This window comes from Lepisma saccharinum, chromosome 14 (assembly GCF_977018435.1).
Source record: "Lepisma saccharinum chromosome 14, izLepSacc3.1, whole genome shotgun sequence".
Classification (NCBI taxonomy): Eukaryota; Metazoa; Arthropoda; class Insecta; order Zygentoma; family Lepismatidae; genus Lepisma; species Lepisma saccharinum.
The window spans coordinates 15661750-15805928 of record NC_139242.1 but is presented as its reverse complement, the minus strand read 5'-3'; the positions used below and the strand labels follow the sequence as shown (position 1 = coordinate 15805928).

Here is a 144179-nt window from a genome sequence, read left to right as displayed (position 1 = left end):
TCCTGGACAATGGGGGAGCCCAGGTCGGAGGGGGACGTGGGGTACCTCCATGCCTTCCACCCCCCTTCCCACCGAAACCCCCCTCCCCGTGGGAATGAGCCCCCCAGCGTTCCCGGACGCCGTAGTGATGGTGCAGCAGAAGAAGGTCTAGGGATCAACCCTCCGTAGTAAGTGCCGAAAGGGACGAGAGAGGCCCACGCACGCACACATGCACACACACCCCCACACACATACATACACACACAGACACACACAAAAAAAGAAATCCAAAAGCTATGAGCTAAACTAAAGATGGAATTGGGGATTAACTACAATGGCCCTAGTCTAATAGCTACTGTGACTCCGGCCGCCATACAGCAGCCAGATATCACTCTTAATCACTATTGTGGTCTCTAGCCGCTCGAACGGCCGGAGACCACACTTAATCAGTAAAGTGATTCCGGCCGCCATACAGCAGCCAGATATCACTCTTAATCACTATTGTGGTCTCTAGCCGCTCGAACGGCCGGAGACCACCCTTAAAATCCCATACACTACCTCGGAAATAGTGGTAACTCAGAAACCCTGTTGTATGCGGAGATAGTTTTTCTGTAACAGCATGTCTAGGCCCAGCCTCGTCGCCGTTCCCCCTTGTCTCTTGTTGCCTCTTGAAACTCAGATAATGGTGAAGATGGGTGATTGTAGTGTCGACAGAATGGACGTCATGTTTCAAACTACTCGAGTCATATCACAAATACTTTAATCTATCGTTGTTTTTATCTTAAACCTTTACCTAAAGTAACTTATAATTTACCTAAGCTGAACCTAACTATACTTTTCCCCTTGTTTCACTCTAGATTTCCAGTCTGGAACCTCGCTTTCGAACATATGAAAATAAATTCTAAACCTAACATTCTCAATAAATTCATGTAGATTTCCGATAATTTTCCACGGCCGTTTTATTATTGAGTTTCCTATAAAACCTAAATCTAAATTCTAAACTTAACATTTTTAATTAATTCATGTAGATTTCTGATCATTTTCAACGACTGTCTTATTATGAAATTCCCTTAAAACCTAAATCTAAATTCTAAACCTAAAATTCTCAATATATCCATATAGATATCCCATCATTTTCGACGGTCATCTTACTATTGAGTTTCCTATAAAACGTAAATCTAAATTCTAAACTTTACAATCTCGATAAATTTATGTAGATTTCCGATAATTTTCCACAGCCGTCTTATTATTGAGTTTACTATAAAACCTAAATCTAAATTCTAAACCTAACATTCCTAATAAATTCATGTAGATTTCCGATAATTTTCGACGGCCGTGTTACTATTGAATTTCCTATATAACCTAATTCTAAATTCTAAGCCTATCATTCTCAATATATCCATATAGATTTCCGATAATTTTCGAGGGCCGTCATACTATTGAATTTCCTATAAAACCTAAATCTAAATTCTAAATCTATTATTCTCAATATATCCATATAGATATCCCATCGTTTTCGACGGCCGTCTTACTACTGAGTTTCCCATAAAACCTAAATCTAAATTCCAAACTTCACATTCTTAATAAATTCATGAAGATTTCCGATAATTTTCCACGGCCGTGTTACTATTGAATTTCCTATATAACCTAAATCTAAATTCTAAACCTATCATTCTCAAAATATCCATATAGATTTCCGATAATTTTCGACGGCCGTCTTACTACTGAGTTTCCTATAAAACCTAAATCTAAATTCCAAAGTTCACATTCTTAATAAATTCATGTAGATTTCCGATAATTTTCGACGGCCGTGTTACTATTGAATTTCCTATATAACATAAATCTAAATTCTAAACCTATCATTCTCAAAATATCCATATAGATTTCCGATAATTTTCGACGGCCGTCTTACTACTGAGTTTCCTATAAAACCTAAATCTAAATTCCAAAGTTCACATTCTTAATAAATTCATGTAGATTTCCGATAATTTTCGACGGCCGTGTTACTATTGAATTTCCTATAAAACCTAAATCTAAATTCTAAACCTATCATTCTCAATATATCCATATAGATTTCCGATAATTTTCCAAGGCCGTCTTACTATTGAATTTCCTATAAAACCTAAATCTAAATTCTAAACTTTACAATCTCGATAAATTTATGTAGATTTCCGATAATTTTCCACAGCCGTCTTATTATTGAGTTTACTATAAAACCTAAATCTAAATTCTAAACCTAACATTCCTAATAAATTCATGTAGATTTCCGATAATTTTCGACGGCCGTGTTACTATTGAATTTCCTATATAACCTAAATCTAAATTCTAAATCTATCATTCTTAATATATCCATATAGATTTCCGATAATTTTCCAAGGCCGTGTTACTATTGAATTTCCTATATAACCTAAATCTAAATTCTAAACCTATCATTCTCAAAATATCCATATAGATTTCCGATAATTTTCGACGGCCGTCTTACTACTGAGTTTCCTATAAAACCTTTAATTCAAATTCCAAACTTCACATTCTTAATAAATTCCTGTAGATTTCCGATAATTTTCGACGGCCGTGTTAGTATTGAATTTCCTTTAAAACCTAAATCTAAATTCTAAACCTATCATTCTCAATATATCCTATCCATATAGGTATCCCATCATTTTCGACGGCCGTCATAATATTGAATTTCCTATAAAAGCTGAATCTAAATTCTAAATCTATTATTCTCAATATATCCATATAGATATCCCATCGTTTTCGACGGCCGTCTCACTATTGAGTTTCCTATAAAACCTAAATCTAAATTCCAAACTTCACATTCTCGACAAATTCATGTAGATTTCCGATACTATTCCACGGCCGTCTTACTATTGCGTTTCCTATAATACCTAAATCTAAATTCTAAACTTAACATTCTTAATAAATTCATATAGATTTTCGTATCGAGAGTTCACAAGGAATGAAGTTGTTCACCTAAAGGCATCTTGGAAGAGGTAACTGAAGGTGCCTGCCAATTATATGATAAGAGTCAAATTGGAAAATAATCAAAAAATAATCAATGAACGATGCATAGGAGTAGTGATAAAGATATTTCCACAGTTAAACATGACTTGAGAGAAAATAGAAGAAACATGAACGACCCAAAGATGGATAACATTGAAGAAGACAAAAGAAAGCAAGGAAGAAACGTAGAAGCAGCCCAATCTCCTCTTGAAAGGGTTTAAAACTGGAGGTAACGCCTGTCTCCTTGTAGTGTGGTTAGCACTGCGAAGCCAGAGGCCGTAGGATCGAATCTTTCATAAAGCATGGACGTTTCATCAATTCATGATTAGGGACCTTGATTTTTGGCAAACGCGATATCACCAAAAAATGTTAAATGTTGCCCAAAAGTGTTTGTGTATGTACAGTCACATGTCCGAAACACACTTTTCATACATTCAATAGAGCGAAATAACGCGAATTTGGGACAAAATACGAATTGTGGCATTTTTCGCGAATATCAAAGACGAAAAATATCGCGAAAATACAACAGTCTTGTGTTTTAGGCTTTAAAAATAAAATGTACCATAATTATAAATGTATAAGTGCATGTTTTCCAAATTTATAGTACACTCCTAACAAACTATGGTGCGTGTTGTACATGGATTAATTCCGAGATTTATGCGAAACCATGTTTAAGGGGAAGTTTTCCATGATGTTTCACCTTTTGTGCGAACGTTGGGAATCACCGAGCAAAGACGCTGGGTTCGAACGGAATATCAACGTCACTTGGGAGCAGATATTTGTCACTCGTGAAACCTTTTGCTTTACCGAGCGAAGATTCGTGATTTTGGCTGACATCGAGTGAGCACTGGTTCCGTAACATCGGTATTTGTCGCGTGAAAAACTTTTTGCTTTACCGACCACAATGGCGCTGTTCTGACGGAGATCGAGTGTGCACCTACGGTCATTCGGAGCCGTTACATTGGTATTTGTCGCACGAAAAATAACGCGGGAAAAATGCCTCAAAAACAGTTTTCAAAGAACGAAACTGCCATGAACAGCATAGACCATGTGACCTACAAATTAATATACTTATTTAAAGGTAAATAAAATAAAAACGCGAATTTTGAAAAATGTGGGGCGAAAAAGTAAAAGCAAAAATCACCAATTTTGGAAAAATATAAGACTGAAACTTCGAGGTCCCTACGTATTATCTTTATGATGCTGGGTGAAGAGCAACATTTAGGAAATCCCATGATGCCCCGTGCCGAAATAACAAGTGCTGACCTTGTGCCTACGCGGGATCTCTGGTTCACATTGGAAAGAAAACAGAAAAGGTTATTGTAATTCTTATGTAAAAGATGCATAGACATGAGTGGACGAAAGAAATGTCACGTTTCTTGTTACATAAGTACATAAGTAATATACAACTGTACTTCAGTAGAACAGGCGCTCTTTTGACAATCTTCTTCGTTGAAAGAAATTTGTTTAGTATCAAAAGTAGTTCATATTCGATTAATTTTGGGGTAAGATTAAGCATTAATAACGTTTAACGTTTTATTTGTCATTTTAATACTGAGTGCAGCTTGATTGTTGGAAACGCGAATTCTGAGAAAAATGGCATGAAAAGCAATAAAAACAACACCGGTTTTCCCATATTTTAAAAGCCAAAAATGAAGGTCCCTATTCATGATCCATCCTATTCGTTGCGATTAGAAGATCATAAGCAACGGAAAGTAATCGAAATATAAATAAAAAAGGGTAGCATGTGGGGCCTATGATGACAGGAAAACACCAGGATGGTAGAAAATAAAATAAATGAGGGTAAGATACAGTGGCGGCGATCGGAGGGGGTACGGGGCAGTTCCCTTTACTTCCACCTCTCTCTTATGGCCACTTAATGCTAAGCCTAATACTTAATGCTAACCAAGAAATAGTAAACTATCCTTGTCCCCAAGTTTTGGCTCCGAATCGCCGCTACTGGTAAGATAACAAACAAGAACTATGGGCAAGAGGACAACGGATGTAAGAAATGATATGCTACAGTATAAAGCTAAAGAAAAACTATTGGACAAATTTACCAATAAAATATGGTTAAGGGAACACAGGTACAAACACGAAAAAAAACCTTAGAATTCTAAAACAGAACTGAGACAGATATAGAAGTGACATTAGTGTTCGTGGTCCAGTGACTCATGTTCACATTCAGTATCAAATGGCTTTTGGATTCCTACGTCATTTGTCTGCTCTAGGCGTGAATCCCGAATAAGGCAATGTTGAGTTTGTGTCCCTATCTATTTCATAAATTCATCCTCATTGTCGCGATTACCTTAGATAAGAAAAAGGCGACGAAATATTATAATATGTCGTTTGTTCTACATACAATTATTTCTGTTTGTAATTGTATGAATGATAATCCTTATCCTTATTAGGAAGTAGCCTTCATTATATATGTCATTATTCCCCTTACCTAACCGTGTAATCTGACCCTAAATCTGTGTTTTTCTAATGTTGCTGAGAAGAAGATTAGAACACATTGTGTGGGAACCTATGGACCTTAGTAGCGGCTTAAAATGAATTTCGAAGCTTATTATTTTGCATAAATTTGCGGAATGCCTTTTACACGGGGTTTACTGAAAAGCTTAGTTTATTTCTTTAGGGGACATTGGCTCTATGTGAAAGTGCTTCTGAACCTCAATTTTTAAATGCAATGCTGTAACATGTGATTGAACAATGTAAAATTGTAATTTGCATAAAAGTTCAAGTATTATTATTATGATTATTATTAAGTTAGAAGACAGAAGGTATTTTATACGTTGTTCGTTTATTTTAAATATTCTATTCATTTGTGTTTTCCATTGTGTCCCAACGTGACACGAAAAAAAGAATTAATTTCTCCTATAACTGTTACATTTCCCCCTCAACTCCACTAGAATACTAAAAGGCCAATTACCTTCTTTGCCTTAAATAATTTATTTTTCATCATTTGAAAATTCACAGGAATTAAATTAAATTTATTATTAAGTGAAGAGGCAATGTTTCGTCTGTCCCACCCGTGACACAAAATTGATCTTATAGTTGTAAATCTGGGAAAGTATTTTAAGGGTAGTTATGTTTATTGAACAGTTTTAGTTTCATATTTCTTTGAACAGAAACTGAAAGAACAATGTTGCTTAACTATCAGAAGAATAGTTACTTTAATATGAAAAGTGTAGTATTGTGTCCCACTCGTGACAACGGATGCCCCTTTAGATATTTTTCATGCCTTTAGAACGTTAGCAGCAACTAATGTGAAAAGTTGGCACATGGAAAGTTAATAGTAATTACATTACTTGCTAACATGTTCTAGAAATGTATTATTAAGTTAGAATGATTTGTGTCGTACATTTTGACATAAAAGTCCTACATTTTGGTTCAGCATGCCATATTTTCCTAATCATAAGGAAAGAGGAACAAAACATGAAGAGAAGCTGTGCCTACGATCACATTCCCAGATTATGGTGACAGTACAAGAAATTAATTTAAGTTAGTGTGGTAGATAAATCATTACTATTAAGGTTAGTTGTGTGTTATTAGTAGCTACGAGGTCTATAGTTAGTTGAGATGTTCTGAGATAATAGAGAATATACAGTGTTACATGAGGTTTTGAATATTTGTATTTTGAGTAAATATTTATAGAGTTTGTGTTTGCCTGTGCTTTCTAGAAGATTTTGATATCTAAACTGTGATATGAAACTGTAAATATAGCTTTTATGAATTCTGTGTGAGAGAAAACGCACGTGAATGCTATAGGGTGTCCCATAAAATGTACACACGTTTTAACAGCTGATAACTCACGTAATTTTCGGACCTTTTCAGGTTTAATCAATTTACTTGAATCTAATTTGAAATAAATAGCCAGACTGAGCGTTGAACAAAACAAATTTATCCTAAACTGCGACAGGAAGTTTGAAAATGCAGTTGAAGTGTATAGACACTTTAGGAGAGAATTTCAAGCAGACCAACCTACGTGACTTACATCACTTGAATTGAAGAAGAAGAAAATGATCAGAATGTCAAAAAGGAAAGTTCTGGAAAACCGAGGACATCGACGAGCCTCATAGCGTATGAAAGCTTGATGGTAACGAATCGCCAGAGTTCAAGAATACGTGTGCGGCATACAGGTCTTTATAGCACTGGTATTGGAAGAGTTACATTCCAAGAAGAGTCCATGCCCTCAATGTAGATGATCCAGACCAGAGATTGCACTTTTGGGAAAATGGGATTGGAGGAAGAGGTTGAGAGGTGCGTTCACCAGAACTCACATCACTAGACTTTTTGTTTGGAGATATAAGTCAGGATAGCCTCAGGAAGTAATAAGAGGATGCTAAATATCCAAAATGCAATGTAGCCAAAAATGCTGCCTACTTTAGCTGGCTGCTCTGCTTGTGGAACATGAGTCACTGGAAGAATACTGGAAAAATCTGGAAAAAATGGAAAGGAGATCGAACTGCTTCCAGGCGACAGAGGACCGAGCGGTGTGGAGTGTAGAGGAGCGAGTTTCCATGCAACCACTACATCCCCTGCAACCCTTCTCCTACACAACTAAGGAGGGAAAAGGGACGGCCTCCCCCGCCTCTCACGAACACCGACAGAGGCGAGTAGTCACCCACGCCTCCTGTACGCCATCACACCACCCCGATACCGAGACCAGGAGCCCCAAGGAGCCCATTCAGACAGGGCTCGGCAAAGGGTGGAAGTATGGAGTTTTCACCAACGACTGCTTTTTCAGCAACCCGCTGGTGCCTACGTCCCTCCTGACCTGGGTTACATCCCCCACGGACCATTCACCCCTCCACAGTGCTAGTTCTCCCCCTCTGAAACCCTCCCCCCTTCCCCTACCCCTGAGTCAACCCTTAAGAAATGAACCCCAGTGTTTCATCTGGCCCTGAAACTGGCCTTTTATCGAGGGAGGGGTATCTTAGGCAACGAACATTTTTTTTTTTTGTGGAACCTGGAACAAATAATAACATCTATTTTAGTCGTTTATGAGATTGAAAAACAATGTAAATTAGCTAGTTCTTTATTTTGTTAATAATAATCACTTCAAGAGCTATAGCTCGTGGCTTGCGTATCCGTACAGTACAGAATATACATTGATTGCGTTGTCCGTCTTCCTGTTGAGGAATGTTGGAGCTGCAGTCGTCATTGACACGCACGTATGCTACCGACCTCCCGATGTAAAGAGTTATCAAGTAACATTTCCGATAAACATGTCTTACCTTGTATCCTCTGTTAATTCGTCACTAGAAAAAATTGCCAGCAAACTACAGCAGAAATGAATGTATTTAATCTGCCTTTAAAAACTGAACTTTCATAAATAAATTATTAAAATTTTATGAAAATCCTCACTCATACGCAAACTATGTTTGAAAGGTTTTCTGTTCATAACTAGAACGAAATATTGACTTACATTTTTATACAGGAAGAAGTTTCTGTCGACTAGGTGGAGAGAGCTTTACGGCTTTAGATCACACCACCCAAGTTCCCGGGTTCGAGTCCGGGCATGGGAATGGGTGATATTCTTCACCAGTTTAATCTAATCATCACTCGTCCTCATCGCAGCGATTAGCCAAAAGTGGCAGAAATGCGACACTAATTAGCAAAAATGCAAATCAAATCAAGATATTCCCCAATATTCATCTCACGTTCCATGATGTATCTTTCCCAATATACAGGCAGCACTTCTACTCATATACAGTGTGTTCGACAAAAAACCTTTACGCACCGGATGTATCGTACAGTACAGGCGTACCGGTTTTATGTGGGACATCCTGTACTAGCTAAAGCAAAGCTGGGCAACCCGCCGTATGTGTGGAAGAGCGGAGCGAGCGGCGGTAGTGCAGCGTTGTAAGAGGAACGAAGAGAATGGGATGAGCTAGGCAAGAGACTCCGTCGGTCGCGTCCGTGCAGTAGGAAACCCTTCGTCGTTTTATTCGTTGGTAACAGTACACCTTGGCATTCTACTTTATGGTAGAAAAACAGGAGGTGGTTTCGTCCTGTTTCTTCCGCACTATTTTTGACTCTCTCAACGAAAGGTGCTTCCCCACTTCTGCTCTACCGTTTGCTGGCCTCGAGGTGCAGGAGTTAAGCTCACGCTGCATGGAGCGCTCATTTGTCTCCACAAGAACAAGCGAGTTGCTCAAGCCTCAGTTAAAGCATTCGGATGAGACGGTCAGTGGCGTGCCCAGGGTTTGCCGCACAATTTGGGAGATCTGCTTCATTTAGCAGCCACTACTCTATTTTACATTTCATTACCTACTTGTTGTATGAAGGTTGGGTCAAAGAGAGATTATAACCACCATCAACCCCGCCTCCCTCCCCATGGTCACTCCTCTGAAAATAATAATCTAATGTGACTTCCTCGATGGCGTAGTGGTAACGTCGTCGCCTTGTAATTAAGGGGTCCCGGGTACGATACCGGCTTGAAACACATAGTGATTCGGATCCCACTTTAAACTGTAGGTCGAGTCTCGATTAGCCTATCTGTGCATAAAGTGGACTTAAGACAAAAACTGAAATTAATCGAACAATAATCTGATTTAGCAAAGTGTGAAATGGTTGACGCTTAATGTTTTTCGTTAAGACCGTCCTGAATCTGTAACCTGCGGTATGGTATTCTATATTTTGAAGAAATGCAATGGTTCAGAATTCCTTCTAAAGCGCTCAGCACTCAAGCTGATATTTGTGTAGCTTAATCCCTGCTGTATATACATATATCTGTGAGTGATAGAAAATAAACTCACTGTGCCACGATATTATCGCACGTATCTAGACAACAACGCAACCAAACCACACTAAGATGCTCTGAACGGAATTCTAAACCGATGTTTCCACATTTTTTAGTTTTTGAGGACAAGTTATGGGGTGATCAGGTGGGTCCCTCTTCCCCCGTGCATGCATGTAAAGAACATGACCAGAAAAAATTCTATCTTTTTGCCATTGACAGGTATTTTTTCTTTTCTCTTTCTCCCCAAAACAATGTGACATTATTTACTATAATAAATCAATCAATTGACTACTAACTTACTTTAGAAAAGTGTACGCCCCTCACCTCTTACAAAAAGGAGCATTAGCCTGCAGCATGATTTCCTGAAACTTAACATTATCCGTATCCGCTTCCATCGTTTCACGCACTTTTTAAACAGTTTTCATCTCCTTAAAATGGTATCCAAGAGCACAGATGAACTAACTTAGAGTACCACAATATACATCAGTAAACTTATATGTAGTAGTAAAATAGGTTAGTTAACCCTGTTTTCAATCCTTTTGGAAAGAAGATAATGTTTGTAAACAAGATAACTTTGTGTTGAGTTATTAGCAAATAGGTTCTTTTTGTAGCAGCACCTTGCGTCTTTCAAATTACGTATTTTAGGGGTGCAACTCAGGTCCTGCGACACCGTCTAATGACGTAGTAAAGAAGAAGTTTTTCACTTATAAATTGCTAAATATTTTCTCATTTATGAAAAACTATGTCGCATGAAGTTGTGTAATGTAAATCTTGTAAATCACAAAAAAAATAAAATATTTTACTCTCTTAATGGAGTTCGAATGACTAAAATATATAGAAAATATGAATTTTCAGATTTTGATTTGAGAGATCTGAAAGCTGGAACTTTATTAACTATCAAGCCACCAAGCACAATATTATATTTTATGATGTAACGTGTTTTAAAAAACGTGAAAGATCTTAACCTACAGATTTATCTAAAGAGAGTGATTCAGCTGATATTATCTGTGGAGATATAGACTTGTATTGTATTACATTTGTTAGAGTTGGTTATTCTACACGAATATTGTCTTTGAATTGTTTACTTTCATTATTTAAATAATATAAATATCATCACAAAGGAAAACCTGTGCTGAAACGGTAACGAATACTCAAACTATAATGTTGAAATTTCATCTTCATATACCTAACAGTTTCTGTGAAAAAGGAACATAAAATTTCGACAATGGGTCTTACATTGTCCAGATAGGCAATTGAAACACCCCTTAAGGCACCCTGAAATAACTTGATCTGCGCAAGCCTATGATGTTTACACAAAGATATTGAACATGTTCATACTAACCATGCTGTAAAATGAACAATTTTAGTAATTATAACAATGAGACTAAAGCAGTGGCAAGCTGAAAACTAATGCGGGAACGATTTTGAAGCGAAACCGAGTCCTTCCTGTGGTGTACTTAATAGCATCTGTGATGTTATCAAAGAGCAACAGACAGAACATGGAATAAGTGGTACTCACCAGCCCTGTGTAAGTTTTCTGCTCCCAGGAGGCAGCACTTGTAGTCTGACTGTCGTTGTCGTCCCTGTGTCACTCTGTTGCCTCTGAAAAGGACAAAGTAAGACGCAAGTCAACCAAGTGCTGTAATGCTATTTATTCTCAGCTGAACCTAAATGCTACCAGTCAATAGCTCGTCTGGTTCGCTACACTTTTTGACGCAAGGTGTAGTGCAAGTGTATCCCAAGGGTAGTACAAAAAGACGATAAGCTGTGTTCAAGTTCAGTAGAATCAACAAATGCCTGTCTGCTGCTTTCAACATTCATTCGACTATACACCACACTGTACACCGCTCCAGAACGTAGTGCAAACGGTGGAGACATGGACGTCCGCAGGATTTTTTCCAGGGAGGGGCAAGGAAGGTATTTTTTCCAGGGGGGGCAAACAAGTGAGATTTTCCCCCAAAAGAGTGTAGTTCCCTAAAAAAACATTGCTTAAATTTGAATTTATGGTGTTAATGCAGTAATTAACACATATTATTGTGGCTAAAATGAAATTGTATGTGTGAAATACATATTTTTTGGTTGACTTTCGTTCTCCAGGGGGGGGGGGCACGGCCCCCCTTGCCCCCCCTTCCGGACGCCCATGGGTGGAGACACTAAGTACACTACGAACACGAAGTAATTGACTCGATGTTGCCCTTTGTAATCACCTAGACGCGTGAGTGCAAACAGAGTCAAAAAGGTGCAGCGAATAGACGGGAATAATTAAGCCAGCGGCCTTATGTATTCAGACACTGTCATGAACTAGGTAGAACACACACACGCTCTTACTAAAACGGACTAAAAAATCTAAATATATATTTTTGTACACAAGCAATCCATGAGTAATAATCACATGCCCCCTGTTATGTCTGAAATTAATATGCCTTTGCTCATGTCTGGAGCGAATCGAGAGCCTCTTAATGATAAGTCTTGATTTTAGAGACGTCTGACTTGTCTGGTTCCCGCCTCGCTGCCATACCTAGATCTCTCTCATCCAAAAATAATATGGTCTTTATTTTAATTGCTAGACAACCATTTTTGCTGTCGAGGTCATCTTGCATCCTATGTAAGCCAGCATTCTTTTTTATGAGAGTGTCTGCATCATCATCATATCGTGATTCATCTTTGCAATTAACAAAAAGTGGCAGAAAAGCGAAGTAAAATAAACCCAATCAATCAAAGCTTACCTGCTGCTAACAGGCACTCCTCTTGGCAGGTGCTGTTGTTGGCTTCTTTGACGTCATAGCCTGGCTAGGAAGTTGAACTTAGCTCCATCATCCAGTACACGTGGCTCGTTGAAGGTGTCGTAGTCTGAGAAATAAAAATGTAAGTTTCTGTACAAATCAAACCATTTTATTTCTTTGCAATAATAATAGCTACCTAAAATGTACAAAATGCGTAATTTTAGTTTGCCGACATCTGCAGGAGATGTCTAAATGTAATTTCCAAGTTTTCGAAAGTATGTTTTGTAGCGCCCTCCGTGGCGGAGTGGTTAGCACAGCATGCTACGATGCCAGAGGTCCCGGTTTCGAATCTCGGCCTGAGCATGGGTGTTCCTTGTGAGTATACCGTCATCAATTTCATTGTAACATCACTCATCCTCATCTTCGCGATTAGCCAAAAGTGGCAGAGAAGCAAAGTAAAATAAACCAAATCAATCAATCAAGTCAAATCGAAAAATAACATTTTCTTATGTACACTTTGTATACTTGGACTACTATTTTAATTAAGTAACATTTGTTTTTTCGATCCAGATTTATCAGTTTACACGCATTATCTCTTCTCTCTATTTATAAAAAAAGGATGTATGTGTGTGTGTGGGTGTGTATATTTGTTTGTTCCGGCATAACTCTCGAACGCCTGGAGCGATTTCAACCAAACTTGGTACGCGTATCACTTGCAACCTTGAAAGAAATACTGTGGGGGTAAGACACCCCTGGCATGTAAAATAATCGAGAACCACCGATATTAAATTCCACACAGACAGACATCCGTAACTCTATGCAATCCGGACAACGATAGTGTTTCTCGGGTTGTCTAACATTCAGGCAGTGTTGCGAATGGAATCCATACTTTCGTGACACTCCCAATACGGTTCAACTCCAAGTTCATCACCTATCGGCAAGGGGTGTGAGAGGGGGTGAAAAATAAAATGCCACAAATGACCTAGATTAGTGTCGAATCCATAGTTTTCGGAGTCGCTAAGCTAATTGGTGACATTCACGATCACATTTAAAATTAGTTACATTTTACACTTTAGTTAGAATTCATTATTTTCCTGTCTAATACAAGATTTGGGATAAATAAATACCCGGGAAACGCCGGGTAATCAGGTAGTATGAAATAAAAATGCCAGTGTTATAGTGGTTAGGGCATGGTGAAATAGGTTCAGATCCCGTTTTCTGTGTTTGTTTCTGACATACACCAATTATCCATCTTTGTCATGGATCTCTAGAGTCACCGCAGTGTTCATTCTTAATATTTCGAGTGTAAAGATTATCAAAAATTTATTTCTTTATGCTCAAAAATGGTTAGTTGGAACTGCAAATTAGAAATCTAACCCTTTCACTGTGTCTTTACCAGGAATCGAATCCGGGATTCCTTGATTACAAAGTGACATGTTTTACTATTGCGTTATATCTTATTGTTGTATTTGAAATATTTGCACATAGACCAAAAAATGTCATTTTAAATATGCGTGACTGAGAATCATAAAAAAGGAGGCCATGAAAGATTTTGCAACAATACATGTTAAGAAGTGTTATTACAGAATTCAGTTTATACGTACTAACAGACAATCATTTGTAAGAAATTTCTGTTTGGCAAATATGTCAACAACTTTATAATAGTAATATTAAATTCAATACCATCCTCAATTGTTTTAAATACTGTAGTGTGTACAGTAATATAAAATCTGACTTGAAAGTTAAAGCAATATGGAGATACTGCAATGATTTTTGTCAATCTGTGTAAAAGGAGTTTCTTATACTACAAGAATCATAATTCTCGCAGAAACGAAAATTTTAGAACTGGTAAAGATTGTCCGTTGTAATTTCGGTTAATGTACACTAACCTATGTAATGAGTAATGGCATTCATTATTCTGTTTCTGTAGAGGAATTTACCACTCACCTACTTATGATAACAAAATAACATTCCTGTAATTAAATTTTGAAATCTTAACATTTTGGGGGACATGTAGGGGATACTATCCCCTCAGTTAAGAATATTTTCGTAAAGCATTCCCCAGATGGATAATATGCATGGGCATCCCCCATCTACTGCATTGTCCCCATGTTGCTCATACAACCATCTTCCCCTTCCCCTACCAAGTATAACATCAAGTATTAATTTCAACTTCGAGCACTGGAGCGAGTAAAAACAAACATGTACTATTTATATTATTATGTAAGCTCTAATTACCTTTTGTTCTTTGAACCGCATTTCAATATAGACTCAGCTTTTAATAGCGTTCTAGTATGATCATTTCCATGGGATGCAAGTATTGTTGGCTTCCAAGAATAATAGAATTCACATATTTAAAAGAGGACTCACTTGTACATTGTCGTAACAACAATGCAATTATAAGATTACCAAACGTCTTGATTTAATAGCCTTGAAACACCTTTTATGCAAACGTTTTTTGGTTGCAACGGTAGGACCGCGAAAGTGATCGCGTTTTAGTGATTTTGAACAACACCTCCTTGTGAATTTTCGAGGGTTAGGTTCACCCGATCCCAATTGACGTCATCAGATGGTATGCATTTTGAGTATACACCCAGACAACTCAATCTTATGTAATTCTAATAATCTTGCTAAGAACAAAAAATTAATGTTCTTGGTAGCCCGTGCGTTACCACAAGTTAACCAACTACGAGTAGTGCGTCACAATCTGCATGACGTCAAATCTCAGGAAATCTCAGTTACAACAGTTTGAACTTTAAATGTTTGAATATGCAGCACGTAACAAGGTAATACAAATATAATAATTTACAGGATCGCTGTATGAGTTAGGTTCATGGGCTCGCCCACATTAGCAGGGCAGATCCTATCAATTGTCTATGATTTTGGGACGAGCGGATACAGCTATAGCAAGTTGGATCGGCGTTCAGCCAATACGCAGCCAGAGCTGTCGCGCTGCTGCCAAACTAACTGCTAGCGGAAAGGAAACGCAGAGATTTCGCCGTGTCCAATATTCAGCTTTTTATATGTAATGCATGCACTTGATATTTGAGTACAATGAAATATATACTTAGTTCATTCAAATGAAAAGGTCCATTTTATTTTTTCTGAAAAAGCGTTTTATACGAGACAGTAATTTCATGTGTTTTGTATACCCACAGGTATATGCGACGTTTTAGTAATGAGGCATCTGCGCATGCGCAAGTGTGTCCAGGTAGCACGTGTCCGTTATCTAATCACCTTCACTTTCTTCCCCCCAGGTGGAACGCTGTGCTGAACAATGGAGCTGCCATTAAGGGACGTGTCCAAGGAAGAACAGCGGGGTGTCATTCTGTTTCTTCATGCCGAAGGAGTACATCCAGCGGACATTCATAGGAGAATGAAAGTTGTGTATGAAAAATGTGTATCGGACAAAACAGCGAGAAAATGGTGTAGGTGTTTTCGTGGTGGACGAAACACATTGAAGGACGATGCTCGGCTGGGACAGTTGAAAAATCGCATCCCTGATTGGACAGTGGCTGCTATTGACAACCTTATTCAAGAAGACAGACGAATATCCCTGGCAGCGATTAGCGAACAAGTGAACGTGTCATTGGGTAATGTGCATGCCATTGTGAGGCACAGACTGTGTTACAGGAAAGTGTGCGCACAATGGGTGCCAAAGTGTTTGTCAGAGGAACAACAAATGTGCAGAATGGGAATGAAGGAATGTACAGGAATGAAGGTGAGGACTTTATCAGCAAAGTCATTGCTGGAGATGTATCCATCTGCCCTTATAACCAGCCAGAATCAAGGAGGGACAGTATGGAATGGAAGAATACAGGATCACCAAAACCAAAGAAAAGCAAGTCACAACCTAAAGTCGGCAAACTTATGATGACCGTATTTTTCTGACCAAGGGACACTGCTAGTGGAGTTCCTTCCGGAGGGACACACAATTAACGCAAACACGTACTGTGAACCACTGCATCGTTTACGGACACCAATCAAGAATAAGCGTCGAGGAAAAATCAGCAAAGGCATCATTTTACTCCAGGACAATGCTCGTCCCCATAGAGCCAGACAGACACAGGATCTGTTGCAATAATTTCATTTGGAAGTGCTAGACCACCCTGCATTCAGTCCTGACTTGAGTCCATGTGATTATCACATTTTCGGACCTATGAAGAAACACCTCAGAGGACGACACTTTGCCTCGAGTCCTGAGCTGCATGAAGCTGTCAGGGATTGGTTTCATTCCCAGCACAAGGACTTCTTCTACCAAGGAATTCATAACCATGTTTCAAAGTGGAACCAGTGTCGTACCTCATGCGGTGAATATGTGTAGCCAACTACTGTAATAAAGTTTTTGCAAGGAAATGTACCTTTTCATTTGAATGCACCTAATAGTAAAGAATTCTACACACGATTATATCATATCACTGCAGCATATCGTATAAGAGAAACTCGTAACTGAAAGAAGTTTGAAGGTCTTTATTATAGAGGAACTGCAAGGTCATCATCATCACTCACGTTTCTGTTTTCTGGCATGTTTCCCAGAAGATTTGAATAGGGGTTCCCCGATTTCTGTGGTAGATACGTTACCCTGTTTTATAATACGCAACACAGTATGCACACAGACACCACACGCATTAGCCGTAAGTTCTCGACTCGGAGAAAACACTGTTTCAGCACGCACTTCTTCCGACGCCAATTCCTTGATGCAAGAATACACTAGATTTCTGTCTTGTGAACGTAATATTTTACCCTTGGTGCCTGTAATACTTGTAATAGATTTCGAGAGCGACATTATTAATTTGATTTGATTTACTTTATTTTATTTAACTTTTCTGTCACTTTTGGCTAATTGCGAAGATGGGAAAGAGCGATGATATGATTTAATTGATGGATGGACATTCACAAAATCCATGTCCAGGCCGGGATTTGAACCCGGGATCCCTGTCGTCGTAGCGCAATATGCTAACCACTCCACCATGGGGGCCGGCGCGAAATTATTAACTAACACTCGCGGAACACACACTATTGCATAACTATCGAACATAAGGGCTGGACTTCACAGCGCGCTACGACGTCAGGGGTCCCGGGTTCGAATCCCGGCCCGGGCATAGGTGTTTGTAAGTGTCCCTTCATCAATTTCATCATATCATCATACATCCTCATCTTTGCGATTAGCCAAAGGTAGCAGAAAAGCGAAGTAAAATAAACCAACATTTAATCAATCAATAAGGGCCATATTGAATAGTCTCACAACTGTTCTTCGTGGCGTACGAGTACAATTATCTTACACCGCCCTTGTTACGAAAACGCTGAACTGAATGTGACTCAGACTCGCAATGTTCGTAAACGCCCACGACAATGAAGTGCCATTGTTCATATTCACCCGAATTTGACACCCATAGCTTTACCAAGACACAACTCAGCGGGGTTAACAAGGTGGCAAATAAAAAAAAACAGACGGAACACTGAAGAGAAACGAAGGGTGGGTCATTGTGTGTGTGCGTGTGTGTGTAGAGATGCACTGTTTCCCTTGTTTCTTCGAGAAACGATATCTCCGGCTGTAGGCGACGGGAATGCATGGGACTTGGACAGTCAGGTTCATAATGTCGTGTCCCATCCAATGATGAACCTTAAAGTGGAGAGTTTTATAAAGAACACTTCCTGCGCGCAAAAAAAAAAACAAAAAAAAAACAACAAAAAAACAAAAAAACAGAACACTGCGCTTAACTTGCTCGCCGCAGTTTCCTAACTGTACAACGTTGCACTCCTGCTATTGGCTGGTCGCCAAGGACATGCTCTCCGTAACTCCTCCCGATATCGCTTCTAAAACCGTGCGTCGTATAACCGAAGCAAATCTGACATGCCTAACCTACTTACGCATGTAAGCTTATCTAATAGCAGAAATAAGCATGTAGTTAGGTAGGTGTGGTTTAGTGTTGTTAGCGTAGTTTGCTGAGCAGACAATAAATACATGAGGTCATAACATCACTATTGACTGTATATTTCACAAGTTGCTAAAGCTGTTGCCAGCCGCTAGTGATTTGGGGCTGTTAGTTTCGTGTAGTGATGGGTCGTTCGTGAACGAGTCGTTCAAAAGTAACGACTCTCTCTTGTGAGCGGTGAACGACTCGTTCACCAGAATTGAACGACACGTTCAAAGAGTCGTATGTGTGCCACGACTCCTCCGCCCGCCAAGCAACTATTATTCCATTATTCCCTCTCCTTTCCACGAATTTTGCGAGGAAGGCGCATGCGCAAGTGTATACTCGCCTGGCGGCCGGAATTTTTTAAAGAAAGCAAGTCGATTCTGCGGGCAGCAAATGGGAACTGGAGAGGAGAGGGAGGGGGGTCCTCTCTGTTCCTTTTCCCTACCCCTAGTTGAGTAAAGCTGGCTGAAACGTGCCGTGTACGATGAGAGGGGAAGGGAAGCAAAGTAAGTATATAATATAGTTGAGAAAGTAGCGCAGTCTTCCCTCCCGAAGCTGAAAAAAGAGGGTCGTGGGCGTTCCCAACCCTGACGTCACTCACGGGACAGAACTGACGCTGTCACAGACCTTTCCGCTTGTTATAGGATCTGCATTTGTGTGAGGGAACGTGAAAGTGCCTTGTGTTTTCTTTTTCTGTAGCTCTTATGTGATAGTGGACAATTTTTTTCAACAACAATAACATTTCAGGAAAATGCCGCGCAATTGTGCTGTTGCCTTGTGCCCGAACAACGCAACAAATACAGTAGGACAGGCACGTATCGAAGCAAAAGTTTTCGGTTTAAACTAGATAAAATGACGATTTTGGTTTCTTGTTGTGCGAAATAAGATAATGTGACGATAATTTAATGAGAGAAATTATTATCAAGGCAAGACGGAGAATGTTCTGTAACCCTGTTATTGATAATAGCACGCATCCAAAGTGGGGTATAGGGGGCTTGACCCCCCCACCCTCTCCAGGATTTTTTTCAGTTTACATTAGATAAAATTAGGCTTTCGGCTTCGTCAATAATATGACAGAATGTTCTATAACCCTGTTATTGTTACTAGCGCGTATCCAAGATGGGGATCAGGTGGCTCGAGTCCCCTTAGGTAATTTTTCAGTTTACACTACATAAAATTAGGTTTTTATCTTCTTGAATAATGGGACGATAATTTAAGGAGAGAAATACTTATGAAAGCAAGACGGAGAATTACCCTGTTGTTGATGTGCTGAAGAACAAATAAAGAAACTGCAAGCACTGCAGGATGAAAGTGCTAAAAAAGTAACTTTTGGATTATAAACATGAAGTTGTAATATCTCGATCCCAGTGATTTATCCAACAACTTCGCCCTAACACCCCCACACAATGTTTTAAAAAGGACAACTTTGTGGTAATTTTGGCTCTAAGTATAACTTTTCACCCCCATAAACACGAATTTACACCACTCAAATAGAAAATTCTGAACAAACTTCTCTGCTCCACCTCCGAGCCGGCTTTCGCGCTTTTCATTACATGTAATTCTATTGATAGTTAACTTTCAGCGACACAGTTTACTAGATATAGTCTGCTCTATACATATACATTTATTTATACACACACGCTAGAACATTCATTCGATTTTAAAACAAATTTATTTCCGAAAACACGGAAGAAGAGTGAATTCCTATGCCGTTGCTGGTGCTCGTCTTTGACATGTCCCGTGGCTGACGTCATCCGTGGAGGTTTACGAATGGTTCCGAACTTTTCCGAACACCAGACTGCACCTCCCTGAAGGGAAGGAGCATGCTCGCGAGTCGACTCTTTCCTTCGTTCAAAGAGTCGTGGCACACTTTAGCGACTCTTTGAACGAAGGAAAGAGTCGACTCGCGAGCTCGCGACTCGCGAGTGTTGTTTGCAGAGAGAGAGAGCGCGCAACCTCAGCCCATGACGGGCAGCGAAGAACAGCCAACAAATTTGTCCTGTAGTTTCAAGTTCGGCCAAACCATTAGCGCTAAAATTACAAGAAATTAAATGTTAGTAAAAAATATTAGGGGAGTCTTGTAAAGATTTTGGGAAGGTGTTAGGCACAGACCTCTTGATTACAATATTCCGATTAGCCTATTTTGAGTTGTTATTGTTTAAGTCCACTTTATGTGCAGATAGGATAGTCGGGACTGGACCTACAGTTTAAAGTGGGATCCGAACCTTCATTTTGTATTGAACACGGTACCCCTTGATTACCGTCGACGTTATAACTACGCCATCGGGGAGACCCGATTAGCCTATTGGAGCATAAAAGTGGACTTATAACAATTTTTGCCAAGCAAACCATTTTAATACATGACAGCGTTAACCACTATGCTATTAAAGTGAATCAGAAAAGGAAGGCAGTAATTTATAATTTGCAACACAAAATACTTAGTGTGGAAAGCGATTGTTACTTTTAATTATTTTCTAAAGCGCCGGCCTCCATGGTGGAGTGGTTAGTACACCTCATTACTCATCCTGATCTTCGCGATTACCCAAAAAAGTGACAGAAAGGCGAAGTAAAATAAACCAAATCAATCAACCAATCATTATTTTCTAAAGCAAGATCAAAGACAATAAACACCTTTTGTTTTATGTTACTCCAAATCCAAAAATGACGTAATACAAGCAGCAAGCACAAGTTCAAATGATAAACCTTTAGTGAAAATAACAAACATGTATTAAAACAAAAATTATAACTTACAATTTTTTATATTCAGTTAAGAATTACCTAATAGAACAAACCACATGATAATGAATTAATTATAAGTGGACTCGTGAAATGAAGGTCTTTTTATATTTGAATACTACATTATGTTCTGTTTTTCTGATTTTTTTAATAAAGAACCTGAGAGACAAACACACGCTCACACTCGCAGTTATACATAATTTCTTATAATCCGATCTATAATGGATATTCAATTTGTTATAACATTAATTTAATATATTTTGTATAATACAAGGAACAAATTTGAAATTATGCGGGGAACGGTGGGGATTGCCCCTCTAACGATCATATCATGCAATTTCCCTCTCTTTCTCTCTGTATGCATGTGTACATACATATACTTATATATTATACACGTGAGATTAGAAGATTAAAATTTAAATCACATTGAAATGATAACGTTATTAGAGACGAATCACAAATTTACACCAATAGAAACAGAGCATTATATACAAAATAAAAGTAAAACACAAATGAAAAGCAAAGATAAATATGAAAATTCAGTGCGCAAAATCATTGCAAAACAAAAATGCAATCAATAAAATTAATATTGACAAAACTAACTCAAGTATTCTATAATGTATGCCGGCGTGGTTAGCACATCAAGGGTCTCGAGAAATATAGTTTAAGGGATGTAAGGGATGATCCTTCCACGTAGTACACCCAATTGTCAACTTCAGTTCCACATAGTACACCCTGGACTGCATTTTGCAGACTAACGAGGCTCTGGCGTCTATACCTACGGCCAGTATAATTTTCGTAGGAATGTGTGTGTGTGTGTGTGTTGTCCTGTGTTTTGTCCTTATGTGTGCAGAGTGCCTTTACAGCCTCAGCTTTTAACCGGTCAGATTATTTTAATATTTTAGTTACTACAGGACATTACAGTTATGTTATTTTAGTTCTGGTAAGGGGCTGGATCCCGTATAAAGTGAAGGGTGCAAAATAGCCTAAGTGACGCACACAAAATTTTAAATTCATATTCAATCATAGCCTTTAGTATAAAACAGAGATGTGATGGGGAGGGCCGGCCCCCGTGGCGGAGTGGTTAGCACATCGCGGCACGAGGGCAGGGAATCCTGAGGCCGATATTCGGTGGAAACACATAGCGGCTCGGGATACCACTTTTGCCCAGGCTTTGCTCTTCTGCCACTTTGGCTAATCGCGAACATGAAAATCAGTGATGATATCTATAATGAAATTGATGAAGTGACACTCAATTCCGAGATTCCTCTTAGCGCACTGTTCTAACCACTCCTCCACAGAGGCGACTGAAATTGTTGGAAGTGAATCAGTTTCACAAGTAGCAGGGCATTACAAAATCGCAATGAAAACAGGGCCAACCCTTCCAAAGTTGGTGAGATGATGAGAGACACTCTGTGTAAAATGTACTGTCCGAGAATCTCGTCTCATTGGAGTAACGATACCGATTTATGCTTTGAAATCGATAAGCGAACAAGACCTGACAGGTGTTTTTAACTTGAAATCAAATCACGAACAAGATATGCATTCTCATTCACGAGTTGAAACGATGTGCCAAGTCATCTTGTCTCGCCACGATACTCGATCGAGTTGCTCTTCCGCTTCGTGCACATGTAAACCTTTTAATTTACACGTTCAATTTTATTTATCCAAGAAAACAAATCTGTTAACATGAGAATGAACAGAAGAAACAAGCTACTAGTTATTTTCCCATTAAGGAACAAACAAATTTTAAAATGCTATAATTTCTTATAAATTAGCATGCAGTAATTATATTTTATAATTTATTAATTCAGTTTTAATATTTTAACTGCCTAACACGCTTTGCTGTATTTTATGCATCTTTTATACCTAATTACTTAGTATTGACAGCGAGGATGAATGAATTTTACGTACAGATAAGCTAATCGGGACTGGATCTACAGTTTAAAGTGGGATCCACCAGGTATCGTTACAAGGCAACGACGGAGGATGGATGGTGATTAGAGTAATTGACAAGAGGTTAAATACAGATTACCACTCATCTCTGGGCTGGGGTTCGAACCCGGAACTTTCGGTGTCAATAGGCTTACTTTGAGGAGGGCGACACCACTTATCTGTCACTCCAACATTATTTCAAGCTGGCCAACATAGAAACCAAGAAACAAAGAACATGCACCATGGAGTATGTTTTATTTATGTTATTCAGCCATCCTTTCATTCCTTGTTAAATCCTGGTAAGGAAATAGCTTCCTGTCTCGGATTCGATCCTCTGTGGAGGCACCTTGCCCAGTGATTTAGACCCCCAGTTTAAAATGTAGCTTCAATCCCGAGCATAAAGTGAACTTTAAACATTGTCTGACAAAATCGTTTTCATATGACGTGAAATATTTCATTAACATTAACGTGTAAATATTTTACTAATGAAAACAGCATTAAAGAATAAATATAGAAGTTTAATCATAAATCTCATCGTACATGATACTGCAAAAAAGCTTTTATTGAATGACTGCAGAATTAGGAACAACTACGTAAGATGGACATGGGTCATGTTCACGAGTGATATAAACAGCTGTTGGCCATCTGCGGTGAGCCTACGTGTTAAGGTGTTTTACTAGTAGAAAGCAACATTAAAAAAAAATACATACGTATAATTTGGCCCGCTTTATAGAAATTCGATCATACATTATGATATTGGCAGAAACTTATATTGAATGACTGTAGAACAACAAAAACATGGATATGGGATGGACATGGATAATGTTCAAGAGCGATATATATTTCTTAAACACAGCTGTTAGCCATCCGCGGAGAGCGAGCGGGTGGATCCTACTCATAGATCCTACTTTAAACTGTAGATCCAGTCTGCTGGCGAGACTGCCGCCGCCGCCGCGCCTTGTGTAAGAGAGCTCGCGACTCGCGAGCGAACGATGAGTGAGGAGAAGAGTCGCTAAGGCGAGCGAGTCGTTAAGGTGCTTAATGACTCTTCGTGCCGACTCGCGAGTCGTGAACGATGAGGGAGGAGAAGAGTCGCTAAGGTGCTTAGTGACTCTTCGTGCCGACTCGCGAGTCGTGAACGAATGATGGGGAAAGAGTCGTGGGACTGTGCTGTGACTCTTCGTGCTGTTTCAAGAGTCGTGAACGAGCGATGCTCGTGGAAATGCAAGCATGTGTCGCAGCGCAGATCTGGAGTGCATTTTGTTGCGATATTAAAACCAGTGATCGAATGCAAAAAAGGAAGAATATGTAAATGCACGTTATTACTAATAAAAGGTTGATATAATTATATAGCATTTCTGTGTATGCTATCGTACTGCATAATTTGCATTATCCGCAGCATGAAATGTAAACTGAAACAAGATACAAATATAGAAAATCTCACTCATGAGACAGAGTAATGAAAACAAGTATGTGCAATAAATTTTGTTTGTGTGTGTGTGTTTACTGTTTACACATATATGTATATCCACACACATACAGAATCGTATTTGTATTTTTCTTATTTTATGCCGCTTTTCTTCAAATTTTAAGTAATCGCGACGATGAGGATGATGCGTGATGATATAGATGAAGGGACACTCGTAAAGAATATCCTTGCCCAGACCGGGACTAGATCCCGGGCAGGCACGTATCCAGGAATTGCTTTCGGGGGGGCTCAACACCATTTTTTTAAGGGGTATAGTAAGAACCTCACAATTGTATGTTTAAGACCAATTGGGTTCCAAAACGGAAGGGGGGGGGGGTGCGGAGGGTGTTGCAAGCAAAGTTTACTTTCTCTTGGTAGCCAAGGCTTAACATGAGGCCATAATGTTGAGGCAGAAAAATAAAAAATGGGGAGCAACTATCCCTTAAATCGTTGCCACTGTAAGGCTATCATTTTAATCAGAACGTGAAATCGGAAAAATTTTTACCACTCGACTCCTCTGTTTCCATGCATTAATAATGTGTGCCGGAACTATCTCAGTATGTGTGTTTGTCCATTTCTTCTCATCAGGCATAGAAACATCTATGGTATCTTTGAGTGTTTTTACGAAACTGTTACACTTGCACGGGATGGACAATCCACTCGACAACGCGAGATTCAAATTGTGGGTTGCGAACTGGACGCAGACAGCTCTCGAATATGTATCTCTGATTCCAGCCTGAACACCACTAACGTATCTTGTCCTTCCATTTTTTCAGCTCTTATAAAAGCCGAAACCCACCAAATTGTTCAGATTCAGGCCTTAGCACTCACAAGTGTTCAAAAATGCCTGTCACAGCTTCCGCTGTCTTGTTATATATCGGCACGAAACAAAGGAAGTCTTCTCGAATACAGGTGGATCACGAAACAATTAATGCACAGTGAAAAACGCTTCCGTTCCCAACACATCTAACGTTTCGTCTCCCAGTATGATGAAATGCTTACTCATTTATCTCCAGTGACGTGCCCAAGGGAGGGTTGGTGAGGTAATAACCCCATTTGACCCAGTATTCCTTTTTTTTTTTAAAAAAAAAAAAAAAAAAAAGAGGAACGTCAAAGACAGGGAAAAATGGCAAAATCAGGACTGACCACCAAAAATAGTATGCGTAACCCCTCTCCCTTCCGAAAATCCTGGGCACGCCTCTCTTTATCTCGGACAATTTTTTTAAAATGAACTCACCAGAAGTTTTTATCATCGTATTGGAGATGCGTTCTTCCTGCAGGTTTGAATATAATCATTTAGGGTGCTGTCGTCTGCCGGCCTTCACACCTAACCTTAACAAGACCCTTATTTTCCATCCTTGTGACTTGAATTTTCAAGACTTAGGAAGGTTTCAGACCGAAGGGACACGCGATACATGTTGATTGGAATGGGCCAATCAACAGCAACGTTTCACACCGTAGCGACACAAAAGACCGCACAAACCTAATCTTCAGGCGACACGGTGTGAAATCTCCCTTATTAGGCCACTGTCATTGTCACCTCGAAGTAGTAGCTCTTGTTGACCACAGAAAAAAATTATCCTCAACCGGTGATAATGCTCCTCAGTTTTCTTCTCTCTCCTATATTTTCTGTGCTTGTTCACTATACAGGCAACACCTTACGATTTGATATACACAGGACATGTACTATGTAGACATTTTAACGAAAAATCGGTTGAAGTCAAGGATGACTAGGTGGCTCAGTTGGTAGAGCCCTGATTTGGGTCCCGGTAGAGCCTGCAATTTCCACCTAAAATGTCTACATATGCAACATCTTCCTGCTTTCTCTTCTCGACATTCATAAAATTTTCGGCTGTCTCTTTATGATAGTTAAATGTTTGAATGTGTTTCGAACCCAGTAGGCTTAAACAAAAGTATTTTTTTATATCATGAAATTCTCAGACTGCATATACGAAATTTAGTTCTGGCAAAACAAAATCATCACTCAAAACTTTGATTTTCAGTTGATCTATGCAGTTTATTTCTGTTTTAATATCCGGTACTGATGAAATATTCACTTGAGAGAAGAGAGAGAGAGAGAGAGAGAGAGAGGGGGGGGGGGGCATTGATCTCTTCGGCCCTCGAACCGAACTAGCACCACACTGAGGCCCGGAAGTTCTGCTGTCGTCAATGTCTTCATTTTCGAATCACTATATCTTATAAAGCAATCAGAGGACGCTGACTGATCTGATCACCAATCGACTGTATGAATTGTCACACTTACCTCTGAAATCTCATTAACCGATTCTTTGTACAGATCAATCGAAAAATTGAATCCGCGTATTTATATCCTCATTATATTGTAGAACGTTCCGCAGATAAACGATTCGTTAACATTGCCAGTAGTTGACTCCTTCTCTCATTCAAGAACGTACCCTCTCCCGCCTTCCAGAGATTAGAAATTACAACGAATTGCCCTACGTGTGGCGCTACCTTTGTTGTGCAGCTTCCAAATGCTGACAAGTCTCTACATAGTCCTCAAGTGCGCTGCGACAACACCGAAAGAGCAAGAAAAGTGTACGTGCAATATTATCAACAACAGGGTTATAGAACATTCTTCGTCTTGCCTCGATACTTGCCTATATACTTAAATCATCGTCACATTATTCAAAAAGCCAAAAACCTAATTTTATCTAGTGTAAAATAAAAAAAATCCTTGGGGGGGGGGGGTGGCTCGAGCCACCTCAACCCCAGCTTGGATACGTGCTATTAACAATAACAGGTTTATAGAACATTCTCCATCTTGTCTCGATAATTATTTCTCACAAATTTTCATGACATTATTCAAGAAGCCAAAATCCTAATTTTATCTAGTGTAAACAGAAAAAAATCCTGAAGGGGGGCTCAAGCCTCCTGATTCCCACCTTGGATACGTGCTATTGACAATAATAGGGTTATAGAACACTCTCCGTCTTGTCTCGGTAATTATTTCTCTCACATTTATAAATTTATTACCTTCACATTATTCAAGACGCCAAAAATATAATTTTATCTAGTGTAAATTTAAAAATTTCATGAGGGAGTGCTCGAGCCACCTCATCCCCACCTTGGCTACGTGCTATTAATAATAACAGGGGTATAATACATGCTCCGTCTTGCCTCGATAATTATCTCTCTCCTTACATTATTTTCACATTATTTAAGAAGCCAAAAACCTAATTTTATCTAACGTAAACTGAAACATTTCCTGGGGAGAGGGTCGAGCCCCCTGGGCCCCATCTTGGATACGTGCTTTTATCAATAACAGGGTTACGGAACATTCTCCGTCTTGCCTCGATAATTATTTATTTCCTTAAATTATTGTCACATTATTTTATTTCACACCACAAGAAACCAAAAACCTCATTTTATCTAGTGTAAACCTAAAACTTTCGGGGGGGGCTCGAGCCCCCTAAGCCCCCCCTCTGGATACGTGCCTGATCCCGGGAACTTCTGTGGCAAGATCAAATGTCGATTACTTCAGAATCTTGGCCATCTAGTCGGCTACACGCACACACACATACACAAAAATGCAATACAATTTATTAATCTTGAAGGACGTACGTTGTGTTCGTTTACTTAAATACAATCATCTGCTTCAACACCACCTACCCCCTTCCCCCTCTTCAGGCATGTGTTTCGAAAAAAAGAAGCTTGGCGACTCTTTTGAACGACTCATTTGAACGACTCTTCTCAGTGAGCGAGCGCTCATGAGTCGACTCGCACAAATGAACGGCTTGAACCCATCACTAGTTTCGTGTCCTACCCGTTTCATGGCGCTAGTCACTTTCTTGACGAAAATGTGGTGTGACAACTTCCGCATCCGCCTAATGATTGTCGTATTTTCAGGTATCCTCATAGGTTCAACAACAATTGTTGTTTGGTAATCATGTATTCTGAAAATATAGACTCCTGTGCAATTTTCAGCGTTCTTAAATGTGGATATAGTGTGGGGAAATGGCAGTTTGTGTAGGTCTAATATTTGTCTGAATGGAGAAGAAAGCAGCGAGATTGTGTGTTGTGTCGTCAGTACTGCATATGTGAGGAAGTGTCATTTCCTTCACAAGAAACAGCATAAAATACCATTCATTACAAATAACAACTAGCTTTCCTATTTTGTTATAAAATCAAGGTCCAATATTAACTTAAGCACTGCACTTGTTTGCAACATTTATGCCAGCAATCAAAGAGATTAGATTAGTGCGAAGAGCACTCAATGCCCTTTGCAGTGTCCATGATTTGGAAAGGGTCCACTGACCACACATGAAATTGCCCGTCCCCCCATTAACTGAGATTATAGATTCACAATTACGAAGATAGAATGTATTTGATGAGAACGTATCTCAATCGACTAGTGTAGAGATAAAATGTTTACATCCTTCTTCAACTTTGTAGCATGGGTGAACACAGAAGCTCTCGGAATTAGAGGCTTGACGAGTAGAGAATGTCCATTGCCTCCTCTAAGGCTTTTGGAAGCAACGCTTCTCCATGCGTCAATTCCAATTGGACATATATGTGTGTATTTTCCATGAAGAAATCTTCGAATATGTAATATGTACTTTAAGGCATCAAGGGGCAGCTAAAATATTTGTATTCTTAATTGGCATGCAACTAGGGAAGTATATCAAATAGTTTTAAGAATTTTTGTTTACAGTTTTTGGATAATAATCATGTAGTTACAATGATATCTTGGGATGGAGATGCTACCATGTTATGAAAATTTTCTATCCTAAAATCCACTTCCTTTACATCCATTTTGAATTCATGTTACTTTCAATGAGATATGTGTGAAATTTTGTATTACGTAACTGGCAAAATTTCGTGGTAAGATTAAGGTGAAAACTGGTTAAAATTGAAGCCAGATGCATTGGTTATTTTATTATCTGTTCAATTAAATGGTATAGAAGGAGGCATCAAATTCCTTAATAAAAATTAACTGATTATTTCAAAATAATGTTTGATTTTACCTGTACCTATGACAAATTGTCCTAACATTTTTATAAATACAGGGTGGGCACAAAGTCGCTTTCCCCAATAAATGAAGAAATATTTATTTTGGGGAAAGCGACTTTGTGCCCACCTTGTATATTGTTATATATCCAAATTATGGTGACAACTCATACACTGTATACCCTGAGGTGGCCCTTGTGGCAAGGAGATAATTGCCCCCTGGGCATCACTTCCTGCTAAGTTTTTGGCCCTTTTGATGCGTTTAACAATTAAAAGAAAAATGCGCTACCATGCCACAGTAAAGCTAAAAATCAAAGTTACCCTGTAGCACGTAACAGGTGTGGAAAATTTATCTTAGCTCTTATTTGAATATGAAGATGCTTGAGACCACCTTGGAAATAGTTGGTAAGGAGTTACATTTTAAATACAACACGTAAAACAAATATTAGTGGTAAAAGTTCATAAATTTCCAAGTTTGATTGTTTATTGTGAAGCAATAAAGGAGCCACTGGCTGAGCAACTGAACCTTCCTACTAGGACTACTAACTGTAGATAATTTACACTCTATAAGTTTACGACAAAAGGTATAGCTGTAAAGGTAAGATATGAGGAATGTTGGAGATTTATCTTTAAAACTAACCACGTTTATTCTTTCTTTATATATATATATCTTTATTTGCATATAGCTTCAATTAAAACCAATAAGTTGCTGACCAAGGCAGTTTATTAAGATAAAAACACTTAACACGTAACGTTTCGACCCTGTATCAGGGTCTTCCTCAGACGAAGAACTAAACTAAAATGATGAAATATACTATACACAGAAAGATTACATACACATAGCAGGGTCACAAGCCACACAACAACAAATCAAGTTGACAGTCCTTATCTAGGAAGACACCTGTCAGTGTAGTAGACCCATTAGTCAACAACTGTCAGGAGGTGATATGTTTAATTCCTTTGGAGAGATCTTCCTAGATAAGGACTGTCAACTTGATTTGTTGTTGTGTGGCTTGTGACCCTGCTATGTGTATGTAATCTTTCTGTGTATAGTATATTTCATCATTTTAGTTTAGTTCCTCGTCTGAGGAAGACCCTGATACAGGGTCGAAACGTTACGTGTTAAGTGTTTTTATCTTAATAAACTGCCTTGGTCAGCAACTTATTGGTTTTAATATGGAAACAAGGCTTAATTATATTACAATAGCTTCAATTGTTTATTTGTGTATATCAAATGCCTTAAGAAACCTGCACTCCCATTGGTTAATTCATTCTGAGGCCGATGTCTTGTTACCTTTGCACTCTGCAGTTTCAGTGTTTGTGTAGAAGCCACTTGGGCAACAGCCGGAAGCCGTCGCTGACAATTATGGATACCTTAAGCCTAACGTGGCTACGTTTCATTAGTGGCGTGTTATTGTAACACCAGCTGCAAACCTCATGTAAACAGTTTCCTTAGGCAGGAGTGCAATTAAGTGTTATGTGTATATACATTATAATACATAGTTTCAGTTATCAGTGTGTGTGCCTGTATTTTCTTTGCAACTCCCAAGAAGATTGTGGTGAACTTAGCCCTATAGTTATATAATCCATTACAGAGGGATGTAAGTTGTAACCTACAAATACGCTTACATTTAAATCCTACCGGCCCGGATCATCATTCATTTTTGGTCCTCTACGGGTCAGGTTCCACGGTCATTTTCGTCCTACCGGGCAGGATTCACTGTCAAGGATTTTTTCCTATTGATGGCCATCTTCTAACAAATAAATTAATATGGCGTTTCGGAGGGAAGCCACTTGTCAAGTTGCCCGGGTTCCTGTGCCTGAGTCAGTACGACCCTGCTCATTATCGCAGAATTGTCTTATGATGTTACTGGGAACCCACTCGACCACCTCCCAACATTACGAGAACAATTAAGTAGCCGTGAAGTTATTCTTCGTACCCATTGACTCGTATACAATGCGGCTAACTCTATTATCTAAGTTCACCGACAAGAAAAAAGAAAGATCAGCTCTTTCAATTTAATTCTCACCTAAAAGAATTTCTAGTTTGAATTGCGTTTTGTTGTCCTACATAGTAAATCGAATATTTTTATAAGCAAATAAGTTGTATTATATAACAGTATCTGTTGAATTTCTGGAATTGAAGACTAAAATTGGTAAACGCTGCAAGTGCCACAATAATTCATACACCGTTTTCCACGTTAAACTGTGAAATGTGCCATGCTTTATAATGTGGTAAACGTGAAATATGACTGGTAGCCCTCTAAGTAGTTCAAAGGGCATGTAAAGAGGTCACTAGTGTGCACGTTCTTACGGGCTGATGTGCGGAACGATGCGATTTCCAAACACTTTCGCTTTTGGCACTTACAACGTTTAGTCCTCAATTATACGTATAAAATTTCAGAAGCAAAGAGAGCATTGCAGGGCCCTCCGGGTGGGCATTGCGGAGACGGCCATCTGACCCTCCTCTGGGCGAGATCAATTCAATCTTGATCACTTACCAATTTGCTTCAGGTGCACTTCAATTTCAGTTGCCTTCCAATGACAAGCAGTCGCTTGTTTATTGGTCCAATGCACACCTTGAACTTCATCTTGCAAGACAAAATGGTAGTTTACACCTGGTAACGATCGTAATGTGGCAACTTCTCAAGGTACACTTTGTTATAAAATAATGTAGTGCACATTTTCTTAACGTGTTCTGTAAACTTATCCATAAAATCTTTTGTTCATGTCATCGAGTAAATAACGGTTCAATGGTTTATGAGCAACTTCCTCCATTAAATTGCTAGTGAAAATGTTTTCTAAATTACTATGAAGTACTTCTGTTCCAAAACACTCTTTTTACAAAGCAAAGCACTGGTAACACTCATGCTGTGGTTTACATACAGATAATCACGGTAGGAACTGAAAAATGATTTATATTTTGTGGTTTTAATTGATCTAGTTTTGCACCATTGAACATTTGTTTCACATTTTGGTGTATGAGGCACACAGATACAATATGTTTGTGCTAGTTGCTTTGATAAAATATATTTTATTGGGCTCGACTCAGCGAATTCCGAAAACCCAACCGTGCAATATTTCTTGAAAGGTTCGTATACTTCTCTCACATTCTCAAGCACTTTTTCTTCTGCTTAAGTATTTGTATTCCATCTTATTTGGCACTTTAATCTTTAATTCCTGGGAGCTATTAGCAAATTTTGGAATCACATGGCGAGAAGTTAATATTTCTACAGACTTCACCACATTTACTTCCCAATGTTGAAATTTTCTCACAAGGTTCATCAGAAGATTCACTGTTTTCGAGAGAAGGAACTTCGTGAATTCCTGAAGGTTCTTGTGAAGATTATTTTTGTGATTTTCATTAATTACTGTAACATGCGCTGTTTCAACTTTATCTTCCCATAATATAAGTCCTTCTGAGTTTATTTTCTCAAAGGATCAGGTTTCACGTGTAAAACCGCAACGTATTTTTCTAATACGTTACACACAATTTCTTAACTTTAACCACAGATAGTAAATTTGCCCTAGAATCATCGTACATCACGATCACAATCCACAAACACTTTGCAATTAGCTTAGATGGACACTGGAAGGGCCTGAGCATTTTTCTGCGTAGATGCGTTCAGGGCTTTATCCAGAATTTCCCATCTGAAGCTGGAGTTGGTATGTAGAGGGAGATTATTTCCATAACATCTTTGGCTGTTATGCATTTGAAGCTTCGAAACGAGTCACAACTCCCGAAGCAGCCAATCAACTAAGCGAGCCGCTGACGTCATCTCAACCCAGAGCATATCGCTAAGCCCCTTGCTCAGGCTCTACACGCCCAGTAGGCTCGCTACACAGACTCGCTCAGTCCGCTGGAGATGTTCCGAAAGTAATTCGACTCTACTAGGTTGTGGGGAAGTAAGGGTATTGAAATTATTTATATTCAATAATACGGTATATTAATTTATCTCTTTCTCTCTCTCTCTCTCTCTCTCTCTCTCTCTCTCACACGCACACACACACACACACACACACTTTTTCTCTCTCTCTCTCCCGATCGCTCCTTTATTTCTCTTCCCTCACTCCCTTTATGTTTATCTTCTGAATTTCTCTTCCGTCTTCTCTCTCTCACTGTCTTGTTATCTCCCCCTGTCCGTCCATCTTTACTATCTCTCTCTCTCTCTCTCTCTCTCTCTCGCTCTCTCTGTTTCTCTCTGACACACTTTCCTTTCTTTTTCTCTCTCATCGCTCCTTTATTTCTCTTCCCTCACTCCCTTTATGTTTATCTTCTGAATTTCTCTTTTCCAAAATGGTTAACGTAACCAGTAGGCAAACATTGTCTGTAGTGATACAAGAGTCTTCCCTTTGAAGGAAATAGAGTCCGTGGTGGACTAAGGGATCCATGTTTTTATGTTTTAGCAAGATCAAAAAAAGTATTACAATTTTTTCCACAATTCATCAAAGTGCAAATCCTGACCATTATTATGTAATTAATCCGATTTTGCTTGTACAACACAACACAATGGTGTTGTTGGATTCTCGATAGATTCCTTTGTGCGTAAAAAACCTTGCATACTGGAAACTAGAGGGAATCATTATGAAGCATGATTTATAAAGGGATCCCTTAATCAGTTCTGCAGAGAGGCCCAAAGCTGTTGTTAGTCATCAATTAACATTATCGAACTGTAAATATCAAGTAGGGTGAAGGCACATAATGGTTCGGATCCCACTGTAAACTGTAGGTTAGGGTGTATCGAAAAAACTTTTTTTCGAAATGTTAAGGTGGCTAGTGGGGAAAAGTGGCCATTTGTGACCAAAAACACGTCTGATTTTTTTCAGATTTTGTGGAGGTCGTTTAGGTGGCGCGCATCGACCTTGAAGTTTTGATAGTGATTTGGTTATGCAACACGCACAACAATTTCACAAAAATGTCATTATTTGGCTATTTCATGTGTTTTTTTCTGCAGTATGGTCGTTTATTGTTTTGTTCATGGCAAATATGTTACATTCGTGCCTTAGGGGTGGTTTCCTATGCTGTTTACGTATGCTTTTGGTCAAAAATTGTCAATTTGAGGCTAAAAACTCCATTTTTTCTATTGATGGTTTCCAATTGGTTTCGACTGTGTTTTATTCGAAGGTTTTCCGATATAAAAGACTAAATAAAATATTTTGGCTTTCTAATTGCTAACAGTTCCTCAATTACTGTCCAGTGCTTCGCTTATTTTCATAGCTTATTATGCTTTGAAAATAACCCAGAGCTCACCACGAGGAGGTGGCTGGACTGCGAGCTCCACCCACCCAAATGATGTTGGCAAACATAATTTTACTAAGGGGCAGGCCAAGATTTTCTTCTAGCTTTCTCCTTGAACTTTATAGTCACTTTTTGTTCGAAATGTCGGCATATGTTCTCTAGATTCGAATTTCGCTTTGATGTAGCCATCACGTGCGCAATTCCACATACTACATAATGAAGGTGTACGCACCGGTGTGGTTTGGGATCAAGAAGGAACCATCGATAACTGACGGAGCCCGACACCTCTGGAATTTGATCCACTTGTCCCGATTTCTCCCACACCACTTGAGAGATCTGATTAATAGGGTCATTTAACAAAACGCATTCTTGGCCCATCCTGAAAATCTCCTGCTGGCTTTAATAACCGACAAAATCCCAGAAATAAGAAGTTTTGGTTGGCAAAGAATTAAGAAAGCAAGAGGATTGAAAAAAGGCAAAAGAATTCGCACTTTTGTTTTACCAACCATCAATTTTAATGCAGACCAATACTATGACATGGTTGATTGGGCTTCATGCTCCCTCCACGAGCCTACGTTGGCCAATAATATTACAAATGAAGAAGTAGATGACTACAATAAAAACAAAAATTAGCGGAAATTCAAGACTTCCCCTGCCACACACGAGGAGTGGAGCGACTTGTGAAAATTATCACAGAGGCTGCTTCTTCCGTTTTTGGCGCCAGCGCACGTGATGGCTACATCAAAGCGAAATTCGAATCTAGAGAACATATGCCGACATTTCGAACAAAAAGTGACTATAAAGTTCAAGGAGAAAGCTAGAAGAAAATCTTGGCCTGCCCCTTAGTAAAATTATGTTTGCCAACATCATTTGGGTGGGTGGAGCTCGCAGTCCAGCCACCTCCTCGTGGTGAGCTCTGGGTTATTTTCAAAGCATAATAAGCTATGAAAATAAGCGAAGCACTGGACAGTAATTGAGGAACTGTTAGCAATTAGAAAGCCAAAATATTTTATTTAGTCTTTTATATCGGAAAACCTTCGAATAAAACACAGTCGAAACCAATTGGAAACCATCAATAGAAAAAATGGAGTTTTTAGCCTCAAATTGACAATTTTTGACCAAAAGCATACGTAAACAGCATAGGAAACCACCCCTAAGGCACGAATGTAACATATTTGCCATGAACAAAACAATAAACGACCATACTGCAGAAAAAAACACATGAAATAGCCAAATAATGACATTTTTGTGAAATTGTTGTGCGTGTTGCATAACCAAATCACTATCAAAACTTCAAGGTCGATGCGCGCCACCTAAACGACCTCCACAAAATCTGAAAAAAATCAGACGTGTTTTTGGTCACAAATGGCCACTTTTCCCCACTAGCCACCTTAACATTTCGAAAAAAAGTTTTTTCGATACACCCTAACCTACAGTTTAAAGTGGGATCCGAACCATTATGTGCCTTCACCCTACTTGATATTTACAGTTCGATAATGTTAATTGATGACTAACAACAGCTTTGGGCCTCTCTGCAGAACTGATTAAGGGAGCCCTTTATAAATCATGCTTCATAATGATTCCCTCTAGTTTCCAGTATGCAAGGTTTTTTACGCACAAAGGAATCTATCGAGAATCCAACAACACCATTGTGTTGTGTTGTACAAGCAAAATCGGATTAATTACATAATAATGGTCAGGATTTGCACTTTGATGAATTGTGGAAAAAATTGTAATACTTTTTTTGATCTTGCTAAAACATAAAAACATGGATCCCTTAGTCCACCACGGACTCTATTTCCTTCAAAGGGAAGACTCTTGTATCACTACAGACAATGTTTGCCTACTGGTTACGTTAACCATTTTGGAAAAGAGAAATTCAGAAGATAAACATAAAGGGAGTGAGGGAAGAGAAATAAAGGAGCGATGAGAGAGAAAAAGAAAGGAAAGTGTGTCAGAGAGAAACAGAGAGAGCGAGAGAGAGAGAGAGAGAGAGAGATAGTAAAGATGGACGGACAGGGGGAGATAACAAGACAGTGAGAGAGCCTAGATGTTGGGAACCCACATGAAACTGTACGTAATGTGTCGATAGCCTATCTGATAATAAAGTGGGCTTAAAACACACTTCTCAGTTGTCAACATCCACTAAACGCTCATGACTAAAGATGCAAATGTTCGTTTAGGTTTGCATGGCCTCCCGATCACGTACCCCGGGCCTTCTGTTTTGGAATGACCTTCGCATAATTATTGAAATAAAATGTACAGTATCTGACATTACTTATACGTAGGGACATTGAATTTTCGCGATGCGCGAAATCGCGAAATGTGTAAAAAAGATGCAATTTTGAACATTCTGCACGTAACTACACCCCCAATGATGAAATATGCATGAGTTTTATTCACGAAGTAATGCGAAATGTGTGCTTTTCCACGAAATGAACGCTTTTTCGCGAAATAACCGTGAAATATCATCAACAGCCAATCCAGGAAGGGCAATGAGATTCGACTTCCGTGACAGAGAATATTCAAAGTCTACGTCCCAAAGAAGCGTGGAAGAAATACTAGTTTCGATGTGCAAATGAACTCGTCATGTGGAAATAAAGTGTGTGAAATTACGTATAAGTAGGGACACAAATTTATGGTAAATAAAAACTGAGGAGAGCGGTAAATAAAATGTTAGATCAGCGGTATATACCAGCGGTGAAAAAAAAAAAAACATTGCACACACTTTTTCATCATGAGAGGAAACAACATACAAAAGTGCTATAAATTGATAAACTACTTCATTTTTATATACTGTACACATGCACAAGTACGTAGCTGTCCAACCAAAAAGAAAACATCAACACAAAATCACTTCATTTATAAATTGCATATCTCAAGTGATTTATTCATTGTATGTATTTAAATGATATCCTTGGTGTCCAACAAATAAAATAATGACTACTGCACATACACAAACACATGTTGAAAATCACATGATGATAAAGAAAATTCATTCATGACTGAACACCAATGACACCATTGTTTCCCTTGAGGTGCGGGAACAGACTAATCTTATCGCTGCTACAGCTAGCAAGTTCAATGAAACTGGAAGTTGAGTAGACATTCGGCGGAAGAAAGGAATGCAGCTTGACAGGGAACGAAGTTTTCGAACTGAGATTATGTGCATGGGAAATCCCAATTTGCAGCGTCTTCCTGATGTGATCGAAGATAAAACGTTCTTCAACTGCTAGTGGTAGGAAACTTTAGGCAAACGTTTCGTTACAAATCGACAGTTTGCGCGCGCAACCTCGATTGCCGGTTTTTGCGTGTTTTCTACTTAATTTGATGATATTTCACGGTTATTTCGCGAAAAAGCGTTCATTTCGTGGAAAAGCACACATTTCGCATTACTTCGTGAATAAAACTCATGCATATTTCATCATTGGGGGTGTAGTTACGTGCAGAATGTTCAAAATTGCATCTTTTTTACATATTTCGCGATTTCGCGCATCGCGAAAATTCAATGTCCCTACGTATAAGTAATGTCAGATACTGTACATTTTATTTCAATAATTATGCGAAGGTCATTCCAAAACAGAAGGCCCGGGGTACGTGATCGGGAGGCCATGCAAACCTAAACGAACATTTGCATCTTTAGTCATGAGCGTTTAGTGGATGTTGACAACTGAGAAGTGTGTTTTAAGCCCACTTTATTATCAGATAGGCTATCGACACATTACGTACAGTTTCATGTGGGTTCCCAACATCTAGGCTATGCACCTCCTCTGAGAATTAAACCCGAGGCCATGTGATTTCAAGGCGACAATAAACACAGAAGGCGTCTCACTCTGACGTGCAGAGTATTTAATATTTAATTATTGTAGCATTGGCAAGAATTAGATAGTCCTCACTTGGCAAATCGCAGTGACGTTGCGGCCACCCCGCAATCCCCGCTATGCAGCGGAAGGGGTGTCTATGGCCCCTGCAATGTTCTCTATGCGCTCGTGTAATATTGTATAAAATCCCAGAAATTCAACAAAATATTGTCGCTTGTGTAGAAAAAAATGATTTACGAAATAGACGTGGGGCAACAATGATAATTCAAAGCAGAAATTCTTTGATTCAAGCACTGAATAGCTAGAACCATTCTTACTTGCTTTCCGTCCGGGAACCTAGAATGTGTCAACAATCAGAGTTAGAGGAGTCACAGCACAAATAACTTTACGACTGAGTGTTCATTATTATTTTGAAATATGTAGGCAGGTGGCCGAGTAGATTATAAATAATAGGTAACAGTTTCATACATCGTAGACACATTTCTTCAATTTTACACAAGAAACTACTCACGGAAATAAGTTTCTCCAAGGTTTACAACGTTCATCGAGGTATTTTCTTTCATCGTGGAATATATTTGATCGGGAAATGATGTATTTTTCAAGAGAAATATCTCACCGACGCAAAATTGCCATTGCTTTCATTTGCTTGCCTTACGACAACCGGATGCTGCGTACGTTTGATGACGTAAGCCCTGTCAGTGTTTCAATCCACCTTTTTTTTTACTATGCTTGTCTAACGTAACCAAACCTAACCTAACCTAACCTTATCGGAAATGGTTCGTGGGGCTATCCGTGAATGGTTCGTGGGGCTATCCGTAAGCTACCCGGGCTATACGTTAGCTACCCGTGGATAATGTATAATTTCCACCGGTGACGAACACGATAGTAGGAATTTTTCGGTGCAGAAGGTTGAAACACTGAATACCCACAACGTGAGTCAAGATGTGCCCGCCATATTGTGTGTTCCGGAAGCGAAGAAGAATAAAAAAAAGCGCTCAGAATGTGAAAAATTGCGTTTGTTTTCGTGTAAAAGCATAATGGCACCTTGAACTATGTTCCGCAATACACAATTGGTAAGTACGAACCATGTGAAACACAAAATATCCGATTTTAATGTATCTCCGATTTATGAAACTGTTACCCAGGGGGCTCGAGCCCAATTCAGGATTTTTTTTCTCTTTACGTTTTTTTGGGCTTCTTGAATAATGTGATGATAATTTCAGAAAAATAATATGGAGGCAAGACGGAGAATGTTCTATAATCCTGTTATTGTTAATAGCACGAATCCAAGGTGGGATATAGGGGGCTCGAGCCCCCCTTCAGGATTTTTTTTACGCTAGATAAAATTAGGTTTATGGCTTCTTGAATAATGTGATGATAATTTGAGATAAATAATTATCGGGACAAGACGGAAAATGTTCTATAACCCTGTTATTGTTAATAGCGTATCCAAGGTAGGTTACAGATGGGTCGAGCATCCTTCAGGAAATTTTTGTTTACTCTAAATATAATTAGGTTCTTGAATAATATGATGATAATTTGAGAGAAATAATTATCGAGGCAAGACGGATAATGTTCTATAACCCTGTTATTGTGAATAGTACGTATCCAAGGTGGAGATCAGGGGGTTCGAACCCCCCCGGGCAACTTTTCACATTACACTAGTTAAAATTACGTGTTTGGCATTTTGAATAATGATGACGAAAATTAATGAGATAAATAATTATGGGGGAAAGACGGATAATGTTCTATAACCCTGTTATTGTTAATAGCGCGTATCCAAGGTAGGGTGCAGGGGGCTCGAGCCCCTTCAGGTAATATTTCTGTTTATGCTAGATAATATTATGTTTTTGGCTTCTTGAATAATATGACGATAATTTGAGGAGATTAATAATTATGTAGGCAAGACGGAGATTGTTCTATGTATATCCCTGTTATTGATAATATTGCATGTAAACTTTTCTTGCGCTTTCGGTGTTGTCGCAGCGAACGTAAGCACTATGTAGAGACTTGTCAGCATTTGGAAGCTGCACAACAAAGGTTGCGCCAGACGTAGGGCGATTCATTGTAATTTTTAATCTCTGGAAGCCACGAGAGGGAATGTTCTTGAATAAGAGGAGTAAACTATTGGCAATATTTATAAATCGTTTTATCTGCGGAACGTTCTAGAATATAATGAGGATACGAAATACGCGGCTTCAATTTCCCCGATTGATCTGTACTACAACAGAATCGGTTAATGAGATGAGACTTCAGTTCATACAGTCTAGTTGAGTTGGTGTTTTAAGTCCACTTTATGCGCAGTAAGGTTAATCGGGACTGGACCTACGGTTTAAAGTGGGATCCGAACCACTGTGCCATGTGCCTCCACCGGGAATCGAACCCGGGACCCCATTCGTACAGTCGATTAGTGATGATTCAGTGTCCATGAGCCACCCTCGACTTCTACTGATTTTTAGTTAAAATGTCTACATAGTACATGTCCTGTGTATGTCAAATCGTAAGATGTTGCTTGTATAGTGAACAAGCAAAGATAATAAAGGAGAAATAAGAAAACTGAGGGGCATTCCCACCGATTGAGAATTTTTTTTTCTTCTGTGACTATGGCAGTGGCGAGATTTCACACCGTGTAGCCTGAGGATTTTACAAGTCGAAAGTAGGTTTGTGCGGCCTTTTGGGTCGCTACGGTGTGAGACGTTTGCTGTTGATTTGCTCATTCCAAACGACATGTATCGCGTGTCCCTTCAGTCTGAAATCTTCCAAAGTCTTGAAGATTAGTCACAAGGATGGAAAATTAGGGCTTTGTTAAAATTAGGTGCGAAGGCAGGCAACAGCACCCTTAAGGATAATATCCAAACCTGCAGAAAGAACGCATCTTACTTCAGTCTCAAATACGAAATGATAGAAAACTTCTGGTGAGTTGATTTAAAAAAAAAATGTATCCGAAATAAAAATAGCAGTGCCCAGGATTTTCGGAAAAGAGAGGGGTCACGCATACTATTTTTGGTGGTCAGTCCTCATTTTGACATCTTTTCCTGTCTTTTACGGTCTTTTTTTGAAGGAATACTGGGTAAAATGGGGTTAGGACCGAACCAACCCTTCTTGGGCACATAACTGGATATAAATAAGTAATCATTTGATCATATTGGGAGATAAAACATTACATGTGTTGGGAACAGAAGGGTTTTCACTGCACTAGTTTCACGATCCAGCTGTATTCTACAGGGAGGTTATTTCAGTCGTTCACCGCCAGCGTGTCGGCCGTTCGGCGGGCTCTTCATGCAACAGGTCCCGGCAAATTGCGTTCAGGAAGTCCGTAACAGAAACCGCTTGTTTTGTAATGTTTCCACTTTTCACACAAGGATGCTGGAAAAGGTGTCCTCCCAAATACAAATATTTCTGGCACCTTATTTCTGACAGAAAATCTTAGATTAGACATCGCTACTTTATCCTCAGTTGACATTAAGGGAAGACAGCATCCCGGCGCATAAAGCAAACCGAAAGCGTAAAATCATATTTAAAAGTAATAATAATGATGATCACTAACCTCCTGTGTTATAAGAGATGTTGAAAATGACTTCCTTCAACAGCAATACAACACGTTTCTTAGGTTCAAGAGATCCTGTCTATCGTAATTCCCTGACCACTTTTCTGCAAGAATTCGTTTTCACGTAATTATCGTACATAAAAACTCTATGTTCAAGACTATATTTGTTTAACGACATAAGTAATGAATGAATAACAATTAACACACAATAAAGCACTGGCCACGAGTAAGCACATTAAAATAACACAGTATAAGCAACACGCGTACTGATAAATGAACAGAAGTGAACATGAACGTACACTGACGTCTGGTAGCCGACAGTGTTGCTAACCATTTTTCGGCAATGTCCCTACAGACGTAGTCAAAATGTCCCTACAACTGACCAAATGTCCCTACGCCAAGTAAAGTGACTAAAAAAAAAACACCTCATGAGCATGCAAACAGAAGATAAAATATACACATTTACTTACCAAATCTTTCTGCTCGGTGCTTCCACAATTAATGAAGGAGCGAATTTACAATACAGGACCTCTCCCCGATTTTTTGTAATATTTCGCATACTCACTAATTGAGGCCTCCTAATCACGAATTTGAAGTTAAAATTTGGGGAGTCACGTGTAGAAATTGCAAAATAAGTGACATTGAGTGGTCCGCGATCGGCACGATTGCTTATTATTTACCGGAAGATTTTGTGTTTCCAATACTTAAAAAACGAAATATACATTCCTGATATTACTACGACCCCAAATTTTAACTATGTTTGCCTATCCTAACCTAACCTAACCGTACCTGAATGGTTCGTGGGGCTATCCGTCAATGGTTTGTTGGGCTACCCGTGCATGCTTTTTTCGAGCCCAAATTTGAACTATGTTTGCCTAACCTAACTTAACCTAAACTTACCGAGAATGGTCAGTGGGGCTATTCCTGAATGGTTTTGCGGTAATTGTGATTACGAACCGATAAAAAATATTATTTTCGTAGCACTTTAACGGCAAACGTTCATCATCGAAGACGCCATTTTCGTATCCTGCAATTTTATGATTGATGTACTGTTGCCAAATTTACCTGTAATCAAATCAGTTCTTCTACATCGTGATTGTCGCTGTCACATGTAAGCACGTTCTTTGGGCAATATACTGAAATCCATAAGTTTATTAATTAGCCCACAGCCATCCTCCTGCACACTCCACCTAACAATCTGTACAACATTAACAACTTTTTTACTGTTCTCTTCCGCCATTATTACACGATCCATGCTCTCCAAGTATGAAATCAACAGTGTGGCAACGCTGTAGACAGCGTAACTAATTTTAATTTGTTCATATCAACAAATATGGCTACCATACTTGTATACGGAGAATCATTGCGAGAATTGAAAAGCTTATTTTACAACTTCTACACGTTAATGAACATTTTTTCCCCCTCACCCCAACATGTTAACTTGAGATAAATAATCACGAATAATTATTTCGTGAGTATAAGACGTAGCATAGAAATTACAGAAGGGTCCGGTATTGTAAATTCTTGCCTTAATGAATAATAGGGGTGTGCTGGACAGAATTTTTTGGGTCGGGACGGGATCGGGACGGTAATTTTTTTAAATCCCGACATTCGGGACTGAAAAATTTGCAATTTCCCGACCAAGTCGGAAAATTTTCTGGACGGGAAATGTTCGAAATTTCCCGAAGCACTGGAAATCTCGAATTTTACAAGTCATTTTCACTTTAAGTGATTGTTTTTGCATTTCTAGAATAAAAACTTACAACTTTCGATAAGTTCCAGAAACTTACAAGGCAGAAAACGTCGAGAATTAACGACTTTTTAAAGTAAAGAATCCAGCACACCCCTAATGAATAACGTTGAGTCGTTTACTGTTGATTATGTTATTTGAAGTCATACATGCTGCTGCTGTGAAGAGATAGATGTTGGTTGGTGATGCTGTATTTCCTGCATTCTTTAACAATTTTGGTCCCATTTTATTTCCCTTTTTTGTTTTTGTATCACTTAACATTGAAAATATTCTTTCCGTTTCCGCGTTAGAATGCGGCAATGTTAGCACTATTTTCGCGAGAGTGGAAATGTTTTCAAAAAGGAACTTGCCTTGAAAGTTTTTGGTAACCGATAACATGTTCCAAAATTCTAATGGAGATCTGTTAGTTAGTTCTTTTTTCTCCTCCTCGCTAAAGTATCCAGATAAACTAATTCATAAAATGTAATTTACCAAGATTGAAAAAAGTACCTACGTTTTCCCTCATTTGGCAAAATCTGTCCCTACGTTCCTACGCGGGCGAAATTTAGTGAAAAGTCCCTACGGTTGGCATCACTGCCGACACGTGCAGTATGAAGCGCCCTCTCGCGGCTGACAACTCACCCAACCCCCGATAAGCTGCAGGCGCTGTCGCGACAACTGAGAATAAAGTAGCGATGACTAATCTAAGATTAGATGTCAGAAATAAGGTGCCAGAAATATTTGTAATTGCGAGGGCACCTTTTCCTGCAATCCTTGCGACAAGTTACGTGCTTATTTCAATTGTAATTGTAACTGTAATTGTGGAAAGTGGAAACATTACAAAACAAGCAGTTTCTGTTACGGACTTCCTGAACGCAATTTGCCGGGACCTGTTGCATGAAGAGCCCGCCGAACGGCCGACACGCTGGCGGTGAACGACTGAAATAACCTCCCTGTAGAAGACTTTTTGTTTCGTGCCGATATATGACAAGACTGTGGAGTGCGGAAGCTGTGACAGACAATTTTGAACACTTGCGAGTGCTTAGGCCTGAATATGAACAATTTGGTGGGTTTCGGCTTTTATAAGAGCTGCAAACATGGGAGGACAAGACAATTATGGTGTTCAGGCTCGAATCAGAGAGAAATATTCGAGAACTGTCTGCGTCCAGTTCGCAGTCAACAGTTTGAATCTCGCGTTGTCGAGTGGATTGTCCATCCCGTGCATGTGTAACAGGCCATAAGGAAGCATGGTTCACTCTCCCCCTCCCCTACTCGCGGGGATATGGTGCACAGGAATCGCGGGTCTGCGCAGGTTGTTTTGCTCGTGGTTCCACTATATATAGATGTTTTGATGCCTGATGAGAAGAAATGGACATACACACATATTGAGATGGTTCCGACACACAATGTTAGTGCATAGAAACAGAAGGTCAATTGGTAAAAAATGTTCCAATTTCACGTCCCGATTAAAATAACAGCCTTAAACAGTGGCGACGATTTATTGGATAGTTGCTCCCCATATTTTTGCCTCCACACTATCACTATGGCCTCTTAATGCTAAGCCTTGTCTTCCAAGATAAAGTAAACTTTCCTTGCACCCCCCGTTTTTGAATCCAATTGCCGCTACTGCCTTAAACATACAATTGTGAGGTTCTATCTATACCCCTTTAAAAAGATGGAGTTCAGCCACCCCCCCCCCCCCCGAAAGGAATTCCTGGATACGTGCCTGCCCACAACACAGTAAGAAAAATGAAGCATTTCTTTTCGCCTTCACCGAACATGAAAATTCGACAATTATCGCTACGAAGGCATTTCCACTGCAAGAAATCAGATTTCTGTACGAACACGCTGCTGCCTGCCTTGAGTCGCCTGACCTGGCTATCCTGGATGCAGTCCCGAATTATCCCGATTGTGCCTTCACCACCCGATCCACGTGTCTGCCGATTTCCGCGAGCAAAAGCTGCCGCTTCTTTCTGGTACCCTAGAAATTCGGAAGGCAACCCCATTGGCTCAGATCAGTCCTGACCATGTGTTTGGGTCTGCCTGTGCTCACCTTCCCTGTTCAAAGCACAAAGGTCTGAGAAGCCAGGGTACCAAAGATTTTGACAGCGTCTGCAGTGTTGACAGTAGTCAATATATATATTTTTTTTCTGGAATGTTTAGCTTACTCACATTTAGCAGTCACGCGTAGGTAGACCACTGTGCTGGGTTGCAATAAAAATACATGATAAAAAATGATTGCTAAGAGGAGGGCAAGAATATTTTGTGGTAGAAGACCATATTTAATATACGCATAAACTATCAGATATAAAATATTTATGAGAGCTAAAAATTACACTAGCAAGATTTTTGCGTATAGGGAGGTGAGGGGAGCAGGCTGGACTGGCAGACTCAGGATTGACCCCCTTTTGGCGTCGTCACTGTCTCAGGGGGAAATTATGTGTACAATGGACATTTCCACTCAATTTCTTTTAAGCAATTTTAAAAACTACACCCTGAGAAAATGACCCCTGCAATTTTTTGCGTTTCTCTGCGTTCAGTTTAAGGGGAAAACCAGACTTCCAAAGTTGCAAGGCTAGTGTTGCGCTGAAAAACATGCCCCGCCATGTTAATACGTCAATACTCAGAGAGAGCTCTTTTGTCGTCTGCTTCGAGCGTCCAGTTTACTGGGGGTAGCCCACGGAGAGCCAATGTGTACAGCAGTTTTGCAAATCTGTGTAGAGTTAAATAATGGAAGAAGGAATTATAATGGAAGGGAAAGCTATGCTTTATAATGGTCATTCTTCTATTAAATATCACTGCTGCTCATGTGAAAGATAAACAAACTGCATGCGTGTTTTCATCAAGTCACGAGAAAACTATTGCTTGTAAAATTGGTTACTGACCAAGTTTTCAAAAATATATTGTAAACTTATATTTATCGAAATTTACCATACACCATGTAGTGCAAAATAAGAATTTTCACATTCTGCACTTTACTTATAACGCCTATTTTTACTTCCTTTTCCATAAAGCAATTTCAGTCTGTTTCATTTCTGTTACGCAAATTATGATAAAATATTTTTGTGCAGATAAGAGAAAATACACTGAGAAGATTACATCAGCTGCAGAGTACAGACCGAGGGAACACTTTGAAAATGCATTCAATTAAATAGGCACACATATCACTTAAAAACACACCTCAATTAGTACTCTGGCAGTTTGTTTCGTTATACAGTATATTTGCAGAAGATACAAGCCTTGTATCACTGTATAAAACACAACTTATTACTAATTTCATTGACCCTGTATAGTATCCATTGCATTTAGCTGCAACACTGTACCCACATTTGAGTGGACCAAGCTGATTGGTTTGACCACAGATACTTATGTATAATATTTATCTGTGGTTTGACGTTTGTGGAGTCCTCCCAGCCTGTTGTGTATTTTGCCAATCTCGTGATAATATTGCTTCTCCAACTCTTAAATTATGCTAAATGCAACTAATTATGTAGTTTTAAGTTCAATTTATGCCGTTATTTTGGTGTTGTGAACTTTGTTTATCCATTATTTATTATAGTTAAGCAACATTTGAGAATTTCTCCAATCAAATCAATTACAACGGTTCAACCAACCAATTACATGGATTCAGAATAGTGCTTGAAAAAATTGGAGAAAATTCGACGATAAAATGTTCATTTGCTAAATAGGGGAGGATAAAGAAAAGATGAAAAGAAGAGGATGTACCGGAATATGATTGTAAATGCTTGTCCCTTGGTCGGCATGCTTCCTTTTGTTTGAAACAAGTTGGTTGAAGAAGTGCATATAATATATAACTTTAAAAAATATATTTCCTCAAAGTATCTTCCATTGAATTAGATTTGCCTGTCTCCCAGGGACGTGCATTTATAGATGATGCTAGATTTTACCCACATGCCAAACACAGCGTGCTAGGTGCAATTATGCTGGGGATGGCATCGCTGAATGAGGAAATGACTGCATCTTCCTCGCTGGCCATTACTGAGCAACTCGCTCCACCTCCCTTTCACACCGCTCACCAATCCCACTGTAGGTATAGATCGAGCTTATTCAGAACAGCCAGTCTTTGGCTGGCAGCTGGAGCAAGCGAGTGATACTGAACAATAGCGAACCTACACACATTGCGCTCATAATTTTATAATGCGTGTTAACTCCTAAAAAGTACAGAACTGGAAATTAGTATAAGGCCAGCCTCACACCGGATCCAACACGACGCAACATGCAAACTGACTGAGGGAACTTTTAACATGGGGGTCATATGAGCCGCTGCACACTGGATGAAACATTTGACTAGTCACCTCGAGTCACGTTGTGACAAAAAGTGAAGGTACCAGAAATTTGGTCTCGCAGGCAGCACAACGCGACAAAAAACTCTGTGCATGTGGGACTCCTTTCTTCTCAGCACACCACCTGCATGTGACCTATCACTATTGTTTGACAGCAGCTAATCGTTCTTGTGCAAGCGAGGCCTTCACTGTATGATTATTCGACTTAGCACCATAATAAAGACAAAATTATGCGCAATGGAATGAAGTGGCACAGGAGGTGAATTACATTACGTGAAAAAAAAATAGGCTTCTTAGAAATTATCTAGTAATGTACAAAGTATATCGTAAATTGTACAAGAAAAACAATCTTCAGGCCAGTTTGATATTTATTGCTGAAACGAAATAACCATGTGGTTGCAGTACGCAAACTAAACTTTTTCCTTTTTTTTTTTTTTGGAGGGAGTTAGTGCTTAAATTGAGCCGGAATGCACCAGAACTAGAAAAACTGTTCGTGCTGTGACATTGGACAGACATTTTATTTACTTAATGCACCATACAAAAGTTCATCCTTTGTTACATTAAACCTTGTAAAGAATAGATGAAAGGGAAAAAAGAAAATTATTTTACTAAATTTGTCTCCTGCCGGAAGTGTAGGAGAAATAATATATTGCAGTGAGTGCTATTTGTTTAAGATGCAAATGAGAACCTAATTTCCTGAAATGACAGATGTGATTGATCTTGTGTTTATAGACCGTGTTAAAAATGTAAACATAAACATTGGCGAGGTCTTGCCCGGTCCCCCCCCCCCCCCGGTTTAGGCCAGTCCCCATTGTTGCCAGTGCAGATTCACCAGCATACGAAGTAAGAAATGAGCGCTTGTTTTCATCAGTTATGCGACGATAATCAAGAAAGGTATTTGTTAAAGTTCTACTATGAAGGAGTGGACGTCTAGAATCCGTCGGGTGATCAATTGTAGAGCAGATTATTAAAATATGACGTGTCTTTGTGGCCGCCAGTTGTATAGCATACTACATACAAGTATCTCATGTACATGCACAATGAACTCAAAACGTACGAAAGTTTAGATATATCCAATTATTTTATAAATGGAAAAGTGAGGGAAAGATAATTCTATAAAACTAGTGATATTATAATATTATAAAGTATGCTTAAGTGAATCTTTGCCAACAAATCTGCAGAAGTAATGAAATGACACATAACAAATGCTAGTAAATATATGTGCTTTCAACGTCGCCTTTCCGCCTGAGGGATTTAGGGAAAATCTGTGATATGGCATGCCACTTTCACGAATTTACTTCAAACAACAAGGGAGTTTTCAGACTGAAGCGACAAACGATATTGGGATTCCGCACAGAAGCATTCGATCTAAAGCAAACCATTCACCAGTCACGCTTGCGCAAATAACAGGCCGCGGCAACAAAATGCACGGTATTGATATAACGGCCCATTCCGAGCGACAAGCTACACCTGCAATTTGTCGTGTCTCTTTAATTCGGAAGGTGTTGTTTATTTTTGAATGTTGGTTTCCAAGAGAGACATATTGCTGCAGTCTGAAAGCTTCCTTTCGAACCAATTCACCACGAGAATATGCACGTGTCGCTTGGACTGGACTGTTGCTTTCTCAGGACCATGCATCGTGTTGCCTCGGTCTGTTGTACTCGTATGCAAGGTGAATTGTTTCCTTTAGAGTAAAGGGGTTGTTGGTTGTCGCTTCGGTGTGTAATCTCCGTGCCACTTAGAAGTGAATCCTCAGTGATCAATGAAATTTTTTGAACCGAAGCGACACGACAAGCTGCACGTGTCGCTCAGATTCCCAATGGCATGTATTGTGCCGCATGAGACTTGATTTTCCATGAGCGGTAAATGCTTATTTATAGACTAAATGGGCCTGTGTAGCTTGTCACTTTGGTACGAACCACTGCTGTCGCTTGTCGCTTCGGTTTGAAATCTCACTAAGAGGCGTGCTTTTCAGCACAACACAATACGCAGATAAACGATCAACATGTTTGTAACAAAATGCAAGTCGTACAAATCCTTTCCGGGTACCAATCCTTTCTTTGTTCTGCTTGTATCAACAAGTTTCGTCTCTCTACGTCCTTCGGAAACCTACGAAGTGATACTTGACTCAATAATGTGTTCCCGATCGAACTGTGAAACCACATGCTACGCAGTTGACACGCTATTTCCTTGTAAAAGAATCTCCACTTTGCCCTTTCATATAGCACCGTAAGCGTAACCGGATGTTCGAGGGGGGCCAGACGAGTGTGCATGCTCCGCAGTAGCTCCGCCTTTAACACCATCTATACATTTACTTTGGATGTAATAGCAATAAAAATCAGCACTTTTTTCAGACTGTTTGCAACAGCACGCCTTACCGGTAACATTTTATATGTTAGATTGATACTCAAATTATTTTAATTTTAATGAAGATTCTTTTCACACCAAAGATACTACAAAGTTAACGAAAATTCTGAATTTTTCCACTGTCCGGTGAGTGTTTTCTTTCTCCTTCTTTGATTTTTATTTAGCCTTTTAGCCCTCCTTGCTTTTATCCATATTATTTATACAAGGGTCGTTCAAGGTTGACCGGGACTTTTATTTCTAGACAGGAAATATACATACATAGAAGCACCAAACTATGTCAGTTTTTCAAAGTATTCCCCCTGAACATCCAGACACCGTTGCCGTCGTTGTGGAAGTTCCTTGATGCCTTTGGCATAGAAAAAAGTAGGTTGGTGTCGTAAGCACTGCAGGACAGCGTTCTTGAGTTCCTCATCTGTCTGGAAGTGAGTCTCGCCCAAATGCTCTTTAAGTGCCCCAAACAAGTGGAAATCACTGAGGCATAAATCTGGACTGTAAGGACTGTGTGGTAAAACCTCCCAGTGCACGCTGGCCAGTGTTGTTTGAGTCAAATGGACCGTGTGGGGCCTGGCATTGTCATGGAGAAGAATGACGTGTTTTGACAACATTCCAGGTCTTTTCTTCTGAACAGCCCCACGTACAGCACCGTGAAGCAGTGTTGAGTAATACTTGGCATTAATTGTGGCACCCTTCTCCACAAAATCCACATGGATAACACCTTTCATGTTCCAGAAGACTGTTCCCAGAATCTTACCGGCAGACGGCAGCGCTTTGCTTTTCTTGGGTGGAGGGGAACTTTTATGCCATACTGTGCTTGCAGTCTACGCCAAATTTGAGCAGGTTTCACCTTCTTCACAAGAAATTTCATTATACATCGCTGTTCCACAGCAACACATACACTACTTGCCGCCATCTTTGTTTACACTACTGCGCATGCGCCAAATGTGTCGCAAAGGATCATGGTCTGTCCTGCCCTAGTAATGCAGCACTACATTGATTCATTAATATTTTATGAACGAAAGTCCTGGTCAACCTTGAACGACCCTTGTATATATATATACAAACACACATATATGTACATGTATGCATGATCATTATCAACAAACCAACTTGTAGAGTACCGAAAACTTTCTTTCCAGAAAAAAACAATGATAACAATAATAAATATTTGTTTCCTTTTGTTGGAAGCAAAGTGACTTGTCGTGTCACATTGTGTTGTGTTGCATCATGACTCATTGTGCCTCGTCTTGTTGCATTGCGTCGTGACTTGTCATGCCAGATCCAGTGTGCTACTGGCCTAAGTGAACTGTAGGAAGTTCCTCAATTCCTAAATGGAGGAATCGCCCCTGGTATGTAATGCAGAAAACTCTGGTTGAGCCAAAGTCATTGTGAAACTTTTCAGTAAGTTATGAAATATAGGATTGTAAAATAAAAATACAATATTATCTAAAAATCTGTATAATTATTGCTAGAAAAAAGAACAAGCACAGTCAAAAGACTGACACCATTGTACCATTCAACATCAAATGCACTTTTCTTTACAATCATACATTACGCACATGAAAAAACAAGCTATTTTGTTACTGAGTACCAAATATTTCATATAAAAACCTAGTATTACAAAAAATTAAACTAAGAAACTAGAAAACAAACAAAGTAATACATAGCATTTAAGATACATGTTTTACATCACTGTAAAGTGATACTCTTATTATAATATTTACACAGGAATGAAAACTTGCAAACTGCATTCACACTTGTAGCTTACATACTGTAATAAGTGGAGGCTGGAAGGAGGAGATATCAGCCAGGTCAGTTCCAGATATGCTTTCGAAAGCTGAAGTGACGTTAGCTCTCGGACCTGGCTGACATCACAAGAGAATCTGTAATTCACTACTAGAAAATCTTCAAGAATTACGGAGACTGAAAGTTGGGCGAAATGTTGTTTTCTAGTGGCTGCATCTTAAAGATATATTCTTTGAGGAGAAATACTTTATTATTGTTGCAAGACTCTACAATTTGTCCTATTTGCCTAATTTTATCTAATATTGCCTATTTGGTGTGCCATGCGAGGCTGATTACTTTCTTTTAGGCTTTGCGATTCATTGAAGGTTTGTTGTTTGTTTTCTACCTCTCTAAAAGGGCGATTGCTGCTTTTAGATACAAATGGAAAGGAGGATGTCTTAAGGCTCCGCTGATCCTTTGGCCAACACCAAGGCAGCTTTTTTCTAATTTTCATATCCTTGCTAAGAACTGCTATGATATTCCAAAATCTGAAATATTACTAATGCTTAGAATTCCTTCTAGAACATTCATGTGAAGATGCATGTGGTTTGTTTTTGCTGTTGTCTAGATATTATCAATAGTTAAATAGACTTGCTTAAATTATTTAAAGAACTTAGTCCCGCACCATGGCCATGGAGCATAAGGCAGCAGGCTTTGGGTTCCGGCTACGGGACACATGCAGGTTAGTCTCTCCTGGGGGAAGCATAACTTTTCTCCTGAGATTTCGGCCTGTGTATGGGACTGGTGGCCACCCACCATCGTGAGGGAAATTGGTCACGGAAACCTACAATGACTGGGGGTTTGTTGTGCTGACCACACATCACCCCTTAAGTGGATGGATGATCGGCTGACTACCTCTGCTGAGGCATGCGGGAGTGAGGCTGGCAATCTGTAGGTAGGCTCTGCCCTCAAGGGCTGTTGCACCTTGGGTTATGTTATTTAAACAACTTAAAGATTGGTTTATGTTTGCCACAAGTCATTCTCCATCACATCCTTCTGATGACTGGGTCTCCTCCCCAGTTATATGTGGAGAGGGCGAGGGAACAGAAGCGACTGTCTATTTAAAAATAAACAGCCTGCGTGATCAACTACACTGCTGGAAACAGTGTTGGAAGGAGAAAACTGATCTTTCTTTTTGTTTCTGTGTAGTGCTTGACAGAAGCAGTGTTGCTACATGAAGGAAAATTTTCCCTTTGTGAAGAGGAATCCAGGTGCCATTTTAGGTAAAAATTGAGATTTTGTAAAAAATATAGAAATTGCTGGAAAATGTGAAGCTGGACTTCTGTTTTTGTTTTACTTTCATGCCTATATTTGTGTTTTATTTCTATTACATCTATTAATCTAATGGGGTGTATAAAATAAATATATACAATAAATAAGAATTATTGTGGTAAACCAGGCCAATTTTTCAGAATATGCCATGAATATCTGGACAAATATGTTAAAAATGAGAAAGCAAGACAAGGATATAGATAATCTTAAGATTTATTAAAGAAAAGCAGATTAATATGAAAGTTCACTAGCAGCTACCTAGGAGAGGCTTAATGAGGTGCCAACTCATTTCATTGGAAGAGAGACTACCTGGAGTTGGAACAGCTCATTGGCTCATTCAGAAAGCAGTTGGAAACTCTTCAAGCTGGAGAAGCAGACCCTGCAACTGAGGATGCAATGAAATGACTAGCTTTGCAGTGCAACAATTTTTAAACCCAACAATGATGTGAATCCAGTTACTATAACCTGCTCCAATTACTTTGGTTGAAGTAGAAATATATTTTTATGAGAAACATTCTCTAAACAGGCATCTATTCATGAACGTTAAGAACATCCTGCAGTCAGATTAAATCAAGAAAGGAAATCAAGCTTTTGTTTCAGACGTCAATTTGCATTTTCTTGTGTGAAAAAAGTGAATAAGTTGTAACGCGATAAACTGTTTTCCTATTTTAAATATCCTTTTTTCTGCCGCTTTTAGTTGAAGTAAATTCCTGGACTTTTTGAGCTCAAGAAATAATACACACATTAAGTAGATAATATACAGTTCATATATGTATATATACATACTACAACTACAAGCAAATTAATCAACCTTGAATATGCAGACATTTGCATGTAGTTTTAGTTCTTTGCTTGGTAGGAAATACATATTACATTATAAAGGGGTAGTTTGCAAGTCATTCAGGCACTTGAAAGCTTTAAAAACAAACATTGAGTATAAATTTACTTTGAATACTACACACTTCCTGGATCAGTTAAAATTCAGCTTATGCATTTGTGTTGAAATCTAATATCTATATACGTAGATATGATATAGCTTCAAGAATGTGTGAGAGAAGTGAATACAGGCATTACATGTTGATTTTAGAAAGTAAATTATCTTTACTGATAAGTTGTTTGATTTGGGATTTTTGAAGTTACTTCACACCAGGCAGTCTATCTTATTTTGTTTAACTTGTTCATCTGATGAAAATATTAAATGCAGTTTTAAAAATCACATGGTCTACCTTCATCATTTTTTCCCTGTAGCTCTTTTGTAGACTATAAAAATATATAATTATGTGCAGTTATTGAATTTCACACACTGATAAATAGAAAACATTTCCTTCATTTATCAAAGTCGAAATACATTCCCCAGCTTGTTTACTTGCACTATGTAATGATTTTTAAAAATTTTCCTTCTTTCTGTTCTTGAAAAATAGCTTTGCAAGAAATAGGGGGAGGGGGAAATTCTAGTGTTAATATACACCCATATAAAATCACTTCCATACATATTGATCTCAATTACTGAGATGAATATATCATATTATATATTACTTACTAAAGTAATGATTCAGCACAAATAAGCATATACTTTCTTAAATTGTTTCTAATTAAAAAAAATCTTTTTGAAAACACATTTTATATTCTTATTTTAAAACAAACTTGATCTGGTAAATGAGAAAAGTAATACTGTTTCAAAATTGTGCATGAATATTACTTCAGCTTACATAATTATGTATTTAATTGTACCTTCACATTTAGTACTGATTCACAGTAGCCTGTCATTGCCATGGTTCCAAGGCCACAGCCTATTCACATATAGCTAAAATTCTGTTCTGAAATCACATATAAATAAACCTGCAGTAAATATCAGCCTGTAATGAAGAATGGTACATTTTTTTTTATCACAGAGCACTTCATTATCCCTTATTAAAAAAGTCATACATATGCTTATCATTGATACATATTGGATATAGATGCTATATATGCATATGAATCATATTCAACATATGTATTGCCTTTTTAGAAAGAAAATAAATATTCTAAGCAAAGGGTTAAAAACATATTATGCTTCAAATTACCCACATGCTGTGTCCTCACTAAAAAAAAAATCTTCCTTTAAACATTAAAAGTCCCTCTGGAAATTTTCACAAGTTGTATGTAAATTTTGCTCCACAATACAGTCTTCACTTGATGAAGAATTACTGTACATATTTATTTTATATTTTAAAAATATGTTTCCATGAAATGGTAATCACAATGTTGTTGGCATTAGAATTCCACTGAATATATATAATGTTGATAAAATTTTAGTATATCCACTTTCATGAATCAAAAAGATGAAGAGGATAATATAGAACTAAATGTACATTACCTCAGTGACTTAGTTCTGTGGCCAAATACTTTTGTTCATGTTAACCTTGTAAAGTTTTGCTCAATGATAATTCCTTACACGTTTTCTGCATTATGGTATTCAGAGTCTAATAAAATGTAGGCATCTTCCTGGGGAACAGTAGTCGCTGTAATTGAATCCTGGGAATATGTTTGCAAGTTCCCTGAAGAGCCTACAATTATTGTGCATGGCTTCGTGCTATCTTTGAGTGAGTCCCTCTTGTCAACCATCGAACTTCTCTTCGACGAAGGGAAGCTTGAAGAATATTCAGTATGGTTGGGCATTTCGTGGTAGCTATGAACAGGAAATAGCGTCGAGTGGCTAGGTTGCGTTATGTCCCTTGGCACGCTGGACTTCCTGTGAACAGACGGCACAAATACCTCACTAAAACTACCACCTCCTTGAGACGGCTGCTTCTGTTTTGCATTCTCGTTGCAATCAACCAATGGCTGTGCTTCCGGTATTATCGATAAAGCTGCAACTCCATCTGACATGCTCAAGAAGTTCTGTGCTTCGAGTATAACTGGGAAACTACCATCAACAAAACCCTCCATTTTATCTTCCGGGGAACTCTGGGAGAATTCTTCATCACTGGTTGATGGTAAAGCACTGCACCCATCCTTGGGAAAACTGAAAGGTCTAATCTTGCTGTTCAGTCCGTAGCGTAACATTTCAGCAATATCAGAAGGATTCCTCCCTCTTGTTTCTGGGAGATATTGGTATAGAAAAAGACACAGCATCAGAGTTGTGGCTGCAAATATGAGGAAAGAGTACTGTCCAATTGCAGACTGCAAAGTGGGAAATGTCATACCAATAATGAAGTTACCTCCCCAGTTTGCCATACTGCCAAAAGACATGGCAAGGGGTCTCGGTCCAAGTTCAAATAGTTCTGGAAAGAAGGAAAGAGCAAGTTGTTAATTGTTAAACATATATATTAATGATGCCAATACAGTACAGGTGTACAATTTATCGATAACAGACCACGATCAGATCTGATAGAACTGCCACTTTTGGCTAATTGCGACAATAAGAATAAGTGATGATATGATGAAACTGATGAAGTGACACTCACAAATAACACCCATGCCAAAGCCGGGATTCAAACCAGGGACACCTGGCATCGTAGTGTGCTGTGCTAACCACTCCACCATGGAGATTGTTTCATGAAGAACCTGATTCATCTTCATCTCTTTAACGTAATATTCATACAAAACACAAATGAATCACTACATAGATTTCAAATACCATAACAAACTTCCAACTCAACTGAAAACAAATTCCCTCCCCCCTCACAGAAGCAACTTTGTTTAATTTGCATCCAGAAGGGAGAATCCTTTCAATCCTATCCCTTCAAGTACCACTCAGATACACACACACACCCAGATTTACAAACATGTGGTATCAACAAATAATGCCACGCATGCTGCATGTGCTGGAACCTGGAAATGAGACTCATCTCTTTTAGAGACCACTGATTGGTGGGAGGGGGATTTCTCTCTTCCCACAAGAGTAGTTTCCAGTTTTAGAATGTTCTTCATTAAACTAGTACTAACTGTCAGTTGATATAGATTATTTTTGACACAAAATAACAAAAAGTGCAAAAGGAAACCTTGAAATGAACGATTGCATTAAAATGAATTCTAATATATGCAATTATGTGCATACTGTTCAAATATACATTTATATGCACTACAAAACTTTACCAGAGTATTTCAGATCAACTGAAATTAATTAATATGTTGAAAACTCATGAATTTTCCCCAAAGAAAAAACACAAATATGAAAAAATCTGCTCTCATGACAAAAACTCATTGCATTTAAAGATTCATTTTACAAAAATAGGGCTCATGATTTTTGCCATTCATATGGAAAGTACCAAAATCCTAAAACTAAACATGTGTTTACAGACTGTCTGTCTCGAAATATAAGACAATTTCAATTTGTGAATGAAATAATATATCACTTAATATAAATACAGTACAGATTAAAGGAGTAAAGAATAAACGAACTGCTGATAACAGAGGAAAATGTTCATATCAAACCAGAGAAATATATAAGTTTAGAATTATTAATGTAATTAAATTATTTCCAAATAAAATCTTTATAGAAATTTTCCACATATGTAGTACATACCAGATCCAATAAAATAGGGAATTGGTCCTAAGCCTAGTCCATATGTAAAAACGTAAGACAACACACACACAATAGAAAAGTATGGCATCCAACTGAATTCATTCTGTAAATAAATAAAATAAAATTATTTAATTATTTATCTAATATGTGGCTGTAAAGTATAAAGCATGAGACATTAAGGAAATAAGGGAAACTGCAGTGAATCATAGCAAAGTAGTAGTGATAATGTACATATCAATACAAAATTTGCATTTCAAAAAGATATCCTAAAAATCAAACTAAGTTTGCCATGTTTTTCAAGTTCTGCAAATATTTAAAATTTGAAGTCTGATCAATTTATAATAAAGCACATTTTGTTACTCTTTTGTTGTGGAATCATGACCTAGAGAAATTAAAAAAAAAAAACAGTAATATTCTACTTAAACAGTGGCGTAAATAACACCCCTGCAACCCACATGGGACAGACGAGCTTCGGGGCACAGTAAGAATGATAAATTAAGAAAGACCTGCATTTTTCGCTGAAAATTCTACCTAGTTTGTCTGTTGTCTTAAACTTTCGTATCAGTTTTTACATTCATTCAAATTACATGTATGTATTTTCATATTTGTATATACCTAATATAAATTTAGGCATGAATTAATATTTTAGAATATAAGTACATATTATTTAACGCATAGGGGTGCACAACTGAAAGTTGCGGGGGGGGGGGGGGGGGGGCACAGAACGTGTTAGTTATGCTACTGTCCTTAAACTTAAATTAAATATCCTCATTAAATTTAAGGCAAATGCAGAAAATATGTAGCAGAGATGAAAAAGACTTATTCAAAGGGTTTATTCTATTTTAAATATATTATTTAATAATGCACGCTAATGCAAAATATGGCTACTAAAGTTACAACATGTACGAGGGTGAATCAAATATAAAGGGGAATTTCTTTCGCATGGCCAGCGAAAGTGTGGTACAGCCCTGTGGCCTTGAGGTGATGATGGTGGGTGTGTGTACTGATGATGGTGGGTGTATGTACAGTCTTTCCCTACCTGGAATCCTTGCTGACTCTCCAGTCAGTAGCATGATGAGTGAGCAAGAGGTACACCCATCCGTTGCGCAACACATTATCAAATTTCTTGCAAAAGAAGAGGTAAAACCAGCTGAAATTTTGATGAGGCTTCGAGATCAGTTTCGAGAGTCCACCCTTTCAAGACCAATGTTTATGAATGACAACATTTTTGGGGGGAGGACGAGCAACTGTGAGAAATGTAAGACACCAACGGCGGTCAAGGACAAGCATCACTCAGGAAAACATTCAGCCTGTTAAGGACCTTATTGAAGGTGACAATCGCTTGACAGTGAGTGAAATTTCTTCTGCAGTGGGCATAAGCTATGGTAGTGCTCACGCGATCATTCATGACAACTTGGGCTACCAAAAAAACTCTTGAAGATGGGTTCCACGCTTCCTCACAGAGGAGCAGAAAAATGTTCGACTGAGAATCTCCCAAAGACTCCTGGCTTGTTATGAGAGAGAAGGGGATTAGTACAGACTTATAACCCTGTGACTACCATTTTTTTGGGCCACTGAAAGAAGCACTGGGAGGTAAGTGTTTTGAGGATGATGCAGGAGTGGAGGAGTTTTGTGTGCAACTGACTGTGCACACATCCGTTGACTTTCTGGGAAAATGGAATTGCCAAACACTATCCACAGGAAAAAGTGCATTTCAGTTGCAGGGAACTATGTAGAAAAGTAATGCATTTGTTTTGTATTTGTATTTTGTTTCAATAAATTATGAAAAGTAAATTCCCGTTTATATTTGATTCACCCTCGTACTTGCATTCTTACTATGAAATATCAAACCAAACTTGAAATTTTAGTAATTCTATCTATGATGTTATGAACATACTGCATAAAGTATTATATTTATACTTTTATTATTTTCCCTAATTTAAGTAGCATGATTAGTCCACATAATGTATTTTTCTCCTTCATACATATCACTACAATGTAACAGTTTACAAAGCCCCCCCCCCCCCACACACAAGATGTCATCATATTGTGCAATTTTAATGTGTTTTTCTGGTGCCTTTGACACAGAAGAGAATAAAATTAATATTTTTTTATGTTAATGAAAGAAATATATTAATACATATACAATGAATATTGGTCCAATTAACATGTACATACAGAGTGATATTTAAAGGAGGGGATGAGGGGAATTATTCCCACTTGTAAATTTTGGCCTTTTGTGAAGGATACTATACAGATAAATTACATAAGTCCCAATGCTTTGAAACAAATCACTCACTTTTATTTTTTTTTAAATTCTATACAATTTGTTTCGTGTTTAATTTACAGAATGTATGTAAATGCATACGTGCATGTGCACATGCTAAATACTTACAATGTAGGTAATGGATACCGTAAGCAAGATGAGACAAACCGATGCCATCCCACAGCTCAACATTGCCAGTTTCTTTCGTCCGTAGCTATTCACAAGAGGAATAACCAACACAGCAACAATGAAATTTATGCCCCCAGCACCAATGCTGGCATATTGACTGTTTTCTTCTGACAAGCCAGCGCTTTGGAATATGGGGACAGAATAGTAGAAAACCTACAAGAAAATAAATTATCGCATTGGAAATTATGTCAAAACTATCAAGTATTTCCATGACTATGATTACATACAGCATTATTTCTTTCTGCAAATATCTTACCTTCCTGTTTCACCTAGGTAGGAGAATTCACATGTGGTTCATTCCATGCCAAAGGATCTAAAATTAATTTGCACTGACATATCAGATTTTGTTCAAATTTTGCCTGTTTCAGAGTTACCTTTCAGGGTCCTTTCAGCGTTACTCTGAGCTCTACAGAATTCAAACTGATGTGGCCTCAGCATTCTGGGTACCCAGAATGCCTTGGATGCACCTGATTGACACCAGTTCCCAGGCTCATATTTCATAAAGCAGATGTGTAAAGAGTAGAAACTAGGGCTGAGCAGATACCAATTCCTACCAATATGGATGCTGATACTCTCACTAATTTTTACGGATGCTGATACTCTCACCAATTCCTACGGATGCTGATACTCTCACCAATTCCTACGGATGCTGATACTCTCACCAATTCCTACCGATGCTGATACTCTCACCAATTCCTACCGATGCTGATACTCTCACCAATTCCTACCGATGCTGATACTCTCACCAATTCCTACCGATGCTGATACTCTCACCAATTCCTACCGATGCTGATACTCTCACCAATTCCTACCGATGCTGATACTCTCACCAATTCCTACCGATGCTGATACTCTCACCAATTCCTACCGATGCTGATACTCTCACCAATTCCTACCGATGCTGATACTCTCACCAATTCCTACCGATGCTGATACTCTCACCAATTCCTACCGATGCTGATACTCTCACCAATTCCTACCGATGCTGATACTCTCACCAATTCCTACCGATGCTGATACTCTCACCAATTCCTACCGATGCTGATACTCTCACCAATTCCTACCGATACCGATACTCTCACCAATTCCTACTGATACCGATACTCTCACCAATTCCTACAGATACTGATTCCTACTGATATCAATGCTTGAAAGTTGTTCAAAATATAGATTAATATTAGTAATTATTCCACTAATTATATGCATCAATTTACAATTACAGTTTGAGAATTATATCAGAATATTAAATTACATGTTACATTATTACAAAATTCAGTTTTTTTCACACAAAACTGGTGCAACATAAAAAGAAATTTCGAATTTTGCATAATTTCCAGGATAATTAGACTCTTCGAAAGTGTCTCACAGGATTTTTGCAGAGTCTGTGAAAGACCAAAATGCCAGAAAAGTATCGGCAAATAAATTCCAACCGATACTTTCCAATACCGATACAACTGATATCAGCCGATACATCAACATCAGCTCGGCCCTAGTAGATACATATTCAACTCGTACAAAACAGTACGAAAAACTCAAAATTTGTGACCGAGATAATGAGTGTGAATGTTTTACTTACAGCATTGATGCCACTAAATTGTTGGCCAGCTTGGAGAGCACACACGAGCATGAGTGGCAGACGCAGTGATTTAGACTGAAGGATGTTGCAGACCGTCCAAACTTTGGTCTGCGCCTCTAGCTTGTTGGCACTGTTTAGAGCCTGGAACTCCTGCTCCACCTTCTCTCGTGGAAGACCACGAATTCGGGCCAGTTCTGAAAAGGAGAACAGTCATCAGTAATGTATTCCTAGGGTTACCAGACATCCAATTTATCCTAGACATGTTCTTAGTTTTAGCCTTTGTCCAGCATCCGGGAGGAATTTGAAAAATATCATAAATGTCCTATATTTTGAACATCACATAATATTAATTAGGAAAATACGTATGGGTTTCATTGAACAAAGGGAAATCATGCAAGTTACAAGTCCATTGTCCAAAATGAAAATAAAAGTTTGTTCTGCTAGAGAACAAACACGAAAACTGAAGCAACTGAGGAAGAAAGTTTTGGGTGAGCAAGCTTTCAATGCTCTTAAAATAGCACATACAGTTGTAACTCCCCTCCCTCTTTGGACGAATTTCAGTTTAGAGTCTTGCTCGACAACATTAAAAAAATAGCAACTTTGCAGCAACTTTGAACGTATGATGAAAAGCTTATTCCTCATACTGCATTTACGACATCAATTGATGCACGTTATGGTATTACAATCCACATTCTGATGTCACTGTTCAATGCCTAAGTGGAATTTCTTACCTTGGAGTTTATACTGATGGAACAAGGTGTTTCCCATTCTTATTCATTTTTTGATTGTAAAGCAGGGGGCATAGAGAACAGTTATTTGGGGTGTCTACCAGTCAAGAAGTAAAAAAAATCGGGAAATTATACTTGTGGTCAAGAATTTTTGCTATCACGAGTAGAAGTGCATTGTTTAGTATCTTACAGTACATTTAAGTATTTGTTGAATTCATTTTTTAAACTGAAAAACTGTATTTTTTAAATTACTTTTTAACGTGTTCTGTAGAAATATATATTATTTATTGCAAATTTTTTGTGTCCTACATTTTGACAAAGTCCACATTTTGGGGCAACATGTCCTACATTTCCCTTATAGCAATCTGGTAACCCTATGTATTTCATATTGCTGCATCAGTGTTTAAACCACGAACATGCTAAATATTACTGAGAAAAAAACATTTTAATATTAAAGTCCTGGGAAAAAAAACTGGTTTTAGATTTGGATAAATGCAATCAGTAAAATTTGTACCTACTTATGTCTGCTTATTAGCTCATACAAGTTAGCATAGGAATCTATCAACAAAAAGTAGTCAGGAACTGCACTAGGTGAGAAAGTTAATTTGCACATTCGTGGTTTTGGCATTCATGCGATGATATATCCACAAATACATTAACCATTTTTGTTCTTAGAAAAGATGGGAACAAGTGAGTCTGTGGGCCTCCCCGATGAGGAAGTAGTAAATAAAAATGGATAATTACATGAAGTAAATGGAAAGACATCCACTCAAAAAAGCCAGCAAAGAGCAGGATGGGTAGAGGCATGCATATTTCGTTTCTGACAAAAACATATTTGAAATAACACATTGTAACGCTATTTTTTCATGTTTCTGAAAGGTGTGATTAATTCTGCTGGAAATATATGAGAAGCAAAAATGGACCCCTTTATACAGGAATAAACTTATGACTCTGGAACTACATAAATGTGCTATTGGAAGGGATAAGTTTATTTTATGTAATAAGTGCAGTTTTTAAATAAAATTTAGGATTATATTTGTCGTGTACCGACTGATCATCTACGCTCATCTATGCCAGATCTGATCTGCATCATCAGTGTGCACCACACCTGGTTATTGTATGTTGTTTAATGTCAGTTTTCTGTTATCTAGTTTCCAAAATCTATACAGTCCTTCATGACGAGAAGACTAGCATCTATCTATACCATAATGTAAGTTCTTTATACAAATTGTGTTATATTGTTCATGACTTATACACTTTTGCTTGTATCTAAACTCTTAGTCATATTCTTTACTCCATACTCCGAAATATTGAAGAACACAAAGAACCCCAAACTTAACAATATTCACAATTTTAAAAAGAAAATGTCATTTTATACCTATACTACTTTTGATCCAATTTTTCACCATTATAACACCATAATTTTATTTTATTTACTGCTTTTGAACTCTTAACCTTTTGAGTCCCAAGGCTATTTTCACATGTAACCCCCTTGGTCCAGAGCTGATTTTGAGTAAAATGCAGACTTTCAATTAAATGAGTGTAGATCGGAGGCTAATTGCCCAAGAGAGATGAGTGATATACCGTTGTACGCGGAATGAATCAGAGATTCAGACTATATGAAATTTATGCAAATTTGGCATATATGTGGTGGGGGGAGGGGGCTAACTCACAAAATTCCAAAATTTCGGGGAAAAAATGGGGTCCCCCCCAAAGAAAAAAGTACATGACAGTGTCAACATGCACATGGAAATGATTGCTGACATGTAAGGAACACAAAAATATTTGCATTATGATCATATGACCAATGTAACGTGACTTGTACCCCCAAAAGGAATGGTCGGCACGCCACTGATTCAAGCTTCAAAATGCAGAGGTACCTTGAAATGACTAGCTCTGAGACTATTTGCCCTGGAGATATGAACGATATACCGTTGTACCCAGAATGAATCACAGATTTAGACGATATATAATTTATGCACATTCGGCATACATATGGAGGGGGAAATCCCCTGAAAAATACATTTTTTTTAAAAAAATGGGGTTTCTCCCCCCGTCCCCTGAAAAAAAGGATATGAAAACTTCAAATGCACATAGAAATTATCGCTGGCATGTAAGAAACAGAAAAATATTTGCATCATTGTCATATGACCAATGTAACACGAGTTGTACCCCTGAAACGAAAGGCTTGTACGCCACTGTCTCAAGCTTCGGAATTGAGCGAAATGCAGAGTTACATTGAAATTACTATAGCTCAGAAACTAAATGCCCTAGAGATATGTAAGAGATACCATTGTAGACAGAATGAATCACCGATTCAGACGATATATATAACCTGTGTTCCAACTTGTGGACAGTTGTGCTAAAAAAAAACAAAGGTTTCCTTCAGCGTGCCTCGAAATTCCATTCTCACAACGCAGATTCAACAACCAGTCTTCCCCCACCCCCTGCTTGTGCCCACACGGAAAACTTTCATTTTGACATCGGATACTGATAAACAAGCTTCATTCGAATGCAGTTACCAGGCGGGAGTGAAAAGCATTGCTTTAGAACAACAAAGCTGGTCTTCCTTTGTCGGCAAAAATTTTCCCTTGAAAAGAAATGCAAAAGAGAAGTCCCTTTTCCCGCCTTTTCCCCTCCATTTTCATGAAGAAAAAAAAAGTGCAAGAAACATTTCTGTTAAATACATGCGTTAGGAACAATATAAAAAAATCGAAATTCTAGCCAAAAATAGAAAAGTTGTAACGTAAAAACTACGACCTTGACACAGCATCTCGATCGAGATGCTTGGGACCGCGAGGTTTACATTTGGGTATCTTGACCGAGATGCTTGGAACCCAAAAGGTTAATGGTCTCCATTTTTGTACTGAAATTTTGCTCTTTTATTTACCAAAAATATGTGCCTCTAGTGATGAGATTCATGGTTTCTCCCAACAAGAGTGTATGGCAATGTCATTACAACCATCTTCAAGATGGGATTCAGTTTTGAAATCAACACGGAAGTGAGTGAGGACGTCAGAATATTTTGACACATCAGGACTGAAGTGAGGGCATGAAGGAAGGATATATATATATATACGTATATATATGTGTGTGAGTGTGTGTGTGTGTGTGTTAAGCCTATGCAACTTACCTTGAATGCCCTTTTCTTCTTCACCACAGACTATGTACAGATACTTTGGACTCTCTGGAAGTATTGGTAGTGTAACAGCTGACAGAAGTACCAAAACTGCATAAAGCCCCAGCAGATAATGCCATGTTGATTCTTGTCCTGGAAAACAATATTTGCACTTTTTATTGTAATAACTACTACAGGAAACCCTGGGGGGTAAAGGCGGTCAGGGGCATGATGCTGATCACATCACCCCCACTCACGACCGGATCAAGAAAGTGTGGGGCGTTACCCCCACACCCCCTATACGCCTTCATGGCATGGTGCTATGCACAGGGGAAAACTTTACCTTTTTTTACAATTATTTGGTTTTTGTTATACACTGGCATTCCATCATGTGCCTTATACAATCACGAAAACAATGGTCAAACTAAGGGGTGTCCAAGGAGCAGAAGTGGTATTTTTACTTCAAGTTTTGCCACAATACTAATACAGTAATACGAGCATCCATCATCTGCATATACTAACAACTGAGTTACTGCAAAGTTCTAACATCAATTAAAAATGCAATCACCTGGAAGGAAACAACTTTGGACAAGTACGAAATCATGGTGGTATTAGGCCTTCTCCACACAGTCGCCATGCTCGGTGATACATTTCTGCCAGCGGTCATTCACCTTGCATAAGCCGTTTTTATAGAACACTGCATTTTGGACCTGAATCCACTGTTCCACCTCAGAAATGACATCCTCCCTCATGTCAAAGTGGCGTCCTTTGAGTGGACGCTTCATTTCCGGAAAGAGGAAGAAGTCACTCTGTGCCAGGTCTGGGGAATATGGAGGGTAGAGCAAAATTTCGTATCCTAATTGAACTGTTTTCAAAATGGATGCATGGGCAGAATGGGCTGGTGTGTTGTCTGCCAATGGCAGCACTCCTTTTGTGAGCTTTCCTTGCCTTTTCACCTTCAATTCTTCACGTAACCGAGCTAGGAGATCACAATAATGGTCACTTGTGATTGTGTGACCCTGTGGCAGGTAGTCCGTCAGGATGACTCCCTCCCAGTCCCAGAAAACTGACAGCATCACCTTAGCTGCTGATCTTTGCACTCTTGCCTTTGGAGGGGGGGGGGGGGCGGTGAGGAGCTGTGTTTTCATTGCTTGCTCATATCCTTTGTTTCTGGGTCATAAAGGTAGATCCAGCTTTCGTCCATTGTAACCAGTCTGCTGAAAAAATCCTCTTCATCCAGCTCACAGTGGCCTAACATCTCTAGTGCTGCTTCTTCTCTAGTCCTCTTCTGGAAAGGGGGTGTGCAATTGTGGCATCCACCATTCCGACACTTTATGAAGGTGCAGCTGTTGATGGATGATATTCCAGATGGACCCATAACTAACACCGATTACAGCCATCACACTTTCAATGGTGATTCTCCTGTCTTCCATTTTCATCATCTCCACTTTCTCCATCAATGTGGCATCATTTGTGAAGGCCGGTCTCCCTGTCCTAGGGGCATCGGAAATTAGCACGTGACAGGTTTGGAACTGCTGTTTCCAGTTGGAAACCATCTCATAGGATGGGCTTTCCTCCCCGTACACTGCTTTCATCTCATCATGAATTTGCTTCGCTGCTTTTCTCTGGAGATGCAGGAATTTGATGACGCTCCGTGCCTCAATTTTGTCCTTCCTTTATTCACGTGTAGAAAAAGGATAGCAATAAACATCCAAAACAGACAAAAATTTGTGTGCTTAACCTAGAAGGGCCATTGTACAGAATGATCACAAAGTCCCATTACCCCCGATGTATTACATAGATGTTAATGAATTGTTGTTTCTCATTGTTGCAAGATCTACATCTAAATCATGGCTGATGAGTCCACTTACACCATGGAGGAACGGATCGTCATGAGCACGTGGGCTCACGAACGACCCCATACAGGAAAATTAATGAGAGATATTCAGCATGATTTCACTGTAAGGTTTCAGAAATCTTCCCCACCAAAACCAACAATTTTACGGTGGGAGAAACAGCTTTTTGCAACTGGTTGCATAAAAGATAAGCCCCGCCCAGGATGATCATCAACACAACTGGAAACTTGTGTGGAGGCTGCAGCATCTGTCGAACGTTCGCCAAAAAAGTCCATTCGTAAGCAGTCACAGGAATTGGAGTTCCATACTCGACATTACAAAACATATGAAGAAGGATTTGAAGTCAAAGGCATTTAAACCTTCGTTTGTAAACGAATTGAGTGATAATAACATGCAAGAATGTCATCATGCTTGTGGGCGAATGCTTGATGTCTTTACAACTCTTCCTTCAAGGGGTAAAGTGTTTTTTCTCGGACAAGTGTGCGATATATTGCAGTGCGAAAGCGAGAAGCATTTATTTCTGGAGTAAAGAAAACCCACATTTTTATGAAGAACTTGAACACAACCCACCACATGTCATGATCTGGGCTGCAATGTCTGCAACCCACTTGGTGGGTCCATATTTCTTTGACGGTGCTGTGAATCAAAGGTTGTATCTCACCATGTTACGTGATTGGTTTATTCCACATCTGCAAGAACAGGGACTGCTCAGTCGTGTATGGTTCCAGCAAGATGGAGCACCAGCCCATTATACTATTGCCGTGAGGAAATATCTCAATGAGGTATTTCCTGATACATGGATTGGACGTGGTTCTGTCCATTTGCCTGCACCTTTGGAGTGGCCACCCCGAAGTCCTGATCTGTCATCTTGCGACAATGCATTATGGGGGTTCATTAACCACATATTACGAGACAGTTGACGAACTTAAGGATGCTGTTCGACGTGCATTTACTGCCAACACGCCAGCAATGTTGAGGAGAATTTCCCATCGTAAATGGTGGAGAATCATACTCTGTTCTGAAAACGATGGTGTACACACAGACACTCTGGACTAAATCATAACGAATAGTCACACTACCTCCGAGTTGTCCTCTGCCATGATCTCACATTAATACAATGCGACCATCTATGACTATGTGGACACGCGATAGGGGGTAATGGGACTTTGTGATCACTCTGTACAATACACATAATCGAGGGGTTTTCTAGTTTGTTTCCTTCCAGGAGGTCCTCCTCCGTAGCCGAGCGGGTTAAGGCGTTCACTCGTCTTGAGATCGTTCGCTGCGGGACGGCGTAGGTTCGAATCCGGCTCTGGTCGGAATTTATTCGGCCTACGTATAGGGCCGGTGGTAACCCACCATCGTGAGGAAATTGGGGAGCTCCGAGTGAGTGAGCGTAATCCGGTCGAGAAGACCTACTATAACGGCTGGGGATACGTCGGGCTGGCCCCCCGACTATTCCAATACTGGTTGAAGATCTCCACGCTTAGAGGTGAGGAAGGAAAGCGTGGGAGGGAGATCGGCAGTCGGTAGGTATACCTAGGCCCTTCATTGGCTGTTGCGCAACGGATTATTATTCCTTCCAGGAGATTGCATGTACGTTTTGATAGCCCCTCGTATTTCATTTTCATACATCACTGTGTATTGGTAAGATAGACAAAACTACATTTTAACATGGAGAAATTTACTATTTTCAATTAAGTTTCAATTTCACTGCATCTTTCACTTCATGGTTCATATTTGAGGGTCCACTACCACAGACAAATTATGGTTATATGTGTACAACTGGTCTTCGAGTGTATACCACTCGTTTACCCTGTTCGAGTATTATTCACTCCAGCGAAGCAGCTCTCAATTCTGTATTCTATCTAGTGACGTCCATGTGAACTATTTGACGCTCAAGTGAAATTCTCTCACAGCACCACTCTACCACATACCTGCATGAAATATTGGAGTTCATCAAAATAAGAAATGCTTTTGTTAATTGATCATAATCTAAGAAATAGTATTACCTAAAACTGTGCGGAGTCCTAGCACTTGGGCAACAACAACTCCCACTGTGAGCCCAAGTGGGCACAGTACTCCCATAGCCCCACGGAGATGAAGTGGAGCTAACTCTGTAAGGTACATAGGCAGAGTACTTGTTGTAAGCCCTATAATAATAAAACAAAGACATATTAGCACATTTTAAATCAAATCTAAAAATATTCAGTGAAGTAAGTCCAAGACATTTTCTTGTTTGAGAACTATTTCTATTTAAATCATAAGTCATGATTACAGGATAAATTTGTTTTCTCGGAAACTAGAAAATTTTATTACTATCACAATATGAATTTTGAAACTTCGGGAAAATTTAGTCTCTGGATGATAGTCTGGTAAGTTTGCCCATTTGGGCCGTAGAGATCAGGCACTGGTATCAACATTAGTTTCAAACAGTTACTAAATTACCTCACTTTCCTCTGATCCTACTCAGATGCTACTCATAAGTAAACAGTATTTACCAAATGAAATATAAAAATTCTTTCCACACACTTATTTATAATTAAATTCATTTTGAGAAACTACTGTCATCTTTCATAATGAAATTTGTTTACAAGTCAGTGTACACTATTGCGACTTATCTTGCAGATTGTTTGAATTTGTTATGCATTTCAACAGTAGCAACCACACTAGGCATGTCCACAGCACCACTACTATTGAAAAACAAAATTATAAATCCAACCAGTGAGGTCACAATTTTATATTTCCTTGTCTTGTAATAAATTTCTTTCTCAAAGCTGAAGATGGTTTGTCAAAATTAATTGAATTATAAGTAAATATATTGACAAAACATATTCATTTCTATTTAAACAATGATTTCAACTTTTCAGAAAAACGAAAATTTTGTTTACTCAATTCATAATTGGGAAGTGAGATACAGGGTAGTAGATAAATACAGAGAAACTAGAACTTAACTTTTTCTGCAAAACTGTTTTTTTCTTTGTTCTATTAATTTCAGTGGCCACCATCAACAAGTTCCAAGTTAATAGAACAAAGAAAAAAACAGTCATGGATAAAGTGAGTACTAGTTTCTCTGCATTTAGTTCACTCAAATTTGAGAGAAGATAGAAGAGACAGGATAAACATTTTCAGGTGAACGAAATGTTGAAGCACAACACATACAACCATATTTGCATGCGAATGCAACAGATCATGCACTTACGGTGAATTACGCTCGTGCAAATAAACACAAACAAAATTACTTTGATTCAAATTTATATCTACTCACGGTTATGATAATTTTTTATTTACTTGTGATATTAAGTTCCTGCATAACCTAATTGTTAGTGCACTTGCCATTTGTACAAGTGTACCTGCACACAGTGTCTGAACTTATTTCTTAGTGCTGACAGAACATTAAGAAGGACATAAAAAAAAAAATATTTGAATAGAAAATAAAGTAGAGGCTGGTTTAGAAATCAAGGAAAAATTGGTACTGTATTGATATGTTAACCATTCATTAGCTAATAAAGTCATCCAGAAATTCCTGGCAGCCAAATGAATGAACCACATGGTATTTATGCATTCTCTCATATCAAGGTTCAAAGTGATCTGTTTTTGTTTAATAAATAACTCGTGGCATAACAGCCAATGAGGGCCAGTGTCTACCTACTGACTGCCGGCCTCACCACCACCAGAGGTGGGAGATAAAATAGTTACATGGTGAGCACAGGGCAATCTGTTTTTGTTTATTAATGTAAATTCCAATTTAAGAAGCTATAATAAGATTGTTTGAGTTTGTTTTTTAAGTCCACTTTATGCACAGAAAGGGTAATCAGGGCTGGACCTTCAGTTTAAAGTGGGATCCAAAGCACTGTGCCTCCACCGGATATCGAACCCAGGACCTTTTGATTACAAGGCAAATATGTTAGCTATAATAAGATATTTTGGGCATTATGAAATATACAGTCCTAATATACACTTGATGCGTGTTATAAAAATACAGAACCATGAACAATCATCAATTTCCTAAATGCAATTCCAGTTGCTGCCCAAGACAAGTAAGCCACTCCATCTTTAAATTCTCAGAAATATCCAGATAGCAGACACTGATACCTTTAAGTACCATGAATTCAGAACTGATTGATAAGATTATTTGGCAGTTTATATGTATTTATTTCCTTTCATTGCAATAATAAATGGATAGATTTTAAGCTCATTATCAATGAGCTTTAATACAAGAAAATTCAACATCGAAATCATGAATATTCTTTTCCATCTAGCCAACTAAATTATTCCATGCAACTACTTTATTTCTGTGCAACAGTTATGGAGAAAATCGAAAATTGTACATATAAGTCAACCCAATAGATGAGTCCATTTCTTAACCCTCCGGCGGGTGTATTTTTTTTTATAACATGAGCAGGCATGCAGGGGACTGTCACCCCAGTCATTTTTAGTTTACAAATTTGCTTGTTATACATTTATAATTGAATACCTTTGTTTAGACATGTTCTTACATTCTTTGTGTCTTTGAATGTACAAATATTTTTTATTTTCACTCATTCAATGAAAAGTTGTGGTTCTTGCATACTATATATGTATCCGTGTTTTTACATATTTATGATATTTATTTATTTATTTTCGCTTGTAAAATAATAAGATTCTTGCATACTTTATGTGTGTCTTTGAGTTTACAAATATTTACAAATTTTTATTTCTTTGCACTCATACAATAATAAGTTGTTGTTTTTGCATAATAAGTGTATCTTTTAGTTTAAACATTTTTATTATATTTGATTATTTTCTATTGCACAAAAATAAGGTTCTTATGTACTATGCTTGTCTCTGTGTTTACAAATGTTTATAAATTTGATTTTTTCAATTCTTTTCATGCATACAATAAGAAGTTGTTGTTTATCCGATAAATGGCATGATGAATCGATAGAAATATTAAATAAAAATAAAACTTCATTGCTATAATAGTCATCTGTGATAAAACTAATAATAGTAACTAATTTTAGTTACACGAGAAGGCACGTGGGGAGACTCAGTCACCCCAAGAATGCAAACAAATGGAAATGTGCCTCTGGTATGTAGACATAGACAGAAGAATGGTGCATTCCTCCCTCGGTAGCAGAAACTCCAATGGAAGAATATTAGAGCAGATGGCAGGATGGTGCCAATCATGTCTCAACATGGCAAAGAAAAGAAAACGTGTTTGTGGGGTGACAAAGTCCCCCAGCATGCCTGTCAGAGGGTTAATGGTGTAGGTGGTATTGGTATTTTACATGTGATAATTAATCGAGAAAACAAATAGCAACATTGAATAAGCAGGCCATGCACAGCATCCAGGAACTGCAATGGTACTAAGGTGTGTACAGGAAAAAAAAATTGAGAGAGGGAGAGAGAGATAGAAGTAAACAGGAAACACATTCAATTGCAGGTAAAAGGTGGTGGCTCTTTCTGGTCCTTCATCCTTTCATTCACACACACGCACCTGTGTAAATTGCGTTATGTTATATGACACAATTTACAAGCTTCTCAGATATGGATGTAAGAAAATTCAGCATGAGTAGATATAAATATTTACATCTTATCACATGCATATGCAAACTCTCTTTGCAATTTTCCACATGTCAATGTGAAATGTAACAAATCAGAGTATGGTCTCATAATACAGTTTTCTTTCTCCCCAGGTAAATCCAGCATGCACGATGCATTGTAATGTCATGTTGTCTTTTAACACAAAATTCAGTACACATTTCATGCAAACTTCAACAATTTCTTCTGTTATTTGCAAGCTTAAATTCCATGGCCAACAAATTAACAACCACCTGCCAATTATAATACATAGAAACAATTAGGAAAGAAGAACATTTAATTCAATGATAGAAAATACAAAATGGTAAAAAGGGTGTAAACAAACAAATGGCATAGAAGTGAAGACAGGTGTTGTGCTGATATAATTAAAAGTAAAAAAGGGCAATCACTACACTCACTGCTCAATTTACAAACCACACTTAAAAGACCAGGACAACAAAAATGTTCTACCCAATTAAGAATACAAAGCACATTACATTCATTTTATAACAATATACAACAATCCTGCAGATAAAGAAAGATAAGAACTAAGAGAAAATTTCAGGTAAGAGCTGAACATTTCTCCAGTAATTTTCAACTGTTGAATACGGAAAGAAATATTAAAAGGATTTTATTATTACGTATATTTGGTTAACAAAAATAACACTATCATTTTGTCACTCCACAGGTGAGAACTCATCAAGTAATGGGTTGATATATTTTGGTATTTATGATTTAATTACAAAATTAAAGAACTTTTGCACTAAATCCCACATTATTTACAAAAATATTATATTTATTTGATAAGCATATATATGCTGTTATACCTAGGGGTAGAAAAAACAAAATATTTCAGGCATGAGCCACTTTTTCTCAGGAGTCAGTCTTTTCTTTGGGGGGGGGGAGAATACAGTGTAAGAAAACCACGAATTCAACTAACTAGAATTATTATTCTAATTTAATTTTGTTTCTTATTCTTCTTCTTTTAAAGGTAATGGAAATTTATATAAGCGAATGCAAAATAAGATATAGATTTTTAGAACTGAATTTGAAAAATTCAGGTGCCATGGCAACCGGGTGCCTTGTATTTTTCTACTCCTGGTTATACCTATATTGGCCAACACTGATACAGTACAGATTATTTTATCCCATCCCTTGTTAAAAATTATGTAATTTTTCCAATATGAGGCTGCAAAAAAATAAAGTGTTTGTAAAAAATCAGTGATAACAAGGTACGCCTACAATGGGATTATATTGATTCCAGTGCCTTTTGCTTCTTGACAGGATTTTTACTTATTAACTGAAAACACAAATATTGTCAAAGTATTGCAGAATCATTGACATTTATTTTTCAGCATTTATCTCTTCCTTATCAGTTTTGCTAACAACAGAATAACACTCAAAAGTCACATTAATAAATCTCGTAAAAATTGAAGTAGCATTACTAACAGAATTTATCCATTTACATTTGTAAATGCAAATATAAGAACTACTTTCATGTAAAATACATTTAATACATTGCTGATGGCCCATAGTATGACTTAGATATGAAATGTCAAATTTGGAATTGACTTTAATATTTGTGGAAATCTTAATGAATTCTAGGAAAATTAAATGCAATTGGTAGGCATGATTTCAAACTGATATTAACTATATTTTGATAATTTGATGTTTCATTACTTGGTTTTAATTTAGGATACATTAAACAAGAACTTAGTAAAACATTGCTAGTGTATGTCAGATACTAGTGTTTACTTTTTTGCAATGTAAATTGTCCCAAATGATATGTTACAAGAAGTATTTTCTTTATTCAAAAATGCTGTATGTAATAACAGCTGAAAGAGTAAGACTTTCATCAATATTACAATAACACAGAAAATACACTTTAAAAGCAACTCTTATTATCAGCTGATCTTCCAAACAACTGGCTGGAAAATAAGTAAGAATTAAAGTGCTCTTTTGTACAAAATAACCAATTTGATAGACTAAGTGAATATTTTTAAAAGTAGAAGCTTTGTATGTTTATCCCTCATGTGTAAATATTTCTTTATAAAAAACAATATTATATATTTTTCCTTTATTTATAATAATAAATTGCACATAAACTATGTACAAAATAGAAAAAGTAATTAAAAAACCGAAATAGCCTACAAAATATATAAGAAATATATATTCTGTTCAATCATAGCTCAAGTAGAGAATAATACTATAGTATTTATTGGGAGCATATTGTGTGGATTAGTTATTTATTAAAGGCAAATTGAAGAGAAATTCACTGTGCCATTGTTTAGCTTTCTGCTGACAAATATAAAGTAAAAAATGAGAAGAAATGTTTTCTTGTTCATTATTGTACAAAAAATTAATGTATAGTAATGAGCTGAAGATTGGTGCTGAAAACAAGTATACATCTTTGGAGGAAGACAAAAAAATATACTGAAAACTGACGATGCAATGCCATGTGAAAGATTTGTTCCAGAGAGCATTTTAGAACGGGAGTAATTTGATGCAATTTCAAACGAGTTGATCTTGAGTTCAAATTGTCCTCAACGACAGTAGTGTGTGTATGTATGTATGTATGTATGTATGTGCCTGTACTGAGGAAACTTTCTTTTACCTGTGTAGAATTCTTGCAGAAATTTCTTACAATATTAGCAAAAATATTATATTGATAGAATTCTGTCACAGGCTTCATAAATTTTAAAAATTCAGTTGAAAAATGAAAAAATACTTTGAATAATACATATATTGCTTTCAATATTGGCGTCTTGTCATCTATCACAATTTAGGAGCTGCTTTCTTTCTCATCATATCATTTTCATCCATTTTTTTCTATTTAGTCATGTTTTGTCTTGAATCAATTTAGCTAACTAAGAACTATTCAAATGCACACAGTGCATGGACAAGCAATCAAAATTATACTTAATGTTCTTATCACAAATAATTACAAAGTCATATATTTTTATTCCTGTGTGTATTTTTTCTTTGTAATTTTATATTTTTCTCTCTTTGTTTTCAATATTTCCCTTTTTATGTAATGATTTAAATGTTTCTTTTTTCTAATTTTCATGTGTTAGAATTTCAATGTTAACATGTTTAAGTGGAAGAAAAGGCTACAAAGGCTTAACTTCGCCACGATAAACAAGACATAATAAATAAATATATACATTTGGTTAGTTAATAACCATACAATGTCCATACCCACATAAAGCATGGGTCTACTAACAAAGATTATTATTATTATTGTATGCATCTCCCATTACACCAGAATCCAGGATGGCACAACCCCCCCCCCCCTGCCCCCACCACCAAATAAGAGAATTAATTTCCACACTGCTTACATTTCCACATTAGAAGTGACATTTCAATGTGTAATAAACATAATTTATATATTTTTAATATACTTTCACACTTCATCTAAGAACTCTTAGTGCTGAAATCAAATCTTTAAATCTTTTGACATTTGTTTTTGCTTTAATTAAAGTCCTGTGTGGTTTGTTTATTTTGTATTTAAAATATTCATCTGTTAAAACATTATGTTTAATGGTATTAAGCCCTGCGAGGCTTATTTATTTTATTGTAAATGTGTAATAATTGTATATTGCTTTGGTTAGCACACATTTATATTCAGAGTAAGTTTTTATGTGCATAGCAATATGTCAAGTGCACGTAGTTCCCCGGTCGGCTGTCTGCACTCTTTATGCTCGTGTGCATTCGTGCGCACACTCCACCACGTAGTTCCATGCCCCACCACCCAGCGACTGGCAAGCACCTCTGGGGATCCAGCCCCAGAAGAAACAGGGGAATAGAAAAGAATTCCAGCAGATACCCATCTAGTCTGCCCCTACTGACTTCGGTTGATACCTTCAGACCATCAGTCTGATAGTTGGCTTTGGCCAGAGCATACCCTTTGGCTCCTTAACCCATCTGTCCTGGCTTTGGCTGTGAGGTGGTACCTTCGGGCATTAAGTCTGATGCTGAGCTACGACTTGGGTGTACCCTCAGAGGCCTCGTTCCTCCTATGAGTATGAAATCAACCCTCTACGAGTAAGGCCTTTGTGGACCCCATATAGACCAGTAGCTGAGGCATCGTCAAGTGAACTCTGCCTATTGACGGAAGGTATTATTGCAGTCCAGTGTATTGTACAGTAGATAACAGTGTGTGCTGCCATCTGTGAGTATTGGTATAGTGAACAGTGTATCTAAAAGACTGTGTTCAAAGTGCAATAAAATTTTATACCCAGCAGGCCTTGAGGTTTTTGAGTTTTAGTGCTACCGACTGGAAGAGTTAGCATAAGGGCAAAACTTTTGCATTAAGACTAAGTACGGTTGTTGCTGCAGGGTTGTGGTTCGACCCACAGAACGTTCCAAAAGTTAATTGACATCCAAAACGTGAGGACCTACAGAACTGTGAAATGAAGAGAAGTCGATAGAGACTGTGCATTGTGGCTCTTAAAAGAACTAACTGATCAGTGAAAGTTAAATCTAAGGATTTTCCAGTGAAAGTGAAAGGACTGTATTGATTATGGAAAAGGAATTTACTGGTACGAATTTAAGAAGCAGAGAGAGGAAGACTATGGATTCGGAATCTGGATTTGGTTGCTGCGAAGACCTGGGAGAAGAGACAGCATATTTCCAGTGTTGCCAATGCCAGCACAGAGTTCACTGGAGCTGTGATGGAAATAATCAGACTTCCTTCTCTGCTGTAGAAGTTAAATGCCAGACGTGCAAATATGCACCGCAGACTCAAGAACCAAGTCTGCTGGCCAGACCTCCATCAGACCATTGTTTATTGGAATGGCTAATAAAAGATATGGAAGACAAAGAAAGAGATACTTGAGGAAGAGAGCGACGAGAGACACAGAAACTTGAGAAAGAAATGTGCCGAGAGAAAGAGACACATGAAGATGAAGAGTGCAGAAAGAAAGAGAAACAGGAGGAAAAGAAAGTGCGCAAAAGAGAGCCAGTTCAGGCGGAAAAGTTGAGAAAAAAGGAACTGTTAGAACTTAGATCCTTAATAGTTTTTCAGGAAAAGAAAGGATTAGAAACTCTCAAGAGCTTTAATGGAGAGCCAAGAAGAGATAAAGAAAAAAGAGAAAGAGGATCTATTGGAACTAAGATCCTTAATCGAAACTCAAAATAACGAAAGAAGGGAAGTAGGGGAGAAAAGAGATCAAGAGAAAAGGGAAACTGACTAATGAATTAGAGATGCTTGAAGCTATAATTGAGAGTCAAGAAGAAAAGAGAAAGAAAGAGGAAGAAGAGAAGCGTGGGAATGAGCTGCAAGCACTGTTTGCCCAGCAAAGGACTGACATAGGTCTTAGGGCCGGAATAGAATAAATCCACCTCACTTCTCAGCGAGAGATAAGAAAAAGTTGAGAAAAGAATAAAGGAGGTACTATAGGAAAGACTGAAGCATTTATCCCAGTGGCACAGACAAGTGGAGATTGCATGCGTTAAAACAATATGTTTAATGGTATTAAGCCCTGGAACTGATCTTCTGTTAGGAATGCCTTTCATGAAACAGCACGAGGTTGAAATCAACTTCAGGAAGAATATGGTAATGTTGTCATTTGGAAAAACTCCTGAGCAAAGATAAGGGAATTCTTTGAATATTGATATACTGCGGTATATATAAAGAATCCAAGATCAAGAAGTGGATTGGATGTATAAACCCACTGACCTCTCAAAGAGAAAGTCGATATGATAAATATTTTGCTAGATTCCCAGAAGCTGGAGTTATTCAATGTGCTGTTACAGTACCTAGAGGTATTCTCAGAAAAACCAAGATCCACGGAAAGTGCTGAATGCAAGATGGTACTGAATAGTTCTGAACCGGTTTATCGCCACCCATATCTAAGAGAAAAGCATTGGAAAAGGAATTGGATCTCTGGAAAGCATGGAATATCATTCAACCATCTGTCTCTCCATATCTGAACCCATTATTAGTGGTTGACAAGCCTGACAGAAGTGTGCGGCCTTGTCTGGATTTTCATCCACTCAATGCCATCATGGTGGTCCCTAAGAGCTCCATTCCACCCATTGACGAATCATTACACCGATTCAGAGGATCACGATACTTCACTAGTTTAGATCTTGCATCAGGTTACTTGCAGATTCCCCTAAGAGCAGATTGCAGAAAATATACAGCCCTTTTCCTACAAAGGACGTCAATATGAATTTTTAAAGATGTCCTATGGCTTATCAAATGAGTTTCTACTTTTGTATCTGTTATGCACTGTGTGTTTGGACCTGAAACTGAAAGTTATTTAACGGCATATATTGATGATCTTCTTATCTTAAATTCGGATTTTCCAACTCATTTAACACACACAGAAGAAGTTCTTTGCAGACTGGAAGAAGTCGGTCTAAAGGTAAAATTAAGAAAATATAATTTTGTCAAAGGAGAACTAGTATATCTAGGACATCTAATCTCTGGTGATCAGATCAAGGTTGATCCAAAGAAGAATGAAGCCATTCTAAAGTTCCCAAGACCTACCTGTAAAAATGACATTAGAAAATCCCTGAGATTAGCAAACTGGAGAAGAAAATTCATAAAGACAGGACCTTTGGTGCAGCTGCTTTCCAAAGCTACCAAGTGGAATTGGAGTGAAGCACAAGAACAAGATTTTACTCAGTTAAAAGAAGAATTGGTCAGTACTCCAGCATTAGTGCAGCCAGATTTAGATTAGGAGTTCTGTATTCAGAACAATGCCTCAACTAAAGGCTTAGGGTGCATCCTATTTCAAGAGCAAGGAGAAGACAAAACTGTTGTTCAGTACGCTAGTCAAAAATTAAAGAACAATGAAAAGCATTATTCCATTCATGAGCTTGAATGATTGGTCATTTTATTTGGAGTGAATACGTTTGAAATTTATTTGAAAGATAGACATTTCAAGATTGATACTGACCACCATGGATTAGTATGGTTTCAGAACTCTATAAACTGGAATTACCGTCTTACTAGTCTTGCAGTCCTATTCTTTTGAAATAATTTACATCCAAGGAAAAGAGAACTTAGTACCCAACGTGCTTAGTAGATATCTAGCGGAAAATGAAGATTAGGAAGCAGAGACCAGAAATTTCCATGTAAACTACATCTGGCAGGAGCGAGATGAAATAGAGGAGGTGGAAAGTTTGATAGAAGCTCAAGAAGCTGATGACTTGCCGGCCATTCATGAAAATCCCAGAACAAAAGAAGGAAGAAGATTCTCCTGCAGAGACAAAAGTTAAGAAGTTATACCAAATGTATGGTAACCTTTTGTTTAGGAAGAGTTCTGGAGATGAAGTAACGTGAAAGTTGTGTGTTCCAGAAAAGTTCAAAGAGAAAGTTATGAGAGAAAATCACGATGAGCAGGGACATTTCGGCCTAGCCAAAACCTTAAGATGAATTAAGACCCGATATTTTCGGCCTAAATTGAAGGCTGATGTAGTTAAGCATGTCGGAGATTGCCTCGCCTCACGTGTGCTAAGACTAAGATGGATAAACTAGGAATTCTTAAGGACCAGCTGCACATAAATCAGAAGGATCCTCACCAACTGCTGTCCATTGATTTCATTGGAAAGTTACCTTCATCTCAAGGACACCAATACATCTTGTCCCTGGTAGACGTTGGTACAAAGTTTGTCCCAGTTTATCCTTTACAGCGAGGGACTGCAAGAGAGAAAATAAATGTAATGGAGGGAGGATACTTTTTCCACTTACCCAAGGTTAAGGCTATCTTGTCAGACAGGGGTAGCCAGTTTACTTCAGGACTATGGAAAGACTACCTTGAAAAGAAAGGCATAAGATATTTCTTCATGACTGCCTACCACCCAAGCAGTAATACAATAGAAAGGACGAATCAAGAAATTTTAAGGTTGCTCAGACTGTTCTGCCATTAAGAACATCAAAGTTGGTCCAAATGTTTAACTGAAATATCTTGGTTACATAATAACTCTGTATCTGAAGCAACAGGCTATGCTCCTTCAGAATTATTCTTCAATGGACCCATTCCTAACAAAGTTCTTGATCATTTCAACTGGCCTATTAACGAAGCAGACCCGGAAATATCAAACTGGAACCAGAAACTATTCATGGCCAAGGCAAAGGACCGCACTAGAAATATCAAATGAAAATTTAAAACTAAAGGCAATGCGTTCCAGTTGCATCTGTTTGTTATCATAAGCTTAGCTCAAGGAAGAATAATACTATAGCTAAGCTCTTCGAAGTATATATTGCACCTTATTTAGCCATGGATGTTCGAAACACAGTGATGTTTGTTCACCCCAGGACTAGACAATGAACCGTGTCAACTTTGATAATCTACGAATTTACAGGTGTTCTTCAAAAATAAGAAGTGAATTACTTGGAGAAGCCAAGTGACTATTAGAAAGTTTTTTTCAGGAATTTATTAGTGGACTTTTATCTGTTGATTGTAAAATTTCTTCAAATTTTCTCCCTGGGAGGGGGGGCATTTGTAACGCACCGCTAGTGGTTACAAGAACTCTTAGTGCTGAAATCAAATCTTTAAACCTCTGGGGATCCAGGCCCAGAAGAAGCAGCAGAAAATAAAAAGAGTTCCTGATGATAAAAGAGTTCCAGCAGATACCCATCTAGTTTGCCCATACTGACTTTGGTCGATACCTTCAGACCATCAGTGTGATACTTGGCTGTATCCCTGAGCCCTTCATTTAATGAGAGCATATCTGCATCAAATTAATATTCAATTACATATTGTAGTTCCAAAAAAGTATGAAAAAGAAAGTAACCATCAAACCTGAAAATACTTTGCAAGCTTAATACACATCAAATTATCTTCAAACTCAATTAGCCTACAGCTTTCCATTAGTACCATCTGCAAAGCTTCTACTTTTTAAAATTTCAATTCACTCACCAATGCGAAATTTATTGAAAGATCAAAACCTCAATACTGCAAGAAATGAAGATTATAATGGCAAAAAATGCACGAAAACAAATTTTACACTATCAATGCCTACCAGTACTTGTATTATTGAATTAAGATGTACCCTCAAGTAGTTTTAGTAGTTTTTGTCACTTTCCTGGTACACCTGCTGTCATTCCAGACATGAATCAATTTCTGAAAAAATTGCTCTGAAGATGATCCACAGAACTTTCGCGTAATTCATAGAATACGAAGAACATCAATGCCTTTAATGACGGAGTTGTGTTCATACCCACCACGTGACTCACGTTTTGCGTTAACAGGTTGTTCTTCACCTCCAAGGGAAAGCATCGGACAGCTGCAACGTAAGTGGTTGAATAAAGGGAAACATGTTTACATCAGCTGCGGTCATGTCATGTGTCTACAAACACAGCCACTGGTTTGTAGACACCCTTGGAGAGACTTCATCTAAACAAGAAGAGGGAAGAAAACAGACATGTTCATTATTATTTAGGTTCTTACAACATTTCAGCACAACTTAAGAGTGAGACAGGAGGGTGCCCACTCTCCTAAATATAACTTATGGGAGATTTCAGACCGAAGCAACACACGATGCATGCTGCTTGGAAACGAACCAATCAGAAGCAATGCTTCACACAGCAGCATGACAGGCTGCACAAGCCTGTGTTTCATTAGTGGAATCGTCAAGCGACACGTTTTGCCAGTCACTTCGCTATAAATTCTCCATAATAGCCTACCATGCCCTTCAGATCTGGAAACCCACAAGTTGTCAACTAATTTGTGGATAATATTTGGAGCTACAATTTTATCAAAATCTTATTTTCATGCATAGATTTTTTCAAGGAAATACCCACAATATAAGAAATACATCTCCAGCCTTACAATACTTGCACATATGCTTGCATTTTCAGTTACTGATATGAAGCACATATGCTATTAATATTGCAACACTGCTTTAACAGATAAATCCTTGAAACAAATGCAACACAACAGAAAAAAAAGTATTAAATATTGGGACAGGAGGGAACAGAATCTCAAAATGCTATACAAAAAAGTAAACAACTGCAAAATAAACTTATTCTTTCTTGGAGCCTGATGCATAACTTTCCATAGTTCTTACACTTTAATGATGTTTCCATATAGAATAAGAAAAACAAATTGACAAATATTAGATACAAACAAGCAGCCAACAAGAATTCCTCAGAAAAAAAAAATCACAGATATATGCTCAATTAATAAAGACAACACTTTGCAAATCTAAGTATATAACACACACACACATTACATAAACAATTGGTGTGTGCCAATAAGCCATACACACTGAATCTACAATATTGTTTTATTATTATTTATTATTTAATAACTTTTTAGCAGATCTCTTGCTTACCTATAGTACCATTCCATGACTGCTACTAATTCACATAGTATACAGGGTGCTCAGAAATTTCCATTACAAACTCCTAGGGCTAGTAGAGGGGACTGAGTAGACAATATTTGGAATAGAAACCCATGTCCGGAAACATACCGTTTCTGTGCTACAAGCATGACAATGTGTCGGATGTGCCTGTGTTGTTATGCAACCGCGTAGGTAATACATGACGTAACAAGATCACTTGATTGCACGTGACATCTACCCTGCCATGGTATCCTGCCTGGAGCCCCATTCACGTGTTTGTGAATAGGCCGAGGTTGTCCAACCACGTGGCCCACACGATTGCCGGATTTAACGCCATAGGACTATTTCTTGCGGGGTCGTATGAAGAGTATGGTGTACAAGACTCTTATAGAGACAGAGGGGTTGCTGCACAAGAGATTGACGGGGCACCAGGTGTGATTGAGCGAGTGCACCGGAACATGATTCGTCGATACAATGTGTGCAACAACGTTGGTGGTCTTCACATCGAGCCACTGTTGTAGTTGAGCTGTGCCGTATGCAACACATCCAATGCAGAAGACAGAAACAAATTGTTGCGTTCCACTGTCGACACAAGTGTTATTGTGATCAATGAATAGTACGTTTCTTTTTTGTTCCCTTGACATTGTTACCAAATAAATTTGTTTGTATTATGTACTGAGTCACACGTCATTCAATTCTGTACCTCACGTAACACCTCATTTGACATGGTTGTAATAAATGATTACACTTTATGTTATCAGGTGATCTTCTGACGTCATGTACTGCCTATCCTGTTGCATACCAACACAGGTACATCCGACACATTGTCATGGTTGTAGCACGGAAACGGAATGTTTCCGGACATGGGTTCCTATTCCAAATATTGTCTACTCAGTCCCTTCTACTTGCCCTAGGAGTTTGAAAGTGGAATTTCCGAGCACCCTGTATATTAAACCATAAATACTTTAATAGAATAAGAACTAGTCATATTTTACCTGCTTACACAAAATGACCTGTGACTCCATAATGACAAAGAGGGTTGAAAAGAGAAACCTTGAAAACATTTAGGTTCCCAAAAAAATTAATTTAAAATTAAACAAGTACAAAATACAGTGCAATTAGGATTTTAGATTTTTTTAAATATATATCATAGGGGTGGGCTACATTGTAGTCTGTACTTAACTGCTATCAGTTAATAGTGGCATATTGCCATGTCTATCTTTATGCTTATCTTTAAAGCCTCGATTAAAGTCTGTAAAACAGGAGATCACCAAAAACCCTAGTATGCAATTGGTGTGGTGGAAAATGATTTAATTAGATTAGTAAGCAAAAAAATTGATAACGTCACAAAGTTGGAAAGAAACAAGTATTTGGCTATTGAGGAAGGGAAAAATAAAAAAAAATGAAAAGTATGCTAGCATCTATTACTTCGCTGTTGCCTCACAAGATAACAACAGATGCCACAATCCTAAGTTACATACATGATTAGAATTTCACCACATTCGTAGTTTAGAAAGTGGTAGTGTCTCACTTAAGATTTTTAAATTTGGTATTTTCTTCAAATTTCAAAAGCAGCGAACAGGTTAAATTCACATTAGCAGTAATATACTCACCAAGGTACTCTGAGATGGGAATTCACGACATGCACTGTATCATGGGATATTTAGCGAGGGGGGGATTGAACTTGACAATATAATGAGTAATAAAGGATATAAATATATTTTATCTAGCACTTCAATTATTTTTTGCACAAAATGGGGGGATGGAAGGATTGCTGAATTAATTATTATTGAACTTCCACTATTTAACATTGTGTATCTAGCTGTGAGGGGGTGAGTAAACAATTAATGAAATGGTGAAGGTGCTGTGGGTACTGGGTTTGAGCCTCATGAGTGTATTTATGTACTTTCATTAATCAGGCAAGACAGATTTTAATGATTTGGTGCTGGATTTCCGAAATTCTGAAATTTCCATATACCAAGTTTGGCAGTATTGTAACCATCAATCGACTGGTGAATCTGTGGTTATTTGCGATTACCTTCCTCACATTGCACAGAAGTATCCATATTATGCCCACCATGGATTCAAACCAACAACTGTCTTAAGAATGCATAAATAGGCAAGGTAATGGGGAACACCCAGGCACCACAACAAAGGTGGTGAGGAACATGCAAAAACAGAGGTAGATTGGAAAATTTAAACTTCAGTGCTCTTCATGAAACCATTGACACTATTATTAGCATTACTGTCAGTTTGAAAAGAAGTACATCTAGAACTTTTTTGCCAGCTTCACTTGAAAAATGTATGAATCATTCTCATTAGATTTTACGGCATTTGTATAAATTATCTGCTCTAACAACTCTTACATTTTATAGAATCAGTTGTTGGAAGACTCATTTGGATTCAATGTAATGTTGTATCCAGTCCCAACTAGCATATGTGTGGATAAAGGACTTAAAACAAGGGTACTACTTTCGTATAGTAGAAACACCTATAAATCATTTCTTTCACACTTGTTTACATTCCTAACGTACTATTCTGCAGTGCGGAACATTTCTTTAGGTGTAATAACGAATTTCTAACTGAAATAATGTCTATTTCTTACATTTATGAGTACTACTGTTCTTCATTTTTTGCATTTTATAATGCACAATATGGCGATAGCGTACTGGTTCATCATGCATTGTGCCAGTGTTTTGTCGTTTTGGAATGTGTTTGCAGTGTTGCAACCTTGTTCACCGAAAAATACCTACTTTCATGCCCGGATTTGAAATTATGCTAATACCTCGCAAACCATTTGGCATTAGCCCCACAAACCATTGACGTTAGCCCCACAAACCATTGACGTTAGCCCCACAAACCATTTCCCGTAAGGTTAGGTTAGGTAAGCATAGTTTTAAAAAATTAAAAAATTCATTGCATTTTACGACGCATCCTCCACACATCATCTTATAGTGAAAACACGGCGTGGTTTGAAACACTTACTTGGGGGTTATGCGATCTAACACACGGAACATTGTGCTTACGTGCAGAAAGCAAATGGCGGCAGGAGCAATAGCATGTCGGAGAGATACTTTCGCAGATATACAATTGATTTCGCATTAAAATGGATCAAAACTACATTCCTGAACTTCAACAACACTAAAGAAAATGATTTTCGTAAGTACTTTCTTATGTAAAAAGTAAGAAATCAGTTTCCACTATATGAAAGTGTTACCAAAACAAGTTATTAATTTTTCCATGAACGCTTGTCTACCCAAAGAGAATTCATCACAAAACGTGTGTGGGATGGATGTGTTACTTTCGAGGAGGGAGGGGGAGGGGTGAATAATGGGCTTTACACTAATCATGTAACAAATGCACAACTTTCCAAAACTGAAATAATGAACTTGACACTACAAGATACAAACTTCACGAGGACAAAAAAAAAAAACACTATCAATTAAATACTTGCAAAATTCATGCAACTTTGCATTAACCATAATCATTTAGAACTACACAAGAATAAGTAGCGGGTACATATTTTCTCAATATTCCTTGCCCACAATCTTAATACCCACAGAATACTTCACTGCATTATATTTCATTTTCTACCCAATATGCTTTACACATATTAATAACAATAAACATTAACTCATTGTGTCATTTTGTTGGATATTTTTAATATAGTCACTAATTCTAATTTTGTTACATTTCCATCACAAGCAATATGTGAAATTGGATTTGTGAATGTTATTTGTCTTCTCTACAAGAAAAATTAAAAATTATAATGCACACCGCACACACATGCAGACATTCCTTGCATATATCAACTTTTACAGAGGTATTAAAACATTGGATTCTGGACTTTGATGTTAAATCACAACATTTACTGTATTTCATTGGTGTTTCTCTTGTTTATGTGGAATATTTGAACTGCTTGTAACAGATTTCATTTAGTGAGTATAACAAGGATGCTGCAGTAATCAGCTGGTTACAGCATATCTCCTTTGATGTCTCTTTTTCTTATTCCTTTCCTCTATTGCACATTGCTTATCCTCGTTTTGCAATATCTTTGTGTACTATAGTAATTTGTTGTTTTGAACATAATAAAATATGAAAAATTATGATTCAAGTACTGCACTTCTCTCCTGTAATTTTCTAGTAATAATTGATATCCTGAATTACATTTTGTTAATAAAATATCAAAAGATTCTTTTATGCTCAATTCTAAGTTTCCTTTGAGCTATTCTTGAATTTACATTTTCTAATTTATGGCTCTGTGCTATTGTCTATTGAGAAAGTATATATTTTATCATACAAATGCATACCTATCTAATTTGCTGAATTATTCGTGGTCAGAGATATATTGCTGAAAAAAAAGAGTAGTGCCTACTGTACATTATGGTGAACCATTTACTTTCAAACTTAAAATGAACCCAATGTTAATGCAATATTATATGAAACTGGTTTGTGTTAAATTCTGACATTTGATTCATATCAAACCAAATATATAAAAGAAGGCAAAAAATAAGATATCAAATGCCACTTTTAAAAATTGTCAACATGAAAAGGATACTGAAGTCTCACTCTACAAAGTCAACAACTGCACATCTATAGTATAAGTAAGAAAGTGATTATGCAAATACTGAAATATTCTTATATTCATAAACACAATATTATGACAAATTCAATTTTAACTGTACTTTAGTATAGCATAATTCACACTGGGATAAAATCAAACATAGCAAAAACAAAACAAAAAAATCCACTTTTAACTTATGTGAATATTACATAAAAATTAATATATTTACATGCAGAAATAAATCTAAAAGTAGTTGCCACTAGCAGACATGGAACATGTGCTTAGGTATGCAAAAGCATGAATTAGCCAATGTAGAATATAGTTAGTTACATTAGCAGAGTTGATAATAACTTGCAAAATACCAATCCTTATTAATTAATTATAAATTCATAAAATTCTACTTTTGAAACAGATGTTACCATTTAAAATCTGAGTGGGTGTGCGAGCAAGATGGCCTCTTTATACCTGGCAGGCGAAAACAGCTCATGTGGAGTGGGGTTATGAATATCAAAGCTCACAACAAAGCATGGAAAAAATAGACAATATGATGAAAAAATAAAAACAGTCATCATTAAATATTATATGTATATCACACATGCAGCATAATAAATATATGTTAAATGGAAGAAGGAATGAAATTAAAATTAAATGATTTCAAACTTCATCTTAAATTACACATAGATATAACTAGTCACAAAAACAAACAATGTGTTCGAGGCAATGTTGCTCTGAGATTAACAAATAGCATTTTGAGCATAAATCTGTTCCCTACTGTTGCATTATCCAAAAACTCTTTACTGAACCAATTACAAATATTCCAAATTACTAAATCTGAAGAGCACATTTGTGGCAATAAAATTACATAATTGTAATAACTAAACAATAATGTACAGACCACAAGTATAATAACTTACCAGATGCCAAGCCTACAAGCAATCTTGCTAGGATCAACATTTCCACTGACATTGCTGGCTTTGAAGACACAAATAGAAATGCAGCAAGCAAACAGATTGCATGATTTGCATACACTGTTCCTTTCCTGGAAAGAAGGAAAATGTAACATTTAGAATCTACTTTGTAACAAAATAGCATTAATATTCATCTCTGTTTTGCAATAATTCATACACAATAGTGTGTTTGAAATTGTTTATGATATGCATATATCAGGTTGTATTCTAACATTTTTTAACCTGGCTGGTCTATTTCTGGCCAAGTGCATGTAACCCCTCCAAGATGGCTGGTACATATTTGGCCAAGACCATGTGACCATAACATTCACCAGTGTTTGCAAGTATCTCAGTTACTTTTTTAAAACGAGTAACTGCAACTCTTACTTTTTGAAGCAAGTAACTGGAACCCTGTTACTTTTAAAAAGTAACTTTCCGAACACTGACATTCGCAGTTGCCTTGTAATCAAGGGGCAACGTTCAATACCCAGTGGAGGCCCATAGTGGTTTGGATCCCACTTTAAACTGTAGGTCCAGTCCTGATTAGCCTATCTGTGCATAAAGTGGACTTAAAAACAACAACTCAAGTCAATAACATTCACATTATTTCTCCAAAACAACTATATTGATATGTCTTGTTTTTGGTTCATATAAGTATGGGTGAATGATGAGCTTGAGTTAACACAATATGTTTGTGAAAAATTGCATAAACTATTTAAATTTTTCAAGTGTGAGTTTTTCAAATATGCAGATGTGTCCCCAAAAATCTTAGGCTGAGAGCTACTGTATTTATCATACAGAGTTAAATTGGTTTTAATTTGTGCAAAATGAGGACATAGGTGTAACCTGGTGAGGAGATAATGGCCTCTCCAAATTTTTTTTTTTTTAAATTTACAAATTAATGGTAATTTTTTAATCTCCTTAGACCTGAGGAGCAAAGTAATAACCAATTTATGATTTTATGAATTTAACAGTTATTTAGCAAAATAGTTCTGGTTGCTATTTTAATGGAAATAGAAAACTTTTAGATGCTGCCCCTTTCCAAGGTAGGCACCAAGTTCTATTCTGCTCCTCAAAGTTAAGTCCCCAAAGTAATGCCAATGTCATTGATCCCAAAATAGAACAATGTGAATGAAAAATGTCTGTGATATAACACTACCATATGCTTACAATCTCACGGAACCTGAAAATCTAATAGTTTGTCTTAAAAAAATAATTAAATGTCAAAACAACAACCACAACAACAATAAGTGCTGCCACTTATTTTGAATCATAGGTTCAACAACTGGGCTATGTAAGCTATCACTTTTATTTTTTTTCTGGCAAGTAAACTTTCACTACTTACCAGGGTTGTTAAAGGTCTGCGAACCCATAAATTCTAATGGGTTCCTGGACTGTATTTAAATTGACTGGGAAAAAAGGATCCTGGACCGTATTTAAATTAATTTGGAAAAAAGGTTCCTGGACCATATTTAAGTTCATCCTGAAAAAAGGTTCCTGGACCATATTTAAGTTCATCCTGAAAAAATGTTCCTGGACCATATTTAAGTTCATCCTGAAAAAAGGTTCCTGGACCATATTTAAGTTCATCCGGAAAAAAGGTTCCTGTGCCGAATTGAAATACTTCACAGATTACTCATTTATGCTTACTGATTTTCTCTCCTGGACCAGAATTAAATTTATTTAAAATTCCTGGAACTTTAACAACCCTGCTACTTATGCTACTTACCTCCCAAATTTGTCAGCCATCCAAGCACCAGTAAGAGAGCCACAAATTCCACCAACCAGGAAAATGGAAACAATGGAGGACCACAAAATTGTGAGGTTTGACTGGGTCATGGAGATGCCATAGTTAGTAGCGATGGTTAGGTTGCAGAATTCCTGGATTATCTAATAAGAGAAAGAAATTTACATTTTGGGATTTATTTATTAAATGTAACAAAATTCAATTTACAAATTTCAGGTAGGTCAAACATGTAGATCAGTAGTAATTGTGACCTTAGCTTATCAAAGTAAATGTAATATGTATCTTACACCATTGGAAAGATTAGATTCAGAAGAATACATAGATAAAATACAGGTTGCTTACAGACGAGAAGTTAAAGAAGAAATGGAGAAACAAAAGCAGGCATTTTCCAAGAAAGTGACCGACAAACAATTGGTCGGAACTTACGATTTCTTCGGTTTAGTTACCATAGGCTTGCTGGCGAGTAAAGGAACGTGAAGTCACATGGTTCTTTGTTTCTGCTTTGTGTGCAATTGCAAACATCAGGCACATTTCCTGCCATCTACACCACTGGACATTAAAAAAAAGTACAATGGATTTTCTCACTCAGACGAATATATGTGTAGGGCTATATTAGTCCATAGTCAATATATATCCCCAGAAATGATTGTAGGGGTGGTCAGGCCATTGACAAATTTGAATAGTAGTAGTGTACTAGAAGTAGCACAGACAAAGAGCATACTTCTTTGTCTGTGGTGGTAGTATTAGCAGTGCCTAAAGTGTGCCTAAAGTGGTTTCATTCAACAACCTGAACGCGAACCACAATGAATGGACACGACTACTTCCACTACTACTACTAATAATAATAATAATAAATGCATATTGAGGTAACATCTGTATTAATTAGCATTAATACTCCATCCAAAGTAAATATATATATACACACAAGCTCTGTGACGTCTGTTGTTTCAGGAAATTTGGTTCCCATTTACATCTTAAAGGAATAGCACTTACCAAAATATAATATTTTTCTAAATTTCCGGAAATACTGAATAATCGTAACATGTAAATAAGCGAATACTAACTGGAAATATTTACTTTCATTTATAGATTATCAAGGATTGAATAATGTAATTGTTTCTTAGTGATTTTATTTATCACAGTACACAACTGACAATAGTAAACTGACAGGAATAGGAAATAATTCTTCTCTAGAAGCTTATCTTCTCGCTTCTGGGAAATTCACCCCTCTTCCAAGGTATGCATATCGCTTTGGGCATTTCAGGACTATCCAGCGGAAGATTAAACATGTGATAAACCTGTCGGCTTGAAATGCTGGCACCTGGAATCAACTGACTGCTCACCGACAGGAGACAAATCTAATACATGAACTGTTTTTGTTCCTCTTCCTCTATTGTTTACAATAGGAATTCACGTCCTAAAGGATTGACTTTTGTACAGTTGTTAAAAAAATAAAATTAATGTCCAATGCTGCAGCAAGAACTGATTCCGGTGCCCTGAATATTAGTAATAATTGTTACTATTACGGTTATGATTGTTGTTATACAATGACTGATATAAACTCATGGATATGAACCAATTCAATAATAATAATAATAATATAATTAAAATAATAATAATTATTATTTTTATTATATCCTTCGGAAGATTCTTCTACTCGATCCACCAGATAAGTGAATAGCACAACTGTTTTTAATTTTTTCACATTTCATGTAGTTGATGTACTGAAATGCATAGTTATTCTAGATTGTTACTGAATTTTACCCACAAAAGTTAGGCTAAATTTTAGCCCTAAAGCTTTTGTGACCTCTCATGTAAAACACTAATTTTTGGAAACTGTAAAACCATTTATTCCTTGAATTAAATTGTAGAATGAGAACACATAACCTGGTTTCTGTATTTTTCCAACTAAATGCAGTTTTTACTTTGGTTATTCTGCTCTTCTTTATTTATCTTATTAACAATAACTTTTGTTTTTTTTTCTTACTTGAAATGAACTATGTCAATTTAGATGGGTGTCCAAGAACCGATTCGACTCCCCTTCCCGACACCCATAATTCATGCTAATATCATTTTTTTAGTCTAGCAATTTCGTTCGCTCTATTTATTGATTTATATATTTACCAGAGAATTCCAAATACAGCATTGTCAATTTTACATTGGAATGTAAAAACAATGGAAATAACAGCAAAAAACAACAATGGAAGTAACAATAAAGAATGATAAACTAATATATCTCATATATATGAGATAGTTAATTATATGTTGTGAATACTAAATCAAAGTTATCAGCACTGCTGATATTTTTGTTTAGAGGATTTCAATATTTTCTCTCCCTTCCTACAATCTCATGAAATATCAATTCCAGAGTTACATAAACTCGCCCACTTGTTAGTTAATTCGGATCGACCTGAAGATGTTTTTAGTTTGGCAGACCATTATTAATTACAACAAATTGTTTTCATTTGAATGTATTTTGCATAAAAGAGCGTGATAAATTGGAATAAGAATGACAAAATAGTTACGAATAGAGGAAACTGCACATATTGTGTTCAAACCTTATGTGCTCGTGATTACCTAGTAACAAGCCTACAGACCACATTGGTTAAATAATATTTGATTTGGCTCCCATAAACATCTCTTCGCTCACACAAAGTTATTATTAAGAAAACTGCTGTAGACATTTGAAAAAGTGCTAATCGCAACATGTGCGACATCATCTGAGTAGCACTTTGTATAATATCATATTCTTTTTCTCTCATACTTTCGTTGCACCCTTCCTTCGAAGACACCTTCCTATCTTATGTATCTAAAGCTCTGCAAAGTGGTTTTCCCTATGTGCTAACTCTCCTTTCTTCATTGTTTTCGGCTCATCTTTCCAAACTGCAAGAACGCGGAATAGCGTTTCCCTATGTTGGCGGCTGAGCAACCACCATAGCAACCGGTTGTATACAGCCAACATGGCCGCACTCATGCCCGGGACTAGCAGACGACTTTATGAGCGTATACCATGGAACATATTATTGTTCATTCTTTTATGTTGTTGATAAGAAAGTTATACTTACATTCTGTGGTGTGTTCATCACTCCAATATTGTAACCAACAGGAATTGATGAGCCCAATGTTGTTGACACCCCAGTAAGAATTAACAGAGGAGTCCAGCCAGACGATTTCTGTAAGATACAAAGCAGTATTACTATTTAGCACACATTTGGGAGTAAGACTACAAAACATATACTCAGTGATGTAGACATAAGATAAGTAGTAGTGGGGAGCTTTACAAACTGCATTACAGTGACAATATGTTAGTAGTAAATGCATTAAGCTACCAAATATGGTATCTTAGTTACTACTATTATTATTATCATCATCATCTTCTTCATAATCATCATATGTAACTAGTTAAACACAGTTGGCATAATACTGACTAACAGATTGTGTGTGTGTGTGGGGGGGGGGGGGGTGTCAGCAGAATCCGGACAAAGTTCGAGTTGAAGCTTCTGGTAAATTTGACATCAGAAGTTGTTGGTTGTTGATGTGTCGAGACAAAAGACGTGTGTGTAAGACATGTAGAACGTCGAAATGGCTGACATAGTGGGATCAAGTGTGGAATGCAATCAGAGAGTGCAGAGTGGTGATTATTGAAGTCTTCATGCTGGAAGGACATCGACTGAAATTATAATGTTCTTTGGGTACCTGAGATCGACTGTGTATGACATCGCACACAAGTATGCAGCCTCTGAGAAGTCCAAGGAGGGTTCTACTAATCTGGTGAGAAAAATCCATTCGAAGGAGAAGACAAAGGGCATCTGCAGTTGTCCAATGAACCCAAGAGCTCATTAGGAACCGTGGGGGTCTCCCAAATTTTTGTAGGGGGGGGGGGGGGTATGCAATTCGCAAAATTATGAAAAAAAATATTATTTTTATTATAATAAATATTAGAAACTCATTAAGATAAACTATTTTATTGAAAATTATTATTATATCCTTGGGGGAATTTTAATATTTGATCCACCAGATGAGTGAATATCTAGCGTATATATTTTTATTGTTCTTTAACATTTTATACAGTTAGTGTACTGAATTGCATAATTATTCTATTTTGTTATAAACTTTTACACACCTCGTTCATGAAAAAGCTTTACAAGTTAGAGAGAAATTTTAGTCAGGGTGTTTATGTTGTGTAACCTGTCACGCAAAACTCTGTTTTGGAATTTTGAAACTATATGTTCTATGGTTTAACAGGTAGAATATAGAAGCCTAAACTGGTACCTGTATTTTGCACTTATTAATGTTTTGAGTTAACACATTTCTTGATTTGTTATTCTGTTCGAATAATAACTGGAGTTTATTTCAGTTATTACCAATAAAAATAACAAGCACTCTTACACGTTTTTCTTGTAACTTGAAATGAATTATACCAATATTCAAGGGGGGGGGGGGGTCAACAGATCTGTTCGACCCAAGAACATTGCTTAGGAAATTGACGACACCAACTTGGGCTTGATTGAGGCCACCATGATATACGGGATGGCATACATCTTCCATCAGGATAGTTCACCAGTTCACATCATTCAGTGTAAAGCTGGCTCTCCAACAATGTCCATATGTTTTGGAGGTCCAAACAATTCTGGCCTCCGACTGCTATTGAGAATTTGGACCGAGAGTAGTTAAAGAGGGTGTGCTTACACTTGAGGCAGAGACTCGAAGCAGTGTTGGCAACAATTGTGTAATATGGTTGCATACATTCAGGATGAATGACAGCATGGAACAAAAAAAAACTTATCTTTATAAGGTAGCTCCTTCATGTCTAGAAATCTCTGACGTTGGCCACATACTACTACGTTTTCTTACTTCTTATAAATTGGGGGGGATGATACTGGTTTGAATATGGTAGCAAGTTGGTAAGTTTTGTTTTTTGGTAGAGTTTTGTTTTTTTATTTAAATGTTGTCAAAAACACTAAAGATAAAGCACTTTTGACTAAAAGCTAAGACACAAACTATATTATTATTATTACTATTGTTATGGTTTACAGATTTCCACTATGCTATTTTTGGTTTTGTATTTCTATATTTATTTAGGTCAAGTTATGCCTGCTAAGTAGGAAACAAGAAAAAAATAGTAAATATAAAATACAAAACGCAATAAATAAAAAAATAATAATACAAGTCCTGTAAAATAATCAACTAAAACTTGACAAAACAAAATTTGTGTGTCCAAAATATATTAAAAATTCTTGCCTGAATAGTATAAATAGTATTTGAGTAAATATAAGCATAAACTTAAGTTGAAAAAGCACACTGTGTCCAAAATATATATAAAAAAAATCTTGCCTCAACAGATTAAATTGTCTTATTTGAGTAAAAATTTGCATAAACTTGTAATCAGTTAAAATTTGAAAAATCTCTGAGAGTCCAAAATGTATTAAAAGGTCTTGATTGAATAGATTAAATTGTGTTATTTGAGTAAAAATAGGTATAAACTTGTAAAATAAGCAGTTAAAGGTTGAAAAAATCTCTCTGGGAGTCCAAAATTGAAGAAAAAACTTGCTTCAATTGTTTAAATTGTGTTACTTTGGTAAAAATACCTGAAAAATTGTGAAAAATTGGACAAAGTCAAAATCTGGTAAAAACAAACTCAATTTTATGCAAAAATACGCATTAATAACCATCCTGCAGTTTATAAAGCAATAATCTAAGGGACCGTGATTCGAAACCCCGTAATAAAGGTAAAGAGTGGTTCGCATCCCCTTTCAACTGTAAATCCTGGAATGCTTTGTTCCTAGTTCAGCCAAATCCCTTATGCTTTAAATCAAATAATCTAGTATTTCTCTGTAGCTATGTTCTGGGGGGGGGGGGGGAGACCTGTTTAAGTTGCCTCCACATTAAGAAACTGGAATCTCGAAAAGTCAATTCAACTATCATTACCTCTTAAAATATTGGTGGTACATGAAATCCATCACAAATTATTGCGTCCATTCAAAATCATAATAGCATGGAGTAAGAGCCTTTAGAAAAAATCTTTTAACATTGACCGCGGGGAATTAACAGTGGACCCTTTCCACCCCTTCGCTCTGGCGTAAACACTCACGGTTCGTGGTGGAGGAAAATATTCTTATCTTATGTTGTCAAATCCGGTCTTTACGCCCAACGCATTCTTACCGGTTTTATCCAGTTCCTCAATTATACCAAATTATGAGTCACCAGGGACGCAAAATGGCGCCTAATTACGTCATCGCCGACTGCAAACCTCGCATAACACTATACATTGGCTTAGAATAGATAAAACGGTTAGTAAATATTGTTCACTAATTGAACTCCTATTAACTTCAATCTTCGACGACTGCATGAGTCATCCGTGACTCATCCTCTCGTATGTAAAATGCATAAATTGGGTTAGAATAAGCCGAAAACTGACTCCATATTAGTATCTATTGTACACTAATTGAAAATCATTAACTTTAAGTACCACCACGGCATGAGTCATCCATGACTCATCCTCGGGTGTAACGCTTATGTGAAGTACATGAATTGGGTTAACAGGCTGAATTTCGCCCATGAATAAAGACATTCTAATTAGTGTGAAAACGGGTTCCATATTACTATTAGTTACTATTGTAAACTAATTGAAAATCAATAACACCACTGCATCCATGACTCATCTTCCTCCCACTTTATTCTCCTCTTAATTAACAATAGCCGATCAATAACAATAAAATCAATTAAAAAGCCATTAATCTTAATTAAAATGCAACAAAATAGGCTTTATCTCCAATGGATTCCATTGGGGTGCTTCTCGCCTCCACACCACGGTCAATTGACTTTGCGCAGCAATTTTCATTAACAACAGTGGCGAAGCGTGACATTTTTACGTAGTCATCGCAAGACTTGCCAAACGTCAGGGTCAATCTTTCAACCGTGGAGGGGGAGGGGGGGATTTCTACATTGATAATGATGATAACAGTGTTCGTACAGACGTGTGAAGTAGAGATGGCCAAATTCATTTTCTTCTACGTTGTATATGATCGTAAAATAAGGAAGACTAAACTTTCTTAAATTCTACCCGAAAAATGGAAACATTGTTAAACGTCTCTCTCCGAAATCCGGGTAGTAAAATTTTCGAATCGAGATTTTAAATTTTCCGGAATCCTGATGTTGTTGACCATCCCTGGTGTGAAAGTAAGATATGTTAGGGAAAAGGTTCTGTCTAAGTATGTATGTCTGTCTGTCACCTCGAGAACAAAAATCTTGATCAGTCTTGTCATTCGTAAGCATAGTAAACACAAAACAACATTGAAGTACTTCGTGTTTTGTAAAGTATGAACATTATTTTCAGAAAACGATATTTGAACCGCAGGATCAAAAGAAAGGAAAAAAATGAAAAGGAGAAATATTGTGAAGGAAATACAATGGATCCAGAACTGCTTCCCACCCCAGCTCTTTCTAGCACTAACGATGGGGAAATTTACGCTTTTGCTTACTTATGACGTCACTGAAAGCCTGCCGTGTTTGTAAACACGGGGGCTGAAAAAAGGCCTCTTACAACCAACCTTCAAGAGCGGGGGAAAAGCGGTCGAAGGACCTTGGATTCGCAGACCTGCTGCGATGAGTTGGCCCGCCTGACACCATTGCACTCAACAGGAAACGTAGCGGGACGGCTGGGCACGGGGGGGTAGAACTGAGCTCTCCTTTCGATTCGCTAAACTTAGCGAATCTCTTGCGTAATTCTAGCTGTTTCATGGCGTCCAGTGACTAATTTCGCTCAAATATGCGAGTATTCAGACTTATTTTTTACTTCTCTAAAATATTTTAAAAGCATTTTTTATTATTATTATTTTGCTTTGTCATCGTCCATCTCCCGATGACCGGACGCTTCGCCTCTGACAAATCCAGTACGTTCGTTTTGGCTCTGGGCCGAGTTAGCGCGTGACATGGCGAAGATGCTGGCATTTTCATCCCGTAACGTCTCACTTATTTACACACATATCTTTAGCATGTAGACAATTATATTTATATTGCATAACGAGCAGAAGCGTGCGGTAAAGGGAGGCGGAGCAAGCGCCACTTTTTTTTTTTTTTTTTTAAAAAAACCATTTTGATATCTTAAGTTTCTTTTTCAGTGCCTTTATACACCTTGCAATGGAATTTATCTACTTTAACATTTGAATTTGAATTTGAATTTTATTTTTCTTCCGTTGACCCTTGTTTAAAAGGGCATGGAAAACGTCAAGATACATAATGAAATAATAATTAGTTAAGTACATCATAACAAAAAAGAAGAAACATTGCGTAGTACATTACATCACTACACCAAAGTAAAAATGAAAAAAATACACTTCATTACACTACAATAAAAATAAAAAAACACATTATCATTGTTGCATGATTGAAATAAGAATACAATTAAAATACACCTTTTTTAGTACATTGGCCTTGTATTGTCTTGTTCCATGAATTCTCCGATACTGTAGAGAGCTCTATCTGTCAAATATTTTTTTATTGTTTGTATTTGATTATCTTTTGGAGATATCAGTTTTATGTCATGAGGCAGCTGGTTGTAGAATATTTTTCCGGCATTCATTGGTGATTGTTTTGAGATATTGAGTCTGTGTTGGTTCTGGTAATAATTATCTTTCCCCCTTGTATTGTGGTTGTGTAATTGGTTATTTTTAGTCATGCTTCCAGTATTTAGAACAAACTTTATAGCCTTATAGATGTATAGGGAGTATATTGTCATTATTTGTTTTTCCCTGAATAACTCTTTGCAAGATTCCCTACAGCCTAGTTTGTACATTATTCTAAGTGCTCTCTTTTGAAGTCTCAGTATTCTGACAGTATTATTATAAAATGATCCACCCCAAGCTATTATGCCATATTCAACATAGGGGTAAATTAGTCCATAATATATGCATTTGTTAATTTCTGTTAAATTATATTCAGCCATTTGTTTTAGCAGGTATAGATTAGATGATAATTTACTGCAGATGTTGTTAATTTGTTCTTCCCACGTTAATTTTTGATCTAGTGTTATTCCCAAAAACTTTACTGAAGATACAGTTTCTATGAGCACATTGTCTATGCATAGTGTTTGTGACTCAAAATCCATGTTTCGAATTGTATTGAATATCATAAATTTTGTTTTATTGTTATTTATTATTAATCCATGTGAAGTTAAGTATTGTGCCAGTTGGTTTATGGTGATAAAAGTTTTTATTTCAAGCTTCCTAGGGTCGATACCTCTGGCAAGAACAGTTGTGTCATCGGCATAGGTGACAATTTTTGTGTTTGGGTATTCTGGTACATTGTTTATGTACAAAATAAAGAGCAGGGGCCCCAGGATTGATCCTTGGGGTACCCCCATTAACACTTTCCTACTTTGTGATTTAAAGTTAGTGACTATACCATGCATGTTGTAGCTTATTTGAGTAATTTGCATTCTGTCCTGTAGATAAGATTGTAGAAGTTCATAAGCTATCCCTCTTATGCATACTTTTCAATTCCCCTATTGACTGCAAACATAAAGCGGCTCAGCTTTCACGAGGTATGGCAATGCGGCAAGGAAGAGGACTGCTCGCCTTTCTCCCCGCTTTTTGAGTGACTTCTGCAGTTCTTGCATGGTCACTGTCCTTCCTCCTTCACGAAAAATAAGGTCGATCGCAAGCTATCCCCGGTCCGCTTCGTCTTTGGCAAGGGTGTTGGAAAGACCTCGCACGCTGGTCACAAGTGTTGCTAACTACCAGAATTTTCTATGCATCTGTAGCACCACCTAACTCGGTACGATTATTCACGTATGAAATTTAACAGTAATGAACAAATTAGCTTATGAAGTTAGTAAATGAGTACCGGTCGTATGGTATTAATAAGAAATAAAATCACCAGCCATGTCGGTCATGTGGTCGTTAACTCCGAAAGATAGAGGATATGTAACAGGGTGAGGAAGCGTGGGAGCTGCGGATACGTGTTTTCTTTACTATGGCCTCGTTCTGTGTTTTTCTGTTCCTTTGTGCGGTGATTTTGCTGTCTTGTGTTAAAGTATGGTCTATATTGAAAATGACCGCCATGGTTGACAAACGACACGAGCCATCGATTTAGAGTGGTGCAGGTAAGAACTCGATTAGGGATGTTCTTTCATTCAGTTAAAGAACTTGTACCGAAAAGTTGGAGGTAGTTAATTGTGAGGGACCAGGTCCTGAAGTAAAAAAAACAACAAAAAAACTTGGAAAGTTTTCATGAAGGAATTAAAGTGTCTCGGAAAAAAGAAAATCCACTTTATGCACAGAAAGGCTAATTGGGACTCGACCTACAGTTTAAACTGGAATCCGAACCATTCGACCGAGTATCGAAACCAGGGCCCCTTCATTACAAGGCAACGACGTTACGTATTGTGTGGTTATGTAGCAGCAATGTTATTAATAAATCATTCTGTTTGAACCAGGAACTATACAGGCCACAAGGACTTCAGTAATTTCCATAATGCAGTGCAAAGACATGAACATTCCCAAAATCACGCTTGTGGAGTGACGTACAAAAGGGGGATTGGTGGGGGTATTAACCCCTTTTTGGCAGTTTTCCTTTACAAAAAAGAAAAAAAACTAAAGGCAGAAAAAATATGGCAAAATACACATTGTAGGGTCAGAGTTAGCGGAGGGAGCAAGAGTCCCTTTTACAATTCCAGTCCTCTCTTGTGTGTATACCAGTGATTTACCCACAAACCCAACACCCCCCCCCCCCGCCACCCAAAAAAATAATCTTAATGGCCTCCTAAAGTTTTTCACAAACGCCCAATTTTTGGTAATTTTGGTTCTATATTTACCCTTACACCCCCACCATATTACATTTGAAAATGTTATAATTAGCCGAAATGAAAAAACTCAAAACTGACCCATCGCTTGCCTATGACGAAAATTGACGGCACGCCCCTGATAACAAGTATTAACCTGTGTTATAAGAAGGCAAAACAAAGGCACTGTATATTGAACTGGAAATATTCTGATTAATTTGAAATTTTCGGTGTCCGAAATGGAACATTCCAATGAAAGTGGGCACTCACAAAATTAATTTAATGATATTGGCGGTTAGATCGTGTATTTATAGACTAATTTAACCCAAATTTTATAACAGGTCTAGACATAATCGAACTATTACTCCTTCATTTATTAATACAGTAGAGTCTCGTTTATCCGACCTTCGCTTATCAGACATTCCGTATTATCAGACATACCACCGGAAAAAAATAAATCATCAATCGGCAACAAGAACTGCAAGTTGCGAGCGTGAGCGTCGTCTATTTTCAGTTTCTCCCGACTTGGCGAGACTTGGCAGCGAAGAAACTGCAATCGTCAGGAAAGCAGACTACGATCAAAAATTTCTTTCAATCATCACAGGACTGAACTTTTGAAGTACTGTACGTACGTACTGTGTTTAACTTCAGACAATTATGTAACTAAGTTCATTTTTTTCTGTATTGTTGTCAAACATGATTACTGTATTACGTTCGTAATGTGTAAAATTATAACATTAGTTTGACGTTTAATATGCTTTTTCTTAACACCTCCCTATTATCCGACATCTTCGCTTATCCGAAGTTCTGCCGGACCGTTTAGGTCGGATAAGCGAGACTAGACTGTATTAAATTTCAAGGGTACAGATTAATCAAGTTTTCTTAAAAAAAAGGTGGCGGCGATTAGGTTCTAAAACCGGGGGGGGGGGGGGCAAGGTGCCAAAACTGGGGGGCAAGGTGAAAACCGGCGGGGGGGGGGGCAAGGACACTATATTTCCCTTTTAGCATAGTGTGGGGGCAAAAGTAGCGAAAAGTGTGAGGGCAATTTGCCCCCTCGCCCCCTCTAATCGCCGCCACTGTTGAAATCGGGGCATTGACTTTTAAAAAACTAAGTTGCCGGGTCGCAGGCTCAGGAAGGTTCTGATGATCCAGTTATAGTGTACTGCGGGATTATTATAGTTTTCAGTATTTGGGAACCAATGATCGGCCAGGTGGTTACGCCAACAATCAGTGCTTTAATTACTGAAATCATGATTGTGTTTTCCTCGATTAATTGCGCATTAGCTCGTCGTGGATATAAACGCCATATTAACAACGAATGATGCGTTTCGAGTTATGGCTCTTTAAAATACAATGCCGTACGAGCGATAAATAGTCAGGAGTGATTCAGTTTTCATTTCAACTACGCAGTACCTACGCTACGCTCGTTATCTGTCACAGGATACGAAGTAGTAATTCCCTTACATTGCATTCTTTGTTTCAATATGCAGGGTGAGTCGAAAGTACGGCATCGTTCATGGCGAAAAATGGAAAGAGGGGGAAGTTGTTGGAAATATTGGGTTTTCAATCTACTATTCTTGATTTTTCAGCGTAGAATGCACTGTTGAACTGATACGAGTCTCAATGGGAACCGAAAATGCCTTGTTGCCACGCGCTTCGTCCTCAAAGGCGGTAATTATGCTGTCGCAAAACCGTACCGTACCGACCGTATAAGTAAATTGAGAATTGATAAGGACAATTAGAGGCTTGATTAACGAATACAACTTCGGCCTCATCTTCTTTCATCACAAAACGTTAACAAATGTTATTTGAACTCTGCTATATATAATATTACTTTGCCAGATTTGCAAACATTGATAATGAAAAAAATACGAAAAATGTGTATGCTAAAGAAATTATTGCTTTATTTAGCAACGATATGCGCAAGTAGTTTACGCGTAATAACAATTTCATTTCTACTTTTAGTGTGTTTCCTTATCTTTGATTGAATGCCAGAGGAATGAAGAATGAGAAAAGAAATTCAAATTAGATACCACACAACATAATTTCAAAACTGGCTCTTCTACATGGTAGCGAACGTTGGACGTTTCGTCAGCATGTTGAACTAGAATAAATTGTTCACAAATGAAAGTTTTGCGGTCTTCAAGTAACCAGTGGCGTACCCAGATTTTTCGAAAAGGGGGGGAGGTTACTTTTTTTTTTTTTTAGTAGTCAGCCCTCATTTTGCCACCTTTTCCTGCCTTTGACGTTCTTTTTTTTTAGGAATGCTGGGTCAAAGGGGGGTGGGTTATAACTCCCTTTTTGGCACTTCACTGGAATTAACCTTACGAGACAAAATTAGAAATTAGAAATCCGAAATAAATGGAAAGTGATAGCAATGGTGGAAGAAATTCAAAAATATCAACTTAAAGTGGAATCAACATGGTCCGAGGATAGCCGTTTGACTCTGAAATTAAATTACAGGCCAAGAGGAAAAATAAATTTAGGAAGATCATATCGCCGATGGAATGATCAATTTTTGTAGTCTTTGGTTACCCAGACCTGCAAGAGGAAGAGAATGACGAATTTGACTGGTTCTTATATAATTATGCATTATTAATAAACAGCGTCATTGCAATATCTTAACACAAGCATTATACCTAACATTGTGACAACACGTAAACATTTCCATTGTCACTAGTTTCATATTTGTCTCTTATTGGAAAAACATGAAAAATAACGGTAAATGCCTATTTCTTGTTTGTGGGTCAGGTGTTTAGTTCTTGTAATGGAAAATTTAGTGTAAAAAAAGTATAAATAAAAGCAAGCAAGGACAAACTTAAAACTGCGTACTATGTTATATTTGTGTAACTAAAGGTAATTATTTTTGACGGCACATTTGTAAATACTTAAGTTTTAACAATTATTTGCGTTTTACCACTTTCTTTTACTCAAAAAATATTGACTGTTCCTTGCGATTTTATTTTAAAGATTTCTCCTTTTGTCATATTTGACTTTCCTGCAAATTTTCAATAACACAGAGTTAAATATGCAGTGGCAGGCTCAAGATTTTCGAAAGGAAGGGGTTACGTACACTTTTTCTGGTAGTTAACCCTCATTTTGCCATCTCTTCCTACTTTTGTGATGTTCTCTTTTTAGAAATACGGGGCTAAGGTGGGGTTATGATCCCCCCCCCCCACCTTGGGAAAGCCACTGACTATGTGACTACTAAGCTTACCACATGACATGATTTTATTTTGCTGTCAACGACGCTAACGAACTCTATGTACACTTCTCCAAATGTTATCTGAGCGCCCTGCAAGACTTCTAAGTCCAGAAATCGTTAATTTGGCAACATAGCTCTTGAGCACCAGCAAGGAATAGCCAACTGTACTACAGTCCCCTCTACTAGGCGACAAACACTGTGGTGAAAGATTTACATTCTTGTTTATAACATGAAGTCAGAAACTATATCCACCTAGCATATTGATAGAGGACAAACGGAAAACTTATTAAGTGTGACGAATAATATTAGAGAATACTTGCGATCGGCAAGTTAAAATTGGAATCGGGGAAACTTGTGAGGTTGGAAACACTGCACTCGCTAGTTGTTCACCTCGAGCAAATCGCTGTCAAGTTTGAACACAATGTGAAATAATTACAAATAGTTTATGCAAAATAAATATAACACCACCTTGCAAAGTACTGCGCAATGAGTGGAAATTAAAAATTCTGATAATTTGCAGTGAAAATGTGTTCGTCACAGAGCTTGGTGACAGCTTGCACAGTCAATGGGTTTCAAGACCTTTGTTGCCAGCGATGTTGTAGAGCAGGGGTTTTCAACTGGTGGCCCGCGATGCCTTTTTTTGCTGACCGCAAAGCCAGTTTGCAAAATACATTAATTTTATGTATTCTTATTAAAATACGTTCTATTTTTACTGAAGGAACGGAACCTCTGCGAAGAACGACAATATCACAGGTAGAATTGCAGTCAATAATCATCAGAAGAAGAATCTAAAGTGACGTAACTTTCTCTTCACACCATGCATTCCACCCCTTCGCTATGCGGAATGAACTCGCCCGCTTACGCGAAGGCTTCACCTCTGGCTTCACTCTTTGTCTTTAGAAACAAACTGTAGGCACGAAGTACCAAGAGATTTCCAGTGTTCCAACTCTGATTGTACTGTGACTGATTGTTAAAGTTTGTGCAAATATCGAAATGAGCCATATAAAATGAGCACCATCCAGCAATCCTCTTGGAGTTAACATCAAATAACAAGAAGCTTGTCTCCAACTTGAATTGTGTGATTAGCAAGGCGATGTGTTCCTTCAAACTAGGCAAGAAAAGGGGCCCGAGTTTTTCAAATAACTTTGAAAGGAACGCTTTCCAAACCATCGTAGTTTTGGGCAAAGAATAACATCGATGGTCGGTAGCACATACACGTGTGAAAGTGGTTTTACTTCAATGAAGTTCATCAAGAACCGTTACAGAAGCCGACTGGCAGATTCTTCACTGCTTCACCTTCTGAGACTTTCAAATACAGAAATTGAAGTGAATATTCCAACTTTAATAAAAGAAGCAGATCGGCCTCAATTTTCATATTGAACACTTAGTATGAAGGATTCTTATTTGTATGTTGTGCATTTCATTTCTTTCAATTCATCCATAAGTATTGGGTTTTTGTTAAATAAATTGTAATTATACAATTTTGATTTGTGATTCCATTGTTTTTATTGCCTCATTTTTAAAATTTAGGTCATGCGAAAGGACTACATTTTCAGTTCAGTACTTACAATTTTTGTAATTCTTAATCCCCCTCCCCCCCCCAAAAAAAATGCGGCCCGCCAATCAAATCCTGGATATAATTTTGGCCCTCGGACCTTTTGAAGTTGGAAACCACTGTTGTAGAGCATTTGTGTTAGCTTAGAGATCTTTTTTCGTAGGAATTAAGGGTCGCTGATTCGAATCCAAAGCTCTCCAATGTTGTTTTTTTTTATTATTTTATTATATTTTATTACGTATTGCATTCAGATACATTGAGTAAGGAGTTTAGGAATTAAGTTGAATAATTTTGTTTCAGAATGTTCGAAATAATTAATTCAGTGCAGAATTCCACGAATGCTTCAATTTGAGCAACGTATTTCTTTCCCCCCTTCTTTTTGGTATTAGGTATATAATTCAGAGATGAGATTTATTTCAAAGTACTAACTTTCCACTCGATCTAGGCATGCTAGATGTGAAAAATCTGCAATTAATTTGAAACTAATTTGCATAACATATCCTTCATTATTATTAGCATTCACTCTAGTCAATTATTATTATATTCTTTTCTTGTAAAAAGAAATAGGAACTTCCATTGGATCGAAAAATACCTAAATTGTTGTGTTGTCATAATCCAACAAAGTATTTGTCAAACAAGGAATGTGATGACTAGGGCTTGGAAGTTGATGAAAAAACATCTTTTCTGAGCCTTCAAATCAATGCTAAACCTGATATCAGTCTGTTTTCTTTCAGCTAGAACCAGAAAATATTACTTTTACTTCGCATCTTTTTTTTTTCCATTTATAAGCCTTTTAACCGCTTTTCGGTATTTCAGTATTTAAGGTTTTTGTTGCATTTTTCTTCATTTTCATGCTTACTTTTTCTCCTCCCATTTTGTTTCGTGAATTTTAATTGCATTTGCTAGCATAACTTACACATTAAAATTTCTGGCATGGCCCTTTAGTAAGTTCGCCATTAATCGAATCCGCTAGTGAAAAAGCACAAATATTATTCTTAAGTGAAATGTTTGGTAATGCATTAAATAATTGTGGTAAATTTATTTTTCCTAGAGCAAACTTAACATACTTTGTGCGAAGCCTACTTTGAGGTTCCTTTGGGGTCATTCCATGACAAATCAACAAGGTCCTCAACCTTAAATGTTTTGATTCATTTGAAATTTGACATACTGGAAGGACCTCCTTCCCTGAGGTAGGAGAATATACTACTTTGTAGATCCATACCTTTTGTATTTTCGAAATTACAGTGTTGTGCGAACTGTGATTTTGACTATTTTTTTCCAACATCTTGTTAACTTTAAATTGCAATATTGATTCGGACGCCGTTGAAAGGTCTTGAAGGGCTCTTTTACACGAGATACAGCATGCCTATAAAAGGGTAAAAAAAACAATTGAAGGTTCTTTACGTTCCAGAACACATTTACACTTGTTGATTCTCTCTGCTGGCCCGGAATTGAATTTATTTACAATTCCTGGACCTTTAACAACCCTGCCTTTTGTTACATTAATTTTTTACGTAGTGGAAACATATGGAAGAATATTAGACTGATTTTCAAGGGAAGGGTACGGTTTGCGATGTGCCCAGGATTTTCAAAAGGGAGGGGTTATGTACACTTTTTCTGGTAGTCAGTACTCATTTTGCCATCTTTTCTTATCTTAGACGTTTTTTTTAGGAATACTGGGCCAAAGGGGGGTTATAACCCCCACCAACTAACCCCTTGGGCCCGCAACTGGGGCAGAATTTGGAAGGATGCTATCGGACTTCCCGAAATGACATGGAACCGAAAGAAGAAACTAGAAATACGCCACTGGTTTCAGGCTCAACGCAACACACACATAGCAATCATTTCAAGGTCTTTCAGCAGCTGTCTAAAGCTAAGTGCTCGTTATGATCCTTTAAACTGGATCATAAACTTGTGACTTATGTTCTGGTTAATTGGAGGTATTTGTCAACAGTTTAATGTGATCATTGCCCTGAGAATGTAATGCACTTGAACACATTATTGACATTGAACTTGGAACCGTGTGAAGGCTGCTGAAAATGTTGTCTCACAAGCTCGCAGCTAGACAAGGGCCACTGGATAATCCTCCTCCTGTGTGTCATTTGCTTTCATCTTTCTAAATGCTCTCGAAATCTCCTTTCATAGATTTCTTAGTTTTCCTATTAGTAGATACTATGAAGTGTTACTGTTCTGGATCCATATAAATAATGACATTTATATCAGGGGGGGGGGGGGAGATATTTCAAAATAATTAATGAAAAAATCCAAATGGTATTTATAAAAATTCACACGTAAATTCCTTTATTCTTTGCAATTTCCTTGCTGCATTTCAATGTTATCCTCCATGCCAGTTTTTCCACAGGGTGGAAACACATGAAAACTTTTCACTTGTTCTGACCCATAAAACGATTTAGAGACAAAAACTGAACAGTAGACGTTACTCTTTCACATACTCCCCATGCTTTGACCTTCAACAGCATAGTGTCCTACATACTGTACGTACTTGCTGAAACTCTCACCCGATGGCATATCCATATTGGATAATTTTAATCGCGAATAGAAATTAGGTTTCAGTTACTTTAATATCATTTGTGTATGTATGTATATTGACAGCGTAAAGGGCAATGATCTGACATAAATGGAAACTAACAGGGCACATGCCCACATGTGGGAATTGTTACTTTCTAAAGTAATACAGTAAAATGTTAAACTACGTATGCACACAGTCTCCGCCCCAGAGTCGAGAAATACACAATACAGAGGTGCGTCGTTTCCGTGTACCCTTGTGTGCAGTAGCGGCTTCTGCCTATTCGCACGTGCACACCCAAATAAATCTGTAATTCAAAAACATTATTATTATACTTACTTATTGAACTATATCTCCTTCGAAATATCAAGTGTTCCCAAGCCGCTTCACCAAGAGAGATAGTGGAGAAGCTTGCGATCACTGATATCAACCCGCGTCGATCGAGCCGCGCTTGGGGCTTGAACGCAATGTTAGTTTCGCTCCCCATGACGCTCTTGAAGCAGTCGCATAGAGGACGCTGATTGGGTCTTTCGGCTTGAGCGCCGTGTGAGGGGAGGTTGCATCATTTACGAAAGCTGTGAACGCAGCGATCGGTGTGCGAGCAAATGTAGTGTTGCAAACCCATTCCATTAGAAATCGTGTGACAGGGTCGAGCCAACTCATACGTCATTGCAAATTGAGGGATTTTTTTTTTTTAGAAAAGGGATATTTCGATGGTATATGTATTGTCCCTCCGATTGTGTCCCGTGCATGATAGGGGAAGAAAAGGGGGAAGGTGAGGAGGGCAACTGAAAGCGAGTTGGGTGTTTTAAACATGCCTGATATTGCCTTTGCTTAGTGCATTTTGGCCAAAATATTAGGTGTCTGTGGTGCAGTAGCCGAATTATCAACCCACGCGGAGGGAGTGTACATCAATCCGCCAGCTGTTTTGCATTGTGTGTTTCTGTTACTGAGTTGCAAAATTGTTTAGCGCTGTCAAAAGCTCGTACCTGTTTCAGTGTAATCTGTTTCATATCATGATGAATAGGGAAACTGTACATAGCGAAAGCAGAGACTTAATATTTAACGTTGTTGAATTTTTGGAGGGAAGTTAGCTACAAAGCCTGTAGCAACTGCAGCAATATATACAGGGTGTACCAAAAGTCCCAATACCCCCTCCCCTTGAATTGTAGACAAACCTGCAAAATGTTATTTTAACAGCATGCGTATGATGAGAGGATGGTATACCATTAAATCAGACCAATGACCACCATTTACTCCAGAGGATCTGTGTGCACACCGCCATTTTCATGGCACAGTATTATTCGCCTCCAGGTGCGATGTGAAATCCTCCGTACCATGGCTGGCGTGAGGGAAGCAAACGCACTGCGAACAGCTTCTTGAAGTTCCCCAGTTGTCTGATAACGATTATGGGCGACTTTCTGTTTGATGTGTCTCCATAGCGCATTATCACAAGACGTCAGATTTGGACTTTGGGGTGGCCATTTTAGAGGTGCTGGTAAATTTGGCGATCCTCGTCCATTCCATTTGTCTCTGAACACATCATTGAAGTATTCTCTTAAAATTGCCACCTGAAATCCAGATCTGACATCTTATGTTACGGAGGATTTCACATCGCACCTGGAGGCGAATAATACTGTGCCATGAAAATAGCGGTGTGCACACAGATCCTCTGGAGTAAATGGTGGTCATTGGTCTGATTTAATGGTATACCATCCTCTCATCATACGCATGCTGTTAAAGTAACATTTTGCAGGTTTGTCTACAATTCAAAGGGGGGGGGGGGGGAGTAATGGGACTTTTGGTACACAGATACGGCGGAAGGGAAGGAAAAATTCTGAAGTACGAAGCAAGGCAGTGTGAACTGAGTGAGTACTATAATTTTCTTTAAGATTTATTATTCTCTTGATTTCCCTTGAATTACTTAGTTCGATCAGTCTGTCATTAGAAATAAGCAACAGCTAGATAGATTACAATTGATTTCCTCCATGTGGTAGTTGGGTCGGCTTCCTTGGTGTACGCCAATGTTGTTATTCTTCTTGTTCATTAATATCAGCGGAGCGGAGGAGGAAGTTTTTATGGAATATTTTACAAATCGACAATAGTATTGATATTGTAGATCGGTATTTATACGTATTGAGTGATTTTGTCAGATTATCGAATGCTGAATTACATATTAACATCGCTCTTCTCGTGATTAGGTGGATAATTTCAGAAATATTTGAAATTTGTAAAAAATAAGTTTTAAAAAAATCATGAAATATAACTATCATAGCCTCATTTTCAGTGGAAGTTGATCAAAACTTGGGCTGCCGATATATTAAGCATCAATATGTGCTCAAAAACGGTGCTAGTACTTGACAGGGGTGTTATAACACTTCTGGACGCAAGACTAAAGTGCACACCCATAGAGCCAGACCACGAGCCGCCACTGCTTGTGTGTACGTGTCAAATGGACGGCCTCACGACAAAGAGCTTTAATGTGGGTCACGTACTGCACGCACATTTCTTCTTCCTTCTCCCATAGTAAGCGAATTTAGCATGCGATATTTTGGCAGCTGCAGAGAAAAAGAGTGGCTGATTTTCAGTTCAATCTGAGTCCTTTCAAAGCTCAATGTGACAGTGTATTAAATCTGTAAGACTTCGTGCAGCATATTTTCCAAAAATATTTTAACCATCCGGAGTCAATTAAAAAATAAAAATAAAGGTCTTTCTTTTTACCCGGTGATTTAGTAAACGTGAAGGTGAATCAGGAGTACACAATACATTTTCAAACTGTGCAGATTGTAACGTTAAACAGAGATGTTCTGTTGGCCTTGTCTGTTCTTTGGTGAGATAAAACAAGTACGTGGAACAAGGATGGATTTATCAACCTGAATTTGCTACAAGACATAAAAATATCACTTAGTTATATTGAAGCTTGTCTTGGACGAACTTCAATCGATTTGATTGTTATTTATGGATTTGCTTTTACATTCCTTTTGTGGCACATTTGGCTAATGATGGGGATGAGTGATGAAATGGATGAATGGACACTGACAAACATCCATGCCCAGGAAGGGATTCGAACCCGGGACTCCTGTGCTAATTACTCCGTCACGGGGCCGGCGAACATGAATAGATCCATCAGTTAAATCAACAGATGAAAATATCTGTAAAGCTTCGTAATGAGGCCATACAAAAAAGGGCGTGGATGTACCTGGGCAAAACAGAGCTGCAATTTATAAGCCTCCAGTGTGCTGATCCCATAAATAAGGGGAATTACATAGAAATGTTAAATCTCCGTTGTTAATATAATCTTGCAAATCAACTGAAAAGAAAATACAGTTTTTAATCAGCGAGTAAAACTCAATACCAATTCAAAACCAATATCAGAAACATCGTTATGATCCAGTGTTATGCACCCACAGAAGTAGCAGAGCCTGAAGATAAACAAGAGTTTTATAGGCAGCTCAATGAAACAATAAAGAAGCAAAAAAGGAAGGATATCATAATAATTGGAGGAGATTTAAATGCAAAGGTGGGGCAGGACAACGAAGGCCTTGAGCATGTCATGGGTAAACATGGTTTAGGAGAGCGAAATGAGAATGGACAACTTTTTGTGGACTTTTGTGCTAGCCATGAATTAGTTATTGGTGGTACTATATTTCCTCACAAGAAATGCCATAAGGTAACGTGGGTATCACCAGACCATAGAACAGAAAACCAGATAGACCACGTGGCAATTGGACGGAGGTGGCGACGTTCGCTACAGGATGTAAGAAACAAGAGAGGTGCAGACATTGGGAGTGATCATCATTTGGTAGTGGCTAACTTTAAAATGAAAATTCAAGCTCAGAAGAAGAGAATGGAACAGACAAGGAAGCGGTTTGATGTTAGTAAATTGAAGGATAAGAATCTCCAGGAAACCTTCAGGATTGAACTGAGAAATCGGTTCCAAGTATTGACCGATGAAAGTGAGCAGAATGAAACAATTGAAAGAGAATGGACAAAAATTCGATCTGCCTTCACAGAAGTAAGTGAAAAGGTTCTGGGCTTCAAGGATAGGAGGAAAAAAGATTGGATGTCTCTGCAGACCTGGGAAAGGATTAATGAGCGAAAAGTAATTAAGGAGGCAATGAACTCAAGCAGGACAAGGGCAAGGAAGACAGAATTGCAAACAAAGTATACAGAGAAGGATCGAGAAGTAAAGAGTAGTGTTCGTAGGGATCAAAGAAATTGGGTAGACAATCTGTCTCAGCAGGCGGAGGAAGCAGCAAAAAAGAGGAATCTTAAAGAACTATACAACATCACAAAAGTTCTGTCAAGGAAACAGATGCAGAGAAATCGACCAGTGAGAAGTAAAGATGGTACCCTCCTTACGAATACCGAGGACCAACTGAAACGTTGGAAGGAGCACTTCTCTGCAACCCTTAATCGCTCTGTGGATGCTCAGATAGACCGGGGGAAGAGGAAGATGATAATGATGGTGATGTTGGCCCCAGTGTAAGAATTAGGACGGATGTTCCAACAGTAGGAGAGATTAAACAGGCTCTGAGAGAGGTACGTAATTGTAAAGCAGCTGGTGTCGACAACATACTACCGGAAGTGCTGAAAAGTGATATAAACACCACAGCAAATATGTTGCAGCCCTTATTTGAGAAGATATGGATAGAGGGAGTGATGCCTAAGGACTGGAGGAGTGGCCTGTTGGTGAAGCTACCGAAAAAAGGGGATACATCAAAGTGTGACAACTGGAGAGGTATAGCACTTCTGTCCATTCCGAGTAAGATCTTCACTAGAGTTATCCTAAACAGAATTAAGGAGCATGTTAACTCGAGACTCAGAAGAGAACAGGCAGGGTTTCGACCAAATCGCTCCTGTATTGATCAAATTAACACCTTGCGGATAATTTTGGAACAATGTATAGAATGGTCATCTCGTCTCTATACAGTTTTCGTTGACTTCGAGAAAGCATTTGACTCGGTCAACAGAAATGCAATGTGGAAGGAAGTGAAACGATATGGAGTGCCCACAAAAATTCTTGATCTTATCCGAGAAACTTATCGTGATTATACATGTAGAGTTATACATGAAGGCCGTGTATCTGAACCAATAGGTGTGCAGTCTGGAGTGAGGCAAGGTTGTATATTATCACCTACAATGTTCCTGATCGTGATCGATGCAGTGATGCGAAATGTAATAGGGAAAAGACGTGGTATCCAATGGGAATTGAATAACAGACTAGAAGACCTTGATTTTGCAGACGATTTGTGCTTCTTATCTGAAGCACATGGTGATATGCAAACAAAACTAGCAGATCTGATAGAAAGTGCAAAAAAAGCAGGACTTGTGATTAACTCCAAGAAGACCAAGGCACTGAGGATTAACTCCACAAAAACAGACCCGTTTAATATTGGTGAAGAGATTATTGAAAATGTGGAGAGCTTTACTTACCTGGGTAGTGTGGTGGCAAAAGACGGAGGGGCGGCACAGGATGTTTCTCAACGAATCCAAAAAGCAAATGGCACCTTTGTGAGGCTCTATCCAGTATGGAAAAACAAGAAGATATCTATGAAGACCAAACTTCGTATTTTTCGAAGTAATGTTAAGTCTGTACTGTTGTATGGGTCTGAGACATGGAAAGTAACAAAAACGATTACCTCTAAATTACAGACCTTCATCAATCGCTGCCTGAGAAAAATTTTGAATATCTTTTGGCCAGAAGTGATTCAAAACCAAGAACTTTGGAGAAAATCTGGAGAAACCGAGGTGTCCATACAAATAAAGCGGCGAAAATGGAATTGGATAGGGCATACGTTGAGGAAGGAAAATGAGGCTGTCGAGAGAGAGGCACTAGACTGGAACCCGCAGGGAAGAAGGAAAAGAGGGAGGCCTAGACAAACGTGGCGAAGATCTGTTCACGCTGAGGCCTTGGAGGAAGGAAAGAGCTGGAATGCAGTGAAGAGAATTTCCGTCAGTAGGACCAGGTGGAGATGCTTTGTTGATGCCCTATGTTCCACAGGGAACAACAGGAATTAAGTCAAGTTAAGTCAAGTGTGCTGATCCCATAAATAAGGGGAATTACATAGAAATGTTAAATCTCCGTTGTTAATATAATCTTGCAAATCAACTGAAAAGAAAATACAGTTTTTAATCAGCGAGTACACTTGGTCAATCGCCTTGTATTGAAAATGTCCCTGAATTACAAGATTGTTATGTAAGGGTTCTGGGTTCAATTTCGAGACGAGCCACATTTCACGGAAGAGTATCCTTTCGAACTTAGAATACTTTAATTTTTCACTGCAACAAACTGACTCAGGTGCAACCAGTGGCGGCGACTGGGTTCCAAAACCGGGGGGGGGGGGGGGGGGAGGTGCCAAAATTGGGGGAAAGACAGTATATCTTTTTAGATAAGGTTTAGTATAGTGCGGGGGCAAAAGTGGCGAAAAGTGGAGGGCAACTGCCCCCCTCGCCCCCCAATCGCCGCCACTGGCTGCAACAACGGACTCAAATTCTGAATTTGAAACTGGGCAATGAATGTAATTACCAGTTTCATATATCAGACACACTATATTTTGAGTTTCACATGGTTCGTACTTACCAATTGTGTATTGTTCAAGGTGCCATTATGATTTTTACACGAAAACAAACAATTTTTCACATAGAATAATTTTTGTTATTCCATTTTCGCTTCCGTAACACACAATATGGCGGGCACAGCTTGAATACAGTTATGGGTATGCAGAGTTTCCAACCTTCTTCACCGAAAAATACCTACTATCGTGTTCGTCACGTGTGCAAATTGTACATTATGCACGGGTAACTGACGAATAGCCCCACGAACCATTCACGGATATCTCCATGAACCATTTCCGATAAGGTTAGGTTAGGTTTGGTTAGGCAAGAATAGTTTAAAAAAAAAAAGTTAGAAACACTGACAGGGGGTTACGTCATCAAACGTACGCAGCATCCGGTTCTCGTAGGGGAAGCAAATGAAAGCAACGGTAATTGTGCGTCGATGAGATATTTCTCTTGAAAAATACATGAGTTCCCAGTCAAATAGATTCCACGATGAAAGAAAATACCTCGACGAACGTTGGAAACCTTAGAGAAATTCATTTCCGTAATTAGTTTCTTCTGTAAAAATGAAGAAAAAAGTTTCGTCCATATGAAACTGTTACCGGCATATTAAAAGTAAATTAGTCTCATCCACCAACTTTTCGATCACACGTATTTGCATAATAAACGAATATATTTAAAGAATATTGTAATGGAAATAGTCAACTCATTTGTTTTTTTTATTAGTCTACTTTATGCACAGATAGGCTAATCAAGACTCGACCTACAGTTTAAAGTGGAATCTTAACCACTGTGCAATGCGACTCCACCGGGGTTCAAACCCGGGGGCTATTGATTACAGTGTGATCTCGTCAACAATTCTGAATTTGAAACCGGGCAATGAATGTAGTTAGGATAGTCAAATATTATTATGCATTACGCATTTTTCACAAGTGTCCTTTAAAAAAAAATCTACATAATAGGACACTTACCTTTTGCAAAAGATGGAAATCTGATGAGTCGATAAGAGGTGTCAACTCTTCATGCCTACCCATATTTCCTCCCAGTGGCTGACGGATGAAATTTTGTCAAAAGATGAACTGCGTGCTACTAGAAAAGTTCAGGTCTATTTAGCGCCACAAAACATCAAACACATGTTATCCACATTTACATGCCCTCTGGACAATCTGGTGCGAGCGTCTGCATTGAACCGGTTTCCCCACTGCCTTACCTCATTTGACAAGAAAGTTCACTAGGTATAATCGCGCGTTGCGGTACTGTAGGTTGGAACTCCACACCAGAGGTCACTTGAGATTACACCTGACCTCTTGGGAGGGGGGGGGGGGGCTCACTTATCGCACACGTCTCTATCACCTTTTTTGTCAAGCCCCGCCCTTCGTCTTTCTGACAAAAACGCAGAATCAAGGGGGCCAGAAGGGGCACTTGTCCCATATGAGATATCTGGAAAGATCCCATATAATTCAAATTTTGAAATTTTAGCATGAAAACATAGACGAGGGGTACCGTGAAAGACAGCAGATGATTTAAATTAGTGCGAATTTATGCGAATTCTGAGGCTGGTAACCGATCGTACACCCTATAAAATTCCAACTTTTTTCTTTCCAATCTGCACATTTCGATGTTTTAAGGTGCAAGAAATTGATTTTCACATGCAGAAACCACAAATAAGCGAGATATTTATCCTCGAAATGTGTCCACGGCAAGTCCAATTCTTCGATTCCCGGACCACTATCGCCATTTATTTCATTCGTCATACACGCAAGAAATCAACGGCGGATATCGTAGGATAAGACGTAATTACCATCATCATGAAAAAAGTGTAAATTTTAAAAAATAACGTCTGCTACACTTTACACATTTCTTGCTCTTGCCAACTCACGAATGTACTATTGACGAAATCGTAAATTTGAAATATCGTAGAACAACGTGACAAACATGTTAGCTAGCACACTTTCCACTCGCAATGTTCACTTCAACGATATTTATGCTAAGAGAACCAAACCTAACAGGCCTAACCTAACAACGTAGGCATTCCTCGTGCGTGACGTCATGAATCATACCTCATAAAATCCCTAATCATTCGCTTACAACGCATCTGCGCGCGCTAAAAACAACGAGAAACGTTCATATGAATAACAATCTTTCCAACCCACAAAAAAATTTCAAGTTTTTCGCAGGGGTACGGAGGGTCATGAGCGTCCGGAACGGGGGGAGGGGTCAAAGGGGGGCCGTGGCCCGCCCCTGGAAAATAAAAGTTAACCAAAAATTATATATTTCACACATATAATTTCATTTCAGCCACAATAATGTCTTCATTATTGCATGAATATGATAAATGCTTTCGTAGTTAAGTTAGTATTTATCACGTTTAGGTCTCTCATCTAACTACACTGCAATTTTTCGGGGATTGACCAAAAATGTATTATCTATGCAACGAGATGTAAACCTGACATCCCCAACCTAACAACGAAAGAATTTTGCCAGGCTTTCCCGATAGCATAGTGGTAACGTCGGCGCCTTGTAATCAAGGTTTTTAATTGATTGATTGATTTGGTTTATTTTACTTCGCATTTCTGACACTTTTGACTAATCGCGAAGATGAGTGATGATATGATGAAATTGATGAATGGACACTCACAAACATCCATGCCCAGGCTAGGATTCGAACCGGGGACCTCTGGCGTTGTAGCGCGCTGTGCCAGAGAGACCGGCTTGTAACCAAGAGATCTCGGGTTCGATACACGGTGGAAGCACTTCGGATCCCACTTTAAACTGTATGTCTAGTCCCAATTATCCTATCGGGGTATCCTGATGACGTAGTGGTAACGTCGTCGAATCGTAATCAAGGTATCCCGAGTTCGATCCCTGGTGGAGGCAATTAGTGGTTCGGAATTCATAATAAACATAAGGTCCAGTCCCAATTAGCCAAACCGTGCATCAAGTGGTCTCAAAAGTCAAACAAACGTTGGAAAAGTGGACAACACGTGAACATGTTTCTTCAAGTTAAGTACATATCGTGACGTCATTTTGAAAGTAGTTCTGCCTGCTAGAGAGAGAGAGAGAGAGAGAGAGAGAGAGAGAGAGAGAGAGAGAGAGAGAGAGAGAGAGAGAGAGAGAGAGAGAGAGATTATGTAGTCACTTTCATCTAATTATCGATTCAATTTTTTTGGACTGCGTCACTTTTCTGAAAATGATCCGTTGCTTTGTTACCTCTCTTTTCATATGCGTTTGTTTTACATAATACATAGGCTTCAGTCTTCACAGATGCTGTGGTGTCTGGACAAAACGCTTAGTACATAGAAACTTCTTCGTTAAAATCCCTCGCGCCACACTCTCCCCTAACAACGAATTATAACATTTCTTAGCGATTGTTTGGAATTTTCGTAACAGTCTTTGAAAAAAATCTGGAATGGTACGTTTACTAGAACAAACAGAACGAATTAACAAGGAAACTACCGTCACGATACAACTCGCGTTAATTAATTTCACCAGTCCGAGAACGACCTGATACTTGAAAGCAACTAAAATTGTTGTTCCAATGCGACTTGAAGAGGAAGAACAAGTAGGCGGAGAACAAAACCATGTATCAACAGTACAAAGGAATATATACAACTAACACTGAGCTATATGCATTTATCGAAAAACATAAACAGACTACTTGAAACACAAAAAGAAACATTTCTTTACAACAATTCTGAAGAAATGAAGACAAGGGCCGCTGATCTATATAGACAGCCGACAGTATAGGAAAATAAATGCAGAATTTCTTTGATAGTAGGATCAATACTTGCCTGTTGTAAATAATAAGAGCAGTCTTACGTCAGTACCTAACATTCGGCCCTCAATATGACACTGTAAGAGGTAATATTTTCGGTATATAGGGGTGCGGAAGAAAAATAAGGGGTGCCTTCGCGCCCTCCTGGCCAAGGGTGATGATGAAGATTAACACTCATAAGATGTAATGAAGAGACACTCACGAACATCTATGGCCAGGTCAGGATTCGAACCCGGCACCTACTGTAGCGAGGGTTTATATCAAATCCCGTCGTAAAATTAATCAGAAAATAAATGTATACAGAACACGAAGTACAGCCAATCAATAAATATAAAATTTGCATTTGAAATATTTTCAGTGCCTCTCGGACCGTGGGTGATTTATCAGCTGTTGCATTAAAAACGTATCATACTAGATAACCATTCATGATCATTTCAAAGTTCTGTGTGTGGTAAAAGTCAAACGTCGGGGTTTTGGTCATTTGATGTGAGCGCATCGTGTAAAATTTTCTAGATATTCTGTCATTAGTACATTACCCGAAGTGCAGATCGCAACACGGAGAGTGAGAAATTTTTGATCTAAATTACCACGTCTCAAGGCTGTCATTAAACAGGCAGAACGTGTTCTAGGGCAGTGGTTCTCAAACTGTGGTACGCGTACCTCCAGGGGTACATGAAGAACTTGAAGGGGGTACGCGATGAGCTCGGAAGAGAAATGTTGAGAATACCCACACAACACTTTTGCCGAATTTCGAGCCGAATCTCAGCTTGAAAGTTTCACGAGCTCAACCAAACACCAAGAAACTGTGTCAGGCTATACAGGCCCATCCTTCTCACTACAAATCTGAAGATTTACAATAAAAACTCCAAAATTGTGATTGACAGTTTGTTTGAAAACTTATTTTTGTTCTTTACTTTTTTTTTCGACAACTCTTGAAAAAATACATGAAAATTAAAGTTTTTTTACATACTTCTTAGCATGCATGTGTTTCACATTTTTATTTTTGTAACTAATCATAAAGATTGTAAACGTAGGAACACCTAATAAAATAATAACATTATTATATATAAAACACTATTACAGACCGAGAAAAAAGATCTCCATTCGAATGTGGGTTTGACCCAAAATGCTCAGCCCGAATTCCATTCTTAGGATTGTGTTGAGTGTCAGTTTCCAGAAAGCCCCCCACTCATTTGGCTCACTGGCTGAACTCCACCCTGGCCCGAATTATCCTAAATTCGTCGGTTCCCGCACGGTGTCTGGTTAAGTAACAGACGCACAAAGACGATATATACATTCAATTAATGTCTACAATACACATATACGAAGGACTATACAATAAACACGAAGGACTAAACAACATACACGAAGGACTGTCTATTCGGCTGTAGAATGTCTCTACAGCGCACTTGTAACCGTGCGCGTGTGACACGGTTCTTCTAAATTCAATCTCCCCATATCTTATTGTGTATGCCGCCCTCCTAGAAAGCAGCTATGGGTTACCCACCTTTGCAATTCTAGCCCCTCTAGAAAAAGATCCTGAGTACGCCACTGATTCCTTCCTACTTAAGATTCAAGAAACTTAGCGTATACCCTGTGAAAATTTCGGGACTACAGTACTGATTGATTGAATTGCTGTTTTAAAAGTCCACTTTATGCACAGTAAGGCTAATCGGGACTGGATCTACAGTTTAAAGTAGGATCCGAACCAATATGTGCCTCCACCGGGTATCGAACCCGGGACCCCTTGATTACAAGATGACGGCACTACCACTTTTTTTCTTTAAAGGAATACCCCTAAGCGGTAGTATCCCCCATTTTTCGCTTTTTTTTTTTCATTTCTCGGTTTTTCTCAATTTTCGCACAAATACCCATACCTTACCCGGGACTCGAATCCGGAACCCCTGGCGTCATAGCGCGCTGTGCTAACCACTCCGCCACGGAGGTCGACTACCACTGCGCCATCGGGGAGGCAACACAGTACTGATTATACGTTGTTGTCAATATGGATATCAGAATTAAAATCTGGACATCGGCCAGCCAGATTTCTTGATCATCCCGCATGTCCTTCCCTTGTGTATTAACTCCAGACACATTATTGCCTGCTCGTCTTTTGGGGTCGTTACACAACAGACGCGGGTATCGATTCGCTGCGCAGTTCCCAGAAACTTCGATGGAACAGGCAGGCAAATGAAGCCTACCCACCAGCAATACCCGACTACCTAAAGCAGGCATCGATCAAAACACGAACACTGGAATTATTTTGCAGGGCTTCTTTCAATTGTGAGGCGTATGCTGCATGAGTAAGCTACATATGAATTTCCGATGTTACAAAATGACATCAGAAATTCTGATGGAGATTTTTTTAGTATAACAAAACCGAGCGTCTCGAGATTCCAAACAATTGACACATTTCTCTTAAAATTAAAACTAAAAACATTGTTTTACGGGGTTACGTTAGCAGTATGTGGTGCTGCACTCTTCTTTTTCCTTTACCCCAAAAATTATTGGAAAATGAGAAAAATCCATCCATCCAATGCAAATGGAAGAATTAAAATATCATATCTCGTTCCAATATGTGTCGACCTCGCCACCTTAGTCCCCGGATTCGCGTCCCGGCCAGGGCACGGGTGTTCTTTATGAGTTTCCAGTTATCAATTTCATCTAATCATCACTCATCCCCATCGTCGCGAGTAGCTTAAAGAAGCTACGGATTTTTTTTAAATACAATGACAAATATTAGCATAAAATTGGGTTACGCAAAAAGGCCGGCTTCAAGTAAATATGGACGGAGCTTGGAGCTTGGCATAAACGACATGTTATATTGAAATATACATCTTGAAGAATTTGGATGTTGTCTCCCGAAGTCAGCATCCATTGGGACGCGTGCCCCCTACACCCCGCCCCCCAACGAGGCCCTGATGATGAGTGATGTATGAAGTTATGATGATGATGAGTGAAGTATGTTTTCAAGTCCACTTTATGCACAAATAGTCTGATCTGGACTGGACCTACAGTTTAAAGTTAGATCTGAACCACTATGTGCCTCCACCGGGTATCGAACCTGGGACCCCTTGATTACAAGGCGACGACTTTACCACTTCGCCATCGGGGACGACGATGATGATGAACGGTTTTATTAGACGTTTATAGATCATTTACATTTACATTATTTCGAACTAGCATTTGCAAAACGGACATAAAATGGGTTCAGTTGTAATAAAGTTTCAAACACAAAATGGGCGGTCCAGAACAATCTGGGAACAAAATTTCGCCAGGATTCTTGACAGATGGACTTCACGAAAGCTGTCTACTGCATCCCAATGTCAAATCCGTACGCAACGCACCGGAAAATATTTAGTAGATGGACACAAGGGTCCAAGGCGATCTCGCTCGTGATGAAAAGTGTAACCTTGACCTTGAGGAGGAGTTGTTACTCGTTGCCTCCAGATCATTGCACGTGCAAGGGAATAACAGCTGATGAAGAGGCGTTTTCCATTTGCAAGGAATATAGTCACATAGTTTCCTGGTCGGTAATAAACAACGATCTTACGGGAATTATGGACCCGAAAGGTTTCGTAATATGGAAATGACAGAAAGTGTCACAACATGCATGGTTTCAATATGGCGTTCTGTACTATCAAGAAATCATATTACTCGAAAGCAAAATTATACAAAAAAAGACACGCATGAAAAGATAGTATTTTTATTGTGTGCGCGAATAGCAAGTTGTATACATTTTCCTTCGTGTTTATTACCTACGAAGTCTTGTGTATACATAATATGTAAACAATTCCATATCTCCTTACATAATCAGTTATTTTCAACGCTAACTTTTGAGACAATAAAGCCAAGTCAAATTATGGACATTCTTTATTTTGTATTTTTCTTCTTGACGTCGCTTTTCTGCCTATTAATCACGACGATGAGAGTGAATTATGATTGCATGAACATTGGTGGACAGACAGTCACAAAGAAAGCTCGAACCCAGAGCTTCGAGTCGACCACTCAACGCGTTCAGACACCGAGGCGGCACACAATGAATGTGATACTAATAGTAGTATATGTTGGAGTTTGTTTCTAAATCCACTTTATGCACAGAAAGCTAATAGGGACTGAACCTACAGTTTAAAGTTGGATCCTAACCAATTTGTGCCTTTACCGGGTATTATTGATTGATTGCAATTAAAATTGTGGGTGTGTCATGTCAGCACTTAAAACTATTTGCACCAGTCATTTTATACGGCGTCAAGCTCCTTACCATAAATAAAATCACCACTTGTCTCTGAGGACTAAAATCTCCTTACTTAAGTTACAAGTTGAGGCTGGGCACTGGACAAAACACAGAAAAACACGAAGCTCTACAGAGAATTATATTGGCTGTAGGATAAGACGCCAGAACCTCGTTGGCCTGCAAGATTGCAGTTACCGGATGTGGGGTTGACTTTTTGGTACCTCCTCAAATGTTAACCCAGGTGTTATTATTAGTAGTAATAGCTTGTTCGCAGAACCATTGTAAATGGATCCTGATCTACTAAGATTCGAACTCGGCAATTCCAGACTTCTATGCTTACTGCAGTACTTGTCAGTGGTGAATGGGTACTTTTCTTTAGTCTTTCTGTCAGACGCCTGTTGTGAGAGTGGCCTCCCCGATGGCGCAGTGGTAACGTCGTCGCCTTGTAATCAAGGGGTCCCGGGTTCGATACCCGGTGGAGGCACATAGTGGTCCCACTTTAAACTGTAGGTCCAGTCCCGATTAGCCTTTCTGTGCATAAACAGGACTTGCACACCAAATCAACAAACCAACCAGCCTGTTGTGAGACTGGTGAAAATATTCACATGAATAACAAGGTCGGTCACTATTATAAGAAAAAGTGGTGTGCCCAAAAGTAGGTTGGTGGGAGTCATAACCCCCACACTTTGGCCAAGTATTCCTTTTTTAAAAAAAAGAAAGAACGCCAAATACAGAGAAAAATGGCAAAATGAGGACTACCAAAAAAACAAACTATAGTAAACCCCTCCATTTTGAAAATACTGGAAAACAGTATTGATACGAGATCTAAGAAAGCATTGGCAGGCCATTAGTTCATAAATAGAATGCTGTACTTACCGGGCTGGGTTTCGTGGACTCTTCATCGGGCGAGAGGATAGGCTGCTCACTCTCGGGGGAGATCTGCTGGGATCCGCCAATGTTCAGGGCTTTGATGGAACCTTTCACGAAATCGCGAGCCTTGTCCAGCTCTCCAACGAGGGATACGTTACTCAGGTAAAAATTGGAACTCTTCGCTTTCATCATCGTGGCGATGTTACAAACGAAACTTCCTTTCACGCGAAACAAAACAGAAACTGTTCCAAGAGAATAAAATGACGGGACAACAGTGTTCCTGTCTTCGCACACCTCTGTAGTACGACGTTATCACCCAACGCGGTTCTTGCACCTTTGGTGCGGGATAAGCGAGAGCGACGCTTCTAAGCAACGGCGGATGAGCGAAGCACTCGATTGGTCGATAAAGGCACACCAGTGCTCGTTGCGTCAGGCACTGTTTTTTCCTCCGTGCTCTTTTTTTTTTAGTTGAAATCAGAGTTGCCAACCATACAGACAATTCTAATTTTATCAGTATATGCCTTTCTTTTCCTTGCAAAATCAAAACGTAGAATCTTTATAATCTTTATTATAAAGGGTGTTTCGTATAGGACGCCGAATTTGAATCGAGTGCTATTGTTTTGTTTCGAGGTTGGCAGACCTGTTCTTACCAATGTTGGCATCTGTTGTCATGGCGATTAATGTAGCCTCAATTGTTTTGACTATGTTGACGTATGTTGTGGTTTCCTTCCGAAAATTTTCGAATAATCCAGGAGCGTGAAATCCATCCATCCGCTGAGAACGACTGTGTGGTGTGGGTTTTGGCAGGTGGAGTGATATCTTACACCCTGTGATTTCTTCTTATGGGGGTTTGTGAAATCACAGGTGTACGCCAACAAACCACGAACCCTTTTGGAACTGAAGCCGGAAATCATACGGGTGATTGGAGGCATCGGGACAGACATCTGCGAGAGGATTATCAATAATTTTGTGGAGCGTATAAATGCATGCAGACTCAGTAGTGGTGGACATATGCCTGACATTGTCTTTCATACGTAAATGGGAGATCTTACTGCTTACATATATGTGAAATATAACTATTTTCATGATATTTTCCCTCTTTTCATTTAATTTTCTAATTCGGCGTCCTATATGGAACACCCTACATTTAAGGGGAAACACAAAGTCACTGTGTCAAGCCAAACGTCCTCTTGCAAGCAGTTTTATGAGACGGGGCACGATAAGGCACTACCATATCCCGCAAGTAAAACACAAAATTATATTTGGCATATTTATTATATTTCTGACAGAGATTAAACACAGGATAAGTATGGCATATAGAAGTTATTTTGGACTCGGAAAATATGACAAAACGTTAATAAGACCTATTTTGATTTATGTATGTGAATCATGGATAATAACCAAGAAGGCTGAGTCAATGATCGGAAGCTTTGAAAGGAAGATTCTGAGGAGGATCTATGGGTCGATATAAGAAAATGGATTATGGAGAAGAAGATATAATATGGAACTCTATTAGCTTTATCAGGATATAGAAATTGTGAAGGAAATTAAAATAACACGGCTAAGCTGGTTGGGCCATGTATACCGAATGCCAGACAACATGGTGTGTAAGAAGATCACATTTACTGTTCGGTGAACAATATATATAATTAGTGTTTTTATCTTGTTTTCCTTTTTTGTGTATACGCATCAGCATCAAGTGAAAAATGATTTTATATGTATAATGTGTGAGTTATCCATGTGTGAAATGTGTGGGAGTAAGAAACTGCGGAACCTCCCGCATACTTGATTACGGGAAGTTACACCCACAAGTAAATTCTGGAACGTCCCGAGAGTTGAGCCAGGCTCTTTGCTTGGGCGTTGCCAGGAGAAAAGGTAATCGTCATTATGGTTGTCATCAGAGAGTCGTCGTGAGAGCAACCGTGACAAGTGCGCTGTAGAGACATTCTACAGCCGAATAGACAGTCCTTCGAGTATATTGTTTAGTTATTGTATAGTCCTTCGTATATGTGAATTGTAGACATTAAATGTATGTATATATCGTCTTTGTGCGGCTGTTACTTAACCAGAGCCCGTGCGGGAACCGACGAATTTAAGGATAATTCGGGCCAGGGTGGAGTTCAGCCAGTTAGCCAATGTAGTGTGGGGCTTTCTGGAAACTGACACTCAACATTTACGAATATGGATGGGAGAAGAAAAGTAGGAAGACCACCTTTAAGGTGGGTTGATTCCAGGGTCGCTGTTAGGAAACGTGAGGCCCTGTGCGAAATATACTCTTGGATGACATTGTCTTTTGAAAAGTGAAAACATTGACACTTGCAATTTCTCGTTAAATTCTATACAAAAAAGAACTTGGTTATTGCCTAATTATCCCCCCACACACACACGCTCAATAATAGGATTTCCCGTGAAGCACCGACGACATTTGGCAGCGAGTAGAGAACATCAGATCAAACAACTTTTCTTTTTGCTACTTCAGCACTAATATCCCTCGAAAGAAAAGGAAAGAAGGAAAGAAAGAGAAAAGACCCTTAAAAAGAACATCTTACTTTTCAAATACGTCTTGATTAATAGCTCTTTTTATTTATTTATATATTTTTTACGCAGCCTACTTAGGAGTAATATTAACAAATGAAAATTATATTAAAGAGGAAATAAAAAGTAGGCTTAATTCAAGAAATGCATGTTACTTTTCTCTTCATAAACTTTTGTCTTCTCGTTTAATATCTAGGAAACTAAAAGTTAAAATATACAGTAATTTTGCCTGTAGTATTATATGGGGGTGAAACTTGGTCCCTTACATTGAAAGAGGAACATGAATTGAGAGTATTTGAAAATAAGATCCTTAGGAAAATATTTTGACCTAAAAGGGAGGAGGAGACAGGATAAGTGGAGAAGGTTACATAATTTAGAACTACATAATTTGTATTCGTGTCCAGATATTATTAGAATAATTAAATCAAGAAAACTTAGGTGGGCAGGCCATGTGGCACGAATGGGAGAGGAAAGAAGGTTTACAGGATTCTTGTTGGGAAACCTGATGGTAAGAGACCTGTAGGAAGGCCAAGACGAAGATGGAGGGACAACGTTGAGATGAACCTAAAGGAAATCGGTAGAGATGGAAAAGAGTATGTAGATCTTGCTCAGGATAGGGACCGATGGAAGGCCTGTGTTGCTGCAGCCATGCACCTTCGGGTTTAAGAAGGCTAGAGAGTTAGTTAGTTAGTTAGGCTACTTGGGATGGAGGCCGCACGCACGAATGTTTCAACTTTCAAACAATAATGACCTGAAACATGTTGTCACATTGACAACGTCCCTCTTCTGGGGTTGAGGAAGTAAAATAAGTGTCTCCGGATCTTTATTCCATTTTAGCTGCGGATTTATTTCACATAAAATTCAATATGCCGATGGGATAAGTTTTTCTGCCACGGTCTATCCTATTTTTCTCTTTTTATCTTAGTTTAGCTACTATGCAAAATTCAAGACAGCAAGAGCCGGCACTCCCTCAAATTTGTTATCTCTTGGCTTCAACACAAAGAATCACAACGATGCCTATGCTCTCTCCAACAACAGTGTTTATGACAGCAAATCGGTAGAAAGGTGGGGTCACAAACAAGAAATTTAACTGTGTTAAGGCGGAAATATTCTTTTCACGTCTTTTCTCAGTAGCGTTGTGATCTCCATTTGAAATGTACCTTCCTCTTCTTCCATTGATTATGTTCGAATATGATCGCGTTTGCACAGGAAATAAATGTGAAAAACATATTCATTAATATTATAAACAGCAAATATTTCAGAAGCGCGAGGCCCCTAAACGGTAAAATTTGTGAAAGAGCTCACTTGAATTACTGCGTAAATAATTTGGCAGTTGCAAACACTGGTAGCGGTCAACACTTCTGGCGTAATTTGAGCTGGACCGACCAGGAAGCAGGGTGCAGGACCAAGGTCCGTCCAATCTTCCCTCCCTCCCTGAGAAAACTCTTCACGGGGGTGCAGAAATTCCACTGCCCCAACTCCCAATGTCAACTTTTTTTACGCGTTTTTCATTTCGCGAAATCTAAAATAATTTGTAATATAATATGATATATATGGAATTTAGAACAGTGATAATAACTTCTTTTAGTTATTTTATGACTAACAATTATTATTATATTTGCGATCTTGTTTACTTGTTCATGAAGACAAATATTCGTTACTAGTTTTTGCTGGCAACGTACCCATAGATGAATCCTTCTGCTTTCGGTTGAACTCGGCTATTTTCGGGAATCACGCAAGCTCGGAAAGCACAGCTTTTTGTAGAAGCTTTGTGGACGGGTTCCACCAGAATTTCACGCTTCGCCATGTGACTCCTTCGGAGGCCTTATTTTCCCGCAGAACGGTTGCAAGCATTGAGGCTGGTGCTTGCTACAGAGCTGCTGGGGGAGTTTGCGGCCGCATTTTTTCGCGAAATCGAGTGCGATGGAAACTAAATACGGTTAGAACATTAAGTACATTAAATGATATTCGAATTATGCAAGCAGTGCTTGCATTGCTTGTACTATATCTTCGCCTCTGAATTTTTGTATTATCGACCCTTGGCAGCTACGGACGACCCAAATGACGTCTAGATTTAGTGCTCTTTGTGCATAAACATGCTATATTTTGCCCGTTTGAGCTACCCTGCAGTTGCACTTTCATGTATTAATTCTTAGTTTAAGGAGAATGTTATTTTCGGAAACTTATGACTTGCTACATAATATTCAAAACTTTACTAAATCCATTTTGATTATCGATTTACACGAGAAATTCTTACCTTCGTGGACAATAACGTTTGAATAGCCATCCCATCACGCTCCAATAAAAAGCTTAGGGCAACCAAATGACGAACGAAATTATTTAGGGACACAACAGGGGTGGCGCCGCCACCGGAAAAGTTTGGCAATGAATGAACAGTCCCATAGAGATGGATGGTGGAAGATTCTGAAGGAGGCCAGGGTCTGTGACTGTGATGGACTGTAGTGCCAGGAAAGAAAAAGAAGAATATTTATTATATTACACACGGACGCCCGGAGAAAATTTTTCAAGAAAAGTCAAAGCCAAAACGTTGTGTCCTGAGAATTCACATCGTAGCTACAAGCGACAGGCGACAAGTTTCGCTTGAGGGTGAGGATTTCACCAATCGAACGTAGGCTTGTGCGGCCTGTCATGACGCTTCACGGTGAGAAACGGTGCTACTGATTGGTTCGTTTGCAAGGAAAGGAAAAAAATTATAGAGCCAGACAGAGAGAGAGAGAGAGAGAGAGAGATAGATAGAAAAGCGCAAGAGAAAAAGAGAGAAATAGAAAAGAAATGCAGAGGCCTTCCTTGCGGCTGCACACTAATTTTACTGCTCACAACCAGCAAGTTGGAAATTTCTGAAATGACTCTAAAGCAGAACCTCTGGTGACAGCAATAAGTTTTAGAAGTTTAACAGGTAATGAAGCCTTCTTACAAAAATAATTATATTTCCCTTATAAGGAGGTACGTTGTACAAACACGAACATTTTTCAATACAATTTTCAGTCGATATCAGAGGCCAAACCACGAGTTCTTGTCTTGGGGAAGCAAGTACCAGGATAAACGTACCAATAATAATAATAATAATAATAATAATAATAATAATAATAATAATAATAACAACAACAATAATGATGACATTATTATTATTATTATTATTATTATTATTATTATTATTATTACTACTACTAGTAGTGGTAGTAGTATCAAAGACGTGATTATCCTCATGAATTTTTGCAACTGAAAAAAATATTGATTTAATAGGGCGCAAATAATTTCACGGGGCGCCATGGCATTCTCTCTTTTACATTTTTTTTTTCATTTAGATCGCTCGGCCGACTCCCGCCGCCCCTAGCCACAGCTCTGAATTTGACTAGACTGAAAAACGCAGGCATTGCGAGCGAAGCGAGCAAGAAAATTTTACGAAATCAATTTTTATTTCCATAAAATTTGAAATCAGGGGAGCAATTGCTCCTCTGTGCCCCCCTGCAGGTGCGCTTGGCAGTCAATGTTTGCCCCCGTTGCCCCCCTATAATTGATTTCCGTCGAAGTTTGGGGGGCAATGCCCCTCCCTGTGGTTGCTCCACTGGTTTACATGATATATTGTTTGGCACGATTTATTTTTTTGACTAAGATAACATATTTTAAAATCTGTGTCCGTATGGTTCTTACGGATGGTTGGCAGCACTGACTGCAAAAAAAAAGTGTGAAGTGCGCATGCGCATACAACATCTGTGCGGCCATTGAAAACAACTGATTCGTTGTCATGGGGCTCTCGGAGTAGCAACAACGAAAGACTCAATCTACATTATCCGACCGTAAAACAAATAATAAAACTTCATGTAAAACAAAAGGAATCAACACTTGTGCAATTCTTGCGACATATTGATACAGTGGCGTTCACAGCTTCATTTTTTGCTCCGATAAATCGCCCTTCTTTTCATAGTCACATAAAGAATAATCGGGACTAAGCCTACTTTTAAGTAGGGTCCGAATCCAACCCAGGACCTCATTGTAAATTTGAGACGACTAAGACACTGAAAAATGTTGCTTACATACTAGGTAAGTTTCACGAAACGTTACAGCCAGAGGGGAAAGGGTACTAGGCTTTCTTATGCTATTCGAGATCAAAATTATCTGATATGACATCTGGTGGGACCTTCCGGAACTACTCTGTGTAGGATACTATGTTGTTTTGAAGCCGTTCAAATCATGGGAAATGTTCGAAAGAGTAACGTCCACTGTTCAGTTTTTGGCTCTGAATCGTTTTGTGGGCCAGGACAAGTGAAAAGTTTACATGTGTTTCCACCCCGTGGAATGAACATTTGTAAATAAATCAGGGAAAACACAATTGATTGACAGAAGATTGGCATGGGGGATAGCATTGAAATGCGGCAAGGAAATTGCGAAGAATGCACGAGTCTGTTCACTTTATTTTCCGAATTCGATTACTTGAATTGGAACAGGTGCAAATCGATTAAGTGCGAAGATGAAAATAGTTTGAGACTTAATTAATGTCTGTGTAATCATAAAGGTAACTAGAAAATGAAAATCGACATGCTAATGTTGCTGTTTCAATCAGTAAGTCCTTTTGCAGTGAAGATAGCAATTGTTTTGATTGAATTGGTACTTTATGCACAGTCAGGCTAATTGGGACTGGACCTTTCAAGTGGGATCCGAACCACTTGTGCCTCCACCGGGTATCTAACCCGGGACCCCTTAATTACAAGGCGTGGTCGCTACCACTGCGCCATCGAGGAGACACTTCCAGTGAAGATGAAATTGTGAATTATATTATTATTATTATTATTAAACCAGCTTGCCTCTTTGGGGGTGGGTGGGGGCGGGACTGCAACGGTATGTTTACATTTTTCTCCTGCCCAAACTTTGCAAATACAGGTGAATTGCTTTATTTTGAAGTCATTTTTGAGAACCCCAGTTACAACCTAGGTGCAGATGAAACAGCACTGCTTTGAAGAACCAGTGCAGTGCGTATACATACAGTAGTTTCGTCTGCGATGTATTGTCTCTTCTTTGGCTCAAACGAATGTATGTTTTAAGTGTTACTTTAATGAAATTCAATTATTTTCTAAAATAATGCACACGAACATTAAAATAATAATAAAAATTATGGCATTTTTCAATAGTAAAAATTCGTCTAATGAAAAATAGCTTGTCATGTTGCATAGGGTGACCAGATATTTGTTGACCAAAAAGAGTATAGTCTATAGGTTGAAGGTGCGCATGCACAAAACATAAAAAGAAAACTAAAAAAAAGGTGGCTATTTGTTATTGCTTCTATTATAGCCCCTATAAAATAGGCCTACACTCTAGAGATTCAAATTACTTATGGCTGGTATGGAAGAGACTTTTAAATTACGCGATACTTTTAAATATTGCGAATGCGATGTGTATTCCAGGAACTATAAAGACGGTGAAGCTGTGTTGAGAACGAAGCATTCATATGGGTCTAATGTAATTACCTAATTACAAATACTTACTCACCAATGGGTCAATCCATATGAAGTCATACAACCTGGTTGCTTGACCATTTTTAAAAAAGTTTATTTTTTGAGTGGTGTAAGCCTCATATATTGACAGTTCAGAACGACTCTTATTTTATTTTTACTATCACCGATTTGAAGATGGCGGGCATTTTTTTATCATGGGGCGCGTCATTTTCTCCATTCGTAAGCATCAGCGGCAACTTTTTTTTCTCAGCTCTGGTAAGTCCTACGACAATGAGACAAAATCTGTGATGTTAAGCACATGATAGGCTACAATTATATTTCTGTGTAATTTTCTAAATATTATTCCTTCATAATAAATTTTAAGGTTAAAATTGTGTATTTTAATCGCTCAAAATGACATTTTCGGACATTTTTTTTTGGGGGGGGGGAAGGCAGTTTGCTTGACACTTGAATTTTTTTGTGCAAGTACCTGTGTACCAATAGAGTATGTCAAAATTATTTGAAGCTTGAGACTTTAATATTTGTTTTTCTACAGGGTCATAAACATTTACTTTTTGTTAAAAAATTCCAAGTTCAGGGTTAAATATCTCTGGTGGGCAGTTGTTTAAAAATCTGAAATTCGTACACAATACAGTACTCCATGATAAGTAACTTCAGTAAAAATTTTGAGTTTGAGATTTAATTGGTTTAAGAGATACAAAACTCGTGAAAAATTCAACATTTTGCATTAAATATGGCATGTCTAATTTCATTTCTTATTAACATTTTGTGTTGAAATTCTGCAAACTGTAATTTGGAATGTCAATGAACAACATTACAATCCTGAAATGGCTCTGCAATAAAGTATATATACGAGGGTGTGCTGAAAAGTAACGCTTCCTATGTTTTTATTTTCTTTGTTACCTTGTAAACGCATTTTGGATTTTGAGCAACCATACATTGCACTTACAAGACTTTCCCGCTTCTCCATTGAAGGTTTCAAACTTCTATCGCCAGGGGGTGCTGAACTATTGCGAGGAAAATATCAGCATGTAACCATGCAATGTCGGTGACGCACCTGAAGTAGCGTGCAGTGATCGAGTTTCTAAACGCAGAAAATGTGCTACAAATTGACATTCATCTGAGACTGAGGGCACTTTATGGGGATGAATGTGTATACATCAGTACTGTGTGATCGTGGGCTGTTCATGCTCATAAAGATAACCCTAGCTGAACACGATTCCGATGACCTCCATCAGTTGCAGTTCGCGGCCTTTCATTCCATTCTCTCACATAGCTGAGATTTCTTTAGCTGGGGTTATCTTTATGAGCATGAACAGCCCACGATCGCCCAGTACTGATGTATACACATTCATCCTCATAAAGTGCCCTCAGTCTCAGATGAATGTCAATTTGTAGCACATTTTCTGCGTTTAGAAACTCGATCAGTGCACGCTACTTCAGGTGCGTCACCGACATTGCATGGTTACATGCTGATATTTTCCTCGCAATAGTTCAGCAATCCCTGGCGATAGAAGTTTGAAACCTTCAATGGAGAAGCGGGAAAGTCTTGTAAGTGCAATGTATGGTTGCTCAAATTCCAAAATGCGTTTACAAGGTAACAAAGAAAATAAAAACATAGGAAGCGTTACTTTTCAGCACACCCTCGTATATATACTTTATTGCAGAGCCATTTCAGGATTGTAATGTTGTTCATTGACATTCCAAATTACAGTTTGCAGAATTTCAACACAAAATGTTAATAAGAAATGAAATTAGACATGCCATATTTAATGCAAAATGTTGAATTTTTCACGAGTTTTGTATCTCTTAAACCAATTAAATCTCAAACTCAAAATTTTTACTGAAGGTTACTTATCATGGAGTACTGTATTGTGTACGAATTTCAGATTTTTAAACAACTGCCCACCAGAGATATTTAACCCTGAACTTGGAATTTTTTAACAAAAAGTACATGTTTATGACCCTGCAGAAAAACAAATATTAAAGTCTCAAGCTTCAAATAATTTTGACATACTCTATTGGTACACAGGTACTTGCACAAAAAAATTCAAGTGTCAAGCAAACTGCCTTCCCCCCCCCCAAAAAAATGTCCGAAAATGTCATTTTGAGCGATTAAAATATACAATTTTAACCTTAAAATTTATTATGAAGGAATAATATTTAGAAAATTACACAGAAATATAATTGTAGCCTATCATGTGCTTAACATCACAGATTTTGTCTCATTGTCGTAGGACTTACCAGAGCTGAGAAAAAAAAGTTGCCGCTGATGCTTACGAATGGAGAAAATGACGCGCGCCATGATAAAAAAATGCCCGCCATCTTCAAATCGGTGATAGTAAAAATAAAATAAGAGTGGTTCTGAACTGTCAATATATGAGACTTACACCACTCAAAAAATAAACTTTTTTAAAAATGGTCAAGCAACCAGGTTGTATGACTTCACATGGATTGACCCCAATGGCACCATCGTTCATACTTCTCGGATGATTTTGCTTTCTTGAGTATGTTTAAATCGTACTTTATTGCCAGTCCAAACTCTTCACAGGTCATGTCCACATTGAATTTCACTTTCATTACTTGTTCGAGTGTTGACACCAGGAGTGTACTTTTTTCCTCTCGCCAATAAGTTTTAATAACACTGAAGAGTCATTCACAACCAACATTTGTACCAGGCAGAGTAAACAAGAATTTTATAAGAGGCACAATCACTTTTAAATTTGACCCAGCCTGTACTAAATCTTTGCACACTGACCTCCACTTACCCATCATTGATTCTTTTCTTTCCCCCCAATCTTCAAGATATTTTTCAACGGCTTTTGAAATTGCACAGTAAATTTAAAATATATCATTATTAGGGCTGAGCCGATACCGATGCCGAAGTATCGGAAAGTATCGGTTGGAATTCAGCTACCGATACCAGCCGATACTTTCCGGCATTTTGGTCTTTCACGGGGTCCGCAAAAATCCCGCGAGACTTCTTGACAGTCTAATTATCCTGGAAATTATGCAAAATTAAAACTTCCTTTTTATTTTACACTAATTTTGCATGAAAAACTATATTTTGTGACTACATAATATCTATTTTAATATTCTGATGCAATTCTTGAATATTCTAAAGCAAATTTCTTGGTATGTTGATGCATATAACACTGATGAACAAATTCAAACTTTTTTTTTCTCCTTTGAACAAAAATAGGTGATTATTTATAATTCGACCTCGCTGAATCCAAATCTGAAAGTGGAAATGCTGTATCACCTATCGTTTTCCCTGGATTTTCATATTTTTTTTTTAATAAAAAATTAATTCCCTTTGTAATAATACATCGAAATTTGAAATTATTTTTGTTTGTTTGCTCATGAAATAAGAATTAAATATTGAAGTGAATAACTATGAAATATAAAAAAATTAAAAAATAAATATAGGACCGATTTTTACTGTTCAATTAAGAAATTTCATGCAAAAAAAAAGGAATAAAAACACATTTTTACTCACATTTTCAAAATTTCTTTCTTGAACTCTGCTGTTTGTAACTGACACCAGAAACCTCTTCCTTGAGGTTCCAACAGTAGTCTGCTAACATGTTCTGTACCGATTTTCCTGCATATAATTTCTCCATGACAGAAATATCCTGGTGAAATCTCTCGCCGCATTCGTCACTAACTGCTTCCAAGTTAGGGGGAAAAAGTCCAAATGCGAAAGTAAAAAGTGAATTTTCAAGGACATATTGCACCCCATGCGCTGATAACACTTCAACAAGATCTTAACAAGTTCCTTGTAGTTGCCAGCTTTTACATTTCCAAGAAAATTACAGCATACTTGTCTGAAAGCTAACCATGCGCATTTCTCTTTTTCTGTTAGCAATTCCACAAAGTTGTCATCATGAATGATCTCACGGATTTGCGGCCCAATAAATATATATGCCTTCTTTTAACTTACTATCACTGAGTTAGGAAATGTTTTTCTCAATACCCAAAACCCTCACCGTGTTTATCCAAAGCCTTAACAAAGTTTTCATCAGACCTAACTTTATATGCAACGGTGGTAACAAAATCTTGTCTTTCTCTAGTAGAAAGGTGATTCCTAACACTCTTCTCTCCAGGAATTAAGTTTTTCCGTATGGGCCAATCCACAATGTTGTAATGTTTATCTTTTGCCAGGCTGTCCCATTCGCAAAGAAAGCAACAAATTTTGTAAACCCAGACTGCATGGATAACAGTATACCAATCCTTTTGAGGTCTCCGCATATCTGCCAACCATATTTTTCATAATTTATCACTTTTAATATTGTATCCATATTTTCATACGTTTCCTTCATGGTGGAAGAATAGGCAAAGGGTACTGATGGGTATATATTCCCATTATGCAACAATACTACTTTTAAACTATTCTTAGATGAATCTAAAAATAGTCTCCACTCGTTTGGGTTCAGATTCCTTCCAAGTTCTTGAAGAAGGCCTTCTACATCATTGCAGTAAGTTAACTCATTACTAACAGAAAAAAAAAATGTGTCGGTGATTGTTGACGTTTCCGATATGACACCTTAACAACATCTTGTAATAAATCCCACCCTCGGAGACGAGAACCTAATAATTCCGCTTGAACTTTAGAAAGGTTGAGGTCTCTGACTAGATCATTTAGTTCGGATTGGGAAATAAAGTGAGGTATATTTGGATCAGGAAAATTTGGATCGGTGTTTGAATATGAGTGTCCAGATTCGTCATCTGGAGAAGCACTGTTTGGTTCTGTTTCATCCACTGTCCATTCTTTAGGAGGCTTAGGAATTGGTATAAAATCATGACTCATAGGTTTCTTGGCTTAAGGAACATCAAGATATCATATAGAATATTTTGATTTTGAACTATATCCCACTATGTTTGTTAAACAGAAGTAACAATCCGTAGTATGATTTTTCTGTTCTGTCCATATTCCAGGGTTTCCGAAGGTCATTGATTTGTGAGTGCCATTAAGCCAACCGCGTAAAGTTCGCGAACAATTACAACAAATTTTACCTGGTGATCAGCTTTTTCCCTCGTCTACTTTACTTCCAAAATACAACTCATATGCTTTTTTCACTATAGGAGTGATAGTATTTCTCTGTGACTTTGGAGTAAATTCCCCGCAAACATAACAAAACAAGTTCGGGTTATTCACACATTTGCCTGACATGGAGAACTCATTAATTGAGTTATAATATATTTCTTTAAAAAAACAATTATGAATGCTCTTATCGTTTTGTTAAAATACAACTTACACTTCACTTCACTATACACAATATTACATTCACAAACATAAAATACGGCTACTTGTGAAGGCTACTCGCGAAGTTATCGGAAAGGAAGTTAAGACTCGACTAACCCACAAAAGAACAAATTTTAACAGAGAAACAGGAAATTACTCTACTGCCAGATGTTTCCTCCACGAAATATTAAGTGCCAGTCATAAACAGACAAGGTGGCTAAAAAGTTCTTATCGATTTGCTAGGAACCAAACGTTAAGCCGTAAGCGGAGGAGGGTGCGGAGACCTGAAACCATAAAACTATAAAATGTGGGTGTTCTGCAAAACTTTAGGTGATACAGGAAAACGGATACGATATTCGTTATCAGCACACCTGAATACATAAAGATCACTTAGTTTTATTTAAAGGAGTATTTCATTGTTTATCAGTGTAATTGGAGGAGAATATTTACACACCAATATTGATCAATATTTTGAACAAATTTTAATTATTGCAATTTTCAAGTATCGGCATCTGTTTAAAGAGGTATCGGCTTAGCCCTAATCATTATCAATTAATTCCAATGAATTTGAAATATGTTTTGCTTGTTGATGGAATATGAAAATGACTCTTGAAATTGTTCATAGGAAATTCTTGAGTCAAGGAGTAAATACTTCAGTTTGTTGACATCTTGACGTTTTCCGTTCTGTGGATTTTAAGGCATTTTTAGGCGTAAAATAATGAATGAAATTAAATAGCAAGGAAAAGAGTATATTCGGGGATATTTGCAAATTGAAAAGAGTATAGAGTATGTGCAGTGGTCGGAAGTAGCGCGCTACTTGTAGCGTCGCTACTGTAGCTAGCTACAAAATTTGTAGCGGTAGCTGTAGCGGCACTACATTTTTTAAATTGTAGTTGTAGCGGTAGCGAAGCTACAAAATTCCTGTAGTTGTAGCGAAAATTTCGCTACAGCTACATTTTTTCTCAGCATTTTGAGGTAATTTTTTAATGTGGCAACGGCGTCAAAAATAAATGACAATATTGCTTACTTTTGCAAGAGACTCAAAAAGACAAATTCCATTACATGCAAATACAGATAATCTAGATTATAAATATCTTTATATCGCAGATTATAAATAGCTGCGTAATTTATTTCATTAGCATATGAATAATTCTAATATACAGATAACTAACTGGCCCATATGAATATATTCAGGCTAATAGCCATTTATTTTAGCTGCATCGCTATTTTGGGGAGAATCATGCCGCATTTGCTACACCGCCAGGAAAAAATGCCCCGTTTGTGCCACCCCTGGAACAAATCCTGTGGATATCGATGGCATAACAGACAGCAAAATATCGATAATTACTGTGTAAAACACAACTTACAGTGCAAAAAACGGGCGATCCATTTTCTACTAATCTGACAAAGCAATAGTGCCAGCAATCAATGGTTCAGTACGTTAACAGCCTTGATCATTGTCAGTGTATAGGATCACACCGGCAGGAAATTATTGTTACAAGAACGATTGTTTCTGGAATTACAATTATTTTGGTCATGATATTTGTTCGCAAATTTGAAAATTACAATATGTTTAGAACACTCGGGTTTACACATCAGTTTCCTCAATATATTTTATCATATTGTAAAAAAAACGTACAAGTTATTGACTTTCCTGCAGAAATGACATTTTTTTGTTAAAATACACAGTTTTCAAATTTATGTATTTTTCCTACTTTTGCGTCCCTTTCCTGTAACTTTTTCTAATCATGGCAATGAGGATGCATTGTTTATTTAGTTATTTTCTTATCTAAGGCCGTTTTCTGCCACTTTTGGCTAATTGTGAGAATGGGGAAGAATGATGAGTGGGGAATGGAGGAGCAGGAGGATCCCATCTTCCCAACTAGGAGTCTTTCCTAGTGTTTGTTTTGAGTCCACTTTATGCACAACTCAGCTGATCGAGACTGATACGAACCACCATGTGCCCTCCGCCAGGTATCCAACCTGGGGCAATTTGAATACAAGGTGACAATTACAATTTCTACTGTGTCTTCGGGGAAGCATTTTCAACAGAAAGACTTACGTAAAGCATTGTTCCACCTGTTTCTCATTTATACCATTAGAAGCATCCCCCAGATATTCTCAAGGTTCGAGCAAATATCCGCCATCCCCCAAATAACATTCTGTTTAAGTTAAGAAGATTAAATTGCTACATATCACATTTTTATCTTATTCCCATTTTGTGCAACACGTTCTAGTTAATTTCGATACATGTGATATTCTTCAAATTAATTTTAAAAAGAAGTCTGTCACATAAATATTTTTCAAATGACAATCAGAACATCACGGATACGTGTAAGACCTAGTTTTTTGAATTGATATGCCACTTACAAAGGTACTTTATTATCAAACACTTTATTAAAATTATGTAACTGAAGTAACACTGTTATAAAAATTATAGAATGAAGGGAATCATGGTAATAAATAACAGAATCTATTTTTCAGTACGTACAACTATCATACTAGGGCTTCTTTTGAATAGCCATATAGTTGTTTAACTTTTTAATACAGAAGTAGCGCAAAAGTAGCGAAGTAGCGAGTAGCGAACAGGAGTAGCGTACCGAGCTACTTTTTGGTAAATGTAGTTGTAGCTGTAGCGAAGCTACATTTTGGAAGAGTAGCTGTAGTTGTAGCGAAGCTACTTATAAAATATAGCGTTCTGATCACTGAGTATATGAACCTCTAAAAGAGTATAATACTCTTAAAAAGAGTATGTCTGGCCACCCTAATGTTGCACCAAGTCTTTCAACATCAAGAGAGTCTCCTTCCTTAAACAACACAGGATGTAGAATAAAATAGCGGTGGACAATCTGCCTACTGTTATTTTTGCCGTTGGCTATACATCCTGCAAAGTCAAAGTCACGTGAGCTTCCCGTTCTTGCATCAGCACGCAGCTCTGGAATGTTTTGTCTACGGTGGACAACTTCCGGCCTATCAGGGTTGCCACTTCCTGCACTATCGTACACTGTCCTGAAATAAATCTACTGCGTATTCAAACTCCACAGTCGGAAGAGAAATACGTAAATAGATCGCTAGAGTTGTACACAACCAGAGTTGTCGCACGCAGAAAATTTTGTCAAGGCTGTTTTTCGACTCACAGGCCAAGCTGGCATCCACCTGGCAAGCCCTTTCGTTCGGTGTTCACCAGCGATAAGAGGAAATCCTTACTCCCCAGTCACTGGCGTACGCAAGATTGGGGGGGGGGGGGGGGGGAGTTGTAAAGATGGATAGTATATAGCTGCTTTTTAGGGGGCGGCATTCACAATAATATATTTTGTATATTAGAAACTTTCCACTCTCAAAAATTTTAAGGCAGGCCCGTAGCCAGGAACTCTTAGTAGGAGGGGCAAAGTCATTTCTTGAGGGGGCAAATTTTTAATATATTATGTCGCATTGGCAGATATAGTGGGGTACACAGGGAACACAGGAGGACGCGTTGCCCCCCACACGAAGCAATTACTAACCGGAAAGGGATGATATTGTGAAACTCCAACGAACAAAAAAAAAAGTCGAACATCAAATATGTATAAAATTTAAGATAAATAGGCTAATCCGGACTCTATCTACTTGAAATTTAAATGCGCTGCCACCGAAAATCGAATCTGAGGCAACTCGATTAGAGGTCGGTAATGTTAATAGTCGATTAACACGTACCAACTTTAAAAATCGTGCTTCATAATGTTTCCCGCTAGTTTCCAGTATGCAAGATTTTTACGTATAAACGAATCTAACAAGAATTCAATAACACCAATGTGTTGTCTTAAGCAATAAAAATCGAATAAAGTTAATAATAATGGTTACATCACTTTGATGAATACTGTAAAAATTTGTAACGTACAACGTCTGTTACGTTTTTGTACATTAAAACATGGGTCTCTTAGGACTACCACTGATCCTATTTGCTTCAAAGGGGAGAGAGACTCTTACATCACTACAGAAAATGTTGGCTTACTGGTTACGTTAACCAATTTGCAAAATATTGTGTGAATTGTATTATTTTATTGTTGAAAACACATTTCTTTGACACCCGAAAAAAAATGGGAACCCCTTGATTGATCAATGACTTCTTGGATTACGGTGTCATTTCATACTAAGTTGAAAGGGCCTCCTTCACCTTACTCCATGCTCGATGCGTGAGGTCTCACGGATGCCTGTCACCACCAAAGAGTACAAACCCCAAATATCAGGGTTTTTTTTAATACTGATAGCTACTGGTTTCTGTGAAAAACAGAATGGCTTAAGATGAGTAAAATTAGTAAAATCCACTCCACAGCAGAAGAGTTGACAGAATGTTTTGTCAAAAATTTAGGTTAAAAAAAACGCAAAGTTTCCTGTACATAGCACCGTGCCATGAAGACACATTTAGGGGATGTGGGGATAGATCCCCACACATTCTCGACCTCCGCCAAATTGAAGGTGATGTGATCAGCACCATGCTCCGGCAGCCTTTACTCCCAGAGTTACCCCCAGGTACCCATTGATTTGAGGCTGGATGAGCTCCGGAGCTGTTTTATGCGGGACAAGACCGGAATAATTCCGATCTTAGATCACCCACCCCAGGAACTGAACCTGGTCTCCCACGTGGCATACAAAGGCCGTACCGACTTTTTTATTTTTTAAAGGAATGCCCCTAAGCGGTAGTATGCCCTGCTATTCACTTTTTCTCAGGTTGTCATTTTTTACATTTTTGGACAAACTACTCGCTCCATGCGACTCTGCACTGTTTCCTCACGTTAATAACAGGCTAAAAGGAATAGGTTTTCCAATGAAGAGACCCTTCTAAGGGCGTGGGATGACGAATGTACCCACTTCCCTGAGGAAATATGGAAGAGTTGGTTCGACGAATGGTTTTAAAGGATGAAGAAGTAGTGGAAAGTATTTTCAAAGATTTTGAAAATGAAAGGTGTATTGCAAAACTTTCCTAGAACCTTTTCTATTTACACTCCAAAAGATACCTGGTGTAACCCATATCACACCACAATTTTTATTGCTTTCTAACAGGAATAATAAATGTGAAACACTATCACATTTTCGTCATGTTTGATAACTGACCCAGTAATCTGTCCTGCATCTTTAACTAGCCGACTTCCATGGTGGGGTGGTTATACAACGCACTGCGACGACAGGGGTCGCTGTGCAAACCCCAGCCTGGGCATGGGTGTTGTTTATGAGTGTCCCTAAATCAATTTCATATCATCACTCGTTCTCATCGTCACGATTAACTAGAAGGGGCAGAAAAGAGACGTTAAGTAAGAAAAATCAAATAACCACTCTCTCTCTCTCCCTCTCTCTACCACATGCATCACTATTACCAAAAGGTAGACGTGGGAAACAAAAAATTGAGCAGTTCAAACTCCATAGAAATACATTCAAAAAAACATATCCAAACACATTACGCATCTTTAATAATATAAGGCCACTCAGAATGTCTAGATACTGAAAATCGTGAAATCATTTTCCGAAATGTGACTCTGGAAAGAATTTTTTTTCCCAATTTTGGCACGACAGTATGGAATCCAACACACGTTCCTTAATAAATCACCAAATCCATAAGTGTCTTTGTTAAGTTCCTAGACCAATATAGGATATAACTGTAAAGAACAGTGAGAATTCCAGATAGGAATGTGTTCTATATTTTTCACAGTCGGGGCAAGGCATGGTCTCAGGGGGGCCAGTTGCCCCCCCTTCCCCCTCTAGCTACGGGCCTGTTTTAAGGGGGTTGCATTTACCACTCTGGGTTTTCCCAAGTTCTTCTGATTTTATTTGAAAATGTTGATTTATTTCAAAATGTCGGAGGGGGCTGTAGCCCCATCAGCCTCCCTCTGCATACGCCAGTGTCTCCACCCCAGTGTTGGTGAGGATTCAAAGCAGCTGAGAGGGGATTGTGTCCCGCGCAGCCTCCATATTTGAATTTTAACGGTTGTTTTTTTTCTGAAGTTAGAGCCGGAATGGTGAAGCGACTTGCAGCCAAAGCTGGCAACCACCAGGAAGGATGACCTTTCGTTACGGTTTTAGTTCGATTGCGATAACAGAAAATACTTTCGTGACAACAAGAGTTAATTATTATCTTCACGTCGCCCCAACAAAATATTAATTAATAATACACATATTTACATTATTATTATTATTATTACACTATTTTTTTTAAAAAAAAAAAAGTACACGTAACCCCCACCCTTTCGAAAATTCTTGGCACGCCACTGTCCACCCCGAAATCGAACCGGAATCAGACGCTCTAACATTGATCAATTTATTTATTGATTTCTACGTATATAGCCTGTCTTTTTCCAATCCCTTCATATAACTTCCGTTAAAAATTCACCTTAGGTAAGGAGATCCAACCTCCGTCACACAAAAATGTATCCACCGGTCCTACATATGTATTCAGTATTGTGTATGGTTCCGTAAATTTTCTGCAGAATCAATGCAGTGTTTGGCTCGTGCCTGTTCCTCCTGTTGTTAAAAGCTCCCGAGTCTACGA

The 144179-nt window shown here is 38.1% G+C and overlaps 2 protein-coding genes across 3 annotated transcripts; one reads left to right on the top strand and one right to left on the bottom strand.

The window, feature by feature from the left end:
- The first annotated feature begins 15730 nt into the window (after positions 1-15730).
- Positions 15731-16327, top strand: LOC145998301 (protein GVQW3-like). The gene has a single exon (XM_083134704.1). It carries the CDS (start codon positions 15731-15733, stop codon positions 16325-16327), a length of 597 nt encoding a protein of 198 aa, XP_082990830.1.
- Positions 16328-55603: 39276 nt separating this feature from the next.
- LOC145998699 (solute carrier family 2, facilitated glucose transporter member 1-like) lies at positions 55604-124755 on the bottom strand. 2 transcript variants are annotated; one of them, XM_083135180.1, is made up of 10 exons: positions 124415-124755; positions 93967-94074; positions 90884-91044; positions 89122-89246; positions 69795-69935; positions 65942-66079; positions 62081-62274; positions 60445-60657; positions 58050-58152; positions 55604-56805 (listed from the first exon to the last, which is right to left on the bottom strand). In XM_083135180.1, the coding sequence occupies exons 1-10, from the start codon at positions 124598-124600 to the stop codon at positions 55973-55975; spliced, it is 2202 nt and encodes a 733-aa protein (XP_082991306.1). In that variant the 5' UTR covers positions 124601-124755; the 3' UTR covers positions 55604-55972. The 2 variants fall into 2 exon arrangements, with proteins under 2 accessions (XP_082991306.1, XP_082991307.1); XM_083135181.1 differs by lacking the exons at positions 93967-94074; positions 124415-124755 and adding an exon at positions 91979-92101.
- Positions 124756-144179: the final 19424 nt, after the last annotated feature.

Bases quoted from the DNA above. Each gene is read 5' to 3' on its own strand.
- LOC145998699 (XM_083135180.1), bottom strand. From the start codon at position 124,600: ATGATGAAAGCGAAGAGTTCCAATTTTTACCTGAGTAACGTATCCCTC. The intron at 94,075-124,414 runs GTAAGTACAGCA...TGTATCTTACAG, and splicing joins AGTCCACGAAACCCAGCCCG to AAATCGTCTGGCTGGACTCC. The intron at 91,045-93,966 runs GTAAGTATAACT...TTCTCTTATTAG, and splicing joins TGATGAACACACCACAGAAT to ATAATCCAGGAATTCTGCAA.
- LOC145998301 (XM_083134704.1), top strand. From the start codon at position 15,731: ATGGAGCTGCCATTAAGGGACGTGTCCAAGGAAGAACAGCGGGGTGTC.